The sequence below is a fragment of the Lolium perenne genome, chromosome 2 (assembly GCF_019359855.2).
Source record: "Lolium perenne isolate Kyuss_39 chromosome 2, Kyuss_2.0, whole genome shotgun sequence".
In the NCBI taxonomy this organism is placed as follows: domain Eukaryota; kingdom Viridiplantae; phylum Streptophyta; class Magnoliopsida; order Poales; family Poaceae; genus Lolium; species Lolium perenne.
This window is the reverse complement of record NC_067245.2, coordinates 274,309,615-274,448,148: the sequence shown is the minus strand read 5'-3', so window position 1 is coordinate 274,448,148 and position 138,534 is coordinate 274,309,615. Positions and strand designations below refer to the sequence as shown.

The 138,534-nt window shown below is 44.1% G+C and overlaps 4 protein-coding genes, 2 long non-coding RNA genes and 1 pseudogene across 6 annotated transcripts; 1 reads left to right on the top strand and 6 right to left on the bottom strand.

Moving 5' to 3' along the window:
- Positions 1 to 23,313: 23,313 nt before the first annotated feature.
- On the bottom strand, positions 23,314 to 23,850 carry LOC127329472 (uncharacterized). The gene is made up of 2 exons (XM_051355985.1): positions 23,689 to 23,850; positions 23,314 to 23,583 (listed from the first exon to the last, which is right to left on the bottom strand). The coding sequence occupies exons 1-2, from the start codon at positions 23,848 to 23,850 to the stop codon at positions 23,314 to 23,316; spliced, it is 432 nt and encodes a 143-aa protein (XP_051211945.1).
- A 12,142-nt stretch (positions 23,851 to 35,992) lies between these two features.
- Positions 35,993 to 36,667, bottom strand: LOC127336412 (uncharacterized). Its single transcript, XM_051363218.2, has one exon. It carries the CDS (start codon positions 36,577 to 36,579, stop codon positions 36,229 to 36,231), a length of 351 nt encoding a protein of 116 aa, XP_051219178.1. The 5' UTR covers positions 36,580 to 36,667; the 3' UTR covers positions 35,993 to 36,228.
- A 2,903-nt stretch (positions 36,668 to 39,570) lies between these two features.
- Positions 39,571 to 52,594, bottom strand: LOC127336410 (uncharacterized). The gene is made up of 3 exons (XR_007873301.2): positions 52,465 to 52,594; positions 48,270 to 48,383; positions 39,571 to 40,205 (listed from the first exon to the last, which is right to left on the bottom strand). It is a non-coding gene; the product is annotated as an uncharacterized lncRNA (long non-coding RNA).
- LOC127336409 (uncharacterized) lies at positions 52,490 to 54,092 on the top strand. Its single transcript, XR_007873300.2, has 3 exons — positions 52,490 to 52,627; positions 52,710 to 52,952; positions 53,378 to 54,092. It is a non-coding gene; the product is annotated as an uncharacterized lncRNA (long non-coding RNA).
- A 221-nt stretch (positions 54,093 to 54,313) lies between these two features.
- Positions 54,314 to 58,131, bottom strand: LOC127336408 (uncharacterized). The gene is made up of 3 exons (XM_051363217.1): positions 57,589 to 58,131; positions 57,247 to 57,433; positions 54,314 to 54,997 (listed from the first exon to the last, which is right to left on the bottom strand). Exons 1-3 carry the CDS (start codon positions 58,000 to 58,002, stop codon positions 54,522 to 54,524), a joined length of 1,077 nt encoding a protein of 358 aa, XP_051219177.1. The 5' UTR covers positions 58,003 to 58,131; the 3' UTR covers positions 54,314 to 54,521.
- A 31,144-nt stretch (positions 58,132 to 89,275) lies between these two features.
- On the bottom strand, positions 89,276 to 90,171 carry LOC127335870 (dehydration-responsive element-binding protein 1E-like; annotated as a pseudogene).
- A 5,294-nt stretch (positions 90,172 to 95,465) lies between these two features.
- LOC127335871 (ethylene-responsive transcription factor ERF025-like) lies at positions 95,466 to 96,725 on the bottom strand. Its single transcript, XM_051362605.2, has one exon. The coding sequence runs from the start codon at positions 96,542 to 96,544 to the stop codon at positions 95,972 to 95,974; it is 573 nt and encodes a 190-aa protein (XP_051218565.1). The 5' UTR covers positions 96,545 to 96,725; the 3' UTR covers positions 95,466 to 95,971.
- Positions 96,726 to 138,534: the final 41,809 nt, after the last annotated feature.

Here is a 138,534-nt window from a genome sequence, read left to right as displayed (position 1 = left end):
CTGTGTGGTGGCCCAGTCAGCCTTCCGACTCCGCCTCTTCGCCTATAAGAAGCCCCCTGACCTAAATCTTTGATACGAAAAAGCCACGATACGGAAAACCTTCCAGAGCCGCCTCCATCGCGAAGCCAAGATCTGGAGGACAGAAGTCTCTGTTCCAGCACGCCGCCGGGACGGGGAAGTGCCCCCGGAAGGCATCTCCATCGACACCACCGCCATCTTCATCACTGCTGCTGTCTCCCATGAGGAGGGAGTAGTTCTCCCTCGAGGCTAAGGCTGTACCGGTAGCTATGTGGTTAATCTCTCTCCCATGTACTTCAATACAATGATCTCATGAGCTGCCTTACATGATTGAGATTCATATGATGAGCTTTGTATCACTATTAATCTATGTGCTACTCTAGTGATGTTATTAAAGTACTCTATTCCTCCTCCATGATGTAATGTTGACAGTGTGTGCATCATGTAGTACTTGGCGTAGTTTATGATTGTGATCTCTTGTAGATTATGAAGTTAACTATTACTATGATGGTATTGATGTGATCTATTCCTCCTTTCATAGTGTGATGGTGATAGTGTGCATGCTATGTTAGTACTTGGTATAATTGCAATGATCTATCATGCACTCTAAGGTTATTTAAATATGAACATCGAATGTTGTGGAGCTTGTTAACTCCGGCATTGAGGTGCTCTTGTAGCCCTACACAATTAATGGTGTTCATCATCCAACAAGAGAGTGTAGAGTGGTTTTATTATGTGATCAATGTTGAGAGTGTCCACTAGTGAAAGTATGATCCCTAGGCCTTGTTTCCAAATACTGCAATCACTGCTTGTTTACTGTTTTACTGCATCTCTACTTCCTGCAATATTACCACCATCAACTGCACGCCAGCAAGCTATTTTCTGTCGCCGTAGACAGTCAAGTATTTTCTGGCGCCGTTACTACTGCTCATATTCATTCATACCACTTGTATTTCACTATCTCTTCGCCGAACTAGTGCACATATACATCTGACAAGTGTATTAGGTGTGTTGGGGACACAAGAGACTTCTTGCATTGTGATCGCATGGTTGCTTGAGAGGGATATCTTCGACCGCTTTCTCCCTGAGTTCGATAAACCTTGGGTGATCCACTTAAGGGAAAACTTGCTGCTGTTCTACAAACCTCTGCTCTTGGAGGCCCAACACTGTCTACAGGAAAAGAAGCGTGAGTAGACATCAGCCATCAACTATTACCTTTATTGAATATCATGTGAGTTGCTATGCATGTTCATCTTGTCTGAAGTAAGGGTGATTTATCATGATCAAATGGTTTGAGTATGCATATTGTTAGAGAAGAACATTGGGCCGCTAACTAAAGCCATGAACCATGGTGGAAGTTTCAGTTTGGACACCAATCCTCAATCTCTTGTGAGAATATTATCTGTTGTTGAATGCTTATGCATTAAAGAGGACTCCATTATCTGTTGTCTATGTTTTCCCGGTATGGATGTCTAAGTTGAGAATAATCAAAAGCGAGAAATCCATAGAGGTACCCCTTTGTGACACTTGGTTGAAACATATGCTATGCAATGATAATCCATGTAAATCCAAGCTAATTAGGACAAGGTGCGAGCACTAATGGTAATCTATGCATGAGGCTTGCAACTTATAGGATGTCTTATACATAACACATATGCTTTATTACTACCGTTGACAAAATTGTTTCTATGTTTTCAAAATAAAAGCTCTAGCACAAAAATAGTAATCCATGCTTCCCTCTGCGAAGGGCCATTCTTCTACTTTATGTTGAGTCAGTTTACCTACTTCTTTCTATCTTAGAAGCGAACACTTGTGTCGACCGTGCATTGATTCTTACATATTTGCTTATTTGCATTCATCATATTACTTTGTGTTTACAATTATCCATGAGATATACATGTTGAAGTTGAAAGCAACCCCTGAAACTTACATCTTCCTTTGTGTTGCTTCAAAACTTTCTACTATGAATTTATTGCTTTATGAGTTAACTCTGATGCAAAACTTTTTGATGCTCGTCTTGAAAGTACTATTCATGAAAAGTTTTGCTATATGTTATCTATTTGATTAGCAAATATAGATCGTTGCCTTGAGTCACTTCATTCATTTCATATGCTTTGCAATAGTATGATCAAAATTATGTAAGTAGCATGTCACTACAGAAATTATTCTTTTTATCTTTTACCTACTCGAGGGCGAGTAGGAACTAAGCTTGGGGATGCTTGATACGTCTCTAACGTATCTATAATTTCTGATGTTCCATGCTTGTTTTATGACAATACCTACATGTTTGCTCACACTTTATAATATTTTTATGCGTTTTCCGGAACTAACCTATTATCAAGATGCCGAAGTGCCAGTTCCTGTTTTCTGCTGTTTTTGGTTCCAGAAAGGCTGTTCGGGTAATATTCTCGGAATTCGACGAAACAAAAGCCAAACATCTTATTTCACCGAGATGGACCAGAACACCGAAGGGGAGACGGAGTGGAGGCCCAGGGCTCCCACACCATAGGCCCGCGCGGCCAAGAGGGGGGGCGCCGCCCTATGGGGTGGGCCCCCCAGGCGCCTCCTTGCGCCGCCTCTTCGCCTATAAGACCCCTCGTGACCTAAAACTTTGACACCGATTGACGAAACTCCAGAAAGACTCCAGGGACGCCGCCGCCATCGCGAAACTCCAATTCGGGGGACAGAAGTCTCTGTTCCGGCACCCTGCCGGGACGGGGAATTGCCCCCGGAGTCATCTCCATCGACACCACCGCCATCTTCATCGCCATCGCTGTCTCCCATGATGAGGAGGGAGTAGTTCTCCCTCGAGGCTAAGGGCTGTACCGGTAGCTATGTGGTTAATCTCTCTCCCATGTACTTCAATACAATGATCTCATGAGCTGCCTTACATGATTGAGATCCATATGATGAGCTTTGTATTACTATTAATCTATGTGCTACTCTAGTGATGTTATTAAAGTAGTCTATTCCTCCTCCATGATGTAATGTTGACAGTGTGTGCATCATGTAGTACTTGGCATAGGTTATGATTGTAATATCTTGTAGATTATGGAGTTAACTATTACTATGATAGTATTGATGCGATCTATTCCCCCTTTCATAGCCTGATGGTGACAGTGTGCATGCTATGTTAGTACTCGGTATAATTGCAATAGTCTATCATGCACTCTAAAGGTTACTTAAATATGAACTCCGAATGTTGTGGAGCTTGTTCACTCCGGCTTGAGGGAGCTCTCGTAGCCCTACACAATGAATGGTGTTTGTTATCCAACAAGAGAGTGTAGAGTAGTTTCAGTTATGTGATCAATGTTGAGAGTGTCCACTAGTGAAAGTATGATCCCTAGGCCTTGTCTCTAAGCATTGAAACACCATTTCCAACAAGTTCTGTTACATGTTTGCTTGCTGCCATATTTATTTCAGATTGCAATTACTACTTATAGTCATCCACATTACTTGTATTTCATTATCTCTTCGTCGAACTAGTGCACCTATACATCTGACAAGTGTATTAGGTGTGTTGGGGACACAAGAGACTTCTTGTATCGTGATTGCAGGGTTGCTTGAGAGGGATATCTTTGACCTCTTCCTCCCTGAGTTCGATAAACCTTGGGTGATTCACTTAAGGGAAACTTGCTGCTGTTCTACAAACCTCCGCTCTTGGAGGCCCAACACTGTCTACAGGAATATAAGTGTGCGTAGACATCAGCCCCCATCACCGGCTGCGCCAGGCTTCGCCGGCGGCAGCCTCAGGGGATGGCGAGGAGGGAGGAGGGGGTGGGGAAGGCGGCGGTGGGGAGGAATAGGGTTCCGCCCCGAGTCACCCTGGAGGGGACGACCCGAGCGGGTATTGTAGATCGAGAACCAGCAGCTCTAGTCATGACCGCTTCTCAAATTTGATGAAGCATGTTTATCTCTAGTATAACTAGCCGTCTTTTCGATAGTAGCGTACACAAATAGTCTAAAACATAATAAAAATTATTAATAGGTATTTGGACCATCCAACGACGACTACATATACTACTACGAGCCGGAGATGTGCCAACGTCATCGCCCCTTTGTCACCGGAGCCAGCCAATTAGAGCTCGTAGAGACGAACATGAAGTGGAAGCGAGAATATGACTGAAACCTTATTATGACTTTAGAATGTAGCCACCGCCTCTCTATCTCAAAAATAGATATAGAGAACGAAAACCCGTTGGCAAAGTAGAGCTTTTTTTCTGAAACGGGCGCAAAAATTTCCCTTATTCGATTAATTAAGAAGAACTTTTACAAGTTACAACCCGAAGAGTGGATACAAACGGATTACTCTCCCGACGTAAGTTCGCTTAAACATTTTGCCCCCGCGGAGCCTAAATTTTTTGCTTCCTTCCTTATTTTCTCTAAGGCGACCATCATGGGAGCTTGCTTGTTATGAAAGACTTGCATTTCATTCGTTCCAAATTTTGCAAGTAACAAGGAAGGTGAGGGAACCCATCGCTTTTGGGCTTGGAGAGGGGGCGGCCGTCATCCGACGGGCGCAATAGTTGGCCAATCATGGACCTCAATGGAGGAAGCTCTGACCCACACCTTGATGAGATTCCAAAGTCTAATAGTGAACCAGCATTGCGTGAACAAGTGTGCAGCCAACTTCGTAGTTTGTTTGTATAAGGGACACATAGGCAATTTGGCCACCCTTTCTTCTCTAATCTATCTGCGGTTCAAAGCCTATTTTTCAAGCAAGCCATGCAAATGACTTGGTCTTTGGAGGTGCCAAAATGTTTCACACTTCTTTCCTCATGTCGGTGAAGATTGCATCGAAGAATTGGGCATTGAAAGCGGAGTCCGCCGAGTATTGACCATTCGCTGTAAGATAGAGCTTGTTGTAGTAGATAACATGAAGTGAAAGAGAGAATAGGACGAGAATGTTTAGAACGTAGCCACCGTCTCACTATCTCAAAAAAATATAAAGAACGAAAACCCCATCGACAGATGATCATAGTCCACCAGAAATTACTAGAGACGGAGCGGACAGACGGGATTGCCGGCGACTAAAACGAAGCCCTAGATGGGTTTTGTATCACCGCCTCCTGTCCTCGCGTACGGGTAAACAAGCCCGGGGGAATGTTCTTACCAGCGCGGTGACCGGGTCCTCAGGCAGGTTCCGTTTCGGAAGCGGGCTGGATCGCTAGCTTGGCAGGCTGCTGATCCTAATAGGACGCATATACATGGTCCCAACTCCAGGGGAAAAGTCCGGTTTGAACCTAGGTGCATGTGAACCCTAGTTGGAAATGCATTTTCCAAATGTTAAAAAATTCTGAAATAAAAATATCTGGGTACGTACGCATGTTTCATGTGTGCGTAGAAAGTTTTCGCGGAGAAACTACTTTTTTATTTTAGAATCTAAAAAAGACAAAATACGTCACATATATACTGCTATATAGCCCTATAAAATTTCACTTTTTTGCCGAGACAAAATAAATGGTTTTTTCGTCACGAAACTCATGTCCATGGCACATATTTGAGATCATCTGGGAAATCATTTTGTGTTTCGATTTTTAAAACATGTTTTGACATCACAAACGGAACTTTTCAAAAAGTGGATTCACATGCCCCCATATTCCATACATGCACACTCCCACTACACACTGGAAAGGGACGGATCGCCATGTCGTACGTGGTACATTGACGACACGGCTGATGAGCATGCGCCTGCGTTCTGCTTGCACCACGTGCTTGCAACTTGGGGCCTTATCTCATGGTGACAGGTCTGGCCTAGCCAACCCGCTCCAGCAATTATAATCGCAGTAAAGAGCAACCAAGCCTCGATTCGGATCGGCGGGGCTAATTATTCTTGGGTCCATATGCATTAAGGACTTAAGGTTTAACTTCGACTAAACCTAAAGCGTGAGTTTTTTTTTTGAGATCAAAGCGTGAGTTAATTATGAACGAAAGAAGCACTGCTACTTTTTTCGCAAAAAAAAAGAAGTACTACTATTTCTTTACATTACAAACGTCGGTGGAGATTACCTATGACAATTTGTTAACAAAATGCAGCTGATTCGGTTTATAAGGGAAACCATATCGAAAAGCTAAATAGAGTTGTCCTATGTATAAGAAAACCGGACTGGTATTGAGAACCAACCTGAGGTTGGGTGGTTAGGAGGGTGGTTGTACCCCCAGCTCACCGGAGTTCAAACCTAGGTTTGACATCTGTGTGTCTCATAAAGGCGAAATATTCGTTCAGTGGGAGGCGACGTTCCCGTCGACAGCGAGGCGTATGTGGTGACTTCGTCAATTTCAAGATCCAATCCGTCGACTCAGTCTTTCGGAGGTGCTCATAGGGGTAGGGTGTGCCTGTGTACGTTCATAAGCGCGTATATGTGAGCGTGTGCGTTTGTACTGTGTTTCTAATAAAAAGAACCGGACTGGGATTCAGTGACTTGTCCATTTCAAGTCACGTTGTACATAGCCCCCTCTCATCCACACTCCACTGTCCATCCAACGGTTCACGGCAAGCTGACCAAATCTGAACCAAATAACTTGCACTAGTGGAGAATAGACCTGTTGTCGCGGACCGTTAGAGGCTTTTGTCCCGGCCCGGTTACTAGCTGGGACATAAAGTCCAGCTCGTAATCACAATCGGGACAAAAGGTTTTTTCTTTTTTCATTTATCTTTTTCATTTATCTTTTTTTCATTTTTCGTTACTCTCTCACTTAAACCATTGTTAACACTAATTACACATAATCTATACTCTAATTCTAGACTTGGTCACTTACCGGTTGGTCATCCAACTTCACACTACTTCACCCTCAGCACGCTTAATTTCTCGGTTATTTCCTGCTGTGCTCCCGCGAATGTGGTTGTACTTTGTTGTAAATACTACCATAAGATAATAATATAGCATTCCAATGTGAGGAATTTGAATATCTTTCAATCTTTAAACCACAAGTGGATAAATAATATATATATATAACTATTAGAAAAATGTGAGGAATTTGAATATGGAATAATTTTATTTTTATTCTTTTATTAATATTATTATCAAATAATATATGGATTATTCATATAATATGGCCAAATAATTAATATCTTTCAATCTTTAAACCGCAAGTGGACAAATAATATATGCATAACTATTAGAAAAATGTGAGAAATTTGAATATGAAATAATTTATTTTTATTATTTTATTAATATTATTATCAAATAATATATGCATTATTCATATAATATGGTCAAATAATTAATATCTTTCAATCTTTAAGCCTGAAGTGGACAAATAATATATGCATAACTATTAGAAAAATGCAAGGAATTTGAATATGGAATAATTTTATTTTTATTCTTTTATTAATATTATTATCAAATAATATATGCATTATTCATATAATATGACCAAATTATTAATATCTTTCAATCTTTAAACCGCAAGTGGATAAATAATATATGCATAACTATTAGCAAAATGCGAGGAATTTGAATATGGAATAATTTTATTTTTATTCTTTTATTAATATTATTATCAAATAATATATGCATTATTCATATAATATGACAAAATAATTAATATCTTTCAATCTTTAAACCGCAAGTGGACAAATAATACTACCTCCGTTCCGGTTTATAGGTCTTGCGTGTATTTCTAAATCATTAATTTAACCAACATGACATAATATATATACTAAAAAATATATATCATTAGAAAGTTCAGATGTTGTACTTTCTAATGGTATAATTTTTATATTGTAAAACTTATATTATATTGGTCAAATTTACGATATTGAGATACGTGTAGGCCCTGTAAATCGGGACGGGGGGAGTATATGCATAACTATTAGAAAAATGCGAGGAATTTGAACATGAAATAATTTTATTTTTATTCTTTTATTAATATTATTATCAAATAATATATGCATTAGAAATAACAATATAATAGATTTAATATACTGATCGTGACGCTTCATATGATGGGTTCGTTGCATAGAAAACAAAAATTATCTACCGTGAACATCAGCAAAAACCAAGATTCAATCTAGGAAGAAGCAAGATCTAATCTACCAAGATCGAAGCAACGAGAAGATTGCGAGACTAACCCTCGAAGATTCCAAAGCCCACGAGATCAGATCTCGTTGTTGATGTAGTCGATCGTCCGTGCTGCAATCCGGTAGCACTTCCGTACTCGGTCGTGCGTACGGTGTCGATGAAGCCCGTCCTCTCCCCGTTCGAGCGGGCAGCGGAGGTATGGTAGATCTCCACGGAATCCCAGTAGCACTACGGCGTGGTGGTGGTGGTGGAGGAAAAACTGCAGGGCTTCGCCTAAGTCGGAGCAGCGTATGGTGGAGGAGAGAGGGGGCGGCCAGGGTTTGGTCAAGGGTTGAAGTGGCCGGCCACCCCCTCCCCTCTTTATATAGGGGGAGGGGTCGGCATAGGGTTCCCCCTAGCGCCATCTCTTCCTTGGCCGGCGCATGGGGGATTTCTTCCCCCTCAAGCCTTCCCCTTTATCTCTTCATTTAAACACTTTAAATTGGAGATAGATTCTATCTCTAAATTTAAACCATTTAAATTAGAGATAGATCTTATCTCTAGGGGTGGGCCGGCCTAGGCCCACAAATCATAGTGGGCAGGACCCCCCATGCCATGTGGCGCCTATGTGGACTCTCCCGGGGTGGTGGGTCCACTGGTGACCCTCTAGAACCTTCTAGAAGCTCCGGTCAAAACACCGAAACTTTCCTGAACCTCGGAAAATGACTTCCCATATATGAATCTTATTCTCCGGACCTCCTCGTGATGTCCTAGATCCCATCCGAGACTCCGAACACACTTCGGTCTCCATCTTCATATTCCGAATCTACTTATGCGACATCGAACCTTAAGCGCGTCACCCTACGGTTCGTGAACTATGCAGACATGGTCGAGACTCCTCTCCGACCAATAACCAATAGCGGGATCTGGAGATCCATAATGGCTCCCACACATTCAACGATAACTTAGTGATCGATTAAACCATTTACATACGATACCAATTTCCTTTGTCACGCGATACTTTACTTGTCCGAGGTTCGATCATCGGTATCTCCATACCTTGTTCAACCTCGTCTCCGACAAGTACTCTTTACTCGTTCCGCGGTATGTCATCTCTTGTGACCCAGTCAGATGCTTGCAAGCTAATCAGACGACATTCCACCGAGAGGGCCCAGAGTATATCTATCCGTCATCGGGATGGACAAATCACACTCTTAATCCATATGCCTCAACTCACACTTTCCGAATACTTAATCCCATCTTTATAACCACTCATTTACGCAATGGCGTTTGATGTAATCAAAGCATCCTTCCGGTGTAAGTGATTTACATGATCTCATGGTCGAAGGACTTAGGTAACTATGTATCGAAAGCTTATAGCAAGTTGAACTTAATGACTTGATCTTATGCTACGGTTATTTGGGTGTGTGTCCATTATATCATTCATCCAATGACATAACCTTGTTATTAATAACATCCAATGTTCATGATCACGAAACCACGATCATCTATTAATCAACAAGCTAGTTATACAAGAGGCTTACTAGGGACTCCTTGTTGTTTACATAACACACATGTATCAATGTTTCGGTTAATACAATTATAGCATGGTATGCAAACATTTATCATAAACACAAAGATATTATAATAACCACTTTATTATTGCCACTTGGGCATATCTCCAACAGTCTCCCACTTGCACTAGAGTCAATAATCTAGATTACATTGTAAGATACCTAACACCCATGGCATTCTGGTGTTGGTCATGCTTTGTCCTAGGGAGAGCTTTAGTCAATAGATCTGCCACATTCAGATCTGTGTGTACTTTGCAAATTTCTACTTCACCATCTTCGATGTACTCGTGAATCGAATGAAAATGCAGCTTGATATGCTTTAGCTTCTTGTGTGACCTTGGTTCTTGTGCATTGGCGATGGCACCCGTGTTGTCACAATAGATAACTAACGGGTCCAATGCACTAGGAACCACACCAAGCTCAACAATGAACCTCTTCATCCATACCGCTTCCGATGAAGCCTCTGAAGCCGCTATGTATTCAGATTCAGTTGAAGACTTCGCCGCCGTGCACTGCTTGGAACTACTCCAGCTTACTGCAGCACCATTCAGTATAAACACATACCCAAAATGAGACTTAGAGTCATCAGGATCAGTGTTCCAACTTGCATCGGTGTAACTGGTTACAACGAGCTCTTGGTCACCGCCATAACAAAGAAACATATCCTTAGTCCTTTTCAAATACTTCAGGATATTCTTGACCGCTATACAGTGTTCCATTCCTAGATCACTCTGATATCTTCTGGTCAAACTAACATCATGTACGATATCCGGTCTAGTACACAACATGTCATACATGATAGAGCCTACTGCCGAGGCATAGGGGATCTTGTTCATCCTCTCTCTTTCTTCTGCCGTAGCCGGACCTTGAGTCTTGCTCAAGACCTTACCTGGCAACATAGGCAAGAACCCTTTCTTGCTTTCATCCATTCTAAACTTCTTTAGAATCTTGTCTACGTATGTACTCTGTGAAAGCCCTATTAGGCGTCTTGATCTATCTCTATAAATCTTGATGCCTAAAATGTACGCTGCTTCACCAAGGTCTTTCATTGAAAAACACTTATTCAAATAACCTTTGATACTGCTTAATAGTTCTATATCATTCCCAATCAATAATATGTCATCTACATATAATATCAGGAACGCTACAGAGCTCCCACTCACTTTCTTGTAAATACAGGCCTCACCATGAGGCTGTATAAACCCGAAGTCTTTGATCACCTTATCAAAGCGTCGGTTCCAACTCCGGGATGCTTGTTTCAGTCCATAAATGGAACGTTGAAGTTTGCATACCTTGTCAGCATTTTTAGGATCGACAAAACCTTTGGGTTGTACCATATACAACTCTTCCTCAATGTCACCATTAAGGAACGCCGTTTTGACATCCATCTGCCAAATCTCATAATCGAAAAATGCAGCTATTGCTAACAAAATCCTCACAGACTTTAGCTTCGCTACATGTGAGAAAGTCTCATCGTAGTCAACTCCTTGAATTTTTCGGAAACCCTTTGCGACAAGTCGAGCTTTATAGACAGTAATATTACCATCAACATCTATTTTTCTCTTGAAGATCCATTTATTCTCGACAGCCTTGCGGCTATCAGGTAAGTCTACCGAATTCCATACTTTGTTATCATAGATGGATCCCATTTCGGATTTCATGGCTTCTTGCCATTTGTTGGAATCTGGGCTTATCATTGTTTCTTCATACATCGCAGGGTCTTCATCATTGTTGTCCACAATTATGACATTTAGACATGGATCATACCAATCAGGAGTGGCACGCTCCCTCGTCGATCTGCGATGTTTAGTAGCTTCCTCATTCAAAGTTCCATGATCATCATCATTTGCTTCCACTCCTATCATTTCAGGCTGTACAGGAACATCTTCCGGCACTGCTCTACTCTGATCTATGAGAGAAGGTTCAATAACCTCGTCAAGTTCTACTTTCCTTCCAGTCACTTCTTTAGTGAGAAACTCCTTCTCAAGAAAGGATCCGTTCTTGGCAACAAAGATTTTTCCTTCGGATCTGTGATAGAAAGTGTACTTAATAGTTTTTTTAGGGTATCCTATGAAGACGCATTTCTCCGCTTTGGGTTCTAGCTTGTCAGGTTGTAACTTCTTTACATAAGCTTCACAATCCCAAACTTTAAGGAACGACAACTTAGGTTTCTTTCCAAACCATAATTCATACGGTGTCGTTTCAACGGATTTAGATGATGCCCTATTTAAAGTGAATGCGGCTGTCTCTAATGCATAACCCCAAAACGATAACGACAAATCGGTAAGAGACATCATAGATCGAACCATATCCAAGAGAGTTCGATTACGATGTTCGGACACACCATTTCGCTGTGGTGTTCCCGGCGGTGTCAACTGTGAAAGTATTCCGCATTTCTTTAAATGCATGCCAAACTCATAACTCAGATATTCGCCTCCGCGATCAGAACGCAGAAAGTTAATCTTCTTGTTACGTTGATTTTCTACTTCACTTTGGAATTCCTTAAACTTCTCGAAAGTTTCGGACTTATGTTTCATAAAGTAAATATACCCATAACGATAACCACCGCACGATACTACGCTCATTGATCCGCACACATCGGTATGTATGATTTCCAACAAGTGTGTAGCTCGCTCCATTGTACCAGAAAATGGAGTCTTAGTCATTTTTCCCATTAGACATGCTTCGCATCTATCAAGTGACTCAAGAAGTCCATCGGAATGGAGTTTCTTCATGCGCTTCACTCCAATATGACCAAGACGACAGTGCCACATATAAGTAGAATTATCATTCAATTTAATTCGCTTAGCATCAATGTTATGAATATGTGTATCACTACTATCGAGATTTAACAAGAATAAACCATTCATCTCAGGCGCATGACCATAAAATATATTATTCATATAAATAGAACAACCATTATTCTCTGACTTAAACGAATAACCGTCTTGCATTAAACAAGATCCAGATATAATTTTCATGCTCAATGCATGCACCAAATAACAATTATTAAGGTTTAAAACTAATCCCGAAGGTAGATGTAGAGGGAGCGTGCCAACGGCGATCACATCGACCTTGGATCCATTTCCAACGTGCATCGTCACCTCGTCCCTCGCTAGGCTTCGTCTATTCCGCGGTTCCTGTTTCGAGTTACAAATGTGAGCAACCGAACTAGTATCAAATACCCAGACACTACTACGAGAACCAGTAAGATAGACATCGATAACATGTATATCAAATATACCTTTCTTTTTCTTGATGATGCCGCTCTTCAGATCAGCCAAGTATTTGGAGCAATTACGCTTCTAGTGCACTTCCTCCTTGCATTAATAGCACACAATATCAGGCTTAGGGCCAGCCTTGGGCTTCTTATGAGGCGCAGCAACTTTCTTGCCACCCTTCTTGAAGTTGCCCTTGTTGTTAGGCTTGCCCTGCTTCTTGAAACTGGTGGTCTTGTTGACCATCAACACTTGGTGTTCTTTCTGTATCTCAACCTCGGCATATTTCAGCATGGAGAAGAGTTTAGGTAACTCTTTGTTCATGTTCTGCATGTTGTAGTTCACAAAGTTCTTGTATCTTGGTGGCAGTGATTGGAGGACACGATGACTACTCAGCTGGTTAGGAAACACTATCCCCAAGTCACTGAGCTTCTTCGCATGCCCGGACATAGTGAGCACGTGCTCACTTACGGAGCTTCCCTCTTCCATCATACAGCCAAAGAAGTGTTTCGAGGTCTCATAGCTCTCCACGGCCGCAAGAGTTTCATAGATAGCTTTTAGCTCATGGACCAGCTCATAAGGATCGTGGTGCTCAAAACGTTTTTGGAGCTCCGCCTCTAGGCTGCACAGGATGGCACACTGAACTTGAGAGTACCGAATCACCCGAGACTCATAAACATTCTTTACGTCCTCAGATACTGCAGGTGGTGGTGGGGGACCTAGCGGTGCTTCGAGCACATACTGCAGATTTCCACCATTGAGGAAAATCCTCAAATGACGGAACCAGTCGGTGAAGTTGCTACCATTGCTTTTAAGCTTTTCTTTCTCTAGGAATTGGTTAAAACTGATGGAGGGGGACGCCATGATCTACAACATATTTGCAAAGAGTTTAGACTAAGTTTATGATAAAATGAGTTCAATTTTAATTCTTAAATTAACTAGGTGAACTCCCACTCAAAACAACATCCCTCGTATTGTCTTAGTGATCACATGAACCAAATCCACTACACCAAGTCCATTCTTCACGAGAAAATATGTAGTTTCAAAGGCAAACACTCAAAGTGTTCATCATATCATTCATATGACTCATGCTCTACCTTTAGGTATCCCGTGTTCTGAGACCATGTCTGTACATGCTAGGCTCGTCAAGACAACCTTAGTATCCGCGTGTGCAAATCTGGCTTGCACCCGTTGTATGCACATGTGGAATCTATCACACCCGATCATCACGTGATGCTTCAAAATGACAAGTCTTAGCAACGATGCATACTAAGGATGAACACTTTATTATCTTGATATTTAGTGAGAGGGATCATCTTATAATGCTGCCGTCACGATCTAATCAAAATAAGATGCATAAAGGATTAACATCACATGCAAGTCATAATTTGTGATATGATATGACCATTCTTCTTGTGCTTTTGATCTCCATCTCCAAAGCACGGACATGATATCCATCATCACCAGCATGGCGTCAAGGTCAGTGGCGCCGCTTCATGGTTGTCCATCACTTATAGCTACTATAACAACTACTTGAAATAAAGCTATTACATGATGAATAGACACGCAGGTCTTTAAAAAAAATTAAAGACAACCATTTTAGGCTCCTGTCGGTTGTCATAATATAATAATGAACATCTCATACATCAAATATAATCATCATCACATGGCCATATCACATCACCAAACCCTGCAAAAACAAGTTAGATGCCTCTAATTTGGTTTGCATATTTTACGTGGTTTAGGGTTTTCGAGTAAGATCCAATCTACCTACGAACATGAACCACAACGGTGATACTAGTGTTGTTAATAGAAAGAGTAGATTGCATCTTCACTATGGTGGGAGAGACAGACACCCGCAAAGCCACTTATGCAATACAAGTTGCATGTCAAGCGTGGAGCAAATCTCATGAGACGCGGTCATGTAAAGTTAGCCCGAGCCGCTTCATCCCACCATCCCGCAAGATGCAAAGTACACTAACTAAAAACAACAAAAGCATCAACGCCCACAAAACCATTGTGTTCTACTCGTGCAACGGATCTATGCATAGACCTAGCTCTGATACCACTGATGGGTTTGTTGCATGGAAAACAAAAAATTTCTACCGTGAACATGATAACAAAACCAAGATCCAATCTAGGAAGAAGCAAGATCTAATCTAACAAGATCGAAGCAACGAGAAGATTGTGAGACTAACCCTCGAAGATTCCAAAGCCTACGAGATCAGATCTCGTTGTTGATGTAGTCGATCGTCCGTGCTACAATCCGGCAGCACTTCCGTACTCGGTCGTGTGTACGTTGTCGATGAAGCCCGTCCTCTCCCCGTTCCAGTGGGCAGCGGAGGTGTGGTAGATCTCCACGGAATCCCAGCAGCACGACGGCGTGGTGGTGGTGGTGGAGGAAAAACTGCAGGGCTTCGCCTAAGCCGGAGCAGCGTATGGTGGAGGAGAGAGGGGGGCCGGCCAGGGTTTGGTCAAGGGTTGAAGTGGCCGGACACCCCCTCCCCTCTTTATATAAGGGAGGGGTCGGCCAAGGGTCCCCCTAGCCCCACCTCTTCCTTGGCCGGCGCATGGGGGGGGGATTTCTTCCCCCTCAAGCCTTCCCCTTTATCTCTTCATTTAAACACTTTAAATTGGAGATAGATTCTATCTCTAAATTTAAACCATTTAAATTAGAGATAGATCTTATCTCCAGGGGTGGGCCAGCCTGGGCCCACATGTCATAGTGGGTAGGACCCACCATGCCATCTGGCGCCTATGTGGCCTCTCTTGGGGTGGTGGGCCCACTAGTGAAAACACCGAAACTTTCCTAAACCCTCTAGAACCTTCTAGAAGCTCCGGTCAAAACACCGAAACTTTCCTGAACCCCGGAAAATGACTTCCCATATATGAATCTTATTCTCCGGACCATTCCGGACTCCTCTTGATGTCCTGGATCCCATCTGAGACTCTGAACAAACTTCGGTATCCATCTTCACATTCCGAATCTACTTATGCGACATCGAACCTTAAGCGCGCCACCCTACGGTTCGTGAACTATGCAGACATGGTCGAGACTCCTCTCCGACCAATAACCAATAGTGGGATCTGGAGATCCATAATGGCTCCCACACATTCAACGATAACTTAGTGATCGATTGAACCATTTACATACGATACCGATTCCCTTTGTCACGCGATACTTTAGTTGTCTGAGGTTCGATCATCGGTATCTCCATACCTTGTTCAACCTCGTCTCCGACAAGTACTCTTTTCTCGTTCTGCGGTATGTCATCTCTTGTGACCCAGTCACATGCTTGCAAGCTAATCAGACGATATTCCACAGAGAGGGCCCAGAGTATATCTATCCGTCATCGGGATGGACAAATCCCACTCTTGATCCATATATGCCTCAACTCACACTTTCTGAATACTTGATACGTCTCCAACGTATCTATAATTTCTGATGTTCCATGCTTGTTTTACGACAATACCTACATGTTTTGCTTGCACTTTATAATGTTTTTATGCGTTTTCCGGAACTAACCTATTAACAAGATGCCGAAGTGCCAGTTCCTGTTTTCTGCTGTTTTTGGTTCCAGAAAGGCTGTTCGGGCAATATTCTCGGAATTCGACGAAACGAAGATCAAACATCATAATTCACCGAGACGGACCAGGACACCGAAGGGGAGTCGGAGGGGAGGCCTGGGGCCCCACACCATAGGGCCGCGCGGGCAGGCCCCTGGCCGCGCCGGCCTATGGGGAGGGCGCCCTGGTGCCCCTCCTGCGCCGCCTCTTCGCCCATATAAGCCCTTTCGACCTAAAAACGCGATACCAATTGACGAAACTCCAGAAAGACTCCAGGGGCGCCGCCGCCATCGCGAAACTCCAATTCGGGGGACATAAGTCTCTATTCCGGCACCCTGCCGGGACGGGGAAGTGCCCCCGGAAGCCATCTCCATCGACGCCACCGCCTCCATCATGCTCCGTGAGTAGTTCCCCCATGGACTACGGGTTCTAGCAGTAGCTAGCTGGTACTCTCTATCCCATGTACTTCAATACAATGATCTCATGAGCTGCCTTACATGATTGAGATCCATCTGATGTAATCGGTGTTGTGTTTGTTGGGATCCGATGGATGATACATTATGATTAGTCTATCTATAAAGTTTGTGAAGTTATTGTTGCTGCAATATTGTTATGCTTAATGCTTGTCACTAGGGCCCGAGTGGCATGATCTTAGATTTAAGCTCTATAATTATTGCTTAGATTGTATCTACAAGTTGTATGCACATGTCACTGTCCGGAACCAAAGGCCCCGAAGTGACAGAAATCGGGACAACCGGAGGGGATGGCGGTGATGTGAGGATCACATGTTTTCACGGAGTGTTAATGCTTTGCTCCGGTACTCTATTAAAAGGAGTACCTTAATATCCAGTAGATTCCCTAGAGGCCCGGCTGCCACCGGCTGATAGGATAAAAGATGTTGTGCAAGTTTCTCATTGCGAGCACGTGCGACTATATATGGAAAACATGCCTACATGATTAATGAATTGATGTTCTTTCTTAATGCTTTATCAATCCTATCAATTGCCCAACTGTAATTTGTTCACCCAACACTTGTCACTTGTTATTGGAGAGTTACCACTAGTGTAGATCGCTGGGAACCCCGGTCCATCTCTCATCATCATATACTCGTTCTACATGTCATTGGAAGTAGTATCAACTATTTTCTGGTGCCATTGCTCTCATATTACTGCTACTTTCACATCACCCCTGTTACTAGTGCTTTTCCAGGTGCAGCTGAATTGACAACTCAGTTGTTAAGGCTTATAAGTATTCTTTACCTCCCCTTGTGTCGAATCAATAAATTTGGGTTTTACTTCCCTCGAAGACTGCTGCGATCCCCTATACTTGTGGGTCATCAAGACTGTTTTCAGGCGCCGTTGCCGGGGAGGCATAGCTCTACTCATAAGTTCACCTGGGGAGTACACTCTACCTCTCTCTATGTTTTATTTTATTTTGTTTTGTTTAGTTTACTTTTGTCTAGTTTATTTAAGTTTAGTTTATTTCTGTTTAGTATTATTTTTCTTAGTTTACTTTTCCTAGTTTCTTTTTGTCTTGTTTTATTTTTCTCATATACCCAAAAATCCATAAAAATTTGAAAAACCTAAAAATTAAAAACTGCTGTTATGGGAGAACCAACAACCTACTTGGAGCTTATAGAATATTATAATAATTATAGAGAATCAAGAACTGGTAAAGTAATGAGAGCTGTGATAGAAAAATTAAATACAGTTGCTAAAATCTTGCTTAAACGCCATGATATAAACGGTTGCTCTCAACAGGACACTAAACATCTTAAATTTCAATGTGGCTTTAGTGAGGAATTTTTAATTAAGAACTATAATCGGAATAGCTATATTCATTTTGGGTTTGAAGAGGTAGAACAATTTGTCATATTTATGGGATCCTCTGAGATAGAATCCTTCATGGCTAAAAATTATGAAACTTGTGTTGTTTGTAAGGACCTTAAAGATTATGTCTCTTCTATCCTTAATTTTTGCAATGAAAGTTACACTGATAATCCTTATATCATTGATTATAAAGAGAGACTCATTAATGCACAAGAATGCACTCACAATTTGCAGGAACCTGTGGAAGAAGAAATTGATGAACCTGAAAGCTCATTGGATGAAAAAGAGGAGGAAATTGTTGAACCTGAAAGCTCATTGGATGAAAAGGAAGAGGAGAGCGACGAACAAAAGGAGGAAGAATGGATTAGCTACCCATGCCAACCTTCTAATGAGAGTAACTCTTTATCTCTTACACTATTTGATTGTCCTCCATGCTTACCGAAAGAGGTTGAATGTTATGTTCCTGTGGATTCTCTTGAAATATTCCCTATGAGTAATACTTGTGAGAATAATTATGCTACTGTTATTTATGATAATCCATGCTACTTTGATAAATCTTATGATAATGCTTTGTTTGTGCCTGATGTCGAAATGCATGGTACTAAAGAATTTTGCGTAGCAAATGTTTATGATAAATCTCTAGATGATGGTCCTATGTTACTTGATAATATTAATTGTACTACAAATGAAAATGGGATTGGAGAGTTCTTGACTTTATCTATGAGTCCCATATCTCTTGAGATTGATCAATCATCATGTTATATTGTTGATAAAAGCGGGTTTGAAAGTTTTGATCCCACTATTTTTGAGCTAGATAAAAATTATGTGTTTATGGATCATGAAAAGAATGCTTTATGTGATAGTTATATTGTTGAGTTTATTCATGAAGCTACTGAAAATTATTATGAGAGAGGAAAATATGGTTGTATAAATTTGCATGGTACTAAAACACCTCTCTATGTGCTTAAAATTTTGAAGTTACTCTTGTTTCATCTTCTTATGATTGTCACTTTGCTCTTCATGAACTTGTTTATTTACAAGATTCCTATGCATAGGAAGTGGGTGAGACTTAAATATGTTTTGAATTTGCTTTTTGATGCTCTATTTTTGCTTCAACTCTTATTTCTTGCGAGTGCATCATTAAAACTGCTGAGCCCATCTTAATGGCTATAAAGAAAGAACTTCTTGGGAGATAACCCATGTGTTTATTTTGTTACTGTTTTGTTGTGTTTTGGAAGTTGTTAATACTGTAGCAACCTCTCCTTATCTTTATTTTATTGCATTGTTGTGCCAAGTGAAGCCTCTAATCGAAGGTTGATACTAGATTTGGATTTCTGCGCAGAAACAGATTTCTATCTGTCACGAATCTGGGCTGTTTTCTCTGTAGGTAACTCAGAAAAATCTGCCAATTTACGTGCGTGTTCCTCAGATATGTACGCAACTTTCATTAGTTTTGAGTTTTCTGATTTGAGCAACGGAAGTACGTCTTTAAAATTCGTCTTTACTGGCTGTTCTGTTTTGGCAGATTCTGTCTCTGTTTTTTGCATTGTCTCTTGTGGACTTTAAGCAAGGATTTCTAGACGTGAAGAGCTGTAGCTAATGTTTTATTGAGTTCTTGCAATGTATCACTACAGGACTAAAAGTGGGTTCAAGTTTTTTGAGTACTAACACCTCTAATGAAGTTTATGAGAAGTTTGGTGTGAAGGAAGTTTTCAAGGGTCAAGAGAGGAGGATGATATATGATCAAGAAAAGTGAAAAGTCTAAGCTTGGGGATGCCCCCGTGGTTCATCCCTGCATATTTCAAGAAGACTCAAGCGTCTAAGCTTGGGGATGCCCAAGGCATCCCCTTCTTCATCAACTTATCAGGTTTCTTCTATTGAAACTATATTTTTATTCGGTCACATCATATGTGCTTTACTTGGAGAGTCTGTGTGCTTTTATTTTGTTTTTGTTTGAATAAGATCGGATCCTAGCAATCCTTGTTTGGGAGAGAGACACGCTCCGCTTTTTCATATGAACACTTGTTCTTCGTGTTACTTTTAATGTTCAATGGTAAAAGTTGGAAGCTACAATACTTATGGTTATTTGGTTGGAAACAGAAAATGCCTCATATTGTCTTGAATAATTTGACACTTGGCAATTGTTTTGAGCTCTCAAGTAGATCATGATAAATCTCTTGCATCATGTAGTTTAAACCTATTAGTGGAGAACTACCGTAGAGCTTGTTGAAATTGGTTTGCATGATTGGTCTCTCTTAAGGTCTAGATATTTTCTGGTAAAAGTGTTTGAGCAACAAGGAAGACAGTGTAGAGTATTATAATGCTTGCAATATGTTCTTATGTAAGTTTTGCTGTACCGGTTCATACTTGTGTTTGCTTCAAATAGCCTTGCTAGCCTAAGCCTTGTATCGAGAGTGAATACTTCTCATGCATCCAAAATCCTTGAGCCAACCACTATGCCATTTGTGTCCACCATACCTACCTACTACATGGTATTTCTCCGCCATTCCAAAGTAAATTGCTTGAGTGCTACCTTTAAACAATTCAAAATTTATTACCTCTGATTTGTGTCAATGTTTTATAGCTCATGAGGAAGTATGTGGTGTTTATCTTTCAATCTTGTTGGGCAGCTTTCACCAATGGACTAGTGGCTTCATCCGCTTATCCAATAATTTTGCAAAAAGAGCTGGCAACGGGATTCCTAGTCCCAAATTAATTAACCTAAATAGACACTCCTCCATGGTATGTGATTGTTGGACGGCACCCGCAGGATTCGGTTAGCCATGGCTTGAGAAAGCAAAGGTGGGGAGGAGTGTCATCATAATAAAACTAAAATAAAAAGGCACTCCTTCATGGTATGAGATTATTGGCAGGCACCCGAGGATTCGGTTAGCCATGGTTTGTGAAAGAAAGGTTGGAAGGAGTGCCACACAAAAATAAAAATAATTCATGGGAGCCGCTCTTTGAAGGTTTGTCTGGCGAGGGGGTTAGAGTGCCCACTACCATTCGTTGACAACAACAAGCACCTCTCAAAATTTTACTTTTTATGCTCTCTTTAAGTTTTCAAAACCAAAGCTCTAGCACAAATATAGCAATCAATGCTTCCCTCTGCGAAGGGCCTTTCTTTTACTTTATGTTGAGTCAGTTTACCTACTTCCTTCCATCTTAGAAGCAAACACTTGTGTCAACTGTGCATTGATTCTTACATACTTGCTTATTTGCATTCATCATATTACTTTATGTTGACAATTATCCATGAGATATGCATGTTGAAAGTTGAAAGCAACTGCTGAAACTTATATCTTCCTTTGTGTTGCTTCGATGCCTTTACTTTGAATCTATTGCTTTTGAAGTGCCCCCGGAAGCCATCTCCATCGACGCCACCGCCTCCATCATGCTCCGTGAGTAGTTCCCCCATGGACTACGGGTTCTAGCAGTAGCTAGTTGGTACTCTCTATCCCATGTACTTCAATACAATGATCTCATGAGCTGCCTTACATGATTGAGATCCATCTGATGTAATCGGTGTTGTGTTTGTTGGGATCCGATGGATGATACATTATGATTAGTCTATCTATAAAGTTTGTGAAGTTATTGTTGCTGCAATATTGTTATGCTTAATGCTTGTCACTAGGACCCGAGTGGCATGATCTTAGATTTAAGCTCTATAATTATTGCTTAGATTGTATCTACAAGTTGTATGCACATGTCACTGTCCGGAACCAAAGGCCCCGAAGTGACAGAAATCGGGACAACCGGAGGGGATGGCGGTGATGTGAGGATCACATGTTTTCACGGAGTGTTAAAGCTTTGCTCCGGTACTCTATTAAAAGGAGTACCTTAATATCCAGTAGATTCCCTAGAGGCCCGGCTGCCACCGGCTGGTAGGACAAAAGATGTTGTGCAAGTTTCTCATTGCGAGCACGTACGACTATATATGGAAAACATGCCTACATGATTAATGAATTGATGTTCTTTCTTAATGCTTTATCAATCCTATCAATTGCCCAACTGTAATTTGTTCACCCAACACTTGTCACTTGTTATTGGAGAGTTACCACTAGTGTAGATCGCTGGGAACCCCGGTCCATCGCTCATCATCATATACTCGTTCTACATGTCATTGGAAGTAGTATCAACTATTTTCTGGTGCCATTGCTCTCATATTACTGCTACTTTCACATCACCCCTGTTACTAGTGCTTTTCCAGGTGCAGCTGAATTGACAACTCAGTTGTTAAGGCTTATAAGTATTCTTTACCTCTCCTTGTGTCGAATCAATAAATTTGGGTTTTACTTCCCTCGAAGACTGCTGCGATCCCCTATACTTGTGGGTCATCAATACTTAATCCCATCTTTATAACCACCCATTTACGCAATGGTGTTTGATATAATCAAAGCATCCTTTCGGTGTAAGTGATTTACATGATCTCATGATCGAAGGACTTAGGTAACTATGTATCGAAAGCTTATAGCGAGTTGAAATTAATGATTTGATCTTATGCTACGCTTATTTGGGTGTGTGTCCATTATATCATTCATCCAATGACATAACCTTATTATTAATAACATCCAATGTTCATGATCACGAAACCATGATCATCTAGTTATACAAGAGGCTTACTAGGGACTCCTTGTTGTTTACATAACACACATGTATCAATGTTTCGGTTAATACAATTATAGCATGGTATGCAAACATTTATCATAAACACAAAGATATTATAATAACCTCTTTATTATTGCCTCTTGGGCATATCTCCAACATCATATGTTCATACATAGAAGGCACACACGACACCACACACGGTACCACCATGCATCTACTCATAAATATTAAGTCCGAGGCGATCCATATGGCTATTGTAGCCAAGTGCGCGGAAATGCCTCCTACCCAGCTCGAAGCCGAGGCGAGCATCGAGAGCGGCATACTGCAGTTGCTTATGGCTCAAGGAAAAATCACCCCATCAAAAAATCAGTGCCTCTTCTTATAATTTCTTGGCGGTCTTCGGCGGCTGTTTCTTCTTATAATTAAACTTCTTCTTCTGCTCGAGACCCGTCCCAATATAATGATTTGTCAAATCATACAAACTCGGAGTCTGCTTTCATGGGACGGGGTTCTGGAGGATCTGCTGGAGGTTGATCGCAGACGGAATAATAATTTCGTAGGTCTGCAACATATACACATCATTGTGGACTACCGCACCACAAAATCTTATGTTCTTGTCCGCAAGGAAATCGATGAGAAGTTCTGGCACTTCATCGGCATGCACAATATGGAAGACCAAAGTATATTGCACGACGGAGAGTTGCAGGACGGCGGCGCGTTGGTTACCCTTGCGAGGGTCGGCGAAGTTGCAGTCCAAGCCCACGACCTTGAAACACAGAAAAAATTTGCCATTGGGATTTTGGATGCTTTATGATATATCTAAATTTTAAGCTACATATCTTTGATAACAAAAGCCATATGCAAAACTAACCTTGATTTCCGTGGCGTCGAGGAAATCCCTCTTGACGGTGCGGATCCACCTCTCCACCCTCTTCGCACGAAGGGTGTACGCGACCTTGAAATTCATCTTCTCCATGATATCGTAGTAGACTTCAGATCGAGGGAAGTCGAGGGCGCGCACGAGCTTGACCATTTCGGGTTCCATGATGGCCGGCCGGGGCTAATGGTGCATTTTTGGTGGCTATGGAGATCTGAGGAAGAACAAATCATGTATATAGGGGAGAGGGAGGTGAAAAGGCCGGTCATGGCGCCACCGGCGATGCGAATTTCGGCGCGGCAATCGTTCTACTTCTTCTCTGGTTGCCGTGTGCAGTAATGCCGAGATGATCGATTTCCACGCGGGAACGAACCGTCGGACCTTATGTCCCGGCTCGTGTCTCCAGCCGGGACAAAAGGGCTACCAGCAGGACTCGAAAGGCCTCAGACCCTTTTGTCCAAGTTGGAGCCTCCAACCAGGACAAAAGACCTTAAAGAACCGCGACAAAAAATCGCGTAGCTTCTCGGTGATTCCGGGGCGACGTGGCCGGTCTATCTTTCCCAGCTCCAGACTGGACCGGAACAAAAGACCTGGACGGAAACCCAGTTTTCTACTAGTGTTGCTGCTTGCACTGAATCTAGCTTCAAACCTGCAGGTTTTACAGTGCACACGTAATACTAAAGTAAAATAAAAATGATGAGCTGATTCCAGCCATCGCCCCGATACATGCAAAGTTTCAGCTGGCGATACATTAAAATTTCCAGCCACCGATATTATGCCTATCAATCTAAATTTCCAAACACCAGGCACATCAACCTGACCAAAATTGAACCAAAAAACGGACGAGGCGGTTTTTGCACATTTTGAAATGATTTTTAAACACAGTTTAAAATATCAAAAAAACTTGATTTTTTATGCCTATATCTTGATATTATATGTGCTCATAAAATCATTTCGGGAAAAACCGATATTTGGTGTATCATGTGGAAAAAAAGAAAATTTTAGGTGCCTAAAAAAAGCTTTTCACAAGACATTTATTAATCTTTTTCGCACAGGGCACACCAAGTGTTAATTTTCCGCGAAACTTGACATACATACATGTAATGTCGACACACATACACGCCAAAATTTTGTTCAGGATTTTTCGACATTTTAGAATGTTTTTTCGGTTACCAGGAGCATATGCTTCCAAGTTCAAAATTGGTTTTCCGCAAACAGTTTCTCGGTTACCTCTTGGTGGCCAGGTTCGGAGCTTCAATGCACAATCAAGGGAGTGGTTCGTGAGGGCTTTGTGCACTACTTGCCTCCTAAGGGCATCTCCAGTGGGGCGACTTGCCTCGTAAGGTCATGTCCAGCGGCGCGATCTAGTTCAAAATGGTCCAGGCGAATAGGACATAGGAAGACAAGCTACACACACTCCAACGGCGCTACCCAACGAGACTGGCTCACACGAACCGATACATGCGTCACCAAATTTGGCACGCAGAAACATTGGGCTGAACAACGCATGGGTCGATGTTTTGGGTCGCACCGCTGTAGATGCCCTACTCTCCTATGTACCGGCACGACTCCCCTATGCCTCGGCTCCTCCCGGCAATCCCTCAGTTTTGCCTTTGCTACGTTGCAGCCGTTGGACGGACAAAGCATGGTGGATGGGAGGAAGCCAGGTACAATGTGACCTGTTGTAGGAAAGTCAATGAATCCAGATCCGGCGGGCCACGAAGTTTTGTCACCCACAAGTCGGTAGGCCACACCAGACTCAAAATTGCCCCTCTGATTTCCCCCACACGCAAAGGAGATGGACCATTCCACGGCTCAAAGACCTAGTAGCCCTTGGTACACGAGATGACCGCACCCATAGACCATGAATGCCACGCCAAAGATCTTGGGTTGCCAACCCGACATACCAGCTAGGCCTGCCAATCGTGTCAAGGGACCACAAACTCGCTACCTTCACAGTAGTAGGTCGCACCCATGGCATGACATGCCATGCCACATACCAACTCATAGATCCATCATTACGTCACCAATTGACGATGTTGCCTCGGTGCGGCGCCCATCCACTATTTGGAGTTTTCGTCTCAAAATCCATCACCCTCGCCCACACTACAACCTTTTGTTGCTACGCAAAGCATCACAAGGGTGAAGGAAACCAATGTCCGCACCAGCGGCTCGGCTTCGCCCCTCCCAGAACCCCCACCCCCCATGCATTGGCAACCTCTCCTCACCGGTGGAGACAATGAGTGCTCAAAGAATTTTTTGTGCAATATAATGAGTCTAGTGAACAATAAGTTGATAAATAGTATGGGAGATAAGCTCTTGAATCATTGCTTAGTGACATTTGTTGAGCTAGAGGTCTTCTTGACACTAAACGAAGAGGACAACGTCGAAACTTCCATGGGTATACAAAATCATAGAGTTAACAAATCCTAGTGAAGTGATCTTCTACTCATGCTATATTTTATCATGTAAGACTCTTTTCATGTTTTAAACTATTTGTATTATAATTGTGCATATTTGAAATATATGTATTGAGCTTAGAGGCTGTGAATCAATTTGTATTTTGTATTATTCATTTCACAATTTTTTATGGCAATTGGACTAGTGTTTTTTCTTTAAGGTTTGCTCGCCCGTTAATTTTATCTTCCTCGCGCCACTGGCTGCATGCCCTATGTCCTACACTCCCGTTTATTTTGTGTTGCGTCTATGGCCCTAGATCCATACAGAAAAACAATGACATCTCATTGACTACGGGAACCATTCAAGCTGCTGACGGCGGCCATGCCGTTGACACAGCTATAATTGCCATCGGCACAGCCCTATGCCGACGGCCGCCATCGTCACAATATGACCTCGGCACAGATCCATTTGCTCTCGGTATAGCATCTTGTGCCGATGGCTTTACCGTCGGCATAGAACTAACGGCAATTTGGCAATTCTGGCTGGAATTGAAAAAAATCAATTTTTAATCTCTCACATGAATCATTTTTACTCTAACTAAACTTAATCTTACTATCAAATTACACTCATGATCAAACTTCCCAATATGGTCACTCGTCCTCACACTACTTCAACCCTAGCAGGCTTAACTTCTAAGTTCTTTCTGACTGAGCTTCCATGAAAGAAACAAAACAATGTTGGTAATACTACCATATAATCCTATTAACCCTTAGACCGTGATATCACAACTCTTTATTATTTTGAATTTTTAAAAATTATTTAAATAAAAATTAATGATTAAGTATTAATAATCTTTATGTAGAATGTAATTATTTAATTTAATTAAAAATAAAAAAAAACCCTGAATTTCTCGCAGAAACCAAAATCTTCCTGCTTTCATATTTCCATTTGGAATTTTGAGAATCCAAAAAATGGCAAGCGGGTAAACCCAGATGAATTCGGATATAACTTTTTGAGACGATCATTTTGATAGGTTATAAATTTTTTAGACGTCGTATGCAAAAGATAATGCCATTTGACCGAGAAATAAACTTTTTTTTTGCAAAGAAAGTCAAAATTCAAATTTGTTAATTTTCCTTAATAGTAGGTTGCGTAACATATAGGAATCTCAAACAATTTTATTTTTGATTTTTTACAATCATTTTCTACCATTCGGTTGAAACTTAGAAATGAGATGGGGGTGTGTTGAGAGAAAAAATCAGGGCTTGTGCTGACGGCTTGGCCGTCAGCATAGGTATAGAGGGGAAAAAAATCACGGTGTCGCCTCACCATCACGTCGGAGACCCCTGTGCCGACGGCCTTTTTTGTACCGATGGTGGCCGTCGGCACAAACTCTGCTCTGCCGACGACCTTTTTCGTGGTCTGCCCTGTTCGAGACCTATGCCGACGACCCCGATAAAAAGCCATCAGCACAAGTTTTGGACGTCGGCACCTTGATGGTTTCCTTTAGTGATTGCAATCTGTAACTTGGGCAAAATACGCGTTGGAACCTAGGTTTATCGTGCGAGCCAAAAATCTGTATTTACAGGTCTCCACAAATTTTAAATAAAATTTTACACGTAGAAGATGCATATATGTATGTACGTGTCATTTTTCATACCTAAATGTGAAAGTATGTAGCTTAAGAAAAAACTACATGGTCTAGATAAATAGTTTAAAGTAAACTTTTCCTTCCGATACTTTTATAACTTAGTGATCAGGTAACTATGTAAAGTAATGGTAGAATAAGTTTAGTCAAGTTTCGCGGCACTCAAATGCCAAAAAATCGCGTACCTTGTGCGAAAATACGTGTTGGTACCAAGCCTCGCATCGGATCGACCCGCATGTTCTACACACATCACGTGGGTGCAGCTTGGATTCTAGTGGCGACAGGTCTGGCCTAACCACACCGGCAATTAATCGCAATTAGTCGACCCGCATGTTTAATCTGTCGGGTTAATTATGCTACGGTTGATATGCAACAAGTCTACTATTACTAGAACAATAGTGAGAGACATGAGCTTTGGCAGGCGGCTTAATTCCGACGTGGAATGAAAAGATGAGATTATTCTTCCTCTGTCCTAATCCGTCGTGGAGTAGAAAGATTATTCGCCTACTCTAGCTTGGCTCATCTTACATGTACTTCACGCTACCGATCGATCACCTCTTGCACTGATCATATACCTACATAGAGAAAAAGATGTTTATCAAAGCTACTTCTCTGCCCTGCTTCTTTATCAGAAAACAACATCTCTGCCCTGAATATACCAAGGAGCTATTGTCGTTTTGTTTTTTTTTTTTTTTTTCGAAATAGGGGTATGCCCCGACTTCTGCATCATGACAATGCACACGGTCATTTATTAAAAAGGCTCACACATCACCGATAATTGATACAAAAATCAACCATCGAAAACAACACATACAATGACTACACATCAACATAGCCTTCTAGTATGTCGCCAACCAGCCTGGCACAAGATATCCTGAACGACCATCAGGAGCCGTGTGCATCCAGAAGTCATGGCATCCCGCAGTCCCTCCAGTGAAAGGAGGGCCCAAAGCTAGACCCAATGTAAATATGGATAACCTGCAAGAAATGAAAAGAGATTTTTTTTAAAAAATAATATCATTTCTGATCCTCCAAATAGATCAACATAAAGCAGAAGCCCCAATCCGTATAAAAGCCTTAGATTGTCTATCTACTCCATTCAACCAATTACCAAACATATTAGTAATATTGGTTGGAAGCGGAAGATCATAAGTGAAATCAACCGTACGCCACACGAGCTTAGCTAAAGGGCACTCAATAAAAATGTGTTGAATAGTCTCCTGTTTCCCACAGAAAACACATTTTGTACACCCATTCCAATGACGTTTAGCTAAATTATCCTTAGTTAACAAAACCTTATTACTTAAAAACCACATGAAAATCTTTATCTTAGGTGGAATTTTAACCTTCCAGAGATAATTTCTCAGAAAAGGGGTATGGTCACACATAAGATCTTCATACATCGACTTCACCGTAAACAAACCATTAAATGTCAAATTCCAAACAAAACGATCATCCTCTTCATTCAAGTTTACCATCATGAGTTTACCACATAATTGTACCAATGAAATCCATTTGTTACCACTCAACACCCTTTGGAAAGTAATATTCAGCGGGATTTGAGTTAATACATGTGCAACCGTGATATTTTTATGGTGTATAATATTATATAAGGACAGATACTGCTGGGCCAACGAAGTATTCCAATCTGTTCACAATTATACCCAATTATACCAAGACACCCTTCGTTTTGTTTTCTGACGACGGATTAATCTGTTCACAATTATACCAAATCTATGGTGCAACATCAACATACGTCGATACCTTTTGCTTCTACTCAGTGTAATGCTAAGTTCAGCTCCAGTATATGTCAGAGTAAACCCATGGTGATTATACAAAGTACAATGTAGATGTCTTTCAATGTTTCATAATTTGTATGAGCATAATATATATATATATATACATTTTTTAAATAGACTTCCCCGACTCTGCATCATTCGATGCATACGACCCTTTATTAAAACTTATTTGAAAATTATAACAAATTATTACATCTCATGGGTCACAAAGAGTTTCAACATGAATGAGTCACCTAAAAATGACTAGAAAAAAAGCCAGAATATCGTGGGGTGAGGCACCTCTCAAATCACCAACCGCACTAGCTGTAGAAATCATGTCTACCGTCGCCAAACGGTTGCACCCAATATCCATGTCCTGGTGCCCCTTCGCCGGCTGGAGAAATGACCACTTATGGATCAAATGCGTAACCAAAGAGATAACCTGCAGAAATGATGGTTAACGTTTTCTGTTAAAGATTAAATTATTACGTATATTCCATATAGCCCATAATAAAGGGCACACGCCAACTCTTATGTGCCCTTTATCCTTTTTTGCAATTCCATTAGCCAATTTCCAAATAAATTTGCAACACTAGATGGAGGAGGTAAACTAAAAGTCATAAAAATGATCCTCCAAAGGATTCTTGTAAAAGGGCATGAAAAGAAAATATGTTGAAGTGTTTCCTCTTGATAACAAAAACAACACTTAGAGCAGTCATGCCAAGATGGTTTGATACAATTATCATTAGTTAAAATCACTTCTTTATGAAGAAATCACATAAAAATTCTAATTTTAAGTGAAACTTTGATCTTCCAAATATATTTTCGAAGGTAAACCGTATAATCATTCAGCAAGTCAAGATACATTGATCTAATAGAGAAAGAACCCGAAGTAGTGAGAGACCACCTGAAAACATCCTCATTGTTGGTCAGCTGGACCCTCATAAGTCTTAGCACCAGACGCACACATCTATCCCATTTACTACCCGATAGCACTCTCCTAAAGCCTATGTTTAAAGGAGCCGATCCCAAGACATGGGACACTATGACATTCGTATGGTTAAGTATATTATATAAATATGGGTATTATGATTTCAATCTAAGTATTTTGCACAATGATTTCTATCTTTGTATTTTATTTGTATTTGATCTTGATATTATATGTGAGTAGTCCTCACGGGTTGCGGGTTGGGGTGAATCCTCGCATTGTTTATGTGCATCTAATATTATTATATGTGTAAGGATTGAATATGGGTTTTGCAATCTTGTATCCTTATCTCTTTGCCTCGTCTCGGTGATCTGCAGGTACCCATATCATTCGATTCAATCGAGGGAAGAGGTGAGATGAGTGGAGAACGGCGTGCTACCTTGAAACCTCAGTGACAGAAAGGGAAAAGTGACAGTACATGTTTGGTGATTTATTCGGGATTATGGCACAATCATCTAGCTTAAGGTTTTGGTCTGTATTCATTTACTTAATAACTATTGTTGCTTGGGGCTGTAAGGACAATGGTTGGACCATTAGGCTCTTGTCACCTCTGGCTTTAGGGGCAAGAGTATTTACGGATGTGCTACTCACAAATCTTTTATCTATATTTTATTTGTTACACATATGTGCTTTAAATTATATATATATTTATGTATAGCTGCAGGTGAAACCTTAACCTGGCCTATTTCTATCATTGAACACAACCCCTTAAAAGTAAACTAGATAGGTCCAGTAAACTGAAGATAAAATACACTAGCAAATCTTGTAGACGTTTTCTTTACACGATTTTAGTAGTGTTTCCCAAGGTTCGATTTTAATAGTGTTTCCCAAGGTTCGATTAAACCTAGGTCTTCTAGAAAAAAAGCTTATTACACTACAATCGGTAATCCGGATCGAAGGTATCAATCCCCTTCAATGATTTCCTAGAAGTGTTAGTAAAATTCATCTCGAAACCCATCCAGGCTGGGCGCTTATTTTTTCCATTTGCGAGATCGCCTTGAAAACTTCTTTTTCGATAAAATCCGTAGTTAATATGATGTTTTCATCACCTGAAATTTGTTAGATATCATGAATTATTGACTCATCCATCGCGCAAGAAGACCTAGCCGATGGACCAAATAATTGTTTATATTATTAAATGATGTAGTTTTTAAGGTTCTCTTCACCTATGATCGTCCCTTCATCTTGTTCTAGCTGAAATATTTTTGTTCTTCTATGTTTACCATTTGCGATAAGGTGGACACATTTAGTATTATTGCCCCCTTCTTGAATAAATTTAACCTTGTACCTTTGAACCCATTTAGATTCTCATCCCGGCGTAACTTAGCAACAACATCAAGGGCATTACAGATCTGCTTTCTCTTGTCATCATCTAGAGGAGTAACCTCAACCTTCCTATCAAGGACATCAATAATACTAAGCTAATGATCCTTCTCAATTCTATATGTGTTGCTTAGGTTCTTTGCCCATCCTCGTAGATATTGCCCGACATGGCAAATTTTATTTTACCACACTTCCATTGGGTTATCTCCTGCAGAAACCGAAGCCCACTCCCTAGCCACCATTTGAAAGAACCCCTCTTGTTGAAAGATTGTTCTCTAGAGTCGATAACAAGAGGCGTATGATCGGAACCAGACCTAGTAAGAGCCCTTACCGACACTAGCGGAACTTTTTTTGCTCCCATTCAACGGTGGCCAGAATTCTATCTATTTTTTTCACAAGTCGGAGTGTCTCGTCTATTGCCCAAGTGTGTTGTCTTCCTGAGAGAGCTATTTCTCTCAAGTTCAGACTCTAGATGATAGCATTGAAAATAAAGGGCCAACGTGCATTAAAGTTTTCATTGTTCTTTTCCTCTTTACGTCTTATTATATTAAAATCACCACCAACAAGCATTGGGAGAGGCTCATCCTCACATATTGTACTAATTCTGCTAGAAACTCTGGTTTTTGCTCATCTTCAGCAGCACCATAGACCGCAACTAAAACCCACCTTAAATTATCCGATCTAGAAGTCACTTAAAACTTAACACATCTCTCACCAGTGACTACTTGCTGAATAGTCAGAGAGGAGATGTTACTTAAAACTTAACACATCCAGAACGCCCCATTGGCGGCACACAATACCATTGGATATCCTGACCTCCGGATAAATTACTCAAAAAAAGCGCTACAAAATTATCTCTACCCATCTCAAGAATGGTAAAAAAAATCAAGTTTATGTTCTTTAAAAGTTTCGCGAACAAACATATGTTTTGGTGGATCCTTAAAACCATCACTATTCCAGAAACAACCTTTCATTGTTTACCAAAGCAATCAGACTTTCTTATGCAACCTCACACTTCTACGCACCACTTTATGTGCAATTTTCACTTTTCTCTCATATACTTTTGTGATTTTTTTCTCACCGGTATACTCCTTCCAGAACCTGTTTCTCCTCGTTGTGAAGGTCTAATGAAAAAGCCGTAGCATGATCTCGCGTCGAACCTTACCTTTTTTTGGTTTCTAGCTCTCCGTTGCTAGAACTACTTGCTGGCCGCTGGGTAGTGTGCATTTTCTTTGGACGCGTATAGGTCTTGGGTGACCGAGAACCAAGCTCAAGCTAGCTCTCGATCGACATTAGCGCTGCCCTTCCATGGTTCTTCCTCTTCTCTGTTGAGTCCCTGCAACCACCGCCGTCCTAACCTCCGTCATTGGTTCCATAGAAACCGACGTCCCAAAGCGAAATACCGTTACTGTACTCAGTTGGTTGGTCCTCCAGCTACCGACTCGTGCACGCACGCACGCGCAGAAGCATGAGCGCGCGACGAAGGGAATCTAACAAGACAGAGCGAATGCGACGGTGCCCGGTGAACCTCGCCCGCCTGTCGCTCTCCGTTTTTCGTCGGCTCCCAGCTTGTTCCACAGCCAAGCGCACTGTTCTCGGACAGGTTGCAGCATGTGTCGCTGGGGTCACAGGAGGACGACGACGGGTCGATCGCAATAATCAAGCCCTAGTTTTGGACCCGGCGACGAGCAGCCACTCGCCACGAGATCTCGTGCACGGTCCTCGATCCAAAATTTGTCCCTTTTTGCAGCGGTGGGTGGCGTTTTGGGCTGTCGGACGGCGACGTTATGTACACGCGTATGCGTCGTGTGTAACACGAACCGGGCATCGTCCGGTCGCCGTTGCCTCGATCTTGCCGGCGCACGGCACGGGTGGTCACGGCATCGCCGCCGTACGTCGCCGTGCGCGGCGCTCCCCGATTGCCAACCACAGGCGCGCGTGACTCGTACCGTGCAAAATCAGCGTTCCACCTCTTTTTTTTTTCTTTTTTTTTTGAGAATTACGTTCCACCTCTTTCTTCGTCAATGTGGCCGTGCGGCCTCGACCACTGCTTACGGGCTTGTGGCCCGGTCGCTCGAATTCCAAACCACTTTTCTTGGGCGGTCCAAACAATTTCTTAGCCGCGCCCCGCGTTTCATGAAGTTGGCGAGGCCCAGTTATCTCTGCCCCGCGTGGGCTGCATTGCTTTCTGCCCACGCCGCTCCTTCAAAATTACCACTAGTTTATATTTTTAAAGCCCATTTCTCTCTCATAGCCCACGCTTATACTCCTTCAAAAAAAAAGTTATAGCCCATCTTTTTTTTCTTCTTCTTGAAACAGTTTTCTTTCTCAAACAGTACAACAATTCTTGTATTACTGCAACATGCGACTCTGTGAACATACATACAGATAGATAATGAGTGCCAAACAGTCAGTCCTTCTCAAATTTGTCAAATAACATGCCTTAATTTGGTGTTTGTTTTTGTTATTCCGGTTTTTTTTTTGTATTTTCTATATGGGCAGCAAAGCCTGTCTTTGCTTTCTTTTTTTAAAATCTAGTTTGCCATCGCCAGTAGAGAGAAGATTAGTTGGTGCACAACTTGATGCGCCTCTTGCTTTAGAGTTTCGCTTTCTTGTCGTGGGCTAGTAACCTAACAAGAGACATCTAGTCATGCAAAAAGCACTTGTACTCCAACCAGAACTGAAAGACTTGTTATATAAACTGTTGTATATGTCTTGGTCTTGATCGATTAGCTTTCATCTGCCTTGATGGCTAACCGTCTGTACTTTTGAAAATAAAATACTTCCTCCGTCCCAAAAAGAGCTGCACAACTTTTTCTAGATAATTAAAACATGTTTATATACCTTCGTATCTAGATTAGAGCCAAAAATTATGAACGGAAAGGAGTACACACGATCTTCCAAACTACCAGATAAAATGCATGCTATGTTCATGCTCTATTTTTTCGTAAGAGGGGCCATGCTCTACTCAGTGGGACTCCATGTCTTCGCTGATGAGACAGTCCCCTGAAGATGTGCTCCGGTCCTGATGGAAGAGGCCTTGTTTTCTCGTTTTTTTTTTTTTGCTCTAGGTCTTCGTCACTTTTTGCACAATGACCTTGTCTATTAATTGTTCAGAACAACAATCAGATTGCAGAAACTTGCACAAATAGCTCAAAATATACCAACAAATGCTTTGAAGAGTGGAATGAACAACCCTTGCAAGACATGTTTTAAAACTGTTACCTTGTCATTGTACTGCACAAAGTGCAAAATAGAGGAAATTCTTACCAATTATATCAACACTACTAGCATCGTCAACACGGTCAAGACCTAGGGTCGACGCCTTTTAGCAACCTTCATCATGGCCAACGACTCCATCCCTAACTCAATTCCTCATTACAACCTTTGTGATGGGTTGTAAAGACTTGAACTCTCCATTTTTCACGCAAGTTTTATTTGAGTAATTGTTGCTTCTAGGTTATGGTAGGGTGTCAAGTTGGATCCACCAGAGAATAGGCGACTACACACAATTTTAATATTTCTTTTAACAAATTAGAACTTGACAAGAATACTAGTTCTCTAGATCATGCAACTAGGTGATCAACTTATATGACAAGATACAATTAGCTACACAAGATACAAACTATAATTAGGTAGTACAAGTAAGTAAAGGTGAAGGGATAATTACACAATAGAGACGTGATGTATCTTCAAAGCTCACACCGGCCCACCTTATACTCCTCGAGTCCTCACACAAGGCGAGGTGGCTCGCTCCACTATGTGGTGCCCTTGGCGGCGGCAAACCAAACGTTAACAGATAGTGCTCCTAAGAACGCCACAGAGCGTTACACCACAATAGTGCTTCATCATGGACACTTTCCTCCCTCCTTTATATTCCTTCTATTGTGACTACGTATCGTAGGTTACAACCTATGTACCATGATCGATGTACTGTTGAACTGTTGAAAAGGACGCAAGAGCCCAATCTGGTGACATTTTCAAAGTAATGAATTAAAGTGGAGCCTTTCCCCAGGAACATACGATTTTCAAACAGTGGAACTATCTTCTGTGAATTCCTTTCTGTTGCAGCTTACTAAGCACGGGAAGTATCCTGATAAACGAACGGAAATACCACGTCCAAGCAAGACATGAGGATACCAAAAGGAAGAACAAAAGATGTGCGACCGACAATATGAAATTAGAGGAACTAGAGCCGGCTCACTGAACTATGCTTCGATTGGTTCTTTTATGATCAGTATATACAACTTACCATTTTCTTCTCCTTTTCATGAAGAAACAACATCGATATGAGCAGTTGACAAGGAGCAAACTAACCAACCAACGAAAAGAAGCAGGGAGAATAGAACTCTTCGAGTTCTTGCTCATCCACGCGCGCCGGACCAGACGGCTAGAAGCTAGGTGTTCTTGGTAGGCCTGAGCGCGAGGACGAGCCCCGGGAAGACGTCGTCGGGGTCGTGCACGTGCGGGTTCCGCTCCACGATGAACGGGTCGCCGCACTTGTCGCTGATGCTGTGCAGCGTCTCGTCTTCCCCGACCAGGTACACCTCGTCGCACGGCCGCGCCGCGCCGCCGCCGAGCCGCGGGCCACGGAACACCTCGCCGTCGTCCGCGGTCTCGGCGCTGAGCGCGCCCACCAGCACGAGCGCGACGAGCGCCACCGCGCACCACCACGACGCCGCGTCGGCGGCCGACACCGCCGCCGCGCACAGCTCCGAGCGCCGGAGGTTCGTCGCGGGCGCTGCCATGGGAGCGCACGGACCTTGTGAACGTGAACGTGACCGTTTCCGTCTGGGGCAGAGGGAGGTTACCTGGTTTTGGGGAGCTTTTTTGTGGGGCGGGGGCAGAGGGGTTTATAACGTGGCACGGCACGGCACACGGCCATGGTGGTTTTGGGCGTGTGCCGGACTTTTGTGGCGGTTTGGTAAACGTGGAGGCGACCGTGCGAGAGCGCGGGGCCGGGGCCGGAGCAATGCTGATTAGTGTAGTGGTGGTTAGATTCTAAGTATACGGCATGCCAATTGTGGTGGTGATTTAATGGTCAGTGGCCGTTTGTGAGAGTGATAAAAAATGATTAATGGTCCATTTTTAATTAATAGGTAAGATTTTCTTCCAGCTATCCTATAGAATTAATCATTTCTGGAAAGATTCTGTGTCATAATTCTTTAGGGCATGTACATGTACAATATATACATATATGGTGACATCAGCTTTCTTTTGCAGCTGACACCTCGGATTTTTAGTTAGCTTGCTTAGAGCATCTCCACTTGTCCTCCCATTTGGCGGAGCCATTTTGCTGGCTTTATGGGGAGTGGCGGCGGGCAGATTTACATGGGGGGTCTATGTTTTCCCGTCGCCCCCCCTCCCCATCCAAGCAAATTCAAAATTTGATGAAATAAGCACAACAAGGCGAATTTAGATGACTTCAAACAAAATTTGACGAAAGTATTCATACTTAGGCGGAATTTAAACTAAACATCATTAAAACTTAAAGTAACCCTAGTTTACTAGCCGTCGGTTAGGGTGCGGATTGGGCCTGTCTCGTCGTTGTTCTTCCCATTTGACGCATGAATCCTCGCCCACCGTTCCGCCTTTACTTCGCGCAGTTGCCACCGGTGCATAATAGCCACCTCGGCCTCCGCATTCAGGGCGAGCCTCGCTTCCTCGTTGGTAGCCGCCTCGGTCTGGTGCTGAGCGTTGAGCTCAAGCAGCCTCTGCCGCTCGACCACCATGAGGAGGCGGCATGCCTCATCCATGTCCCCCCGCTTGCGCGAGATCTACACGACATGCTCTAAGTTGGCGTCATTGGTCTCCTTGAGCACATGCTCCCAGATCCTCTCTTAGCGATGCACGTTAAAGGACTCTAGGATCACCGCCTGTTCTGTTCCGGTTCACCCTGGAACCGCTCCTCGGCGCCCACTGCGGCCCTCTCCATCACCTCAGCCTTTGCGTTTGCGACGAACACCTCGTTTCACTCATCGAACTCGGTGTCGTCGGAGGAGCCATCAAAGTAGAAGTACGACAGCTCCGCCTCATCATCGGGTTGTGCCGGGGCCATGGGCTCGTTATGCGGCTGCGGTGGTGCCACTGGCTGCGGCGCCATCGCTGATGAGCGGCCGTTCCAGCCAAGCACATAGTAGGTGGTGGGGAGGCGGCACATTATTTATTTGGTATCCTGCGACGGGTTGGTTGGTTTGGGTTTACGCGGTTGGTGAAGAAAGAATGAATTGAATAAAGAGAAGATTACATTTTTTTAGATAAGGGATTATCTTTTCGAAAATAAGATAAGGATTTGTTCTGCATTTTATCATATGTATTTCTTTAGAAAAATAGTTTTATAATAAAATTCAATTAATTCTTCATAATTAGTAAGGATGGAAATAAAAGACAGCGTATTGTATCAACTTGTATTTATTATCTTATATAGATTATGTGAAGAGCTAAGAGAAGACGTGACTTCTCTGCCGGTGTACATGCCCTTATTCACCTTGAATTGTTCCTTAAAAGTCTTCATTTTGTGGCAATGTCCTTCTTCGCCTAAAACGACCAGATTTGCCCACTTCAAGCAGTGTTCTACACTGTAGACAAGTACATGTTTCCGGTTTTATTTAGACATTGGCATCGGGATGACAATGATTAGCAGAACTATTTCCTTTGCTTCATTCCAAAGTATAAGCAGATGCCAGCCACTCATGTGTCCGTAAGCAGTGCCACTAAGATTCGGGGCGTTAGGCAGGTTCTTCCCGCCTCGTACGGGACGACCCCAGTGCGTGACGGTCCCGGCATAAACGTCACCTGCTAGCTCTAGATGCACGCTCGCCTCAGGACACCACTACACAGCAACTGTTCACCCAAATGATGCCGTTTTCTACCTCGTTTCAGGTTTTCAGCCCGCTGTGATCGTCGTAGCATCGCTCGCCTTTCCAAGCTCTGCGTCGGTCTAGTCGGCAACCGAAATCGAATCTGCGCTGGACACAGACTTCCCATGAAGGTATGGCGGGCAGCGTGCGTGGACGGCGACCGGGGGTGGTGACCGCCGTGTCTTCTCTTCGGCGAGGCCGGCCTCCCCGGCCGGTCAGCATAGAGCAGCCTCGTATACCCGCTGCCGAGGGTTTCTCGAGAGGGACGTGTGCGGTGAAGTGATGCCCTGTGGCAAGCTAGATGGATCAGAGCATATCCAAATCTAGCAGCCTACACGTATGTCCCAGATAGATCATAGATAGACACGCACACGGGTGTGGCAAGCATCCTCCCGGATATCATAGTCCATCTCTGCATAATTCCAAAACCAAAATGCGAAGCAAAAAACCAACATAATTAGCCAGTCCAGGACCAGGATAATTAAAATGATCACTAGCTAGTTCCTTCTAGAGATCACTCGTTTTTTATTAGCCAGTCCAGCCATAATATAATTCTGAAAACAAGAAGTACTCCTCGGTAGATAGACAGGTCGAAAGGACCGCACAGCATAAATGATCAGCACTGTTGAACCAAACCTTGAAATCGCAGCAAGGTCACACCTTCTTCATTTCTGTTCGCTCAACAGCTTCTTTTCCTCCAAACCGAGAGTACATTCTCACCGAACAAAGCTTCCCAGGACCCCTCTACGGTTTTAAGACGGGAGGGAAAAAAATGTCAGGAACGCCAGTTTCCTGAAGACGGATGAGCATATGTGTGTTTTCTTCAGAGAATTTCCGATCCACCAGATAACGACGCACCACCAACTTGACTCGGTCCAAAAAAAAAACAGTACTCGTACTTGTGATTTCTTTCTATCAAATTTTGGAATGGTGAGAAGCCGTACAACACTCTCTGTGGAAATCTAATGGCTGGAAGAAATGTTTCTACACGCTCGGGAAGGACAGAAAGAGAACGACGCACCAACACAGGTGCACCGCGTATACACCGTATCAGTTACGGCAGCATGCCAAATTGCCAATGGCAGTACAGCCACACCCCAGTCTAAATAGTGTAACCGTCCTTGCCTCCTCGCTGAAATAACTGGTGCAAAAAAGAGGGGGAAAGCAACAGAAAACAGCAAACACTGACTATAGCCGCTCCCGCTCTTGCCTAGTCCTGCGATTCATCATGAATCAGCGCAGCTAAGGTTGCCTCCTGACTGGTTTGGTTGATGTTAATCAAAACCATGTATTTCTATTGCTTCCACGGATTCCAGCAGGCCGAAATGACTGCCGAATCAAATCCCTCACGCTTATCAGGCAGCAGGCGAGAGTGGGAGGAGCTCCACCAGTCCAACAACGTATCAGAAGGCGATGTAGTGAGAGCAGGAAGGTTCAACAGATTTGAGTCATCGGAACCATGGCTGCCTGGAGTAAGCACATTGGATTAGAAGAGGATCTGTCGTTTCGTCCACCTGCAAGCACAAGGAACAATAACACCTGAAAGCTTCTTTACGGAAAATATAGAAAGCATATTGATATAGAGGAAGGGACTGCAACAAATTCTCAAATGTATAGGAATTCCATGATAACTTGCGACTCTTTTTTAGAGTGATAACTTGCTGTTCTGATGTGTGGGTTTTTCAACCATGTGATTTCGGAAATTGTCATAAAATGTTTGCTGCCCCACTCAGGTAGCATTAATAAGAAAATGACCTTCACGTGTTTAATAACCTCACTAGTGCCAACTGATTTTTTTATAGTGAAACTAGTGCCAACTGAAAAGGGCAATGCATGGAAAGCTATACTTTCAAGCAACATAAAATTTTAGCTCTGTGTGCTTCTTAGGTGCTCATGAGCAAAAGAAATCTGCAAGGCATCTTTTGGCCCATAGCAGGATGTTATGAAGCACATCTAAATATTACAACTACTCCCAAAAGCAAACCTTCAAGACAATAATATAAGCCATAAATAATCAGGCCAACGACACATTCTATTTGATTGTTGCTGACAATTCTGTAGCCGCCTCTTCATTTTTTGATCGGAACACGTACAGTTGTGATACGGGAATGGAGGCCTATGTGGAGCCTAGATTCAGGACTCCACCAGCTTAATTATCTTAGTTTTTGGGCGCGATTTTTCGCGATTTTGACCTCCGAAACAGCCATGGATGACCTCCAAACTGCACCAAACAACGCCAAACTTCCTCCAACCAACCTCCTTCGACCGAGAGCCAAACTCCTCCGATCTTAGAGCCAATCTTCTCCGATGGAAACCGATCAAAGAGATCGATCAACAACACCTCGCCGTGAGCAACCCAGCTGATACCACATGATAAGGGAGCGACCCACTGGATCCTCCTTGGTTGATGCCCGATCTTTCACAGCGAGAACCTGGGGTAGAGATTCCTCCCAACAACGCGATGAACGCAGCCTGGAGAAGAGGGAACGAATCCAGCAAGCAACGGATCGATGAACGACCGCCTCAAACCAAGAGCTAGACAATCCTTGATGAACACAAGAACCTTCGCAGCGGATAATAATAGATAACGGCAGCGCCGTACCCCCGGAGGGATGATACACGTGATCACACGCTATAGGGAAACCCTAATCTTTTAGACTAAACTTGTCCTACCTAAACCCTAGCCGCCCCACCTCCTTATATGAGGGGGAGGTGGCCGGCCAGCCCTTGCTGGGCTGGGGCGCCCCTCTATGGGCCTCCTAACTTGGTTGGACAGGCCCAAACCAAGACTGACTCGATTTATTAAAAATCCCTAATTTGCCAATATATGACAATTACAAAAACTAAGATAATTAAGCTGGTGGAGTCCTGAATCTGGGCTCCACATAGGCCTCCATGCCCGTATCAAGTTGAGTCATAATGTTTCCACTATCTCATTCACTCGAATGCACTAATCAGAGTCACACTGGGTGAGGCAGATGCTGCACAAATGGGAGAGGGATAAACCAAAGTACTTACTGAACTAAGAAAAATTGAGGCAACCATGTTATTTTGTGTTGTGAATGAGCAACTAGTATTCACACTGGCAGTACAGGAAAATCCTCACACAGTGGGAATATACAGTAAAGGGGACTATACATCACTAACACCCCCTTCAAACTCATGGTAGATCAACAACACCGAGTTTAGAGAGAAAGAACTCATGCTGTGCTCTAGTCTGTGAAGAAGTCAGCAAGTTGTAGCTCAGAAGGCACATAATGAAGAGCCATAACCTGATCCTGCACAGCATTACGCACATAGAAGGCATCAACACCAATGTGTTTGGTAAGCTCGTGATTCACCGGATCACGCGCAATGCTGATGGCACCAGTACTGTCCGATAAAAGAGGAGTCGGTGCGGCAGCAGGAACACCAAAGTCCTCAAGTAACCAACGTAACCAAGTCACCTCTGCTGTCAAGAGAGCCATCGCTCGCAACTCAGCCTCGACACTCGAACGAGAGACTGCTTCTTGGTCTTCCAAGCAATGAGAGAACCACCAAGAAAGACACACTAGGCAGAAAGAGACTTGCGATCCGATGGATCACTAGCCCAGGTAGCATCTGAGTAGGTCTGGAGCTGTAAGGAGCTAGAGCGAGGAAAGAAAAGACAACGGGAGATAGTGCCATGAAGATAGCGGAGGACACGAAGGAGATGACTATAGTGGACACTAGTGGGAGCAGACATGAACTGACTCAGAATGTGAACCGGGTAGGAGATGTCAGGACGGGTGACAGCAAGGTAGACAAGGCTCCCAACCAAGTGACGATAGCGAGTTGGGTCCGGAAGAGGATCACCATCAGTGGCACGGAGGCGGACATTGAGCTCCATAGGAGTCTCGACAATGTGCTCATCACCAAGAGCGACACGAGTGAGGAGGTCCTGAATATACTTCTCCTGGGAGATATAGAAGCCATCGGGGGTAGAGGAAACCTCAAGCCCAAGAAAGTAGCGGAGAGGACCAAGATCAGTCATGAGAAACTGATCACGAAGACGGGCCTTGACAAAGGCAATGTACTCAGGGTCATCACCTGTGATGATCATGTAATCGACATAAAGAAGGAGAGTCCGACCACGAGAAGATGTGTGGACAAAGAGCACAGGGTCATGTGCGCTAGGGACAAAACAAGCAGAGATCACCACAGAGGCGAAACGCTGAAACCAGGCGCGAGGGGCTTGCTTAAGGCCATAGAGAGAGCATCGGAGACGATAGACCATGCCATCGGGAATAGAGTAGCCAAGAGGTGGCTGCATGTATACCTCCTCACGTAACTCGCCATTAAGAAAAGCATTCTGCACATCAAGCTGAGAGACACAAGCTGAGAGACAGACTAGTGACGAACAGAAGTAACGACAAGAAGAGTACGAACAGTGGTCATGTGAGCCACTGGAGCAAAGGTCTCATCATAGTCACGGCCATGCTCCTGCTGAAAGTCGCGAGCGACAAGATGAGCCTTGTAGCGCTCAAGAGAACCATCAGAGCGAGTCTGAATCTTATAGACCCACTTGCAGGTGATGGGACGAACATAGGAAGGAGGAGTGACAACATCCCAGGTGCCAGTACGCTTGAGAGCAGCAATCTCCTCAGCCATCGCTAGCTGCCATTCGGGATGAGCAAGAGCATCCCGATAAGAGGTCGGCTCTAGGACAGTAGAAAGACCATAGTGAGTGGGAGAATAGCGATCAGGAGGAGGACGAGGACGAGCACGAAGATGATGAGTCGGCTCGGACGGAGAGGGCATCGCACCAGAGGTGGAGGGCATGTCAGGAGGAGCAGCATCATCCTCACGTGGACGACGGGAGTAGTGAAAAGGGTAGGGAGGAACCACCGTAGGCGAGGAAGGTGACATGGGAGAGGAAGGTGTGGATGGTGGGGAAGGTGGTGAGGGAGGAGAGGGGGGGTCTGGTGGGCGAAGGAGGATAAGGTGGTGAGAGACTCGGCGGAGCAGGGACCTGAGGCACAGGGGGAGGTGAGTCAGGGAACATGAGAAACGAAATATCATCCACCGAGAAGGAAGAGGAGGAGGGACGCGGGTACAAAGGACATGACTCATCAAAAGTGACATCCCGAGAGATGCGCATCCGACGACTAATAGGATCCCAACACTTATATCCCTTGTGCTCAGGGCTGTAGCCAAGGAAGACACACTCAACAGATTGAGCAGTCAGCTTGGTGTGTTCGCGTGGAGCAAGAAGAATATAGCAAACGCAACCAAAAAGACGAAGGGTCAAGTAATTAGGAGTATGACCAGTAAGACGCTCAAGCGGAATACCATCCTGCCAAGCTGTGGAGGGCTGAAGGTTGATGAGATAGGTGAAAATAGACACAGCCTCAGGCCAAAAGTGAGGAGGAAGAGAGGCAGCGATCATCATCGCACGAGCCGTCTCAAGCAGGTGGCGATGCTTGCGCTCAGCCATGCCACCAGGGCGGGAGAACTGGGCAAGAGTGCCCTGCTCAGCAAGAAAACCACGCAACAATAGGGAGATATACTCACCAGCAGAATCATCCTGAAAGACACGTATAGGCGTGAAAACTGAGTATGGACCATGGCAGCAAAACGCTTATATATCGAGAGAACCTCGCTGCGAGAAGTCATAAAATAGATCCAAGTGTGGCGAGAGAAATCATCGATAAAAATAACATAGTAGCGGTGGCCCCCTTTGGAAGCAAAGGGAGCAGGACCCCATACATCAGAATGGACCAAATCAAAAGGACACTGAGAGACAGACTCACTAGTAGGATAAGGTAACTGATTTTGTTTACCAAGCCTACAGTCATGACAACCCTGAAGCGAGACATCTCCTGAGACAGGGCCCAGAAGACCTCGACGAAGTAAAGACGACAAGCGAGAACCACATAGATGACCAAGATGATGATGCCACTGCTGAAAGGAGGCGATAGTGGAAGCAGCAAGCACACGTGGTGTAGTCGGTGAAGTGGTGGAAGAAGGAACATGAAGCCAGTCAAGCTCCCAAAGTCCCCTAGGAGTCACGGCACCGAGGGCTAGCCCCAACCAGTGCCCGAGTGTGGGTGTCCTGAACGGAACAAGAATCAACATCAAGAATGACCCGACAACCAGAATCAGTAAGTTGAACAGCGGAAAACAAGTTCATGGTAAGACGGGGAACATGAGAAACGTCAGGAACGGAAAAGAAGGGAGTAGGAAGAGTGCCACGACCAGCAACAGGAAGAGAAGTACCATCGGCAATAAGAACACGAACAGTAAGAGGATGAAGAGAAGAGAGGAAGAATCAAGAGACATGTGAAAAGAAGCTCCAGAATCCAGAACCCACGAAGATGTACCTGATTGTGTAGAGGAAACAGCCGCGGAGGCAGCACGTCGAAGTAGAGCCGAAGGAGGCAAGGAGATGCTGAAGTCTCGCTATATCCTGCTCAGTGAAACTGGTGGTGACATGCGCTGAAGGTGGAGCACGAGGAGGCACACCCCGCTGCTTCTGATAGCAGTCAGACTCAAGGTGACCATGCCTCCGATAGTGAGTGCAGAACCGAGGTGAACGAGGGCGACCTCCACCGCGAGAAGGGCAGGCTCCTCCAAAAGCAGCAAGCGCTGGTGTGGGTAGAAGCGGCGGTGCAGGAGCAGTGGGAGCTCGAGCAGCAAGAACAGAAGGTGTCCCAAGCAGTCCAGCACCACGCAGACGAGTCTCCTCAGCACGAAGCTCAGTCAACACCTCTGAGATAGGAACACGGCCTCGAGCGAACAACTGAGCACAGCGAGGCTCAAACTCTGGACGAAGTCTAGACATGAACTCATGGATCCTCTGGAAGTCCATATCGGAACGTACTGTCCGGCAACACTGGCAAGTACCACAAACATCATTGCGAAGGGAGTCAAGCTGGCGCCAGATCGCCGCATTCTGGGTGTACAACTCATCAACAGTAGAGTCACCCTGCTGAAGATCATGCTCCTGACGCAACACCGACAAATACAGAGAATCCCCAGAAGGCTGATAGCGCTGACGATGGTGAGACCACATCTCAGCGACAGTAGCAAGGCCCATAAACTCAGAAGCAAACTGTGGCTGAACACTCTGCGAAAGAACGGCAGCAGCTCTAGCATCCTCATCACACCACTAAGTAAAAGAAGCCAAACTATCATGGTAGGAGCCAAGAGCCTCTGAATGGGCAAGTACCTGCTCCTCATATGCCTCATCAGCTGCAGTCTCGGCAGACTTGGTTGCATCCCGATCAGCCTGAGTAGCATCCGCAGCAAGGGCCGATGGCACGGACGGTGGGGTAGAACGCACAAGAGCAGTGGGGTGCGGCGGACAAGAGACCTCGCCGGTAAGAACACCCCACATTCGAAGACCACGCATGTGAATGCGCATAAAGGCGGCAAACTCGCAATAGTTGGTACCATCAAAGATCACGGGGCAGCGAGGGATACTGACATAGCCAGACAGGGAGGATGCCATCTTTTTTTTGGTCAACCCTAAGATCTGGATCTGGATCTAGCCAGAGCCAGATTTTCATGGAGGCTTACGAGGAGCCCTCCCGTGGCGAGCGGATGGTCGGCCGGAGGCCACCAACGCCTAGACAAGCCGGGGCCGACCGGAGCGGGCCGGCAGCCGGCCGGAGTAGGACGGGGCGGTCGGTAGAGGACGCGACGCGGCCGGGGCGACCCGGGGCAGAGTGCGGCCGGTGCCGGGTCGGGCACAGTCGGCCGGAGCAGGGCGGCGCCGGGGCCGGTGATGGCCGGAATGGGGCCGGCCAGCAGCAGAGTGGGCTGGGACGCCTGGATCTTGGCCATCTTGAGGTAGCGGGACCTCCAGATCGAGCTCCAAAATGACAAGAATAGCTAGAAGGACTCCTGACACGAACGGGACAGGAGGAAGAAGATGGAGCAGCAACAGCCGGAAAGATCATCGGCAGTGGTGCGGATCGAGCACGGAGTTGCAGCGTGCAAAGAGCTAAACCATGTTGTGAATGAGCAACTAGTATTCACAGTGGGCCAAAGGCCAGTACATGTACAGGGGTACAATATGCAGGGAAACCCCTCACACAGTGGGAATATACAGTAAAGGGGACTATACATCACTAACATTTTGAACATTAATTTTATCCCCTTGTAGATCAGAGCATTCACAAGAATCTTTCCGACCTGCTACCATAAGTCAGTCGTTATTATCTTGTTCGTGACCAGAAATAATCCTACAGCAGTATAACAGATAATAAGAGAGGGCAAGGGGAGATTTCGCACAATTGCATCCACAATGAAAGAAATGTTAACGAAACTTTGTCTATGACGAACAAGATCTTACGCGGATTCTTGTGGGCGGGCAGGGCCGACGCCAGTGGCGGCCACTATCACATCAACTGGTCCAGGGTGTGCCGCCCACTGCGGCTTGGTGGTTTCGGGATCCCGAACCTTGCTCAGACCGCTATCGTCCTAAGGGTTCGCTGGCTGTGGAGGATGAGGACCGACCCCATGCGACCTTGGCGCGGGCTTGACTCCACCTCAATGGGGTAGATGACGGGACATCTGCCCTGTTCTTGGAGGACATATGGGTGGATGGTCAGTCCATCAGGGCCGTAGGAGGCAGCGTACAATGCAATAGGCGCTAGTGGAGCATAGCTAGATCTCAGACATAGTTGGTGCGCCTAGCGCTCTCGCCCTCTCGCAATATGTCCAGTTGTGGAGCAGACTTAGGGGCGCTCAACTATCGACGGAGCCGGATGAACTCTCAGTACTCTTCCCGTTCCTGCTATGACACCCCCTTCCAGGGGCGGTTACATCAGGCTCGTGGGAGCTGAACTAGAAATCCTGGGCGCTGCCTAGGGTGAAATTTTTCATTTGGCTGGCCTGCCTCGGTACGAGTGAGCGACTTGCGCGTCGTGGCCTAACACACGCGGCGAGATGCCCGTTGTGAGATCAGTCTGAGGAGACGTAGGTCCTGTCGTGGATTCGATCCACCTCAAGGCTACCCACGGGTGAGGGTGACATCGCGGAGTGGTGGTCGCTGGTGGTGCGGACCGCCCCTTACCAACTGCGTAAGGGAACATCGTCACTGATCATGCTCACTGCATGGGGGGTATGGAAGCATAGGAACACTGCAGTCTTCGACAATGCGCGTCTCTCGGTGGCTTCCCTGCTCGACGACATCAGGGCCGAGGCGTGGCAGTGGGTGGACGCGGGAGCCAAGGTCTTCGCCAGCTACTCCTTTAGATTAGTTTTTTTGGGTTGAGTTTTATGGTGTGGTGTTGGTCCTTTCTTGAACTTGTACATATAACCTTCTCTTTTCTATCAGTGCATCGAAACGCAAGGCCTCTGCGGTTTCGCGAAAAAAAACTTTTTCTACAGTACTAAATACTGTACGAAACCCAAGATAAATGAGTCTGATTTAACTTTATAGAAACAGGGTAGTTCAGCAAACACACCATTTAAGAATAATTTCAGGGGTGGAATATTTTGCAAAACTACATCCAGGTTTGACTTGCAATGGGACAAAATAAAATACCACCACGAATTGGTGACAATGAACTTGGATTACTATATATGAGCAGGAAAGGAAGAGCACATACATCATTTCTAATAACTGTTGGGATGGACTCTTTCGAAGCTTTATCTGCACCCTCTTTACATCTGATAGAGAGCTGACCAACACAAATGTCTTTCTGGCCCTTGATAGGTGCTACCTGAACAGATAAAGAAGTGTGAAACACATGCTAAGCATATTTTGCAGAACACTTGGATAGTCGCACCAAAGAACGCAAGTCTAGGAACAGAACTATGATGCTATTTGGTATCATGATCAACAATTATTCTTTTTTCTTCTGCCTTCTTCACAGAAGGGCTGCTCACTTTCTCAGCTTCTGGATCTTATCATTCAAACACGAGTAGGTTTAAGTACTGAAGTGGATGGATAGCGCTTTGAGAAGACAGTGAGTAAGCGTGGGGACTGCGGATGAAAGAACTCATTTTAATTAAAACAACCAAACATCGGGAGAAGAAAGAGAAAAACAAATGTAATGGAAAAGTCCACATACCCACCCCTGTTTCTGCATGCGCTCGAGCAACTAGAAATCTGACTGGCAAACTGTTGACATAGAAAAAAAAAACCCAAAATACCACCTTAACAATACCCAATAGGTGATGAGTTCGAAACTGGCATGTGCTGAGTTGCTGGCTAAACAAAACTCCCTTCAGTCCACAAAAAAGAATGATGTTCTCGATATTGATACGGCGACATGCTGACAAATAATTTAATGTGTTACATTGACCACTACTTTCTATTGCAATGTATCTGTAATTATAATGACCAACAAAATTACAGTATTATGAAAATATTTCTTGGCAAAAATCTATGCTATGACATTGAAGTTTCCAATCAAAATATCTAAAATAATATAGGTGGTCAAAGTTTGACTTGAGACATTTCCAGAACGTCAACTTTTCTTTCATGCCAGTATAGTTTCACAGTCAACCTGAAAACTTAGCAGATCCTACAAATCTAAATGAAAATAAGGACATATGGAAGTTTGATATACATACTTTAATTGCAGTAGAACACGGTTCATGTTACATTGTTGTCTGGTTGTGAACACTGTTGATTTTTATGGGTTTAAAAATTCTTAATAATTTAACCAATCGTAGCAACTCACAAAATAAATTATACGTAGTATTATGCATACTAGAATCCTAACGGCAATAAATCCACTACACATGCACCTCATGCAGAAAACAAAGTTGAGGTGATAGTGAAACGTTTTATCAGCGGCGACACGAAAATATTAGATCTCCAATTATGCACTGTTAAAAACTACACCTTGCCTGTACAACTTACCATGATTTCAGAAGCATTGGATATGCAATATTTAATGGCGTCCTCCCAAAGTTTGGCTGGATGGTTTTGCAACTTTAATTGTACCCATCAGCTCAAAATAAACATGTTGATGAGTATTCCTCAAGTCTCACTAGAAGGAATATGCAGCATGGATGCTGAAAATGTAACTTTCCACCATGGACTAGATATTCAGAAAATCCTTAAACTAGAAGAGAAATAATAAACATGATAGGACAATGTTTATGCAAGAGCACCACAATTCAGATTGTGTGACTGATATGACACAATACAAGCTAGCAGATGAAGAACCGTCCAACCTTGCAAACTGGGTATTGAATGCCCTTGCGTTACAAACCAAAAAATTATAGAGTATTCCTGCCATCAAATGCGTCGCGAATGAATAGGGGAAGATTATTCGATTATTTTAGTTCTTGAACAATAGGGGGAGATTCTGCAATAAGATAAACCAACAGAAATGTCGAACCTATTTTTTTTTAACTTCATCATGTTACAAACTACACATACACGAAAAAACAATAATAGTGCAGCAGCACAGATATGTGATTGTCAAATAAACACTACTTGTATCTCTTTGATGTCTAACTTAGCTTCATCATGTCAGAAACCACAGAATTAGGCTTACACGAAAACAATAATAGTGCAGCAGCACAGACATGTAATTGTCAAATAAACACTACTTGTATCTCTTTTACCATGATCCAAGGATGAACCGTGTCTAGCTACCAACAGTTGAATCTGGCAAACTACTTTTCACAGGATATTATAACTCAAACGAATCAGGCTTCGTACAATTGCTCTCGTCATAGAGGGTTCAGTTATAAACCAAAAGAAATTCAGGCAATAATCTGATTGGCAGTACTCCAGCATACACCGGCACCTCGATACTAGCACTCTCCAATATAAATGCGATGGGGTTAGCTGAGACTGAACTTTTTTTGTTTTTGTTTTGAGATAGCTGAGAGCCTGAGACTAAGAGCATCTTCAGCCATCTCCCCATGAAGGCTCCAGACCCCTTTTATTCATTCGGATGGACGAAAACGGTCCAGTTGCGTCCTTGGATCCTCTTTTTCGCCCGGATTTGGGCTTTCATCCATCCGGGGAGCCCAGTCATCCCCGGCCCCCAGGGGAGCGATGGGCAGTCCGGAGAAAACGAAAGCGCAGGAAACATCGAGAAAACTTCCCGCGCGGCTGGTGGCCCCGACTTGTCGGCGAGAAAGGTCGATCGTCATCCTCATCGCATCATCTTCTGCGCGCTGTATAAGCCTGCCGCCAGGCAGTCCTCGCCAGACGCGTAGCTTCCACGCGGAGAGTTAATGCCGTCACCTCGGTTTCACGCGCGTCGCCCTCTATTTATCGCGGAACAACCGCGTCTAGCCGCATTCACCACCCCGTCTCCCTATTCACCACCTCTCTCCCCAATCTCATCGAGCAAACAATGGCGAACTTTGGTGACGGCGCGGCGAACAACAACTTCGGTTGTCGTTCTCTCCACCAATGGGAGGGGAGGCTGCTGCACGCGGCGGCTACCGCACGCCGCCGGAATTCCGCGCGCCCGGAGGCTGGCGCCTGAGCGCGGGGGCGTATCGATCCCGCCGCCGCCAATCGGACGCGCCGCCCTCGAGGCGGAGATCGACGCGGTGCTCGTCACCCTCAGCGACGAGCAGCGCGCGGAGGAGCGGTTCTTCCCCGACAATTACGAGGCCTGGATGGAGTTCTTCCGGCAAAGGTACGAGCGAGAACTCGCCATCTACGACGGCCCTCCCCCTCCTCCCGCGCGAAACAACGCCACCGGCCGCCGCCGCTGGTGGAGCGGGCCTGGCCGCACCCTCGAGAATGTGCTCGCGCACATCGAGGGCGGCAACTCCCCCGTACTGGGGATGGCACCGTCGTCCTCGTTGTCTAGGTCGGCGTCGAGGTCCGGGTGGTCAGCTCCTCCGCCAGCGACGCTGAGGGTCGTCAAGAAGGAGCCAACGTCTCCACCGCCGACCAGAGGGCGCAGCAGCGGTGCCCTCGTCATCCGCGAGGGGGGCACCGGTCGTCATCTCCTTCGCGCGGCCGCAAGAGGAAGACGTCCAAGAAGGACAGCGGTTGCCGCCTCGTCCCAGCTCGTCGAAGAGGAGGCCAAGCGGTCCGAGGACGCGGCGGTGGCCGAGGCAATCTCGAGGTCGCTGACCGACCTCGTCCCCGCCGACAATGCCCTCCCGATGGAAGCCGCACTCGCCTGGTCCAGGCAGGACTAGGAGAGGCAGGAGGCGGAGCAGCAGATGCGTCTGCTCGACCTGGCGGCCGCGCGGCGACGCGCCGCCCGAGCCACACCGACCGCACCCACCGCACCTGTCACACCCGTGCCGCTGATCAAGCTCGAAGAGAGCAGCGACGACGAGCTGTATCGGCCAACGCTGCCACACGGCGACCCTGGCCAGGGTTCAAGCCGTTGGTACGGAGATGCCGGCCAGAGCAGCCAGCAGGCGCCGCCGCCCAAGGACGCTGGCAACTCCAGTGACGATGACGACGATGGCGACTACACGGCGTTCTACCGCCATTTCGGCATGTAGATCGCCGTGTTTTAGCTTTAGTTTATGTTTCCCTCTGGCCGAATTCAAATATGTTACGAACTCGCCTATATATGTTAAATATCTCTAAGTTTCGCCTATGTTTGAATATATTTCGTCCTGTTTTGTCTGAATTTGTCTTTATTTGTCAAAAAATTTCATCCATCCTGGATTCGCCGCTGGGAAAATGGGAATCCCAGATCAGATTTTTCATCCACCCAGCGCTAAAGTATTTCGGTCTAAAGAGCCCTAACGGCTGGAGATGCTCTAAGCTTGAAGAAGACAGATCCGGTTCAGTGGACTGTTCACGGAGAAGGAAAAGCCAGAGCAATATAAGCAATCAGGCTAGGGCTTCCTTACCAACAAAAGGAATCTCGTCTGGATAGATCTTCACTCCAAGCCGGGTTAGCGGAGGGGAGACAGACGCCGACGAGGAGGAGCTCAATCGCCGCCAGGTGGCCGGCGGGGCCAGTGGCTGCTTTGGCGGCGGGGTAACCGGAGGAGCTTCACTTGGCGAAGTCAAGTTGCAACTTCAGCATTCTCATCTCCATCCAATATGTATCCAACGGTCAATATGACACAGTGGAAAAAATCTTCCTTGGCAGTTTTCTGCGAGGGCGGGCAGGGAAACCACTGGGCGCGCCGCAGCATGGACCCGCCCATCGGAGAGGAAGAGGAGCTGCGCGGCGGTAGAGTACAGGGTGCGGCGGAGCCGTCGCGGGAGGGGAGTGACAGGACTGAACTAGTCATTAGGGTCCTGACAGAGAGGAGCGAGGAGGGCCGCCGCTGCAGAAACGCGTTGCTGCCACAGGACTGGCTCCTCCACCATGCCGCGCCACGCCGCTGAGGTAATGACCCGTTTTTAGCGCAAATTATACAGATCTTCAGTTAGATACCCTGTTGCTTGCTACCGATGATACCCTGCTGTTTGCTTGTTAACGATGATATCGTCTTCGCACCTTGAACGTTGCCATGGGTGCTCAACTTGGTTACTCGTTCTCCCAATCACCGCCTCTGATATTGTAAAAGAAATTTTCTGAAACAAATCCGATTGAGGTAAGAAGGGCACAAATCGTGTTCTCTGCATATTTTCTCGTTGGCATATTGTCAAATACCAATGCATCACACGCTTTGTGGCTATGTAATTGGAATTACTTGTGTGTATAATCATAGTCAGTAAGGTTACTCGTATTTACTTGATTAAATTTTAGTTTGATCTTTAGCGTGATGCATTTTAGCCCGCTGATCCTAGACTTTGATTTGAAAATTTCAGAAATTGAGTGCTCTGCTTTGCAATTGGGAGGTCGGCTGTGCTATTTGACAGAATTAAGTGTGGTGCTTTGCAATTGTCAGTGTTGTGGGATGGCGGGAAGTGGCGAGGGGATGCATATGGCCATATGGGGGTCACACTGGCTAGGCGTGTGATTTACACTTTGAACTCACCTGGGAAGGAATTTCCTACGGAGTAATTGGGATTTTTTTTTTTTTGAATAGAATCAGGATATATTATAAAGGTTCTTCAGAAGTATAAAGTATTCTAAACATAATAAGAATTAGATTGAGATCCTAGAACCACCAAACAACTATTACTACTGACACAAGCCGCCACTTGTGTTATGCTCGAGTCCATTTCTCTGGATAAATACTTCTGGGTTTAATTATATTTACTTTCAGCTCTCGGTCAATTAGTTAGTTATCGAGGGTCGACCACTTGGCAGCTTCTGGCTTTGGTACAAAAAGGGCATATCCTACATTATTAGATGAAACAATGTGAGCTTGAACCGTGCAATTGCCAGTGACCCAGTGTCACTAAATGGTTCCAAGAATATTAAGTAAGAGAGAGAGATTTTACAAATTCGTTAAAGGGCGTGAACATAACTACTCTACATTCCCTGTATTTTCTCCTCATGTTCTCTGCTTGGACCTAGGTTTTGGTGAGCACTACGCTGTAAGTTTGTGCATATATCGCAGTCCAGTGCTAATTGTTACAGTTAAAATTAGTTTGTGGCAATTCGATATGTGAAAAAGAAGAAAGCAATGAGTGAAATGTAAGTGGGTTCATGGGTTTTATAAGAATATATACATTCTCACAATTTTCTACAGCTACAACATGATTTTGTCAAACTTCTCCATCCCCTTATATACCACAAGATCCATATCCAATGCAACATGTTACTTTCTACTGCATACATTCCCAAATATACAAAGCTTGAACACCATGAATGTCGTTGTATATTACACTACCGTCATCGCTGTATTTGGCACATTCTGTTGTGAGATTCTTGTACAGTTAAACAGGTCTACAATAGGTGATGGGCTTCGTCTTCAGTGATACAAGTCAAAACAATGTTATAAGTCGAAGCTGCTACCAATTATTTACATGTTCCAATTAGATTCCAGAAGTCACCTTCTCATTGTCAGAGGTGAAGTAACTCATCAGCTAATTCTTCAACCAAGGATGAGAAGATCTCACGCTCCAAATCAATAGTTAGTCGCTTTTGTTCATCTTCTCTTAAGCATCTCCATTGCTCGAGTGACTTAATCTCCGTCTTCACCACTGTCCAGATTGGTTTTAGAGAATAACTTTGCCCATCCAACCATGCTTGTGCTGTCTCCAACACCGACTTTTGTTGACTTGCACCATTCGGTTTTTTCTCATCATGGAAGAAATCTATCAGAAGCTTCTTGACGCAGCGGGTAGACCCCGAGGAGCTTTCTTCTAGGAGGTCTAGTAGGCTTTGTGTAGGCGCACCTTCAGAGTCATCCGTAGATTCTATGTCCACGTGGCAATTTATGTCCTCAGTGGTCGTGGTAGCGTCATCCACATCGGATATGTCTTGTTCGGCTAGCTGTTCAAACTGCCGGATTTTCTGAAGCAATTGATTACTTGCTCCTGCATAGTAGAAGTATTTAATCAGCCAAGTAGAATGAGCTGCACAATTAGAATGTATTATAAAAATCTAGAATTTATGGCGTGATGATTAGTTCATGTTGTTCAGATATTTTTGGAAGGGAATTATTTCTAGATTTAGTTATGGTGTTCTCACTTTGCTGCCAAAATCTAAAGAAGTGGATAAAATCCAACGGTGTAGGCACATTTATTTGTCTTACGTCTTATTTACAAATTTCACTAAATTAACATGGCTATTGTGGTAGCAGATAAAGCAATTTCAGAATTACTAATTGCTATTATTAAAGGTGTAAATGGAGTGGTTATTTTGCATTAAATTCTACATGTGTTGCATAGACATAAAAGGAGGGGCTCTTTTACTTAAGGTTGATTTTGAAAAGCACATATGCTAAAATAAATTGGATTTTCTGAAGTCAGTGTTACAAATGAAAGGTAAGAAATGGTAAAGGATTGAGAGTGGCAAGGTGGCACTAAAATTAAACAACCAAATGGACTTTTTTTCAGCCGGTAAAGGTTTCAGACATGGAGACCCACTGCTACATTCTTTTCAATGTTGCTATAGATATTTCAATTGTTTTTACCAATTATGTGGCTTAATTAAATGGTCGAAGATTTTGTGCATGATGGTTAGCAGTGTTACATTAGGTTGATGATACTATGATTTTGACCGTGCTAGAGCTTGATAATATTTTACGTGAGCTTGAGAATATGTAATGTGAGCGGTAAAGGATCAAGCATAGTAATGTTCTAACTAGGGCCAGACTTTATCCATAACATAGTGAGTTGCTCATTACGAAATGGCTATGATCTATTTATGCTCATCTTCATACTACATGTGACACTTTAATAGCCAGTTTAAATTGTTAATTCCAAGCATATTTTTCGCGGTAAATTCCAAGTATATATACTAACCAAAAGAACACAATGACCCATTCTCGAAAAAAAGAACACAATGATGACTTCCCGGCAAAAAAAAAAAAAAAAGACCTAGGGCGATACACTGTAAACTTTTACTTATAGAACCCAATAAGTTAATACAGCATCCATTCAACCGATACATTACAAACGTCACCACTTCTAGCTTTGGAACCCAATAAGTAGTGCATCATACGCTCAACCGGTAACAGGTAGGGGTGACACATTATAAATGGCATCTCTTTTGATTTGATTTTAGAACCCAATAAGTTAATTAGCACGTCATCATACATTGGAAGTCCTTAATTCTACTGAATTAGCATCTGTCCCTTTTTGAATTACAGGATACTACTACTAAAGTACATGTACGCAAAGCTAAAGCAAGATTACTCTGGATGAGCACCAGATGGATGGTACGCCTTACATGATCACATCCACTGGCCAGCCGCTATCCAATTGTTAAGGCGGTAATCATACGGTATCTCTTTTCCCTATCTCGCTTTTCAAATTGCATTAGAATACGACATGCTTTGTACTTTCCAGATAGTGCATGCTTGCGATCGAGAATCAAGTTGGCCCTCCCAAGTTAGCACTTGTTTAATGTGCTCATATACAATTCTCCACGCAACTATTATGCGTTGCCGCTTGGCCATCAACGTCGTCGTTCCCCTCTGCTCCTTTTCTTTTCCCCCTGTACCCTGATCCCTACTTACACTAGTATCCAATGGTTTGTACAGGCGCAATGTCCCTGTGCTGATAGGATACGGGACAGGAATGGGTCACCGGCTATATATTCGTAGCGTGTGGCCAATACGCCAATAAATCGTGTGCATACATCGATTAATTAGGTCAATCAAACTGTACTTGCTCTATTATATTTGTCCCCATATCATTTGTGCCCCCAAAAATGCTTTAACTAACCCGGAGTGTTTAGTCTTTAGTAGCAAGTACAAACCAAAAGCAATTAGGAGGGAGATGGCTACAGCTCGTACTGTTACACGCAGGAGGACGGAGACATCGTGGCAGAAAAAAAAAACTCTGTTAACAATATCAGCCAGCGAGCCTGCTTGCGTTTTGCCTGTCGGGGGATGGTATCTAAAAAGATTTACAAGTGATGGTAGTGAGCGATCGAGTCATCTAAAAGCAGCTAATTAACCTGACTTTAGCGGTGTTGATGATTACTGAAAAATTCAGGAGCGAGGGTGCTTTGCAACTTGCAGCAGGTAGTTAGTTAACGTAGCATGCACTAACTGGGTTAAGTCAACAGAGAATTCACTTCAGAACGAAGCGAAATGAGTGCGAAATTAAAGCCTTACTTCGAATGCTGGCTATGCTTCGCTGGAACGTCGGCGACGCGGTCTCGTCCTCTCCGCCGTCGTCGTCCTCGCCGCCGCCGCCGTCGTCTTCGTCCTGGCTGAGGAAGTCCATCACGGAAACTGGGCTCAGACGCTGCTTCCGTTCTTGCTCCTGATCCAGGTGGCGCGTTGCCTTGATTTTCGCAACCTGTTGTTGTCGATCGCCGAAAGAGGAATCGCGCGATCAGTTGCAAAACAGGATGAGCTAAGGCCAGGCAGAGAACTAGAAAAGTTTCTGAGGAAGCGATCGAGACGTACGTGGGGTGAATTGGCTGAATTCTCAAGAGAAGAGTGCAACCTTACCTCTGTATCATGGTTACGACGGCCGGCGCCACCCGACAGGACACGCTCCCAACTCCGTCGCCGCGATGACTTTGCCGACGCCTGATTATCCCTCCTTCCGCTCGAGGTAGTCGACGCCGAGCAGCTGCGCGACCTCCTGTCCACCACCTCGTCTCCCATCGGCTTCTTCCAAAAGCCCATTCGCGGCCTCCTCGGGGAATTCCCGGAGACCTCCCCCTCCCTTCCCGACGGCAGCCGGAACAGCGCGGCCCTCACTGCGGCGGATACCCTCGAGATGACGTCGCCGTTGCGCCGTGTGGCCACCAGGTGGCGCGGGTAGCACCCGAAGCCGTCGCGGGAGAGCTCGGCGATGAACTCCAGCTCGAGCCACTCCTTCAGCATCAGCGCCGGCGTCGGCCTCGCCTCTAGCTCCATGGCTGGCACTTGCGCTTTCTTGCACGGCTGCCCAACTGAGCTGCTCCGCGATAAGAATGTGATGTTCTGCTAGCTGTGCCCCGGAGAAGCAGAGGAGACGGGAACTGTGCGACCTTTCGAGCGGGTGGTGACGGGTGAACACTGAACATAAAGCAGAGGAGACGAAGACACTACATGTAGTAGTAATCTTGTAAATCTGTCGGATTGTGACACGCACGAGGTAGTCAGAGTGGAGTGCTTTGGGTGGTACATAGGCACGTAATTGTAAATTTTTGTTTGGAAGCTGGAGCTGAGCCACGTCACTACGTCAGAGATGCAGAGGATGTTTGCACTTTGCAGGCTGGGATTCAGAAGCGTGCGCATGGGTTTAGGGAGGGTTGCAGCTAAATCTGCCTAGTACATTGGATGCTCATGCCGTTTTCAAGAATTGCTTGTCGTGTTTGACTGGGTTTAGCAAGAGCTTATGTGAGCAATTTGGATTAAATAACCGTGCATATTAAACCTGTAGTTTGTCCGTAGGCCACTGTCGGCGGAACAGCACAGTTGTCACTCTGTGAGTAGATACTCGACTGCATAGTTCTTTGTTCTTGAGACAAACTTTCGACCCGCTTTATAAATAAAGTCATAAAATTAACCGTTATAAAAGTGACGTGAAAAATCTCTACAAAACAACTTAAAGACAGAAAACGAAAACAAGGAGGGCTGAACTTGCCATCAAAGACAAACACTGGAACGAGACCGACTGAGGGGTACCTGAGTCTGGAGCTCCATGGCGACACCCCCAAGAAGGTGACCACACAACACGACACCGTCTTCGAGGCCGATACGCTCAAGGGTTTTCACCCAGAGCACTAGCGTGAAGCAGGTACCCACAACGACCCCCTTCCCCAGAGGGCTATGACACCCGCATGCATCGTCGTCGTTGGTGCCAGGCCTTCGGAATTTGGACCGCCCACTGTTCTTGAACCAAGCCTCCGGACTGCAGTCTATGAGTTGTCTTTTCCAAAGCACCGCCAACAACAGGATACCTCTCTTCCCACTCTTCAGCATCAACATTGCCAAGGACAGAAACCATCACAATTGCCACGACACTCATCGTAGAGTCGCTCGCTTAGTCCACCTTTCGAGGTCGCCGACCTGATATCTAAGATCTCAGGTCCGCTTAGTGGAAGCATGAACATGACAAGACAACCAGAGAGGACAGATGAAGTCAAGTCCAACAAATCAACCCTCAGGCAGCGAGGTATGACGAGCACACAATCACCCACATGCGCGGCCACAATGCCTGTAACGAGACGACCAAGCGGTCACTGGATCTAGGCGTGTTGGCTAGGGGTGGGATTCCCATGTCCACTAGAATCCTGTGAAACCACTGGAACAGCAGGGCCCTGCCCCGCCTAGATCGAGCCTAGATATGGCCCAAGGCTTGTGCCATCGCTAGCCAGCACAACCTGCCGCAATCTAAGGACGGAGCCGACCCTAACCTCACCACCACCATATCCGGGAGGATTCACCGAACACACACCAGAACATTACCTAGACGAAATCTCCAGCCCATCCAAACATGGTCGGCGCCACTCGCGCCTCATGTGAAACATTTGTCGCGTCTGGGGTTGCCGCCCCCATCTCGATCACGCCACGAAGCCGCCATGCCGGCACCGAAGTAGCCTCCCCTCACCCAGCACAGTGCCCAAGCCGGCTACCTTGGCCCATACCTAGATCTCCAATCAAGGGGGGAAAAGAGCCACGCCGCCGCTACCGGTTGGCCAGAGGCAGCAGGGAGAAGGAGGAGAAGAGGGGGCGAGGGTGGGCGGCGGCTAGGGTTCCCTCCCCATCGCCCACGGGAGCACTCAAAGGGGGAGATGTTTTTTTAGGAGGCCAATTTATGCTTGACTAGGTTTTTTTTCTCAGCCGATAATTTTGAGATCTCACCGGTAACTGGTTTTCTCGGTAACCACCGGTAAGAGATTACCTGTAATATCCCAGGTATTGGGGTTACAAAAATAGAGGAAACAGATGTGTGCATTGCATTCATGCATAGAAAATCTGGGGAATTTTCGCGCTTTAAAGTAAAACAGTCACAGTAACTGAAGTTTCACTTGATCTTGGTGGAATTGAAGTAGCTCATCAAGTCAAGCGCTATAAACCTCAATGTGACTTTGATAAAACCTTGTTTTGGGTAGAGATGATTTGATCTAAGGGGTTAGATCAAATGGAACTAATAATCAACACAACAACACTTTAATCAATGATCAATTGCTTGATCTTATAAAAGATCATAATATGGAATTCCCTGACATAACATATGAACATCCAATTAATTGGAAATCAAGTAACAATAACTGGAGAAACCATTCTTGACTCATCTTTTCCATGCCTTAAACTAATCCATGCTCTTATCATAAACCCTATGATATCCATTCTACTTTAATCTTGGAAATAAGACAAGGAGATCAACTCTAGAAATATATATTCTTCTCTATTCCAAATAGTTAAGCATCAAACCTAGAGAGGTGAGAGTTCTATTATAATTATTAGAGAAGCAATAACAAACCTTGAGCTAAACCTTGGATATATATCCAAGTATTCAAATCATCATCTTTAAGAGGAACCCTAGGATATTATCCAAGACAATTCCTAGAGAGATAAACCATTTATATTTAACATAGACATTGATGATCACATCAATCTCTATAGAGCCTAACCTCAGGTTAGTATCAAAGACCTTCCCAAATGAGAGAGACCATGCATACCAATCCAAGCTTTACCTATTTAAGAATAAAGGCCAACCTTTGAACTAAAGTATTAAGAGATTAACCATTTCATCTTGAAATGATGAGATAACCAAATACCACATGGAATAAGATGATATCCATGAATTGATAAAGTGAGGAGGAAACTAATTCAATTAAGTTAAACAATTGAATCTTTAGCTTAGCTACTTAAACAAATATTAGGAGTACACCATAAACTCTAGAATAACTATTCCTATGAAAGAGAGCTCAAGCTATGATGCTACACTCAAGTTAGTTGAAGCAACACTTAAATCTAAGGGAGAAAAACTACCCATATGTCCTGATGATTAAATCATCATTCTTTAAGTAGAACCCTAACAGAATATCTCAGGCATTCTCCTGGGATATAAGCTATTGAGACAACCATAGCCATGTCCACCCAAGAAACTATAAGAGAGATATTATACCCTAATTGATCAAGATAATGTTTGATTATGGAAGTGAGAACCCAATTTAATAAGAGATCCTTAGGAAGCCAAACCTTGATCATTATAAATTGAGCAGTGATCATAAACCCTAAGAACTTGAGGTAGAGGATATTAAGAACATAAGGAAAACCTAGTGCCAAATTCTATACCTTGCATGGTGAGAAACCATCCATCATTATAACCAAAGTTAACTATAAAAAGAACCATAACCAATTTAAATACCCTAATGATAGATTATGGCTAATATTAGAAATCTATTGGTAGAAGATAAAACCAATTCTCAAGTCCTTAGCAATTAAAAGAGAACAGAAACAATTAAGCAAGTAACCATATTATCATGGTTAGGGGAGATTAAACCCTAGCAATTGCAATATGATGCCATCTCACTTCTACAAATTGAAATTATATCTCAACCCTAACTTTTGTATCACTATGGAGATTGCAATATAAACCCAGACCATAATTGAGAATCAAACCCATGGCCATTATGGAAATATCATTAGAACCCTGGAATGGCATATCAATGAGATCTTATGCTTCACATATTAAACCTCAGAAACATCTAGTGCTTAAAATCACAATTGAAACCCATGTTTGGTAATCAACCACCTATTCTTATAACCAAGATCAAACCATGAAGAGAGTAATATTTTACTCTAGGCATTTCATGGTAGTGTTAAAATATAACAATAGCAATAAACTTAAAAGGGGGTTATGATAGAAAATTAGAAAAGTCCTAATAAATTAGTGCTCACCTAACATCACATGTAAGTCAATCACTCATCAAATAGAAGCCAAGTCCTATCAACAACCTCTAAAATAATTTGAGTTGAAAACATCAACTATAACAATCTAAATGAATTGATTCACAAGTGAGACATGAAATAAAAATAAAAATACAAAATCATGTCTATGTGCTATTTTGAATAAAACACAAGTATGTAATATAACTCAAATATAAAATACTTGTTCCAAAAGGAAAGAATGGTTTAATAATCACTGCTATACAACTTAATGGAATTAACAAAGTAAGAAACCTGCAATTAAAATCTGAATTAAAAGCAGAATAAAAAAATAGGAAATGAAAACAGGAAATAAAAATAGAAAGGAAAATAGAGGGAAGAAAAACCTTACCTGGCCACGCAGCCCAGCAGCAGCCTGTCAAGCAGCCCAGCACCAGAGCCCAGGAACAGCCCAACACTTGGCCCAGGCCACCACCAAACCGCAGCCCACAATACCCCTTCGCAAAAAAAACGACGGGAGGGGGTCGTCCTCATCCCCTCCGAGAGCTGGAGGCCACCGCGACGCCGTGTTCCCCTTCTCCCCTCGCTGGCACCTTCTCCTTCATCGGCGTCGTGACGAGGCACGCGCCCTGCACCGTATAAAAGCCGCACAACGCACCGCAGCATCGAGTTCTTCCTCTCTGGCCCAAATTTCGTTCCCCAAGCCGACACCTGCCGCACCACCTCACCATTACTGCCGGCGAAGGAAGCCTCCCCGAGCCTCGGCGTGGTCACCATCGTCACCAGCACCCTCTTCTTGTTCAACCCACGCCAGGAATTGAGCCAAAGCCTCCTGCACATCGCCAATCGAGCTCAGCATATCCGACGGCCGGAGGTGCCGATTCCGGCGAACTCGACCACCCCTGGTCTCGCCGCCATGCTCATCGTGCTCAGGGTGAGTCTCTGATGCTCAAGCGCCTCCTAGCTCGCTCGATTACGCTCTAAATCATGCCTGCGCCGGTAATCTGCGAGCGCCGCCGCTCGGCCTCGCCGTCGATCTTGCTCCGATGACCTATTCGGAGCGGCGCCGCCACCATAATGCTCACCGTGATGCGCTAAGTCGAATAGGCATAATGGTGCGTCTTCGGGAGTAGCCAAACTCCGGCGATCATCGCCACAGAACGTCGGCCACCGTGCTCAATTGCCACGTTGGCAATTTTGACCCAGTCAAGCATGCGTGGCAGGTGACGTGGACGTAGGCCCACTGGTCAGTGACTAGGTGGGTAACTTAGCTGGGTAACTGTAGTATTAACCGTTTGAATTTAAATCCAGGAAATTACTGCAACTCCAAATAATTATAGAAAAATCATATTAACTCAGAAAAATAAAAATAAGACATCAAAGTTCTTATAAAAGTAAATTCTATTTAATAAAAATATAATATGAAATTTTTATTTTTAATAAAAATTTAATTGTTTAATACTTGTTATTTAAAGCCTTTAATTTCAATTCTAAATTCAGTTAAAATTCAATAATTAGGAAGAAGGTATAAAATAAATAAAAACCAGAAAGTAAATAAGGAAAACATTAAAATTAATTTTCCTTTACTATTAACTTATTAAATTATTATCAGAAGGATTTAAACCCTAGTTAATAATTATCTTAATTATTAATTATCTAAAAATAATAAAATGCCAAATTCAATATTATTTTTATTCCCAAATTATTAATAACTTCAACTTTAAATTGAAGTTATTAATCATAGAACTATATGGTGATTAAGAAACCCTAGTTCCATATGGTAGAAAACTAGGAACTCATCATTTCATGGATAATCCTAAAACCCTAATTCAATTATGCACAAAACCTAGTTCCATCACTACATGTGAAACCTAAATTGTTTCTAAACCTAAACCTAGGTTAGAATATGTGATCATGTACTTACTTTTGATCCATAGAACCATAATTAGCAAATAAATACTTACCATGTTCACATAAAATGTAGGAGCCCTATTATCCATAATTCAGTATTCCAAGTATGCATATCTATCCTACCTAGTTAATCAAGTAGGGTGAACCAAGTGTAAACCCTAGATCCTATTACTGAAACACCAACCTTAATCATTCCTACTTAGCATCACACTAATGTGATAAACCTCAGGAGCAACTATGCCAAACCCTGAGCATTACCTAACCATATTCCACTAAACCCTACTAGTATTGGATATTTATCAACCATCCTATTTAGGAGCCAATTATTCTGTACTTAATAGAACCAACAGTAAAACCTAGACCACCTCAACCCAAATTGATATACTTCTTATTACCTAAGAAGTATGTTCTTCGAAAGTTATTCTTTTGAAGAAAATAAGGAAACCATCATCAATCCTACCTAATAGAACCTATAGCCAATAACCAGCTATCACCAACAAGGTATACCAATCATGATAGCAACCATGAATAATTAATCGCTTAAGTTGCTTATGCTTAAGTAAAACCAATCAAGCCTAGTTGCTAATGGATCCAACTATGTTGTGATCCATATACTACTTACTCCAGAAACCAATTAGAACCATAGAAAACCATAGAACTTCACAACCCTAATTATCATACTTGTTCTTCATTGAAGAACATGTTCTTCAAAATTTATTCTTCTGAAGTATATGATAATTAATCATTAACCATACCATGTAGTGCTAAAACCAACCATTATTCATCACATGTTGGGATTATACCAAATGTTATTGTTGTGTGCTATTAGTGTTATTATTATGATATATTACAACATCTGTTTATGATACCATGTAACCACACCTGAATAAGAACCTTGTTTGTGAATCACTCTAAAAGTGCAACACACCCTGAACCAATCATTACGACTCACTGATCCAAAATCATCAGGGTTAGGTCACGTTTAGAGCGATTGCATCTCATACTTATGCATTATTGCATCTTTGCCAATCTTTTAAACATCGTCCTTACCGGACGATGATGCTATTTCAGAATTTGGAGTTACTACGTATCGAAGACCTTGCCTGCATAATCTTGTAGTCAAGAAAGGAAAGTTCATCACTTGCTCATGTCATTTGATTATTTCTATCAAATTACTTGCAAAGTACTATGGTTATCACTATTGCATAAAAATCAAAACCACTACTTTCATAACTATGAATATGACTATGTGGTGGGCAATGGAACCATGGATTGTGTTGATATGGTGGAGGTTCCATTGCACGGGCTTATATCCATCTAGGATTAAACAACAAATGTCGCCAGTGATTCTTGTGCCGTAATACCCGTGTTAACCATAAGATCCGGAGTGGGACGGAGTAGTCAAAAGTGTTTCCACCTCTCATTCATCAACGGATGCGCTTTACCGTAGACACTTGTATCTGTCAGGGCAAGCGGTTGGCTGGGGAAGCCTTAAGTCCCCACGGCATAGTCCGTAGACACTTGTCGCTCGAAGTGCAAGCGGTTGGCTGGGGAAGCCTTAAGTCCCCACGGTATTGTGGTCTATGATGGGTTGCAGCTACCGGCGAAGGAGTTTGGTTCGATCCCAAACTGTCGTCGTGGTCGGGGTCCACCCGTGAGTGGGAATAATGGGACCGGCGAGGACCCAGGGTCGGGGCATGCAACAAAGGGTGGGTGTTCGAGGTAGCGGAGGAACATGATTGGCTAGACCTTATACCGGGCCTCACACCATAGGAAGTGTGGACGGCTTGCGCGCCCGGTTGGCACCAAGGTTAAGATCTCTTATGGGTAAAGCAACACACCTCTGCAGAGTGTAAAGAACCGTGACCTATCACTCCCTGTTCCGGGATATGGAACTGCGAACGCGGCCGGAAAGGAGCTCCATGAAGTTCTAGTAAACCGGTGAAGGCTGACGGACATAGTTCTTCTGAATAAAAGCAACCTTTTGAAGAAATGGTTATGAAAACTTGCATTGGTATTAGACTTTTTGGTCTAATGCTGTAGCTAGTGCATTAAACACCTCTTTCCTATAATGAACTTGTTGAGTACGCTCGTACTCATCCCACTCTTAAATCCCCTGCTTAGATATGGAAGCATCGAAGGAGGATCTACAGTGCAACTCGAAGGCCGAGGAGTCAACAACTACTTCACGAGATAGGACCCTGTCAGAGGAGTCAGATACCACATCCAACAAGGAGAAAACCTAGTTTAGCCCTAGAAGGGAACTAGCTTCCTAAACCTAGCTCCTACTTAGCTAGAATCTATTCATAGCCTCTATAGCTAGTCAAATACTCTACAAATAGAGTTCGTGATAGATTAGACTACGAGTCGTTCTTCTGGAGTTTATTTGCAGATTTACCTCATTGTAAAGTAGGAGGCTGTGATGATCTTATGTAACAGAGTCAATGTTGTAATTCTATAGACATACCTTGGACCCGCATATGTTTCTGTTGTACCACTCTAAGCGATATAATACTAGTGGAACGGTGTTTCATTGGTGTTATATCAGACTTGCATACTACACCATGCAGTGGTATGCGGGTCACCACAGTTGGTATCAGAGCAAATGCTTTGACCTTAGGATTAAAACCCTTTAAATGAGACCTATAGGATTGGTAGTGTCTATAGGAAGTTGACCTAGGGAAACCAAATATTTTTATGACTTGAGATGGGTATTCACTTGAGAATAATCCTGACACACTTGAGTCAACATTTCTTATCTAGCTTACCAAGATAAAATAAAGTTAGTTAGCTAATCCCATATATGTAGTATACTATTAAGTCCTTAAAACAATAGATGAGTAGACCACAGTTGGTATACAATACATGGTAGTCCAAAGAGAGGATACAACCAAAAGGAAGCTATCCTATTGGAAGATGTGTACCAACACAAGTCATGATTAAGTAAGAATTATTCAGACCTGTAATAGAAGTAATATCAAGTAATAAAGATAATGAAGATATCCTAATAGAAGATGTAGACCAAGATAAGTAATGAGTAAGTAAAATTATCTAGACGTGTGAAACAATTGATGGTAAGGGATAACTCTGAGTTATGTGAGGTAGTATAGACCATGATGAGTCAATCATGGGAGGTAAGGAAGAGAGATAGGAATAAAAGATGCCTACTTACATGGTAGAGATAGAAATCATATAAGATTCACCTGAGAATCATTATGCGATGGATTAGAACATCATAAACATTTAGGAGGAGAACAATAAGAAGTCAGGTCTTCAACAACAAAGCAAGAATTGTGTTTCAAAACCATGGGAACTGTGTCAAGTACATCAGAACCCTAGTTACATGGTAAGAACACATGGAAGTATAGGAACTACATTCCAACAGTATGTGTTTAGAGTAACCATATTATAACTAGTGGTATCATACAAAATAGTCCTCAATAGCACTTATATATGGTATAATACTTTGTTAGTACTTCCAAACAAAATTAGGTTAACCTCAACTATCCTAGACCACTTTGTTTCAAGTTTATCTCATTGCAATTGTGCAATTAAGGTAAATGTTGAGACAAATAGTAGAATCCCATATACTCGTGCTAAGTATCACGATTTAAACCTATCTTATGTGGTGTTATATACTACACATCTCAGCCTGATGTTTAGAGATGTCTTACTCAACTAGTATATTCAGGCTTAAGATGGTGTGTATTATATGCACAAAGCTGAATCTTCTTGGATTTTATTGGATTTTCATTGTTTGACTAGATCCATACATGAAGTTTGATGTTGATATGCAAATGCATGTTGCAATATCAAGTCCTTACTTGATGCTATAGATCTAGAGGGTAATAGTATTCGTGTGAGGAAGCGACGAATTCTGGAAGATTCCGAAGACAAGATGAAGGTTCATCAGAGAAAGGAAGCAAAGTTGTGGGAAGCAACCACAATACTCTGAAGATAGTACCAATCAAAACTCATGCTTTGCCTCAACAGAGGAGTACTTTAGTACGAAAGAAGCATGAAGGTGAGAAATCTTGTGATTATGGGGAAGCTGAAGCTGATCCATAGTCAACATAGGAGAGGGAATGCATGGGAAATCACTTAGGATACTATAATCATAGTGTCAGCTAGTGGTTTTCTTGCAACAATAAACCCTCGAAGAAAGGAAGATGACCGATGAAACCATAGCAGATATAAGAAGGCTATAGTTGATATCAGAAGACCACAATTGGTATAGTACCAATACTGCGAGATAAAGTAGAGGATGTCTCGTCCAGTTGATCAGAACCTATAATAGAATCCATTTTTAGATAACAAATAGCCACAATTGGTATCAAGTAGTCCACCATTGGATTAATTGTACCAAGAAGTTGAGAACAAATAAAATTTTGTCAGCCAAATAACTATGATCTATAATCATTCAGTCGAAGGATTCACATTGGATGTCCACAATTGAGTGGATACACCACAAACATTCTTCGTGAGATCTTAGAAGAAGTACAACCATAAGTTAGACCCAGACCAATATTCTAACCATAAACCCAATGGTTGGAAGAAAAGGAGTTGAAGAACATAAGAACACTCTAAGGGGTAGAGTAAAGATTGAGTTGGAGGTACAAAAACTCAATATTTTGGGCAAGATAGATGATGAAGGTCTGAACTGAGAGGAAGTTCGATCTAACTTTCATAAGATTATTGAACACTACTTTCAGAAAGATGTCAAACCAGAAGCCGAGGTTCATACCTCGAGGAAGTAAGAAGTGGACTATAACTTGAGAAAGTGAGTAATATTTAATCAGAAGTACGGAAGCTCAAGTAAAATAAGGATAATGAAGTTGGATGAAGGAAATACTATAGACCAAATACAGCTCAAAAAGGCCAAAGACCGAAGAAGATAGAATATACCAATACCAAAGACTAATAGAATGATTCCTTTCATGGAACCTAAATAAACAAAAATAGTTGTAGGTATCAACTATAAACCATGATTGGATGGACTAAATTAGTCTAATCCATTCTTAGGAAAATAAACCATCACGACCATTCCATATTAAGTACCTTACCAAGTACCATTATTGCAGTTTTGGTAGTAAGGGAAAACAAAGACCTATTTATCAATTAGGAGCTTATTATCAAATTAGTCTTCAGTTGAGACTAGCAGCCTCAGAATAAGTCCCAATCATTGAATCTTCAATGAGAAAGGAAACAACCTTATAGAGTTAAAAGACTAATTAAAGTTAGAAGCCAAGGCTCAGAGACAGGTATTATTATTGGATTCCAGGAAGAATCTGGACAAGGGATATATTCAATTATATCCAGTAAGATCAATACGGAGTTCGAGAAAATTCGTAGTCTGCACAAGACAGATCCACATTCCGGAAACGTGAGAGAGATCAAACTTCGAGGACGAAGTTTAGTTTAAGGGGTAGAGACTGTAATATCCCAGGTATTGGGGTTACAAAAAAAGAGGAAACAGATGTGTGCATTTGATGCGTGTAGTTGACACGTCCGTTGGGAACCCCAAGAGGAAGGTGTGATGCGCACAGCGGCAAGTTTCCCTCAGTAAGAAACCAAGGTTTAATCGAACCAGTAGGAGTCAAGAAGCACGTTGAAGGTTGATGGCGGCGGGATGTAGTGCGGCGCAACACCAGAGATTCCGGCGCCAACGTGGAACCTGCACAACACAACCAAAGTACTTTGCCCCAACGAAACAGTGAGGTTGTCAATCTCACCGGCTTGCTGTAACAAAGGATTAACCGTATTGTGTGGAAGATGATTGTTTGCAGAAAACAGTAAAACAGTATTGCAGTAGATTGTATTTCAGTATAGAGAATTGGACCGGGGTCCACAGTTCACTAGAGGTGTCTCTCCCATAAGATAAACAGCATGTTGGGTGAACAAATTACAGTTGGGCAATTGACAAATAAAGAGGGCATGACCATGCACATACATATTATGATGAGTATAGTGAGATTTAATTGGGCATTACGACAAAGTACATAGACCGCTATCCAGCATGCATCTATGCCTAAAAAGTCCACCTTCAGGTTATCATCCGAACCCCCTCCAGTATTAAGTTGCTAACAACAGACAATTGCATTAAGTATTGCGCGTAATGTAATCAGTGACTACATCCTTGAACATAGCACCAATGTTTTATCCCTAGTGGCAACAGCACATCCATAATCTTAGAGGTTTCTGTCACTCCCCCAGATTCACGGAGACATGAACCCACTATCGAGCATAAATACTCCCTCTTGGAGTTACAAGCATCTACTTGGCCAGAGCATCTACTAGTAACGGAGAGCATGCAAGATCATAAACAACACATAGACATAAATTGATAATCAACATAACAAGTATTCTCTATTCATCAGATCCCAACAAACGCAACATATAGAATTACAGATAGATGATCTTGATCATGTTCGGCAGCTCACAAGACCCGACAATTAAGCACAATGGGGAGAAGACAACCATCTAGCTACTGCTATGGACCCATAGTCCAGGGGTAGACTACTCACTCATCACTCCGGAGGCGACCATGGCGGCGTAGAGTCCTCCGGGAGATGATTCCCCTCTCCGGCAGGGTGCCGGAGGCGATCTCCTGAATCCCCGAGATGGGATTGGCGGCGGCGGCGTCTCTGGAAGGTTTTCCGTATCGTGGCTCTCGGTACTGGGGGTTTCGCGACGGAGGCTTTAAGTAGGCGGAAGGGCAGGTCAAGAGGCGGCACGAGGGGCCCACACCATAGGTCGGCGCGGCCAGGGCCTGGGCCGCGCCGCCCTGTGGTTTGGCCACCTCGTGGCCCCACTTCGTCTCCTCTTCGGTCTTCTGGAAGCTTCGTGGCAAAATAGGACCCTGGGCGTTGATTTCGTCCAATTCCGAGAATATTTCGTTACTAGGATTTCTGAAACCAAAAACAGCAGAAACAAAGAATCGGCACTTCGGCATCTTGTTAATAGGTTAGTTCCAGAAAATGCACGAATATGACATAAAGTGTGCATAAAACATGTAGATAACATCAATAATGTGGCATGGAACACAAGAAATTATCGATACGTCGGAGACGTATCAGCATCCCCAAGCTTAGTTCTGCTCGTCCCGAGCAGGTAAAACGATAACAAAGATAATTTCTGGAGTGACATGCCATCATAACCTTGATCATACTATTTGTAAAGCATATGTAGTGAATGCAGCGATCAAAATAATGTATATGACATGAGTAAACAAGTGAATCATATAGCAAAGACTTTTCATGAATAGTACTTCAAGACAAGCATCAATAAGTCTTGCATAAGAGTTAACTCATAAAGCAATAAATCAAAGTAAAGGTATTGAAGCAACACAAAGGAAGATTAAGTTTCAGCGGTTGCTTTCAACTTGTAACATGTATATCTCATGGATATTGTCAACATAGAGTAATATAATAAGTGCAATATGCAAGTATGTAGGAATCAATGCACAGTTCACACAAGTGTTTGCTTCTTGAGGTGGAGAGAAATAGGTGAACTAACTCAACATAAAAGTAAAAGAATGGTCCTCCATAGAGGAAAAGCATCGATTGCTATATTTGTGCTAGAGCTTTGATTTTGAAAACATGAAACAATTTTGTCAACGGTAGTAATAAAGCATATGTATCATGTAAATTATATCTTACAAGTTGCAAGCCTCATGCATAGTATACTAATAGTGCCCGCACCTTGTCCTAATTAGCTTGGACTACCGGATCATCGCAATACACATGTTTTAACCAAGTGTCACAATGGGGTACCTCTATGCCGCCTGTACAAAGGTCTAAGGAGAAAGCTCGCATTGGATTTCTCGCTATTGATTATTCTCAACTTAGACATCCATACCGGGACAACATAGACAACAGATAATGGACTCCTCTTTAATGCATAAGCATGTGGTAACAATTATTATTCTCATATGAGATTGAGGATATATGTCCAAAACTGAAACTTCCACCATGGATCATGGCTTTAGTTAGCGGCCCAATGTTCTTCTCTAACAATATGCATGCTTAACCATAAGGTGGTAGATCTCCCTTACTTCAGACAAGACGAACATGCATAGCAACTCACATGATATTCAACAAAGAATAGTTGATGGCGTCCCCAGTGAACATGGTTATCGCACAACAAGCAACTTAATAAGAGATAAAGTGCATAAGTACATATTCAATACCACAATAGTTTTTAAGCTATTTGTCCCATGAGCTATATATTGTAAAGGTGAATGATGGAATTTTAAAGGTAGCACTCAAGCAATTTACTTTGGAATGGCGGAGAAATACCATGTAGTAGGTAGATATGGTGGACACAAATGGCATAGTGGTTGGCTCAAGGATTTTGGACGCATGAGAAGTAATCCCTCTCGATACAAGGTTTAGGCTAGCAAGGTTATTTGAAACAAACACAAGGATGAACGATGCAGCAAAACTCACATAAAAGACATATTGTAAACATTATAAGAATCTACACCGTCTTCCTTGTTGTTCGAAACTCAATACTAGATATTATCTAGACTTTAGAGAGACCAAATATGCAAACCAAATTTTAGCATGCTCTATGTATTTCTTCATTAATGGGTGCAAAGCATATGATGCAAGAGCTTAAACATGAGCACAACAATTGCCAAGTATCACATTATCCAAGACATTATAGCAATTACTACATGTATCATTTTCCAATTCCAACCATATAACAATTTAACGAAGAAGAAACTTCGCCATGAATATTATGAGTAAAGCCTAAGGACATACTTGTCCATATGCTACAGCGGAGCGTGTCTCTCTCCCACAAAGTGAATGCTAGGATCCATTTTATTCAAACAAAACAAAAACAAAAACAAACCGACGCTCCAAGAAAAGCACATAAGATGTGATGGAATAAAAATATAGTTTCAGGGGAGGAACCTGATAATGTTGTCGATGAAGAAGGGGATGCCTTGGGCATCCCCAAGCTTAGACGCTTGAGTCTTCTTAGAATATGCAGGGGTGAACCACCGGGGCATCCCCAAGCTTAGAGCTTTCACTCTCCTTGATCATATTGCATCATACTCCTCTCTTGATCCTTGAAAACTTCCTCCACACCAAACTTAGAACAACTCATTAGAGGGTTAGTGGACAATAAAAATTAACATGTTCAGAGGTGACACAATCATTCTTAGCACTTCTGGACATTGCATAAAGCTACTGGACATTAATGGATCAAAGAAATTCATCCAACATAGCAAAAGAGGCAATGCGAAATAAAAGGCAGAATCTGTCAAAACAGAACAGTTCGTATTGACGAATTTTATCGAGGCACCAGACTTGCTCAAATGAAAATGCTCAAATTGAATGAAAGTTGTGTACATATCTGAGGATCACTCACGTAAATTGGCATAATTTTCTGAGTTACCTACAGAGAAAACAGCCCAGATTCGTGACAGCAAAGAAATCTGTTTCTGTGCAGTAATCCAAATCTAGTATGAACTTTACTATCAACGACTTTACTTGGCACAACAAAACACTAAACTAAGATAAGGAGAGGTTGCTACAGTAGTAAACAACTTCCAAGACTCAAAATAAAAACAAAGTAATGTAGTAAAAACACATGGGTTGTCTCCCATAAGCGCTTTTCTTTAACGCCTTTCAGCTAGGCGCAGAAAGTGTGTATCAAGTATTATCAAGAGATGGTGTATCGTTATCACAAGCTCCCCCATCCGTGGTGGTACTAAGGGCTTTATCAATTTTAGGCCTATAGTAATATTTCTTTGGTTTAGGCACTTTAGAGACATACATAAACTTTTGCTCCTTACCCACATAAGCTTTCTCCTTATATTTAAGAGAAGAAAATGTTGAACCCAAGGTTCCCATAGCTTTTTCAAGTTCGTCAATCCTATTAATTTGATCATCATGGACAACACAAGTTCCTAGGACACTAATTCTTTCATCAATTCCTCCTAAGGATTTATCAAGTTCATCAGTTTTATCAAGTAACATTTTCAATTTAGTTTCAACACTTGGAAAAAATTTCTCTATGGTTTCCAATTTTTTCATAACATCTTCAAGAGAGATTTCAGTTTTAACTTCATCAACAGGGGTTATTCCAAATAGACTCTCAATAATGCAGCTAGCTTCTAATGCAGGAGTACTTAAGAAGTTACCTCCTGCGAGACAATCAAGAACATACCTATTCCAGCTAGAGATACCAACATAAAAATTCCTGAGTAAAATAGTGGTGGAGTGTTTCTTAGTGCACCTATTATGGGCATTACTAATTCTATACCAAGCATCTCTTAAACATTCTCCCCCTTGTTGCTTAAACGAACGAACTTCAACTTCAGGATTACTCATTTTAGCAATAGTAAATAAAGCAAACTAGATAAAGTAAATGCAAGTAACTAATTTTTTTGTGTTTTCGATATAGCAAACAAGACAGTAAGTAAAGTAAAACTAGCAACTAATTTTTTTGTATTTTGATTTAGTGCAGCAAACAAAGTAGTAAATAAAACTAAGCAAGACAAAAACAAAGTAAAGAGATTGGGAAGTGGAGACTCCCCTTGCAGCGTGTCCTGATCTCCCCGGCAACGGTGCCAGAAATTTGCTGCTGGCGCAAAGTTGACGTGGGAGTTAGAGATCTCTGTGGTGTAACTTTTCTTCAGTTCCCCGGCAACGGCGCCAGAAATTTGCTTGATGCGTGTAGTTGACACGTCCGTTGGGAACCCCAAGAGGAAGGTGTGATGCGCACAGCGGCAAGTTTCCCTCAGTAAGAAACCAAGGTTTAATCGAACCAGTAGGAGTCAAGAAGCACGTTGAAGGTTGATGGCGGCGGGATGTAGTGCAGCGCAACACCAGAGATTCCGGCGCCAACGTGGAACCTGCACAACACAACCAAAGTACTTTGCCCCAACGAAACAGTGAGGTTGTCAATCTCACCGGCTTGCTGTAACAAAGGATTAACCGTATTGTGTGGAAGATGATTGTTTGCGAGAAAACGATAAAACAATATTGCGAGATTGTATTTCAGTATAGAGAATTGGACCGGGGTCCACGGTTCACTAGAGGTGTCTCTCCCATAAGATAAACAGCATGTTGGGTGAACAAATTACAGTTGGGCAATTGACAAATAAAGAGGGCATGACCATGCACATACATATTATGATGAGTATAGTGAGATTTAATTGGGCATTACGACAAAGTACATAGACCGCTATCCAGCATGCATCTATGCCTAAAAAGTCCACCTTCAGGTTATCATCCGAACCCCCTCCAGTATTAAGTTGCTAACAACAGACAATTGCATTAAGTATTGCGCGTAATGTAATCAGTGACTACATCCTTGAACATAGCACCAATGTTTTATCCCTAGTGGCAACAGCACATCCATAATCTTAGAGGTTTCTGTCACTCCCCCAGATTCACGGAGACATGAACCCACTATCGAGCATAAATACTCCCTCTTGGAGTTACAAGCATCTACTTGGCCAGAGCATCTACTAGTAACGGAGAGCATGCAAGATCATAAACAACACATATACATAAATTGATAATCAACATAACAAGTATTCTCTATTCATCAGATCCCAACAAACGCAACATATAGAATTACAGATAGATGATCTTGATCATGTTCGGCAGCTCACAAGACCCGACAATTAAGCATAATGGGGAGAAGACAACCATCTAGCTACTGCTATGGACCCATAGTCCAGGGGTAGACTACTCACTCATCACTCCGGAGGCGACCATGGCGGTGTAGAGTCCTCCGGGAGATGATTCCCCTCTCCGGCAGGGTGCCGGAGGCGATCTCCTGAATCCCCCGAGATGGGATTGGCGGCGGCGGCGTCTCTGGAAGGTTTTCCGTATCGTGGCTCTCGGTACTGGGGGTTTCGCGACGGAGGCTTTAAGTAGGCGGAAGGGCAGGTCAAGAGGCGGCACGAGGGGCCCACACCATAGGTCGGCGCGGCCGGGGCACAGGCCGCGCCGCCACGTGGTTTGGCCACCTCGTGGCCCCACTTCGTCTCCTCTTCGGTCTTCCGGAAGCTTCGTGGCAAAATAGGACCCCGGGCGTTGATTTCGTCCAATTCCGAGAATATTTCGTTACTAGGATTTCTGAAACCAAAAACAGCAGAAACAAAGAATCGGCACTTCGGCATCTTGTTAATAGGTTAGTTCCAGAAAATGCACGAATATGACATAAAGTGTGCATAAAACATGTAGATAACATCAATAATGTGGCATGGAACACAAGAAATTATCGATACGTCGGAGACATATCAGCATTGCATTCATGCATAGAAAATCTGGGGAATTTTCGCGCTTTAAAGTAAAACAGTCACAGTAACTGAAGTTTCACTTGATCTTGGTGGAATTGAAGTAGCTCATCAAGTCAAGCGCTATAAACCTTAATGTGACTTTGATAAAACCTTGTTTTGGGTAGAGATGATTTGATCTAAGGGGTTAGATCAAATGGAACTAATAATCAACACAACAACACTTTACTCAGTGATCAATTGCTTGATCTTATAAAAGATCATAATATGGAAAAAATTTATTGGTATCTCCCGTTTTATCGCATAGATGTGAAGTGACTCACAAGTAATAACGTAGATAGGTGGAGTTCTCCGATCCGAATTCCTCTCATTTCTTGCTTAAAAGTGGCTACTTCTTGTTCTTCTGATGAACCGGTCGTTCCCTCCACTTCCGCTTCCGCTGCGTAGGTTGTAGTAATGCCGTAAGATCCATAAGAGGGCCCATTCATTCGGACAAGGAACAACTAAATCAGAATTCTAGCTCAGCACGTGAAAACCTTCTCAAAACTTCAATTTCATCTGGGTCATACTGTACCCGCGTGCTTCCTTCTTAAGTTGATATTGGATAACACGAATGGAGGTAACGTAATTGGTTAGTGGGGAAAAACCGGGCCGGGACTCAAAAGAATTTGGCGAAGTGTTTGTTCCTGAACGAGGGAAGTGGAAAAACAAAGAGGGATAGGGAGCTCGCCTCCTTCTTTTTTGTAATCGCCGAAATTGTACGGATCCGATATTATTGACTACGCTATCAGAAGGGGAAGATCAGCAATCTGAATGAATAAAAACAGTACCATTGAATTCAAGATGGAGAAATCTTCTGATACCCACTAAATAATGCTCAGGTCATTCTAGAGAAATCAAATAGCTTTACCACTTTAGGGGATGGGGGTGAAGGGGGGTTTACATACAACCGGGGCAAAGTGGTTTATGATTGAATCTCAGAGGCATTCTTATCATTTGGTAGATCCAAGTCCATGGCCTATTTCGGGTTCACTCGGAGCTTTGGCCTTTTTATAAGTTGTGATCTTCAACCCACATCAGGTATTTTACTATCTACTTACTGTAGTATGCTTTTCGATCGCTACCTTTGGTTGACACTGGAGAAGCCCTGGAGGTTATCCCATCTCAGGAGTCGGGGCTATAACCACCTTCCATATGTTTTGGCTAGGTCAATTTATCAAGTCAATAGGCAAGCCCCAAATGGACTATGTTTCAACATGGCCGTACGGATCATTCTATGCTGACCCGGGCCGGGGCTCGCTTTTTGGGAAGCCCGTTCCCACCGCGCTCACGGCCCGGCTGGCCTGCCAGCGGTAGTGGGAATTCTCCCGTTCCCTGGTCAAAAAAGCCTTCGCTCTTCCGGAACCGGTACAGAAATTGGTGCTTTTTCTACTTTGTTTACGTTAGTGACTGGGGCCTTAGCTGCACTTGCCAATTCATCCAGAAGGCTCTGAAGAAGACAGCTTGAAATATTATTAAAGAAAGCAGTAATGAGTGCATCGAACGGTTGGTTCCATCGCCATCAACATTCGCGTAGAGAGGTGCTTCCCAAAAAGGGAGGGGAAAACGAGATGATTGCTTCGCCCAGTAAACTATGCTTGCTCTGATGACCTGGCCTTTCTCCCGTTAAAAGGTGGGTACCTTTCCCTTTGATTTTCTTAAGTGAGTTCTTGGTAATAGTGTAGGATTGAATTTCATCATCTCTTCTCCGGGTAACTGGATCGCCCCGGCAGCGTGGTTTAATGAGCGGAAAACCACAAAAAGCACAGGCTCTGTGCAGGAAATAGCCGTCTCCTGTCCCCCTGCTCGTGGGGAATCCGCTCCCGGGGCGTCGCTCTGCTGCGTCTGGCCCGTCCTCTAGGCACCTTTGGAGGGCGGGGAGTGTGACAACGTACACGCTTCCCTTTACTCCATAGGGCCTTTTCCTCAGTTGCAGGGTTTGGTGGCCCGAAATTGACTTGGCTTCGCCAAAAGGCCTCATCTCCAAAGCACGGCTCGCGAGGCGTCCCTCTCGCTGTAGGGCGGAGCCCCCTCGCCTCGCTCTTGTGACATGCTATGTTTCCCTTCTTCCATTCTCAAGTCAAGGGTGAGTCCCATGCGTCACAAAAATGGTAACCGAACACAGAAGTTCAAATAGCAAAAGTGAGTTCTACGAAAAACAGTGATTCTGCTTTCCTCCGCAATTTGGCCCATACTAAAGAAAGTTTGATTCGATTTGAGTGTCCACTGACAATAGGTGAATAAGATAGGAATAGGGATGTGATTGGCTCAATTCTCATATGAAACTTGCCTTATCTGGTATCTCCTCCCAGCAGACATGGTGAGTTGAGTCTCGAAGCAGCAGCTTCTAACTTCAACTTCGATTTTATTAATAACTACTTATGAGACCTTTTTTGGCACATACCCGTTATCTCAAGTTTTTGATCAAACGAATCCATTGACACAAACTGTTCATGGGCGAAAAGTGAGTTGTTTAGGTCCTGGAGGGTTGACAGGGAGAACTTCAAGTTTTCGGAGCCGAGATATTCATCCGAGTCACTATGGGCGTATTTGTCCAATTGACACGTCTGAAGGAATCAATGTTGGACTTACTGGATCCTTAGCAATTCATGCGAGAATTAATCACTTGTGGGGATCCATAGAGAGCCCGTTTTATGAAATATCTGCTGAGAAAGCAAAAAAAAAATCAAGACAGGTAGTTTATCTATTACCAAATAGAGATGAATATTATATGATAGCAGCAGGAAATTCTTTGTCCTTGAATCAAGGTATTCAGGAAGAGCAGGTTGTTCCAGCTAGATACGGGGTGTGTTTGTTCGCGAGAATGGATTCCTCGTCAAGTCAGGGGGGGGTGTGGACACACTTGCGCGAATTCGGGTAACGGCTACAAGGGATAAAAATAAAGGAAACTGTACCCGACCAGGGATGGACGTCACCCTGTGTTAGTACTTTGCCAGTCAAAGAGGCATCACTTTATAAGCTGAGATGGATTTCTGTGTCCTGCTTGGCTGTGGAAGAATTCAAATAAGCAAAACTATTGGTTCTATTCTCGTGCAGGGTCGCCGGAGTATTAGGCGCGGCTCTGCTATGCGCTATTGTGCTGTTAACCGGGTTCTTCTTTTCATTTATTGCTTGAATAGAGAAGCTGCCCGCAGACGCCTATCTCGCTTTTAGCCTTCATGGTGAATGGCCCACCCTTTCTTTGAACCTTGTCAATGATCGAAACCAATGAATGCAGCTAGTCACCCCGAAAGGCGAGCCCATGTCTTTTGAGAAACTGACACAACCTGTTGACTTATCTTATATTAAGGGTCCGTCCCAGCCAACAAGGGATTTCTCATAATTTTAGGATGAAACAGCATCATATCTCAGCTTGATTATGAGAGAGATTGAAGTGAAAGAACCCGGTTTCAGAGCAAAGAATGAGGTGAAAGGGCCGACCCACTTGTGCTCGACAATGTGCCAAACCTGAAGACATTACCTTGTCTTCCAACAGGCCTTCAAAAGTTCTAAATAGAAAAATGACCATTAGCAGTGTTCAAATCGTATTTGTTCTCCTCAAGAAAATGAATTAATAATCCAACACCTAGAACCAATCAGTGGACTTTGTCACCAGAGAAAAAAAATGGAACGGCCGTATGAGAGTTGACCCACCCTGCCATAACCTAAACTCTCCTATTCCCTGACATAACATATGAACATCCAATTAATTGGAAATCAAGTAACAATAACTGGAGAAACCATTCTTGACTCATCTTTTCCATGCCTTAAACTAATCCATGCTCTTATCATAAACCCTATGATATCCATTCTACTTTAATCTTGGAAATAAGACAAGGAGATCAACTCTAGAAATATATATTCTTCTCTATTCCAAATAGTTAAGCATCAAACCTAGAGAGGTGAGAGTTCTATTATTATTATTAGAGAAGCAATAACAAACCTTGAGCTAAACCTTGGATATATATCCAAGTATTCAAATCATCATCTTTAAGAGGAACCCTAGGATATTATCCAAGACAATTCCTAGAGAGATAAACCATTTATATTTAACATAGACATTGATGATCACATCAATCTCTATAGAGCCTAACCTCAGGTTAGTATCAAAGACCTTCCCAAATGAGAGAGACCATGCATACCAATCCAAGCTTTACCTATTTAAGAATAAAGGCCAACCTTTGAACTAAAGTATTAAGAGATTAACCATTTCATCTTGAAATGATGAGATAACCAAATACCACATGGAATAAGATGATATCCATGAATTGATAAAGTAAGGAGGAAACTAATTCAATTAAGTTAAACAATTGAATCTTTAGCTTAGCTACTTAAACAAATATTAGGAGTACACCATAAACTCTAGAATAACTATTCCTATGAAAGAGAGCTCAAGCTATGATGCTACACTCAAGTTAGTTGAAGCAACACTTAAATCTAAGGGAGAAAAACTACCCATATGTCCTGATGATTAAATCATCATTCTTTAAGTAGAACCCTAACAGAATATCTCAGGCATTCTCCTGGGATATAAGCTATTGAGACAACCATAGCCATGTCCACCCAAGAAACTATAAGAGAGATATTATACCCTAATTGATCAAGATAATGTTTGATTATGGAAGTGAGAACCCAATTTAATAAGAGATCCTTAGGAAGCCAAACCTTGATCATTATAAATTGAGTAGTGATCATAAACCCTAAGAACTTGAGGTAGAGGATATTAAGAACATAAGGAAAACCTAGTGCCAAATTCTATACCTTGCATGGTGAGAAACCATCCATCATTATAACCAAAGTTAACTATAAAAAGAACCATAACCAATTTAAATACCCTAATGATAGATTATGGCTAATATTAGAAATCTTTTGGTAGAAGATAAAACCAATTCTCAAGTCCTTAGCAATTAAAAGAGAACAGAAACAATTAAGCAAGTAACCATATTATCATGGTTAGGGGAGATTAAACCCTAGCAATTGCAATATGATGCCATCTCACTTCTACAAATTGAAATTATATCTCAACCCTAACTTTTGTATCACTATGGAGATTGCAATATAAACCCAGACCATAATTGAGAATCAAACCCATGTCCATTATGGAAATATCATTAGAACCCTGGAATGGCATATCAATGAGATCTTATGCTTCACATATTAAACCTCAGAAACATCTAGTGCTTAAAATCACAATTGAAACCCATGTTTGGTAATCAACCACCTATTCTTATAACCAAGATCAAACCATGAAGAGAGTAATATTTTACTCTAGGCATTTCATGGTAGTGTTAAAATATAACAATAGCAATAAACTTAAAAGGGGGTTATGATAGAAAATTAGAAAAGTCCTAATAAATTAGTGCTCACCTAACATCACATGTAAGTCAATCACTCATCAAATAGAAGCCAAGTCCTATCAAAAACCTCTAAAATAATTTGAGTTGAAAACATCAACTATAACAATCTAAATGAATTGATTCACAAGTGAGACATGAAATAAAAAAAATACAAAATCATGTCTATGTGCTATTTTGAATAAAACACAAGTATGTAATATAACTCAAATATAAAATACTTGTTCCAAAAGGAAAGAATGGTTTAATAATCACTGCTATACAACTTAATGGAATTAACAAAGTAAGAAACCTGCAATTAAAATCTGAATTAAAAGCAGAATAAAAAAATAGGAAATGAAAACAGGAAATAAAAATAGAAAGGAAAATAGAGGGAAGAAAAACCTTACCTGGCCACGCAGCCCAGCAGCAGCCTGTCAAGCAGCCCAGCACCAGAGCCCAGGAACAGCCCAACACTTGGCCCAGGCCACCACCAAACCGCAGCCCACAATACCCCTTCGCTAAAAAAAACAACGGGAGGGGGTCGTCCTCATCCCCTCCGAGAGCTGGTGGCCACCGCGACGCCGTGTTCCCCTTCTCCCCTCGCTGGCGCCTTCTCCTTCATCGGTGTCGTGACGAGGCACGCGCCCTGCACCGTATAAAAGCCGCACAACGCACCGCAGCATCGAGTTCTTCCTCTCTGGCCCAAATTTCGTTCCCCAAGCCGACACCTGCCGCACCACCTCACCATTACTGCCGGCGAAGGAAGCCTCCCCGAGCCTCGGCGTGGTCACCATCGTCACCAGCACCCTCTTCTTGTTCAACCCACGCCAGGAATTGAGCCAAAGCCTCCTGCACATCGCCAATCAAGCTCAGCATATCCGACGGCCGGAGGTGCCGATTCCGGCGAACTCGACCACCCCTGGTCTCGCCGCCATGCTCATCGTGCTCAGGGTGAGTCTCTGATGCTCAAGCGCCTCCTAGCTCGCTCGATTACGCTCTAAATCATGCCTGCGCCGGTAATCTGCGAGCGCCGCCGCTCGGCCTCGCCGTCGATCTTGCTCCGATGACCTATTCGGAGCGGCGCCGCCACCATAATGCTCACCGTGATGCGCTAAGTCGAATAGGCATAATGGTGCGTCTTCGGGAGTAGCCAAACTCCGGCGATCATCGCCACAGAACGCCGGCCACCGTGCTCAATTGCCACGTTGGCAATTTTGACCCAGTCAAGCATGCGTGGCAGGTGACGTGGACGTAGGCCCACTGGTCAGTGACTAGGTGGGTAACTTAGCTGGGTAACTGTAGTATTAACCGTTTGAATTTAAATCCAGGAAATTACTGCAACTCCAAATAATTATAGAAAAATCATATTAACTCAGAAAAATAAAAATAAGGCATCAAAGTTCTTATAAAAGTAAATTCTATTTAATAAAAATATAATATGAAATTTTTATTTTTAATAAAAATTTAATTGTTTAATACTTGTTATTTAAAGCCTTTAATTTCAATTCTAAATTCAGTTAAAATTCAATAATTAGGAAGAATGTATAAAATAAATAAAAACCAGAAAGTAAATAAGGAAACCATTAAAATTAATTTTCCTTTACTATTAACTTATTAAATTATTATCAGAAGGATTTAAACCCTAGTTAATAATTATCTTAATTATTAATTATCTAAAAATAATAAAATGCCAAATTCAATATTATTTTTATTCCCAAATTATTAATAACTTCAACTTTAAATTGAAGTTATTAATCATAGAACTATATGGTGATTAAGAAACCCTAGTTCCATATGGTAGAAAACTAGGAACTCATCATTTCATGGATAATCCTAAAACCCTAATTCAATTATGCACAAAACCTAGTTCCATCACTACATGTGAAACCTAAATTGTTTCTAAACCTAAACCTAGGTTAGAATATGTGATCATGTACTTACTTTTGATCCATAGAACCATAATTAGCAAATAAATACTTACCATGTTCACATAAAATGTAGGAGCCCTATTATCCATAATTCAGTATTCCAAGTATGCATACCTATCCTACCTAGTTAATCAAGTAGGGTGAACCAAGTGTAAACCCTAGATCCTATTACTGAAACACCAACCTTAATCATTCCTACTTAGCATCACACTAATGTGATAAACCTCAGGAGCAACTATGCCAAACCCTGAGCATTACCTAACCATATTCCACTAAACCCTACTAGTATTGGATATTTATCAACCATCCTATTTAGGAGCCAATTATTCTGTACTTAATAGAACCAACAGTAAAACCTAGACCACCTCAACCCAAATTGATATACTTCTTATTACCTAAGAAGTATGTTCTTCGAAAGTTATTCTTTTGAAGAAAATAAGGAAACCATCATCAATCCTACCTAATAGAACCTATAGCCAATAACCAGCTATCACCAACAAGGTATACCAATCATGATAGCAACCATGAATAATTAATCGCTTAAGTTGCTTATGCTTAAGTAAAACCAATCAAGCCTAGTTGCTAATGGATCCAACTATGTTGTGATCCATATACTACTTACTCCAGAAACCAATTAGAACCATAGAAAACCATAGAACTTCACAACCCTAATTATCATACTTGTTCTTCATTGAAGAACATGTTCTTCAAAAGTTATTCTTCTGAAGTATATGATAATTAATCATTAACCATACCATGTAGTGCTAAAACCAACCATTATTCATCACATGTTGGGATTATACCAAATGTTATTGTTGTGTGCTATTAGTGTTATTATTGTGATATATTACAACATCTGTTTATGATACCATGTAACCACACCTGAATAAGAACCTTGTTTGTGAATCACTCTAAAAGTGCAACACACCCTGAACCAATCATTACGACTCACTGATCCAAAATCATCAGGGTTAGGTCACGTTTAGAGCGATTGCATCTCATACTTATGCATTATTGCATCTTTGCCAATCTTTTAAACATCGTCCTTACCGGACGATGATGCTATTTCAGAATTTGGAGTTACTACGTATCGAAGACCTTGCCTGCATAATCTTGTAGTCAAGAAAGGCAAGTTCATCACTTGCTCATGTCATTTGATTATTTCTATCAAATTACTTGCAAAGTACTATGGTTATCACTATTGCATAAAAATCAAAACCACTACTTTCATAACTATGAATATGACTATGTGGTGGGCAATGGAACCATGGATTGTGTTGATATGGTGGAGGTTCCATTGCACGGGCTTATACCCATCTAGGATTAAACAACAAATGTCGCCAGTGATTCTTGTGCCGTAATACCCGTGTTAACCATAAGATCCGAAGTGGGACGGAGTAGTCAAAAGTGTTTCCACCTCTCGTTCATCAACGGATGCGCTTTACCGTAGACACTTGTATCTGTCAGGGCAAGCGGTTGGCTGGGGAAGCCTTAAGTCCCCACGGCATAGTCCGTAGACACTTGTCGCTCGAAGTCCAAGCGGTTGGCTGGGGAAGCCTTAAGTCCCCACGGGAGTGGGGTCTATGATGGGTTGCAGCTACCGGCGAAGGAGTTTGGTTCGATCCCAAACTGTCGTCGTGGTCGGGGTCCACCCGTGAGTGGGAATAATGGGACCGGCGAGGACCCAGGGTCGGGGCATGCAACAAAGGGTGGGTGTTCGAGGTAGCGGAGGAACATGATTGGCTAGACCTTATACCGGGCCTCACACCATAGGAAGTGTGGACGGGTTGCGCGCCCGGTTGGCACCAAGGTTAAGATCTCTTATGGGTAAAGCAACACACCTCTGCAGAGTGTAAAGAACCGTGACCTGTCACTCCCTGTTCCGGGATATGGAATCGCTGACGCGGCCGGAAAGGAGCTCCATGAAGTTCTAGTAAACCGGTGAAGGCTGACGGACATAGTTCTTCTGAATAAAAGCAACCTTTTGAAGAAATGGTTATGAAAACTTGCATTGGTATTAGACTTTCTGGTCTAATGCTGTAGCTAGTGCATTAAACACCTCTTTCCTATAATGAACTTGTTGAGTACGCTCGTACTCATCCCACTCTTAAATCCCCTGCTTAGATATGGAAGCATCGAAGGAGGATCTACAGTGCAACTCGAAGGCCGAGGAGTCAACAACTACTTCACGAGACAGGACCCTGTCAGAGGAGTCAGATACCACATCCAACAAGGAGAAAACCTAGTTTAGCCCTAGAAGGGAACTAGCTTCCTAAACCTAGCTCCTACTTAGCTAGAATCTATTCATAGCCTCTATAGCTAGTCAAATACTCTACAAATAGAGTTCGTGATAGATTAGACTACGAGTCGTTCTTCTGGAGTTTATTTGCAGATTTACCTCATTATAAAGTAGGAGGCTGTGATGATCTTATGTAACAGAGTCAATGTTGTAATTCTATAGACATACCTTGGACCCGCATATGTTTCTGTTGTACCACTCTGAGCGATATAATACTAGTGGAACGGTGTTTCATTGGTGTTATATCAGACTTGCATACTACACCATGCAGTGGTATGCCGGGTCACCACATTACCTTTCGGTATTTACATATTTTTTTTGTAATATACTCAAATTTGAAGAGTTTTGGTAAATTCTAGATGTATTTACAATTTTGTTTGAAAAATCTCGAACGGTATTTGGACCGGTATTTGCGGTAACCGGTGATACCGGTGCCCATGGTGTATCTCTTCGAGAATGAGAAAAAAAAAACTTGACTGGGCAGTTGTTACTCCTAGTAGTATACTCCTGCGAGGAACTAAAGAGTACAACTTTTTGGAGAATACGACAAAACGCATTGAAGGAGCTAAGCGAGGAACTAAAGAAAAGTTGTTGATAGGAAATTGGGAATGCACACCTCCACCGGTGAGACGCACTTTTCTTGGATGGTGAAGATAAATCAAGGCAACGAAAATGAGCCAAGGACTCTTCCAAAATCTCAACCATATAGCTTGAGACGGGACTGGACCACCTGCGTGTCTATCCATGCAACTTCGAAGTGAGATTTGAATTCGCCATGGCAGGCTGGCGCCTCCCTGCGTACGCAAAGCGGAGCGGGCGCATGAGAGTGGAGCTCCGTGCCGGGCCGAGCTGGCTTCATGTGGCGGCCGAATTGTTTTAGGCCTCGTCGCGTCCATCGGAGCAACCGCGGGGTTCAAAAATCCGCTAGCTGCATCGTCCCGTCGTCGGATCGCTCCACCGCTCTACGTGGCCGGCGGCGCTTGGGCAGCAGGGCGCTCGCGTGCGGCCGAAGCGGCGCGCGGGCCATGGAGATCTGCGGCTCGCGAGGCCAGAGGGGGAACGAAAACGTACGAAGCGGTAGGTACGGGTGGTGGCCGGGATGGGTGGCCGCGCACCGCGCGTGGCGGTGGTGGCCGGGACCGGCATCCGACGGCCTCGCCCCGAGGATCCTTTCTTGGCTCGGTTCGGTTCCGCAATGGAACTGTATCGGAATGCTAACCCTAGGTCTGAGAGTGGATTTTATGGTCCTAGAGCGTCTCCTTCCTTTAAAATCGAGTTCAAAGTGTTCCGAACAATTGAACTGTTTTTGGCTAGTTCTAGGTAGGCCACGTTAGATCTTGAACTCTCGTCTGAGTCTGTTTTTTTTTTCTTTCAAAACGAGCTACCCACTTTCACTACTTGTGATAACGGAAATACAAAGTTCATAACATTGCCTAACAAGAAAAACACAAGGGGACCAGAAAGAGGTCATCCTTCCATTCGTAGGAAACCCGCCGATAGGAACTCGATATCGAGAACTCACTACGGACAAAAACCCACGGACACTTAAGCTCACTACAAAATTTCAGATCAACGCAACTTAGGAACAGCAAAACGAACAACTTCTATGACAAACTCTAAGGTCCTTCGATCATCAGCATCGCTACATGAGGGGATGACGCATGTTGTGTACCCCTTGCCAACTTTACAACTTTCTCGGTGAACCTTCACGCTCCACTCCTCACTTTTGTCGCGGCCTCACCATCATAGAGACCTACCTAGACATTGTAAAAAATAACCACCAATTTTATAACTCTCGGCTGCTGTGACCGCTAAATTTGCGTCGTCAACCTGACAATTGCATATAGTGTTGCAATTACAGCCACAATTTCTCAATTACACATTAAACTTGATGATGTCAACTAGCAGAGGATTAACTTGATACTCGAACTAGTCACGTCCAAAATCAAAAGATCTTAGAGTAAGTCACGTGCCAGCAAGTATTGGTGTTTAACGATCACGAATCAAGCCAAGCCAGATACTATGATGAGACGTCAAAACACTCGATCCCATTACTACCTCGATAAATATAGAATCTTCTTATGAAATACGGAGTAGTATCTACTCAAACTGTTCAAGAGACATGGTCAAAGCTCAAGTTCAAATCCGGACAAAGCTCTATACCACGTGTAGCCACACTATGTTTGCACTTTTCTACTTAATTGGACATATCACTTCTACAATAGAATTTTTACGATTTAATGAGTGGATATGTCTGTTATGAATTGTGATCTTCACGAAATTTGAAAGGTAACTTGAACCATTTGCATGAGACAACTTCTCAGATTTTCGATGAATGCGGTTTGATATTATTGATTTGGAGGAGGCGCTCCTCAGCACATGTCGAAGTTTTCCGTTAGGTATGTGTTTGTTTGGTGTGGTTGACTTTTGTACATGTTCTATTATTCTTTACAATGTTCGCTGCTAAGATTGAGTAGTAGGCCATGCAATTTTTCCATTTACCTTCGGTCGACGACTACCACTTCTAGTTATTCGTTGGTGTTGCAAAAAAACATTCATATTATGCTAGTTGCAAGAAGTTGTGCTTTTCTTCGAAAATTATAACCAATTTGCTCGAGTGTTGGTCCACCAACCACCATCGACGTCTTGTTAGATGTAGAAGGGACGGAGACAAGGGGGGACGAGGGGGGGAGGGGGCGCAACCCCCCCTATGCTCATGATTTTCCTTTGAACACAAACCATGTCAACTCCTTATTTGTGTGATTTTAGCTAGTTCTGTTCCCTCATACTAAGATTGCCCCCGTTACTAAGTTGTAGATGTGTACGTGCTGCTTCACGAGAAAATTGTATGCATGCATACACATGATTGGGACAAGTATTTGCCATACCGGGGCGTCATTTGGGCCATGCAAGGCCAAGAAAATCCGATGCTCAAAATCTTGGTCCGACCTAGCCAAAAAGTCCGAAAACCCATATAGCTGACGGGCTAGGCCGCTTCCCATTTCGACGGTTTTGAATACCTAGGCCCGGTCCATCCATCGAGCCAACATTTTTAGGCCCAAGCTCGGGAATTTTGGGCATGGCCTCGGGCCGGGCTGCCCATGGCCAGGTATGGTATTTGGTAAGCACACATGAGTACACATAGGAAGAACAAAGTTTGGTACATCCAGAAGACATATCAAAATATGATTTTTGAGACTAAAAGAGAAGTTACAGAGCGCAGACCGTTTGCTCAATTTTTTTTTTGCGATTCAACCGTTTGCTCGATTGATAGCTCTTCTTGATAGCTGTTTTATATGGACGAGGATTTAAAAACTAGATTATGTGGGTATGTTTCTATAAAAAGCTACTACATTTTGTATTGATAGTATATTTTGTTAGTAGATAATAACATGTAAGTTAAAATCCTATTTTGTAAGAAGTTGTCGCATGGTGATCCTAGACAAATATTGTGACATCTTTATGAAACCTACTCACTGTACCCAAGTTTCCAAGATCTCATCGAGACAAAGCCGAGACTGAAGACGGGAAGTAAATCACTAACCAATTTTAAGCATTTTATTTTTTTCTGTTGTTTAAGCATGCATGATGCATGCAATGGCCAAGAGAACCATATAATAATAAGGCTTATGTATATGCGCGGCGGAGCCGGGTCGTCCTTGACCCGCGCGATCAGTAGATCCACAGGCTGACGTCGCAGTCGTAGGCGTACTCCTCTTCGACCCACGCCGACGGCCCCGCCATTGGCGGTGGCTGGATGAGCATGCCCTGCGCCATGTCAAGATACCCCTGCATTTCGAATTCCAATCCGTCCATGACCATGGGGAAGTAAGGGCAGTTGGCGACGAGCTCCTCGCCCCACGAGTCCACCGGCGAAACAACCGCCGCCTCGCTAGCCGCATTGCGCTGCACGGACGGCCCCGGACGGAACAATATGCTCAGCCGCTTCCACCGCGGCGCGTCGGCGCGGCGTATCTCGTCGTGGCTGGGCAGTGGGCACCTGCGACGGCGCCCGGAGCCTGCGCGGCGAGTCGGATAAGTTGAGGCACGCGCCGCGGCCGCGCAGCGCCAGAGCGGCGACGTCGTCCGCGCGCGCCGCCATCTCGGCGGTGTCGAAGGTGCCGAGAGCCATATCCTCTGCTTGCCGTGCGGCTCGCGCACCTCGCAGACCCAGCGCCCGGGGTTCCTGCTGCGCACCCCCTTGTACACCGGGTGCCTCGTCTCCTTGAACTTGGTCCTCCCGGTCCGCCGCTTCGGCGGCGACGACGACGCCGTCATGTACGAGGATGAGTCCTGTTCTCCGGCGCCGCCCACCGGAGACTGCGTTCCCGACGAGGAGTGGTCACTGCCGCAGTACGCCCACTCCATCAGTCCGTTCGAGATGGATTATCTTTGTTGTCTGACTTGGTTTGAGTTTATTGAGTCTGGGAGGGAAAATATCCGGCGGCGGTTTATATAGCTATGCATTTGATGGGAAAGAACGCGTGCTGCAAACGCGGTGTGACACGAGGAGCCAGCCGGGGTGAAGTGAAGGGCGGGGTGGCTGTCAGACCAGCTGGAGGCTGCACGGATGGAAGCGATGGTGACGCGCAGGCCTTTGGGGCCTTCTCGGTAGTTCCTATTTCACCGCTGACGCTCTTTTGGGCCGAGATTTGATGGGTCGGCCCATTAGGGAGGTGGAACTTTGGGTTTTCTATTTTTAGTTGGGGTTCTCCGGTTGGTTTTCGCTGGTTTCTCCCGGTTTTCGTCAGTTTCAGCTGGGTTTCCTCGGTTTCATGCTGTTTTCGAGAAATGTTCGATTAAAAACGTATGATGTATGATTTAAAACACGTCTGATTTTAATACTGTTTTTTATGTTCAATTCTGAAAAATGTTCGCATTTAAAAAACATTCAGATTTTTAAAATACTTAAGATTTTAAAAATGTTTGAATTTTGAATTTTTTATTTAAATAATGTTTGAAATTTTTGAAAATGTTCAGAGATTTTTCAAAATCTTCAAATTTAAAAAATATTATGTTCTTGATAATTGTTCGGTTTTATAATGTTCGGTTTTTGAAAAAGATTGAATTTTTTTTTGAGCACCTCGAACTTCAAACAATAACGAATAAATAGTCGAAGAAAACAAAGGGAAAGAGTTAACTGTCGAAAGGTACATGGGCCAAGCCTTTATCTCACTCGGACGATTTCCTCGTGCGTCCCTGATGGCTTGCGTCGTATAAGGTGGTGGAAAGGAGCCATGGGCCTTCTCTATGTCTATGGCTGGCGCAGTGGGCTCGACGAGGTGAGATGTGTATTTTGGGATGGATTTCTACTTTAGTAATTTCTAGACTGGAATTATCAGAGGCCTTGTAGTTACCGTTATAGGTGCATAGTCGCTTTTGACCTTCATTAGACCCTTCTAGGGTTGAGAATCAGTAGGCTTTTGCCGTCACTTGTGACAACGTTATATTTTGAGGTAATTATTATGTAGAAGTTCATGCCAAACCCCTTCCTTGTGCATCAATTTAGACAACCATTTGCTTTAGGCACTTAATTTTTAATGTATAGTACCTCAACACCTAACCCACCTTGATCGGGGTCTACACATAATATTCCATCTCGTCAATATATATCTTCGCTTCGATTGATCACTTTGCTAGAAGAAGCGTGACCTAATAAATAGTCTTTTCGTTACCCCTATAGGTAATTCTAAGAAAGACAACATGAACATATGAAGACTCGTAAGAACCGAGTTAATGAGTATAAGCATGTCTCCGTATGAGAGAAGCTTATCCTAACAAAATCCCGACTTTTCTCGAAACGGGTTTCCACTGGGTTCCATTCTTTATTTAAAAGCTTTCTATATTGTATTGGGATTCCAAGATAGAGAAACGGAAGAGCACCAACCGTGCAACCGAAAATCTGTTTGTATTGTTTCTTATCATCTTTGGCTTTACCAAAATAGAATATTTCACACTTATAGAAGTTTCTGAGCCCAAAGAGTTGCTCAAAGATGCACAAGATAAGTTTCATTTTCACAACCTTCTCTAGGTCGTGTTCCATGAATAGAATTGTATCGTCCGCATATTGCAAAACTGAGATACCCTCGTCAACTAAATGAGAAACCAAACCTCCTACTTTCTCGTCCTCCTTTCCTCATGCAATAAGGATAGTCAACATATCAGCCACAATATTGAATAACACTGGAGAAAGAGGGTCACCTTGTCTAAGACCTTTTTTAGTTTAAAAATAATGACCAATGTCATCATTGACCCGAACCCTGACAGATCCTCCTTGAACAAAATCTACAATGAGTTTACACCATTCTTGTGCAAAGCCTTTCATCCGCATAGTTTGTCGAAGGAAATGCCAATTTACTTTATCAGAGGCTTTCTCAAAATCGATCTTAAACAAAACACCATCTATTTTATTTCTATGAAGTTCATGGATAGTTTCATGCAAAACCACTACAACCTCTAGAATATGACGGCCCGACATAAATGATGTTTGAGTAGGTCCTATTTCTTCAGGATTAATTCCAGTTATACGGTCCGTTCCCACTTTCGTGAAGCTTTTGTAAATCAAATGGAGCAAACAAATAGGTAGATATTGCTAGATTTGGACCGCATTTTATTTTTTGGGAAGCATCGTTATGACCCCAAAATTATGTTTATACAACTGCAACTCCCCTTGTTGTAGTTGTACACACAATGCCATTAAATCACGCTTGATGATCTCCCAAAATGTTTCGTAAAATTTGGCTGGCAACCCGTATGGTCCCGATGCTTTATTATGGTCCATTTGTGATATTGCATCAAAGACTTCTTCTCACTAAAGACAGCCGTGAGTATATTATTCTCGATATCCGAAATTTGTGGTATATCAGATGTGATGTCCTGCCTCATAGAGAAATTATTTTTGGCCGGCTCCCCAAATAATTTCTTATAAAATTTGGTAATATAAACTTTCAGACTTTCTTGACCAAGTATAGTCCTCTCATCTTGCTCTAACTGAAATATTTTCTTTTTCGGTGCTTTCCATTTGCAATTAGGTGAAAATACTTCATATTGTTCCCCCCTCTTGCACATGCTATACTTTTGCTCGTTGTGCCCAATTATAGTCTCCATCTCTTCTAAGCTTTGACAGTCGTTTGTTCGCATTTTTAAGCTCATCCCGTTCGGATGTAATCAAAGGACACGACTAAGCTGTAATATCCAACCTACCAATGATGGATATCCATCTTTCTTTTTTTCCTTCTTATAGACTCCGCTCCTATTTCGAGCTCATCCCCTTACGAATCGCCAAATGTGTTTTATTTTATTTTGCCAACTCTCTATTGGGTCATGCCCCTTAACATAAGCATTCCATTCTTTTGCGATCACCTCATAAAAACCATCGTCACGTAAGCCGGATAGTTCAAAAGAGAAACGAGACGTATTACCCAAGTGAGCTCGAGCAATTGTCTTTGAGATGATATTAAAGCTGAGTCGTGTCCTTTGATGTTTCCAGATCTACTGGTAGTGAAGGAAAGTTTATTTATCTTTCGAGCGTGAAAAATGATTCATCCAATAAGTTAAGAGAGATAGAGACAGAGAGGAAGAGCGTACGTGCGCGCAGCGATTTCACGGCAGCGATGACTAGTCTCGCATAGTCATCTACTCCTCCAAATCCTCATACAAGGCTTAATTTCTTGCCCACTAGTGCCAAGGTTTGGAAGATCTGGGGCCCTCCCAAAATAAAGTTTTTTGCGTGGCTTGCCATCCAAAAAAAAGCTTTGGACTGATAGTTTTTTGGGGCCTCCCAAGGTTTGGCCTTCTCTTCCATCAACTTCCAAGCTTGGCCAACGGTATCAATCCATAGAATGTAGGAGACAATGACTAAACACAAGGACTTGGCCTCCATTACCCTCCTCTTCCCTTGAGGAATTTGGAATAAGAGAAACGGGCGGATCTTCAAAAAAAAAAAAAAAAAAAAAAAAAAAAAAAAAGCAAGCAAGCAAGCAAGCCTCTCTTCCGGTCATTTTATAAAAGATTAAGAAGGAGTTGATGCTTTGGTGTTGGCGGGCGCTAAGCGGATGGGTAGTTTGATGCCGGCAGAGAGTAGACCTTTAGCAAGTTGTGATCTGTTGCTTTTCTTGTAAAGGCTTTGTATCTTAAATTCTTAATCAATGGAATAGAGCACATATTTTGTTTATCGACGTTGAGAAGAAAGGAAGACGACTAGTCTCAAGGTTTGGGTGCGATGAGCCTAGAGATCCCAGATCGGCAGTTGAGCAGAGACAGACAGATGCTCGGCGGGGCACACGAATCGTACGGCGGGACAAAATGATTTCGTCCCACCCAGGCCAGCGCCGCCGTGCGCGTCGCCTTGCGGCTGCATAGTTTTGGAGAAGACGATCCAATGGGATCCCGGCGCGCCAGGCGATACGTACGGGCGTAGGGCCGTTGCCTGAGAAACTGATTCCCGGTTTTGGTGCGCGCGCGCGCAGGAGCTCAGGCAGCGCTTGGGCCACCGGCGAGCCGCTGCACCTGCCCAAGAACCCATGCTGCTGCATAGAGGTGGGCCGCGCTGGAGCCTTGGTTTGTCGTCTCGTCGGAACTCCACTCATGTTTGCCACAGGCTGGGCAGGACACGTGTTGCCTCAGGGGGGTGGGCAACTCGGTGTTTGCTGTGATATACGGAGTACTAGTACTGTACTAGCTAAGCTACTAGTAGTACCGTAATTTTTCTATTTGCTATAATGTGTAAATGGCACATGAACTATTGATTTTCCTTCCTAGCAACACATGAACTACGTATTTTTCTATTTGTTTGCGCTTCTTCTTCTAGGCTCATTGGATTGCAAGATTGAGAAACATAGTAAAAGAACACAACATTTTTGTGGCTTTATCGCACACACACAAAAAAAGACAATTGCAAGAGAACCATAAGACTACACAACTAGTCGTTTCGATGGAACATAAAATACGTAGGAAAAATGTGTCGACCCTACACAATGAGTCTTAATTAACACTCCCTTGGCGCGTGTTCAAATTTTCTATAAAACTGAGATTCATGTAATGTGGAAAAATAGCTATGTACGGTAAAAGCAAATGATTTTCTACTTATAAACACATGAAAAGTCTATTGCAAAGTGGAGGATATGGACATCCAAGCCCGCATTCATTTTGTTGTAGAAAATTGTTGATCTTACGGATATTTTTATTTATTTTGTGAGCGAATCTTACGGATATTTGTGGAAATTTTTTATTTTTTCGATAATTTTTTTATTTTTTGGATATTTGTGGAAAAGTTTTTTATGCAGGAAAGGTAGTTATTCGTTCAGTTCAGGCAAGCTATGAAGAATTGCGCGCTGCAAAATTGTTAGTTTATGATGCTAAAACCTATCATAGTCTCAGTCATACAAATTATGATGGTTCAAATAATAAGGTACTGGCGTACTGCCAATGTTTTAGTGAGCTAAAATAATAATGTATATTTATTTTCTAATATAATAGTGCATGCACATCATTAGAGCGGAAGATTCATTGAGAGTGCTAATTTTGGCATGCAAGTTTTGTAAGTTTTTAACCGTCAAAATTACATATAGTAGCACTTTGCTGATTACCAGAACATCAAAACAGACGTCTACCCAAGTAGTTGCTGTTTTCATCCTTTTCAATGACCAACCACAAAAAGTGGAAAGCTCAAGCATCATCAACACACTTCACTAAAACTACAAAATAGACATCAGCAACCAGTGTTTAGAAAAGGGGAAAGGTGGAGCGATGCACTGTGCGCACATGCTATAGCCAATCCACCCCCGGAATATATATACTATCAATTTCCACATTCAGTACAAACTTACACAACTATATCCACATAAATAGTGCATACAAGCTACCCTGCTCGTGACCTACTTGACATTTTAAGCAAGTATCGCCCAGCAGCTTTATATACTGCCATGGTCGGATACTTCAAACAGAGCCCAACCTAGTGACAAAGGAGAGACTCCCTTCTGGCTCTTATCAAAGCAGAAGGTGAAAAAAACTTCAAAGAGAAGGGGAAAAAAATTAGACAGACAGAGGAGAGGAGAGATAGAGGTAGAACATCTGCCATGCGTCACCGATGAGAAAAAAATGAGCTCCACACCGGTATGCGCCTTCCTCCTTACCTATCTCCTCATTATTCAGATTCAAAGTTCAGTAGTAGTCATGTCGCAGCAATAGTAGCAACGTTACCATGGCAGCAGGATGGTCGATGATGGAGCTATGGGTCACGGTAGCTCCAGAGGTTCAAGCTCTCCCCGGCATCGGAAGGGTCGGGTGATTCATCGGAGGAGTCGGGGCTGAGCCTCGGTGGGCTCATCATCATCCCAGCTGCCATGTTGCGCAGGAACTGTGGCGTCTCGAACAGCGCCTCCTCATCCAGGAAGTACTGGTCGAACCCAATACCCGCCTGGTCCTGCTGCGCCCCGCCGCCCGCCGACGATGCGGCGGCGCTGCTGCTCCCGCCGAACTGCTGCTGCGCGGGAGCAATGCCAATGCCGGCAGAGCGATCGTGCTGCAACGAGGTGGCAGCAGCGGCGGCCGCCGCGCGGATGTCGTCGGCGGAGGTGGACGCCGGAGCGGGGCGAGTGGCGGCGATGGCCGGGAAGTTGAGCGCGGCGTCTGGTCCGCGGAGGGCGAGGGCGGCCACGTCGTACGCCACGGCGGCCATCTCGGCCGTCGGGAAGGTCCCGAGCCAGATGCGGCGCGCCTTGCGAGGTTCGCGGATCTCCGAGACCCACTTCCCGCACCGGCTCCGGATGCCGCGGTAGAAGGGGTGCTTCCCCGTCGACATTGTTCGATCAGCGAGCTAGGGTAATGGCGGCTCTAGCTAGGTGCACTAACTAGCTTATATAGTTAATGGCTATGAGGCATAAACAGCTATCGATCAAAGGACTTCGTGGTTGGGGGTCAGTGGGGGACTGTGTGAGTGTCCGGCGGCGGCGCGCATGCAGTTCGTCCATAAATGCACGAGGAGGAAGTCGACTATATAAGGGGGAGACCAGGCAAAGAATAGGGCGGGAAGCGCGCGTGAGGGACGCCATGGCCTGCGTTCGCTCTCGATGAGCTGGTGCCCGGGAAGCAAACAACTAAGGTAAGTTTGGGAAAGAATCACGTCGCTTTCGGGCTTTCTAATCATGGAACTATGTGTACCTTTCATTTTTTTTTCGCCTTCTGTTTTTCTTCAGACGTGGGTGAGAGTTTTTTTTTTTGTATCTGTAATGTATAATGTTGTTAGCTCCATGGGTCTACCTATATTTCTTGTTCACATGGAAATATAATTCTTCTCTAGAAATTTTGGCGGATTTGAATCTTCAGAAATTTTTAGTACTCCTTTTTTTTTAATACAAGGTCGCTATTCAAAAATAAAATTTCCATGTTGGCCACTAACACTAATAAAAAAATTAATTAGATTTCTATCTCAGCGTGATGGTGCTCATTAATGTGAGTGTTGCACGCAGCCATAGAGGGGACATCAGATGCAACATATACGATTATCCAACAACATAGGTTTATTTCACATAATTAATCGTTATAGTTATTAGTTGACTTTATTTTCTTGATACCTAAAATATGAGTTTGTGAGTCACAAAAAAAAATGAGTTTGTGGCTTTATATACAAGAACAAAGGTAGTATATACAGGGTGTATTCGATCTCTAAAATTGAATCCTACATGATGTTTTCTAAGAATTCTTTTGAACTGCGATTTCAAAGAAAATTTCAATCAACAAAACCTTATCCAAATAATATTTCGTTTCCTTTTGGTGCAAGGAAACCAATTTTGGTGCAAATAAAATAATGTATAGTTCAAACAAGTAGGAGATTGCATTCATGTTTTATTTTGTGTTACTGCATTTGTGGAATTGTGCAAGCCAAATAGACCATCAGTATGACCCGAGGACTCTCACTTTTGACAAAACAAATTATCACTTGTGCTCTTATTGTCCTATATTTGTTTTGTCGTCCAACTTATGTTGCTATGCATTAGTTTTTTTTTTTTTGTGAAATCTATGTATTAGTTAAGGGAATGTACTTTTCTAAGTCAGGTGACTTTTTTTCAAGCCGCAATGTATCCACTTAGACCTCACAATGACAACTTTTCTGATATAGAAATAACGATTTCACACTATGTCAACCGAGAATTAGTTAGTTCTAGATCGACTATGGAACCGTTAAATTCACATCGTGATTCATACGCAAGAGAATTGCACGTGAATATGGAACTACACATATTTTTCCCTGGCTGCACATAAATTGCATATATAGTTGGTCAACCGAGAATTAAGTTGATTATAAGTTAACATAGAACAAACCGTGTTGCTAATTTACATTTTTACATGTTACTCCCTCCATACCGGTTTATTAGGTTATTACGAAATTCGAGAAAAAAATTAACCATTAATTTGATCAACAAAATATGAAATATATGCCACAAAAAGTATACCATTAGATTCATATTCAAACGAACTTTCCAATTGTACACTTTTTATGGTGTATATCTTATATTTTGTTGATCAAATTATCAGTCAATTTTTTTTTCTATATGAGCGGGACAGTAACTTTCGGTTGGAAGGCCCACGAAGATTGCGGAAGCCAAGCAACAAAGACCAAAGACGTACATGAATGCTGATTATTGAAAATAATATATGATCAATAATAATAGAGGACTCATAGTTTATGATATACAACACTTGTTACGTGAACATGCTTCATATATTTCTAGTTGTGAAGTTGAATACTAGAGAGTTGAGTCGCTCATCCTTCGTGTGCGTAATAAGTATACACTACGGGAACCAGTCAAGGTGCCGACGGCCGGCGGCCGTCGGCACAGCTTGTCTTGCCGTCGGCACAGGCCTGTGCCGACGGCAGCCGTCGGCACCTTGCCGTCGGCACAATAACGCCTCGGCACAGACTAGCCGTCGGCACAGACTAGCCGTCGGCACAACATCCTGTGCCGACGGCAAAGCCGTCGGCATAAAAATAACGTCCGTTTAGTAATTTTGGCTCGAATTTTTTTCAAAAAAAAAAATTTGAATTTTTTTTCAAGTTTTTTTTTCTCAATTTTTTTAATCTCTCATATGTACCATTTTAACTCTAACTACACTTAATACTAAGTCAAATTTTACTCATGGTCAAACTCAAACTTCCCCGTCGGTCACCCATCCTCACACTACTCAGCCCCTAGCACGCTTAACTTCTCTGTTCCTTTAGACTAGCTTCCATGAAAGAAATGACACTTTGTTGATAATACTACTATATCAATCCTATTAACCCCTATTTCTTGGTGTTGCACATCTTTATTTTTTAATTCCAAACAATTAACTACATAAACTATAAACTACAATGAATAAGTATATTAATCTTGAATTCAAATGGACAATAAAATGATTTTATTTTTCCTTTTTCTATTTAATATGGAATAATTAATATCTTTAAATCCGTAAATCAGAATTTAACAAATAATATGTCAAAATTGATCAGAAAAATAAGAGGAATCCAAATATGACATCTATATCATATTCTGAACCTAAATATGATTTTTATAAAAAAAACTTGAGCATTATATCATGTACCTGTAGTTCAAATCTGGTCGGCCTCCTGCCGATTCGGCAGGAATTTGTCTTTTTTATGAGGGTTGGACGAAAAGGTTTCAGATACACCGGTTAAGATATTATCCATATTATGTGGTCCAGTATTTTTGAAAAATATGTTGGTACCAATGTGAAACTTTAATTTGGTGGTTGCTTCACAAAACACCCGGTTTTCGACACCTCAAAAATGAAAAATGACTTTTTCGTGCGATAAAATGGAAAACTTCCTCCTGCAACATCGTAATACACCCCAAGATGCACATGTGTGCATAATATGAGCACATTATCACAAACTATTCCGTGATTCTATCCATAACATTAGTCGTTTGACCTAAATGTCATGAAACCTCGAACATGATAGCTTATTTAGTGAAGAATTTATGATGTTTGCAATTCTCCAACTTTAATATTTTTCCTTGCAACTATGACACATAATATGACACCACGCGAAGGTTTCACATTGTTTGGATCGTTTTGGAATTTGTTATGCCCGTTTCAAACAATATTCAAAACGGCGGGCATGAAGATCCTTTGCCCGGAGCTGAGGCTCGCTAAACTTGCGTTGGATCTCTGATGAAATAGCATGTTGTGAACCTAAATATGATTTTCACAAAAAAATTGAGCATTATATCATGTACCTGTAGTTCAAACCTGGGCGGTCTCCTGCCGATTCGGCAGGAATTTGTCTTTTTCATGAGGGGTGAACGGAAAGGTTTCAGATACACCGGTTGAGAAATTGTCCATCTTAGGTGGTCTAGTATTTTTGAAAAATATGTTGCTAGCAAGGTGAAACTTTAATTTGGTGGTTGCTTCACAAAACACCCGGTTTTCGACACCTCAAAAATGAAAAATGACTTTTTCGTGCGATAAAATGGAAAACTTCCTACTGCAGCATCGTATGACATCCCAAGATGCACATGTGTGCATAATATGAGCACATTATCATAAACTATACCGCGATTCTATCCATAACATTGGTCGTTTGACCTAAATGTCATGAAACCTCGAACATGATAGCTCATTTAGTGAAGATTTTTTTATGATGTTTGCAATTCTCCAACTTTAATATTTTTCCTTGCAACTATGACACATAATATGACACCACGCGAAGGTTTCACATTGTTTGGATCGTTTTGGAATTTGTTATGCCCGTTTCAAACAATATTCAAAACGGCGGGCATGAAGATCCTTTGCCCGGGGCTGAGGCTCGCTAAACTTGCGTTGGATCTCTGATGAAATAGCATTTTGTGAACCTAAATATGATTTTTACAAAAAATGTTGAGCATTATATCATGTACCTGTAGTTCAAATCTGGGCGGCCTCCTACCGATTCGGCAGGAATTTGTCTTTTTCATGAGGGGTGGACGGAAAGGTTCCAGATACACCGGTTGAGAAATTGTCCATCTTAGGTGGTCTAGTATTTTTGAAAAATATGTTGCTACCAAGGTGAAACTTTAATTTGGTGGTTGCTTCACAAAACACCCCGTTTTCGACACCTCAAAAATGGAAAATGGTTTTTTCGTGCGATAAAATGGAAAACTTCCTACTGCAGCATCGTATGACATCTCAAGATGCACATGTATGCACAATATGGGCACATTATCTCAAACTATGCGACGATGCTAGCCATAACATTGGTTGTTTGGTGTGAAAGCCATGAAACATCGGACCTGATAGCTCATTTTTGAGAAGGTTTTTGAGATATTTGTAATATTACGTGTTTGATATTTTTCCAAGATAGATCTTATTTTTCTGAAAATTTTGATATATTATTTGTATTTTTCTGAGTTAGAATGATTTAGTTATGATTTTTGGAAGATTAATGTGGTAAAATGGAAAATAGCTATGCCGACGGCTTTGCCGTCGGCACAGGGCTGAAATATGTGCCGACGGCAAAGCCGTCGGCACAGACCTAACGCTGTTACCTCGCCGTCATGGCGGAGAGGTTGTGCCGACGGTCCAAACTGTGCCGACGGTTGCCGTCGGCACAGACCTTCCTGTGCCGACGGTTTTCCTATGCCGACGGCTTACCTGCTGCCTGGCCGGAACGGGTCCTGTGCCGACGGCCTCGATATTTTGCCGTCGGCACAGAATCTGGCCGTCGGCACCTCGGCGCGTTCCCGTAGTGATATGTAAAAGGGGAGAAGGTTATCGTCACCAGACCCAGAAGCTTCTGGAAGCATGGACAAACATGTTTAAGACGTCAATTTTTAGATAAAACAGTGTACAAAGTCAATACAAACAGAATTGGTTGGAGATTAAGTAGAATAAGAGGAGGCTGCGGAAAAGGCACAACAAAACCCATCTAGGGTTCCGTCCTTCTCGCCGGTGTTATCGCCGGTCCGCTCCGCCTCCGGTGGCCTTGGGGCCTTGGAGGTGTGACGGACCACGGTTCCTCGCCGGCGGGGAGTTTTCGTTCTTAATTTAGTTTGATTTTCAGTCTCTTTTTTAGGATGGTGAGGCGGCCGCTACATCCGTCAGAATAAGGTTCTCCCCGCCCTATCCTCGCTCTGGTGTGCATCTAGCGCTGACGGAGGGCGCGTGGAGTTGTGTGCCCGTCGGATCTCCTGGGATCCGATCGGTTTTCATGTTTGTTGGTGTGGTTTCATGTCAGTCTCTTTCGATCTATGGTTGTCATCATTGGCGATGGTTGCTGCTCTGGTGCGCTGGTCCTTTGGGACCTTAGCACGACGACTTCCCGTCTGTCTACTACAACAAGCTCTACTACGACAAGATTTGACTGACTCCGGCGATGGAGGGGCGAGTACAGCGGCGCACCTTCGGCTCGTGCTAGTGTTTGTAGTCGTCGCTAGGTGGTTCGAGTACCAATTTGTAATTTTCTTTACCTTTTGGATTATTTATACTACTGTTGATAATTATTAATAGATCGGTGGATTTCTCGCAAAAAAATAACATAAAGTGTGGTACGCTGGCAAGCCTGTAGCGGCTGATCTGTTGATGACCACAGTGCCTATGGGCATTGGACTGGGACTGAGAACCGGTGCCTTGATGAAGGCGAGGCACGCAGCGCCTCGAGGCATTGCATCTACCGCTCAATACACATCCAATGGACAGCAGCGGAAAGAGCTGGTCAGAAACTAGTCAACAGCATGTGTCCCTGCCTCCCTTCATCTCCTCACGCGGAAAAAAGAACGAGCCTCCAGGGCAGAGCACTGGCGCCGCTCGTCGCCGCCGCCTGCCGCCGTCCTCCTCCCGCCGCCGCTGCCACGCGCGGATCTTTCCGGCCAGCCTCCCTTCACACTCTGCCCGGTCCGCCTCTCCCATCCGGCGCCGACGGCCGCCACCTCCGGCTTCCTCCTCTGCGTCCCTCCGTCCGCGATAGTCCCCTTCTCCTTCCTCATCTGCGTCCCTCCGTCGGTCCGCTCCGACCATCACGGCCTTCCTAGAGTTCACAGGGACAAGGCAAGGAGGAGCAGCCAAACTGAAACTAACAAATTTTAATTTGATTTTAATTTTGATTAGATTATGTTGTTGGTAATTTCTATTTAGTTTCCGAAAGTTACTTTCCCTTCCTTTGATCTCTTGGATATGCTACTCCCCACCACCCAAATTTTTATACCGGATAATGCAAATTTGACTAGTAATGCATTCATGATGCTAATCGATAATGTTAGGGTTTTACTAACTCGTGATGGTACTATGGTTTGGTTGATTTTCTTGCAATATTCCTGACAACGGATTATGCTTTTTAGGGGGCCGCCCCCGATTCTGTTCATCATGAAATCCAAGTGGCCTTAAACACTGAACTGACATAAAAAAAAATTAGAACGGGTCTCGCCTTTTTTATGCCTTTTTCGTCCAAGCATGCATTTTGTTATGCAACTAGGTTTCTCTACAGGCCTGCACCTTGAATCTTTTGCACTTCATATGTAATCATGATCTTGCTTGTGTGTGTGGGTGCGTTTAGTTCTCCATTGTATGCTGGTTCCAACATCTTGTAACCTAACGTCTGGTCTTAAAAGAAGCTTCATCACTCATCAGCCCATGTGCTTTGAACCAATTGGTTGTGTGTATTATATCTTTTGATATATTCTTATTCTAATGAATTTATTTGGGTGTCCATGTAAGGTCATATAGGACTACAAAAGACTTGATAAGGTCAATAATATAATTTATCACGGTATGATGTATGACATGGAAACATTGCATTACGCGTACGCAAATGTAGCATTATACATACATGGAAGATCTGGAAAGAAAGGAACGCCCGCATTTTCGAGCAGGAGAGCAGCAGGGTCGATCGCCTGTTGGAGCTTATCATGGAAGACATCCGTTCATGGCGAGCCGCTGGATGCATTACGGAGTTCTAGGTTTCCTTCACACCCTAGGACGTTCTGCCTTGAGGTGGCTCCCTATGTTGCTATGGCTGTGGGTGTTTTTGTTTAGCCTTTGTATTTTTGTTAGCCTTCGGCTACCTCAGCCGGCCACGTTCTAGCCTTCTTGTAAAACTCTTTCTTCTCTATTTTAATGAAGTTCGGCCAAAGGCTCTTCGAGCATTATACATACATATACACATCTTAATTAGTACCTCTGTTTCATAACATACGATGTTTGATCTAGAATAGATTGCCAAAACTTCTGATACTGTAGGACGTAGGGAGTATTTCTTAATTTCTTAGTTGTTTCTGAAGATGTTAGGAATTAGCACCAAGGCGACAAGTAGTGACTAGTGACTGCTCGTGAGTTGTGAAGCTAGAGAACTCGTGTGCGAAAGCAATATCGTCGTCCACGACCTTTTAGACACGCAACAAACCTGTACATAGCCGGATCTTTGTAGATTATTCCATCAAGCCATAGTTGAGACGATGCAAAGTATTGACAATGACACGTGTCTCCACATCGGGACCAGCTCGACCTGGACGGCAGTTGGGATCGGGGCCATCGATGACACTGTCGATGACGGTGCATGTACGTACGTCGCGGTCGCGGCCCGAGCTCCCGACGACGCATCCGCGGAGGCGACACCCTCAGCACAGGTGTACTTACGCCCTCCTCGTGCTTGTACTTTGCATGGCCCTTTGTTATTGACGTTTAGGGCTCCGGACAGAGTGGCCGCTCCTCGTTGGCGACATCGACGGCCTTGAAGATAAGAGACTTCTTTTGGAGGTGGCGTTTTGCCCATAGGAGCAAATGCTCTCATTATACAAAATAATTAAAAATGAATTTTAAAAATGTCAAAAAAATGACATAAATTCTTTGTTGTACATCGTGACATTCTATGTTTGTACACAAATTTTCATGAAAAAACAACATTTTGTGTGGTGTGTACAAAAAATACAAGAAAATGTGATGTACGTAGTCGTGTTACAACATCAAAATTTATCTTTTTTACAGGAGCCACACACTAGTGGAAAACGGGGCTATAGGCTCGGTCCATTTGGGCCTTCAGTCCCGGTTTCCAAACCGAGACCAATTACACTAGTAGAAAACCTCACATCCATCTAAGCCATTGGTACCGGTTCCCTTACGAACCGGTACCAATGGGGCCATTTGTACCGGTTTGAGGGCTCAGGTGGGCGAGGGGCTTTCGTACCGGTTTGGGAGGGGCTTTCGTACCGGTTCGTGTTAGGAACCGGTACGAAAGGTCTTCGGCCAAAATTCAGACGCGTGGTGGGGCCCGGGCTGGACCTTTGGTACCGGTTCGTAACACGAACCGGTACCAAAGGGTACCCAGCCATATCAAAATCGCCCAGCTCGTCCCGAGCCCCCTGCTGGCTCTCATTTTTCTCATCTTCCTCACACTCTAAATTTTTCTCCACCTCTCACACACTCCAATAATCTTTATTTTTCTCCACCATTTTAACAAGATTAACGGCATACATCTATCCAAGGGTTAGCAATATCATCCTTCCTTCCGGCGTTCCTAATTTAGCTCAGTTCTTTGGTAGTTTTAACTCGTACTATTTTTGTAGTGCAATCAAGGTGTTCGATGAAATGCCTAAGTTAGTGATTTTATTTTTTTATATGCAATTTGAGCTGAAATTATGGTATGTTTTGTAGGTTTTAATTAGTATCATCCCCGTCCTCACCGCCGTCGATCGCTAGCGTCGTCCCCTAGCCGGCACGGTACCACCTCGGTGAGCCCCTCTTCTTTTTTATAAAAATAACTTAGTTTTATGTGATGAACTTGAATATTAATTAAGTTGGTCACTCATATATCCATGATGTTGTGTACTTAATGATTTTTGATATACATATAAAATGCGAGATGAGTCGACAATGGATGTACGGTGACCGGTGCCATCCCGAGTTCATTATCGGCATGCATTATTTTCTCAACGTGGCTGAGGCAAACAGCGGTCGAATGGTTTCATGTATTGTCCATGTAGTTCCTGTAAGAATATGAAGGATTACTCTACCTCGAAGACCCTTCACGTCCACCTTTGGAGAATGGTTTCATGCCCAGCTATAATTGTTGGACCAAGCACGGAGAAAGAGGAGTTATATTGGAAGACAACGAAGAAGAAGAGGATAGTGACAACTATCCCAGCTTATTCACCGAAGACGGTGGTAGTAGAATGGGGGAAGATGAAGTCGAAGAAGAGCTCATTTTCGATGAGCCGATTTTTGATGACCCGGATGACGATTTGGGTCGGGCCATTCTTGATGCGAAGATGAACTGCGGAAATGAAAAGGAGAGGTTGAAGGTGGAGAAAATGTTAGAGGATCACAACAAACTGTTGTACCCAAATTGCGAAAATGGTCGAGAAAAAGCTGGGTACCACGCTGGAATTGCTGCGGTGGAAGGCGAGAGAATGGTACTTCGACAAGGGATTTGAAAAGTTGCTGAAAATAATAAAGAAGATGCTTCCAGGGAGAACGTGTTGCCCTCTAGCACGTACGAAGCAAAGAAGGTTGTCTGCCCTCTAGGATTAGAGGTGCAAAAGATACATGCATGCATCAATGACTGCATCCTCTACCGCGAAGTACGAGAATTTGAATGCATGCCCGGTATGTAGTGCATTGAGGTATAAGATCGGGCGAGATGACCCCGGCGATGTTGAGGGTGAGTCCACCCCCGGGAAGAGGGTTCCTGCGAAGGTGATGTGGTATGCTCCTATAATACCACGGTTGAAACGTTTGTTCCAGAACAAAGAGCATGCCAAGTTGTTGCGATGGCACAAAGAGGACCGTAAGAAAGATGTGATCTTTGAGACACCCCGCCGACGGGTCGCAGTGGAGAAAAATCGACAGAGAGTTCAAGTCATTTTCAGATGACGCAAGGAACTTAAGATTTGGTCTAAGTACGAGATGGCTTTAATCCTTTCGGGAGCAAGAGCTCCAGTCATAGCACCTGCCGGTGACTCTATGTATCTATAACCTTCCTCCTTGGTTGTGCATGAAGCGGAAGTTCATTATGATGCCGGTGCTCATCCGGGGCCCGAAGCAACCCGGCAACGACATTGATGTGTACACGAGGCCATTGGTTGAAGAACTTTTAGAGTTGTGGCGTGACGAAGGTGTACCTGTGTGGGATGAGCACGAACAAAAGGAATTTAACCTACGAGCGTTGTTATTTGTAACCATCAATGATTGGCCTGCTCTTGGTAACATTTCAGGGCAGTCAAACAAGGGATACAATGCATGCACACACTGTTTAGGTGAGACTGATAGTATTTATTTGGGAAACAAGAATGTGTACCGGGGCATCGTCGATTTCTTCCAAAACAACATCACGTAAGAAAGAGAGGAAAGCATTTCGGAGGTGAGGCGGATAACCGAACCAAGCCTACCCGCCCTAATGGGGAAGTTATATATGATATGGTCAAGGATTTAGAAGTGATCTTTGGAAAGGGACCCGGCGGACACTCTGGTCCGCATGATGTTGACGGACACGTACCCATGTGGAAGAAGAAGTCGATATTTTGGGAGCTACCCTACTGGAAATTCTTAGAGGTTCACTCTGCAATCGACGTGATGCACGTGACGAAAAATCTTTGCGTGAACCTGCTAAACTTCTTGGGCGTGTATGGGAAGACAAAAGATACACCGGATGCACGGCAGACCAGCCAAAGTATCCACGAAGGAAACAACTGAATCCAGAGAAGTATCAAGGTCCTGCCGGCTATGCTCTTACCAAAGAGGAGAAGGAGATCTTTTTTGAAGTCCCGAGTAGCATCAAGGTCCCGTCTCGGCTTCTCGTCGAATATAAAGGGAATAATAAACATGTCGGAGAAAAAGTTTCAAAACCTAAAGTCTCATGACTGCCACGTGATTATGACACAATTACTTCCGGTTGCATTGAGGGGCTTCACGGAAAATGTTCGAGTACCCATTGTGAAGCTATGTGCGTTCCTCAATGCAATTTCTCGAGAAGGTGATCAATCCACTTACTCTACAAAATTTACGAGAAGGATGTGGTCCAATGTCTAGTCAGCTTCGAGTTGGTGTTCCCACCATCCTTCTTCAATATTATGACACATCTCCTAGTTCACCTGGTCGAAGAGATTGGCGTTCTCGGTCCTGTATTTCTACACAACATGTTCCCCTTTGAGAGATTCATGGGAGTCTTAAAGAAGTACGTTCATAACCGTGCTAGGCCGTAAGGAAGCATCTCCAAGGGCTATGGAACAGAGGAGGTCATTGAGTTTTGTGTTGACTTTATTCGACCTTAAGCCGATCGGTGTTCCTGAATCGCGCTATGAGGGGAGACTGCGTGGAAAAGGCACGCTAGGAAAGAAATCAGCAACGTGTATGGACGGACATTCTTTCACTCAAGCACACTACACGGTTCTACTTAATTCCATCTTGGTGGCTCCGTACAAAGAGGAACACAAGGAGATCTTACGCTCTAAATACCGGAGCAACGTGAAGATTGGATTGATGGAGAACACATGAAGACTTTCGGCGGTTGGTTGCAAACACGTCTCATGAATGTCACCGATGACGAGCAGCTGTACTTGTTGGCCAAGCAACCATCTTCTACTATATCGACTTTTCAAGGGTACGAGATTAATGGGAACACATTTTACACTTTCGCCCAAGACAAAAAGAGCACCAACCAAAACAGTGGTGTCCGCTTTGATGCGAGAAGATGGCAATGGGAACAAGGTCACATATTATGGGTACATAGAGGAGATATGGGAACTTGACTATGGACCTAATTTCAAGGTCCCTTTGTTCCGGTGTAAATGGTTCAACCTGAAAGACGGGGTACGGGTAGACCGCGATGCGGAATGACTACAGTGGATTTCAAGAATCTTGGGTACGACACCGAACCATTCGTCCTAGCCGGTGAAGTGGCTCAGGTTTTTATGTGAAGGATATGTCTAGCAAACCGAAAAAAAGGAAAGAAAGGCAAGAGGACACATCATACGATGAGCCAAAGCGGCACATAGTTCTTTCAGGAAAAAGAAACATCGTGGGAGTAGAGGACAAGACGGACATGTCGAAGATTATAATAAGTTTGACGATATTCCACCCTTCAAGGTAAAAATTGACCCAAGCATCATCTTAAACAATGAAGATTGTCCATGGTTGCGTCGCAGATGAAGAAAGGGAAACGAGCGAAGAAAACTCGAAGACTAGCTAGCTACATATAGGGATCATAACTTGTGTATCTCAATATGGAAATCACTTTTGTGTAATGATGTTACTGTATGTAAGATATTAACAATGGAGATGGTTGGCTTGTTTTACTAGTTAAGTCACGCGGGCTTGCAGGGAAATTTTTCCGAGGCGGAACTTCCGAATATGCCATATATAGGGCATGTGCACCAAGGGCATATTCGAGAAGTTCCGCCACGGGAGATTTCCCAACCCTTTCCGCAACATTGTTAGAGGAGATGGAGTCTTCCACGGGCTTGCAGGAAATAAATTCCGAGGCGGAACTTCCGAATATGCCATATATAGGGCATGTGCACCAAGGGCATATTCGAGAAGTTCCGCCACGGAGATTTCCAAACGCTTTGCGGAACTTTTTTAGAGGAGTTGGTGTCTTCCTCGGGCTTGCATGAAAAAAATTCCGAGGCGGAACTTCCGACGATGCCATAGGGCGTGTGCACCAAGGGCATCTTCGACAAGTTCCGCCACGGGAGATTTCCCAACCCTTTCCCCAACATTTGTTAGAGGAGATGGAGTCTTCCACGGGCTTGCAGGAAATTTTTCCGAGGCGGAACTTCCGAAGATGCCATAGGGCGTGTGCACCAAGGGCATCTTCGACAAGTTCCGCCACGGAGATTTCCCAACCCTTTCCTCCATCCATGGTGATGAAACTCTCCATCCATGTTGGCTTGTTGAGCTGCTTCCCATGGTGTATCGATGCTCCTTTTATAGGCGAGCGTCCTTATCCTGCCGCTGACTTTAGTACCGGTTGTAGACACGAACCGGTACTAAAAGGTTACCCACGCGTCCTTATCCCACCGACGGGCGTCGTGCGCTACATACTTTATCTCATCGAGCAGGGCGTCCTTATCCTGCCGACAGCTTTAGTACCGGTTGCACCCACCAACCGGTACTAAAGGTTACCCACGCGTCCTTATCTCGCCGACAGCTTTAGTACCGGTTGCACCCACCAACCGGTACTAAAGGTTACCCACGCGTCCTTATCCCACCGACAGGCGTCGTGCGCTACATACTTTATCTCATCGAAGCAGGGCGTCCTTATCCCGCCGACAGCTTTAGTACCGGTTGCACCCACCAACCGGTACTAAAGGTTTGCCTCGATCTGTCTTCCCGCCTATTTTCTTCCCGCGCTTTCCACCGGTTCCCGCCTCTGTCTTCCCGCCATTTTTTCACTATATATATGTAGGCTTGGCCACCATTTACATATCACATCTAGACTCATATCTGCAAACCTCATCATTCTCTCCCATGGCTTCCATCGCATCTCTAACCCCCCGGGAGGCGGAGGCGCTGCGCCTCGAACTACCTGCCCGCCGGGCTACCGCGTCCCGACCGGCTGGTTGCTAAGCGTCGGAGGCGTACCGGTCCCTCCAGTCCCTCTAGGTGTGGCGCGCGAGATGGCCATCACGAACCACTACTACTTCGAGCTCACGCCAGAGCAGCGGAGGAATCCCCAGTGGCATCCCGACTACAGCCCGACTTGGGAAAGCTTCTTCATCAATCGGCGTGAGAGGGCGCTTGCCGAGCACGAGGAGGGCGGCCCGCCTCCTCCGAACTTCAACGAGGCCGGCCGTCGGCTGTGGTGGCGCGGCCGGACTCTCCAGGCGTCATGGCCTACCGTGGCCCCCGCTGCGCTACCCTCAGTCCCAGCCCACGCGTGCTCACCCGCCGACGTTCGAGTACCGCGACCCCGATGCCAGCGACGATGATGACGGCGACTACGACGACTACAGTGGCGAGTACTACAGGGCTAGGCAGGAGTATGACTGAATGACTCCCCAGTAGAATTTGGTCATGTATCTTTAATTTTCAGTTAAGCTATGTACTTTTAATTCGAGTTCAATCGTAATAAAATTTCATTCCCGCCCTTTCTTTTCACGCGGCGTCGTGGCCGGAAAGTTTCCGCGGACGGCGTCGTGGCAAGAGTAAATAATAGAAATAGATAATATATAGAAAAGAATTAGAAAATATATAGAAAAGAAATATAAAAAAGGATATAGAAAACAAATAGAAAAGAAAACAAACGGAAATAGAAAAAGAAATAGAAAAGAAATAGAGAAGAAAAGAAACAGAAAATAAAAAGAAGAGAAAAGAAACACAAAAGAAAAGAAAAAAAACATAAAAGAAAAGAAAGAAGAAACAGAAAACAAAATAAATAGAAAAGAAAAGAAACACAAAAGAAAGGGGAACGAAAATGAAAAGAAAAGAAATAGAAAATGAAAAGAAAAGAAATAGAAAATGAAAAGAAATAGAAAATGAGAAGAAAAGAAAAGAAACACAAAATAAAAGGAAAAAGAAACAGAAAAGAAAGAAGAAAACGAGAAAAGAAAAAAGAAACAGAATAGAAAAGAAAACAGTAAAAGAAAAAAGAAAACAAAAAAAAACCCTTTAGTACCGGTTGGTACCACCAACCGTACGAATCTTCGTACCGGTTGGTGGTACCAACCGGTACTAAAGGCCCATCGCCCTGTTTTACACTTAGCCGGCGACCGAAAAATCCCAAAATCTTCTTTCTCCCCGCGCGACAATGAGCAACCCGACGCCGCCGACGACGCCGACGCACCCACGCCGCCGCCGACGAAGCCGCCGCCGCGAGACGCAGCCGCCACCGCCGACGCAGCCGCCGCCGCCCGCAGTACCTCCCCGGCCCTCTCCTCCTTTTTCCGCCGCCCGCATCCACGCCTCCCCGCTCGCGACGCCGACCCTTTCGTGGTCAGCCTCGCGCTCAAGGCCTGCGCCGCGGCCGCCGACGCCGGCCACGCCGCGTCGCTGCACGCCTTCGCCGTCGGGTCCTCGGCCGTCTCCTCCGACGCCGGCCACGCCACCGCGCTAGCGACGCCTACGCCAAGGCCGGCCGCCTCGCGCTCGGGGTGTTCGACGAAATGCTCGTGGGCGCCCGACACGGGCGGGCCGACGCTCGTGGGCGCGCTGACGCGGACGGGCCGACGCCACGACGCGCTCGCCGCTTCGCTGAGATGCGCGCCTCGGGGTGCCCTGCGACTCGCACGCATGCGCCGCTGTGCTCACCGCGTGCGCCGAGGCCGGGCTGCTGCTGCGCGCGGCCGTGAGGTGCACGCGCTGCGCCAAGCTCGGCATCGACGCCATGCCCTACGTCGCCAACACCCTCGCCACGCTGTACGCGCGCTGCGGCGACAACATGCGCAACATGCTCGGCGATGCAGCGAAGGGCCGCTCAAGTTACTGACCTGAACGCGCGCTGCTGTGGCTGGCGTGGAGGAGTATGTCGGCCTCCTGGAGGCTGGCGCGCTGCTCGAACGCCTCCAGCAGCAGCTGGTGCACGTACGCCTTCTGCGCCCTGTTGAGGTGCTGCGGCACGCACTCGACGCCGGCGAGCTCGATCTTGACGAGCTGGCAGATGGAGTTCACGTACACGGTGGCGCCGCCGACGCCGCCGGTCTGCCCTGCGGTGTACGCGTACACCACATCGCCGACCTCGCATTGCACAGCGTGTTTCGTCGTTGCCTCCCACATCTGTCGGTCATGTCGTCGCCCATTATCTGAAAACAGAGCAAAATCAGAACCGAACAAAACCTTCCATGATTTGCAAATCTGACCATGAAGAAGCACTGGGAAGTTAATTAGCATCTGCACGATGCGGTTTAAATACTAGTAGTGCTAGGCGTGTATCCATACGGCGAGGGGTGTACGGTCGATATATAGACAGCCGCCGCGACATAGAGAGAAGAGCGAGAGGACGAGCGCCGAGTGTTAGGGTTAGGGTCTGTAGCGGTGCCGAGTCCGTGGCGGTGCCGCCGCGACATAGAGAGAAGAGCGAGAGGAGGAGGGGGAACACCGTGTCCGTGGCCGTGGCGGTCCGTTAGGGTTTTTTGCTTTCTTCATTTCAATTGTTATCCATCTAGCAATCTGTTATATGATCATTACATGATGAATGAAATACAATTGCTTTCTTAATTTTGCGATGACATTGAGGTATGGAGGACGGCACCTTCGTCCGAGATGAGGAGGGGGAAGTAGAGGTGGAGCGATTGTTCTGGGTGCGTGCCCGGGGTCCGGAACGCTACGCTGGATATGACAACGAGTACGCCGACTTTCTGAATGATTTTGGCGAGGGACTTGAGTCTGAACAAGTTAGAAAAGACAATGAAGTGTCCATCACAAACTCCGGCGAGGTGTATATCTATGTATCAATTAGTCTGTGTTCATCCCTAGATGCATTCATTTATTTGTATTGCACTTATTAACGAATAATTTTTTCTTTTAGCCTTCTGGATCATCGAGCAAGTCTGTTAGAACAAAACGAGGCCCGACGCGGGTGCTAAAGGGCGAGGGCAGGTTAGCCCTCACGGCATTCAAGGCTAATGGTGAACCGGTGGAGCCCAAGGAGTTTTGCCGCAAATTTACAAGTCAATCCGGAGTTATTGTTAGGGACCATGTACCGATCAGCATTCAAGAGTGGCATAAGCCGAAGAACCCGGAGAGTGGTGCTACTTATGTCAACGACGACATGAAAAAATTTCTTTGGGAAACGCTGCGACAAAGTTCAGCCTACCGGAAGACATGACGGAAGGCCGAAGGATAAAGTCAAGGAATGGACATGGAAGAAGATGGCCATACAATTCCGAGCTTCAAGAAAAATTTATGGGACAAATATAAGAATGAAGATCCAAGTATTCGATGATAATACCGAAAATCTAGTGAAGATAAAAGATCACTGGGCCGCATTTAAGGAGTATAAGAAATCGTCTAAGTTTGTGTCCCGATCGAAGAAAAATACCGAAAATGCTGCAAAGAAGAAACTTCCGCATCATTTGGGGTCGGTGGCTACAAGAGTGCCATTCCGAAGTGGACAGCGTTTGAGAATAAACTGATGGATCATGGAATCACTCCACGGACCTGGGACTGGCCCGAACGGTCCAACTTCTGGTTGTTCGCTCTTGGGGCAGGGTTGGACCCAAAGACTGGGTTGATCGTTGCGTAGGGAATAGGGAAGGAAAAAATTGAGGCAATTGTACCGAAGCTTGTAGATGCATTTGAAAAGGTCAGAAAGGGAGAGTACATTCCCGATCGAGAGAATGACGAGCTGACACTCGCTACGGGGAACCCCGAACATGTTGGACGGGTACGAGCTCGCCCGAGTCTCACCATGAAGGAAGCGTGGCCGGACAGCGCGACACTTATAGAAGCCGTTCGCGAAAGAAGAAGAAGGACGCCGACATTGTAACGGAGTTGTTATCTAGGGTGGAGGCTCTTGAGAGAAATCGAGAGGGCACCGATCAGCCGCTGTTTCTACAGGATCCACAAGCCGATGCTGCCCCATCTCGGCGAAGAAGCGATGTCGGTTCCTCGCATCTTGACGGATGTGGAGGAAGCTACCCCGTGGATTATGTCACGGAGAAGACAGATTGCGAGCTACATATGTTAATCGGGACCGCGTCTCGTTAAGGTGGCGGTCGGCTATGTGTACCCAAGTGAAGATGGAGCAATGCACCATCATATGCCCATTCCACCTGGTTGTGTTCGTGTCGGGGTGGATGAAGTTGTTTCGGGGTTTGAAAAAGTGGAGCTTGATATTCCTAGAGGTGAAGATGAGAGGACACTGGGCGATGTCAAGCACGGTTTCGCCCTATGGCCGAAGAAGTACGTCGATCCTTTTGCAAAGGCCACCGACTCCTACACATGAGCAGCAAATGCCATCGACTCCTCCCTGGTGGCAGTCCTGGTGAGCAGCCAAGTCCACACCTACCGAGAGGGACCCCAGCGTGAGTCCACCATCTCGAGATCCTCCGCGTAAGACGGCGTCCGTTAAGCGGAACGGTGCGCCGCCTAGGAAGAAAGCTAGAAAGGAGAAACAACTGCCGCCTCCTGAGAAGTTACAGGAAAAAACTCCAGAGGAAAACGCGAGGCCGTTAAGGCCGAGGTGAAGAAATTTTTGCACCGAAAGTGCCGTAGATACCTTTCGAGAAGACACTAGATCGGGAGAAAGTTGTGCGTACCGTTGACAATCTATATGACCCTGTACCATCGCCGCCATCGACTATGCGCGTTCTATTGAAAGGTCGTATGACAAGATGATCGAGGCGACAAAACCCGTTAAATCGGGTATCGGGGAGATAAAAGGGATACACGGTGTCTACCAGCTCGGACAACAACCCGTTCAATCGGTCGCCCCTCTCAAGGTGTTTGACGGGAAGACCGTTCAAAGTTCTCGACAAGACGCAACTGATTACGCCTTAGCTGAACGAGCATATCTGTTTGTTCAAGGGAAAGATTTGGTCGAGAATCTCAGGAAGGTACCAACATGTATGCGTAACTTGCATTCGTGGTACCTTAAGGCCTCAAAGGAAGGGATCGAGACTATCATGGTGCGAGTTAGGGAAGAGCACTACTTCCGGGAGTACCGTGTGAACGTTGACTTCGCCGAACTCTTTCAGTTATACAAAATCCCGGCCCTCGACAAATCAATCATCAGTTGCTATTGTCTGTAAGTGATTTATTTATTTAATTTGAGAAGTCGTTCATTGTCTGCAGATTATAATCTTTTGTGCGCTATATTATGCAGATCGAAGATGCTCGAATGCAAAAGGGACGATATCACAGACATTGGGTTCATTGACCCGAACACAATGCATGTCAAAACCATAGATGATCCCCTCTATAACAAGGATACACCGCAGACTTTGCTAAGGTTTTTGAAGCGACAACGTGACAAAAAGCTAATACTTTGGCCTTACAACTTCGAGTGAGTCTTCTTTGTCTTATAACACATTATATTTTGCTCACCGTATGTCAAAATTTTAACTAATGACTACATATTGAAACGTGCGTAGGTTTCACTTTATTCTTCTCGTCATCAATTTGGAAATTGGAGAAGTTGAAGTCTTGGACTCACTAACCAAAGAAAAGGATCTATACGTGTCTTGTTTTTTAATGCTCGAAGGTAATTTGAATTCTTATCGGTTTGTTTCGTTAATTTCCTGCTTTGAACTAATTGATGACTCTTTTATGCATTTTCTTTTGTCGAGCAGCGTATGGCAAACTTTCATCAAGGAAGATACGTCCCGTGAATGGCCACCGAAGCTGCGATGGCGTGCGAAAGTAAGTAGTACTACCTAGGTCCACACACCTTTCAATTATCATACTTGACTATTGTTTGATTGAATTATATTCTTGTAAAGAAATGCCCGCAACAACCTCCGGGGACCGATCTCTGTGGATTCTTCGTTTGCGAGTTCATCCGCAGAATTGTCAACGAGAGAACGAATAATGAGAGAAATAAAGAGGTACAAAAACAATCTTCACAAATTTGTTTTGTTATCATAAGTTGTGCCGAGTTTCAGTAATAGTTGTTTCATGTATTCATTTGTATCTTATTCTTTTATAGTTGGCAAGAAAGCGGAACAAGCTCTCAATCGATGACCGCTTCATAGCAATAGGCGAGGAATTGGCGGGATTTTTCCTTCGGGACGTCATACCACCACTCGCAGAGCACCACAATGAATGAAGATGTACATGTTACATATATCGTTGACTCGAAGAGTACCACTATGCTACATGTAATAGACATATATAGAGTACGCCTCGGAGAGCACCACTATGCATGAAGATCGATCTTCATGCATAGTGCTACTTAATTTGCGATCTCATGCAATAACATGTGTGTTATATTATATGCACCAACTTGCTATGCATCATCTTGATCTTCATGTACTACCTAAACCCAAACGCGTTTCTGGTGCATCGACGCGATATGAATCAAACCGATATCCCTAAACCTCTCCAAAACCCTAAAAAGCCAATTCTCTGCCGCGGCAGAGATTTGGGAAAATTCCCACGCGGGGGAACCTTTGGTACCGGTTCGTATTACCAACCGGTACCAAAGATCCTCAGCCCTGAGCTCTCCCGGTGGCCCACGTGGAGGCCCGTTTTATACCGGTTCGTAAGCAACCGGTACGAAAGGGGGGGGGCTTTAGTGCCGAATAATTTGTACCGGTTGCAAAACCGGTACGAATGGCCCTCTGGAACCGGTATAGATGACCGTTTTTCTACTAGTGTTAGGCCCTTTAGTCCCGGTTCAAAGTTGCACCGGGCCTAAAGGCGGCGTCACGTGGTGCGGCCAGGGAGCTCTCGGTGGATGGCCTTTGGTCCCGGTTCGTGGTACGAACCGGGCCTGGGGTTCTCTGCCGCGGCAGAGAATTGCTATTTCTCTGCCGCGGCACAGGTTTAGGCTGTAGCAGCGTTTCTCTGCCGCGAGCGAGAGAAACGAAGCGTTTCTGCAGCGGCGAGTTTCAGCAATGCATATATATCATTCAAGAAACCACAAAATATCGTCGTGAATATATATAGACATCGTCAACAGTACACGTAATGCATGCATATTTACAATATAAAGTCGGATCTCTTTTCTATTTGCCTTGACCAAGTACACGATCAAGATCTACGAACTCCCGATAGTGCTCTCCACCTGGGGTAATGACCTCGGTAAGAAAGAATCCCGCGATTTCCTCTTGAATTGCTCGTATTTGATCCTCCGTTATGAGAGTGTCCCTTGAGCGCATCATCTATATTTAAAAGGAGATCAATATATATATATATATATATATATATATATATATATATATATATATATATATATATATATATATATATATATATATATATATATATATACACCAGCACTATTCTGCAACCGGTTGCAGAATAATATTCTGAGCACCGACTTGTACTTTTCAGAACACAAGGTTGTACTTCCCGGATAACAGGGTTCAACTTACTGTCGAACTTACTTGAACTTCCCGTTTTCTTCAGAGGTACTGATTATACCTCGAGTTTCTCAACCATTTGTTGGAACTATGCAAATGATATACCGTTGGATAGATAATGAAAAACCGCAGCTTTTTCATGTTCACAACTTTTGCAGATTATGCACGGTTTAAAATTAATTTTGAAAATACGAAAACGCTTCTATATGGCCAGAAAACGAACTTTTAGTTCAATTTTCGAGTCGCTTATCCAAAATGTTCAAATGTTACACCGTTGGATAGATAATGAAATTGCGCAACTTTTTCATGTTTTACGTTTTTTCAAAATCTTCACAGTTTTTGAACAATTTTGAAAATACCGAAATTCGGACGTACTCAAAAAACGGGCGGACAGTAATTTGGATGATTCGTTTCAACCGTATATCGGAATGATGCAAATGATACGGCGTTGGAAAGCTATGGACTAGGCGCAACTTTCTTATTCCAATTGTTTTCTCTAATTCCTTACAGTTTAAGAGAAAATCTCGAATTACTGTCCGCCCGTTTTATGTGACGGGCACCGAATGATTTCCCCGTGATTTCCATGCGGTATATTTAAACAATCCAAATGATATACGGTTGGAAAGGTCTCAAAATGGCGCATCTTTTTCGTATCTACCATTTTTGCCAACTCCAAATGATTTGAAAGTAATTTTAGAAGTTTTGAAATCATGTTTCCGGTATATTTTGTGGGATAACAATTTGATTTAATAGATTAGATCCATTTATTTGTTGTAAAATGTTGTAGGTAATGAAATTAGACATATACTCTACCATATAAAGCTTTTGGTGACAATGAATGAAGTGGTTGGTGATCAAATCGATGAGATTTGAACAATAGATTTCCGCCCCGTAAAAATAGAGCATTGAACTTCCCTCGACATGAACTTGTTGTCGTCAGAAACCCACCGGCGGGCAGCGACGGGCAACACCGTAGAGCCGGGAACAACCTAGAGCTGCGGCTGGCTGAGGTCCCTCCGAGCGACGGCCCGCAAAGCGTTCTGGTCACACGTCCGATGCTGATTGCAAGGGCGTGCCACCTGACCTATACCTGGTCAGGAAGGTGATGGAGATGCCTCGCTTAGTTTCCTGCATGGCATACACGTAAACATTAAATACGAGCCTCGATCGGCTCTCAGGTTATCCTGTGAATCGGCTCATGGAGCCGATCCACCCATGATTCGTACGAGGTGCACGAATATATGGTGGTCCTGCTTGATCAAGATAAAGCTAATGAGATCTACGACGATTTAGGGTTTTCACCGCATAATCGGAACATCCTACTCAGGATTGGGCCTCGCGGCCACGCACGGTGATCGTAAGCCGATCCTAAACAAGGCCTAAAAACCAACACAAGGTTGATCCCCGGAACATCCTGTTTAGGGCCAACGAACGACACCCTACGTGCCGCTGGATCCTCCAGCCCCTTGTAAGGCCTAACTATTGCAGATATTAAACTAATCCTTGATGAACAAGGAGCAATCGTAACGGATCAGATCTACTAAATAACGATCAAGCGGGGTGCCGCCCCCACACCTGAGATAGGTGTGAGGGCGGCTAGATATGCAAGGGTTGCACTACGATAGCATGTTACGCGAAGAACTATGCTAACCCTAACACATCTATGATAACTACGCTGCTCGCCATCAACAAGGCTTCAGTACGAGCAACGCATGAACAACGTGGAGCTTGTGCTGCCTAGATCGCGAGATGCGATCTAGGCAGCATGTTGCTTACCGATAGAAACCCTCGAGATGAAGGAGTTGGCGATGCGCCGAGATTGATTTGGTTGGTTGAACGTTGATTGTTGTTTATTCCATAAACCCTAGATACATATTTATAGTCCAGGGGACTTTCTAATTTAGGTGTGCACCTAACCGTGCACGGGTAAAATTCTAACTTTCAATCTAAAATATAATCTACCATAATTAAAGATACACGGGCAGTCTAGCCCAAACTCTTCGCGCAAGGCCGCTTCAGAGATCTTCCACGTGTAATCTTCTAAGCCCATCTCTCTTACGGCCCACCTCCTGATTTGACCAAAATCTGGTGATAACACATGCCCCCTGGTTTTGGCAATGATAATTTCAAAACCATTCTGTTTTTCCTTCGAAGGGTCATGTCATGGCAGAGCAGACCTGTCACAGTATTCCTCATCATGATGCCTTGTCTTTCCAGCTTCTCTGCAAAACTTGATAACCTTGGCATCATTTCCTCGAAAACTGCAATGACATTAAATTTCCACCAGGCCTCTCATTATTAAACTGTGCCGATTAATTAGCTCTCTTCATCCCCTTCCTCTATTTCAGTCATCGGCACCAAAAAACCCTCTTCCTCTGTAGCGATGTCATCTTCCTCCCCCTCTTCCGTCTCCCTCCAATCCTCTTCCTCAAGCGAGTTGATCCCAGAGCACGACAAGATGGAGGCGTACAACCGCCGGGCTCCCAAACATTGGGACAAGCAGGAGTGGGACTTCGACTTCGTGCCGGAGGGTGAAGACCTCGTCTGGTCAGATGGGGCCATGCCCCTAACCGACGGGGAAGATGACCTCCGGTACCTGGTTGACGGAGCACTGGAGGTGGAGAGTGATGACGACGACCCTCTCTTCCGGGGCAAATTCACCTCCGTCACCAAAGAAGAAGAGGACGACGAAGAAGAAGATGTCTCTTCCGACCTGAAGAAGGAACAGGAGGACGACACCTCCTCCGACGAACCACCGCCAAAGCGCATCCGGGGCTGGGCTTGGTCAGACGAGGACGATGATGATGACGAGGAAGAAGCCTCTGCTGAAGGTCACAGTAGCAGCACAGAGGGATTCGTCGACAGCAGCAATGAAGGCAGTTACCCCAGCGACGGCGAAGACGGCAACAGCCCTTAGAATAGGGACCTACTAGTATAGGATTAGCAGCAGCAACCTGTCCCTTTTGCTGAACAATCGGCTCCTCTTTGTAAGAAATCTTATTATCAATGAAAAATTTCCTTTGATTTTGCCGATGTTCTTCATGCTGATTTAGCCGATTTTTCCTCATCTGACTTTGCCGATTGTTAGCCTAACCAATGCTCAATGACCAGATGGGGCCACGCCTTGCTCTCTCACGATAATCCGCGAGACAGGCCAATTCAGTCATCCTTCCTTTGATTTTGCCGATGACGATAGCACTGGGTGCAGCCGATCGCAGCAGACCGGCTTTCTTTGATTTCGAGCGGACGTTCCCAAGAGAGCCCCGGAACTGTTGCTGAATCAGCTTGGATGCTAAAACTGATAACTCTGTAATAAAGCATCATTCTTCAGAACAGTTGCAATGTAGAGCCAGCTGATTCCTGAAAAATCGGCTCCCAAAGCCAAGAACCTCTCGGGCGAGTTGCCCCCCGAGCCTCATCCAAAGCGAGCCAAATGCGTCGCCATTGGTTTCCAAGTTATAATGCAGAAACAGCCGATCGGGCGAGTTGCCCCCCGAGCCTCATCCAAAGCGAGCCAAATGCGTCGCCATTGGTTTCCAAGTTATAATGCAGAAACAGCCGATTCCAACAAAATCGGCTCTCTAGAGCAAAGATATTTCAGGGCGAGCTGCCCCCCGAGCCTTTGATTTTCGGAAAAACCGTCGCACTGAAAAGCCTTGGACAGATCAGCAAATCTGTTCCTCGAACTAAGAAGCCTTGAACACAATGGCTTCTCAACTCCTTACTCGCGCCTTGTTGATCAGATCGGCTCATCATCTCTGGCGAACTTGGTCCATGCTAGGCAAAACATCATAGTCGCCTCCTTGGTCCATGCTTGACTGGTACTGCCGAACTTGGAGACTTGCAGAAGGGGTTGGGAGTCTTGAGAAGGAATTTATCCAGTAGGAAATCTATCCAGTAAGAAATCCTCTTGCTTCTTGCTCAACAACTGTTCCACCAGACTTCTGCTTATAACAGCTGTACCTCTTGAGTCGATGGCCATGCGTCGGCTGTATACCCACTGCGAGTGTATTTTTTTTTACTGGCCGATTTTTCTCTAATCGGCCCCTAATGTTTCATTGTACACATGTTTACTGCACATGTTCATCTGACTATATGCCCCCCGAGCCGAATCTGCCAGGTGACTGCAGATATCGGCTTTTATAGTTAGCCAGGGCACTTGCACTTGCACGTCGGCTCCGCAAGGATTCGTGCTGACTTTCATCTGCCGACGTGGCCGCTGCCCAGTAGATTTGACGTCGCATACAGGCAGAACATGTGATTAGGATAATTTTGGCCGATTGCTGGGATCGGCCTCCATATTGATTGGAGCGCTGACTAAAGGTTCCGTAATGCTCCTTCATAAATTTTTGGGGCCGATCACACGGATCAGCCTCGCCATGTCTGCTCATTTCTTTGCTTCAGCTACGCGGTCGGGCTGGTGGATAAAACCAGCCCAACCTCTGACTTGATGCACCTGCTATCGTCCACCTTGAGTGTGTCGTAGAATCGTGGAGCACTAAGCTCCGTCGGAAGGACGAGCACCATGTTTGTACCAGCCGATGTTTCATCATCGGCTTTCCTTTGCTTGGGGCGCCACTCCATTTTCCGTGGACGACCCTCTTCGTCCAGGGTTCGAAGAACTTTCGCAGCCAGATCAGGTCGTGCCTTCCTTAACGTATGCAAGTATACCCTTTCGGCTTCCTCCAGACCGCGCAAACGTTGAACCCTGCGCTTTTGTGAACGGCTGAGTCCATCAGGGCGCCACCTTGGCCGGTGGTACCTGTCTTCTTCTTCTTGTCCCTCGTCTTCTGAATCCTCGAGATCCGCCCACCGAGGGGACTCAGCGCGTTTGCTTTGTGGCGGGAGAGGCCCTAAGCGCCTGAACACGGACACGTTGGCTGCCTCCTTCTTCTTTTGGTTGCATTCTGGGCAATTGCCGATTGTAGGCAATCGCCTCATTCCTGAATCCCAGCAGTGTCTGAAGAAGGGGCAGTCCCAGTGCCTGTCGTTGTCATCTTGCTCCCTTGATTCTTCTTTGGCACGGCGCTCGTGCTCCTCCTCATTGTGATCGTGCCGACGATGTATTCTGACTTCTCTAGCCAGACGATCTCTTTCATCATCATCGCTGGATCGTCGGCGTTGGTCATACTGACTCACATATTTGTTGAGGAGGTGATCAGAGAGGGGTCTTTGATATCTCATGTTCCTCACTTCTCCCTCTGTGACGTAGCGCTTGCCATCATGACGGAGCCGATCGCGTGGAGCGGCTTCCTCTGTGTCCTTGCTGCGAGAGCAGCTGCCCTCGTTTCCATCTTTGCCAGAGTGGTGCCCAGGTCTTACCATGTTGATGCTGAACGAGGATCCTAGCTGGCAACCTTCAGGGTAAGTGCATTCTACCATGTTAACGGCGGGGAAGGGCTGGGTGTCGACCTTCATGGCGTACTGGTTGAAAATCAGTCGTCCCTTCTCTATCGCCGCTTGGATGTGCTGACGCCACACCCTGCAGTCGTTGGTGGCATGGGAGAGCGAGTTATGCCATTTGCAGTATGGCTTTCCGTTCAGCTCTTGCACCGTGGGGAATTTGAGACCTTCAGGAATCATCAACTGCTTCTCCTTGAGCAGGAGGTCGAAGATTTGCTCGGTCTTGGTCACGTCAAAATCAAATCCCCTGGGCGGGCCTAGTGGCTTTACCCATTTGCAGGACACGGGGGTTCCTCCCCGAGCCCATTCAGCCACTGCTACCTCTTGGTCTCCCGCAGGAACTTCGTCTTCCTCTGCATCGACCAGGACTACTGCACGCTTGAACTTGTCCTGGTACAGGTCCGGGTGGCGCTGTTCATATGCCGACAGTTTCTGAACCATGTGCGCCAGTGAGGGATAGTCTGCTTGGGAGGCCATGTCCTTGAGCGGTGTTGCGAGGCCTGCTACTGCCAACTCGACTGCTTCCTTTTCAGTTAAACGAACTGTGGTGACCCTGCATACCACTGCATGTTGTAGTATGCCAGTCGTTGATATAACATTCGCGAAGTACCATTCCGCAAATATCACATCCCTCAGAGTAGTACAACAGAACATAGCAAGGTCCATAACTCATTCACATATTATTACAATACACATACACAAGTCGTCTTGGAGTTCCTCTTGGGTCCTAAGAGGATAACTCCTGGGTTCGAGGCGAACCCAACTTAACTTACAATACCATTGTCTCATTAAACTAAACATTTATTTAATCGAGCAGCTCTGTAGTAAGAGTTTGTGCTGCTCGGCTACTACTACTACTCCTCAGAGATCTCTAGGCTTGTTCTCCTTCGGAAGCCTCCCCGGATCCGTAGACGATGATGTAGTCTACGCCTTCCACTCCTCCTGAGAGGTCTGGTTCCTCGTAGCCGATGATCTCGGCTCCATCATTGCTGTCGTAGTCCTCCTCCTCCAGACGGTTCAGACAATCTAAGCATGGGATTTAAGAGTGGTATGAGTACGAGCGTACTCAACAAGTTCATTATAGATAAGAGGTGTTTAATGCACTAGCTACGATATTAGACCAGAAAGTCTAATACCAATGCAAGTTTTGATAAACATTTCTTCAATAGATTGCTTTTATTTCAAAGAGCTATGTCCGTCAGCCTTCACCGGTTTACTAGAACTTCATGGAGCTCCTTTCCGGCCGCGTTCGCAGTTCCTCAATCCGGAACGAGGGGAGTGACGGAGTCACGATTCTTTACACTCTGCAGAGGTGTGTTGCTTTACCCATAAGAGATCTTAACCTTGGTGCCAACTGGCAGCTTTCCCGTCCACACTTCCTTAGGTGTGAGGCCCGGTATAAGGTCTAGCCAATCATGTTCCTCCGCTACCTCGAACACCCACCCTTTGTTGCATACCCCGACCTTGGGTCCTCGTCGGTCCTCTTATACCACTTAAGGATGGACCCCGACCACGACAACAGTTTGGGACTCGTTAACCAAACTCCTTCGCCGGTAGCTGCAACCCATCATAGACCGCAATACCGTGGGGACTTTAGGCTTCCCCAGCCCACCGCTTGCACTTCGAGCGACAAGTGACTACGGACTATGCCGTGGGGACTTAAGGCTTCCCTAGCCCACCGCTTGCCCTGACAGATACAAGTGTCTACGGTAAAGCGCATCCGTTGATGAACGAGAGGTGGAAACACTTTTGACTACTCCGTCCCACTCCGGATCTTATGGTTAACACGGATATTACGGCACAAGAATCATCGACATTTGTTGTTTAATCCTAGATGGATATAAGCCCGTGCAATGGAACCTCCACCATATCAACACAATCCATGGTTCCATTTCCCACCACATAGTCATATTCATAGTTATGAAAGTAGTGGTTTTGATTTTTGTGCAATAGTGATAACCATAATACTTTGCAAGTAATTTGATAAAAATACTCAAATGACATGAGCAAGTGATGAACTTGCCTGAACACTGCAAAGTTCTGCAGTTGGAAGGTATGGACTGACCCTTGTCCTCTTGTTCTGAAAAATAGCATCATTGTCCGATAAGGGCAATGGTTAAAGAAGCAATTTATGCATGATTCCATTTTTAGGGTTTGTTCCCCCCTTCCGACATCGTTATTAATTCATGTAAGAGGTTAATACTAAGAATGATTTGGGAATACTTGATTTAGGGTAAAATGCAACCTTGAAATGTTGTCAAGGTGTTTTTGAAGTCCAAATGCATTAATGGACTTATTTTCATTATTGAAAATAATATGTGTGATTTAAATTATTATTTAAATCATCAAATTAAGATTCATTCTTAATTGTCTTCAAAAATTCTCTTTGACATTTTATTTAATTAGAGAATTTTATGCTGATCTATTTTCATATTTTTAATTATTTTTTTAGAGCTATTCAACATTTCTTACAAAATTTCAAAGTTTCTGTATTTCTTGAAATTAGGAAATGACCTAAATGCCCTTGGGCCCCACCTGTCAGGGTGGCCCAACGGGTTAGGTCGCACCCGAGCCACCCTTTGGGCTCGGTCGGCCCATTTGTTTTCTCCCCTCTCCTCGCGCAGAAACCCTAATTCCCCTCTTTCTCTCGCGACACCGTGGTCGCCTCGCCGTCGCCGGATTATTCCGACCGTCACCGGCCGTCTCGCCGGCGAGATCGGACGCAGTCGAACGGCCGCACGACGGCGCATCGATTGGTCTGCGCCGATCTGCGTTTCGCCGCTTCTTCGTCGCGCCCCCTTCACCTCTGCTCGTCTACCGTGGAGTTCCGCGGCGATTCGTCGCCGCCGACGTCCCTGGCGTCACGGCGCTGCCGTGGGTTCGCCCCTGTGGCCGCGAACTGCCGTGGCACCACCATGGCCCGGCTTGGCCAGGCGCCGCCGTGCTCCGGCGCGTGCCGCCGTAGCCGCCATGGCCGAGCCCTGTACTTCCTTTCCCTGGTGAGTAACCGTAGCCTCTTTCTCTCCCTCTCTCGTTACGCTTCCTATTCCCCTCATCTACTTTGTCTTGCTCAGCATCTTTGCATCTCCATATTGAGATGCTTGCCGTGACTATGCGCTCTTGCTGTGTTGTTCTTGCTCGGTTGCTCACCGTGGCGATTCATGAATTAGTGCTTATGAGCATGCTTTGTGATGCCCTGTGTAATTTGGTAGCTCTTTGTTGCTTGATGCTCTGTTGTGCTTAGCTTATCGCTGTGCTTAGCTTATCAGCTGTGCTTAATCTTGTCCCTGACTTGATTGTGGTGGGTAATTCTTGTATGTTAACAAGTGCCGATTGCCTCGAGCTAGTTCCTTTAGTTCAGATTCATTATTATGCTCCATTGAGCTGTACTGTTGGCTTAGCAGTGTGATTCAGTGATGAATTTACATGTGCTTTTCTTGTATATTGTGATCCTTTGGTTCATCAAGCCTTTGATGTGCTTCTGGATACAATTATAAAGCCTGATGCTCTTATCTGTGATGCAATTGTTCAGTTATTTAATTATCTGTTCATGTGTTAATTACTTGGAATGAGTTCTAGCATGCAGTAGCATGCTCTAGCAAGCTTCTGGTGATCATATGATCTCCAGTTGCTTGTAAAAGCTGTTCTTTGGTATCTGTGGCTCACTGTTGCTCACTCTGTGCTGTGTGTGTATCAAACAGACTTAACCTGGTGTGTATTGTTGTTGGCTTAAGCAACTGCTGTTGCTTGCACTGATCCATTGGATCACTGCAAAGCCCTGATGCTTTGATTTATTTGCTTTGTTCACTTATCTGTGTTGCCTGAATTTTTCTGAAGTGGATAAGTGATGTGAGCTGCTCTGCAGTTGTGATCATCTAATTAATTGTGTCAGGGTTAGATGGATGCCAACCTTCGATTGTGTACCCTAGCCCTCTCTTGAATCCAAATGGATAATGAGGTATAGGTTCTTGTCTGCTGGCTTAGGGTTGAGGTGGCCCCGGCGACACTTGTGTTGCTGTCCTGGTTGCTCCCCTATCTGTGATTTGCCATAGTTTGTGTTGGCTGGCTGGAATGGAGTAATTGTTCTCTGGCTTGATCCAATCTTGGACTTCCAGTGACCTTTTGGTGTTGACAAAATATATAGACAGGTAATTGTCTATAGTCTGATGGCCTAGCTAGCTGTAGGTGCTTAGTGAGTGGTTTAGGCTAACTATGGTTTCATTCTTGGCTGGATTCCTCTAGTTATGCATGGATTTGCATAACTGTTGTTCCCAAAGGATGTTAACCTATTGGTCTTACCCATCTGTGCTTGCACCAAATGGCTTGGTAGCCAAATGATGACACACACAGGGTAATCTACCCGTCTGTGCTCTAGTGATGCTTTGTATGCTTAATTATGAGCAAGATATGATCTTGCTCAGGCTTTTGTGTGGTATACCTCACTCCAGCTCCTAGATTTGTTTGTTGGTGTAGAGGTTTTTCTTCAGTGTTGATCTGATGGTTGAGTTGCTTGCCCTGCTCCTCCTGGCTAGCTGATGCTTGATCTATTCCATGATTTGTTGCTCAGCAGCAAGCAGTTCTTGGTGGAACTGTCTCTGGTGGGTTTTGGCTAGCTATGTGTTCTTCCTATTCTTGAGTTCTTACCCTGGGAGATTCTGCCGATGATCAGCTAGGGTTTGCTGGTGAAAAAGCTTTTATACCATCCAGTACCCTGCTTCATTGGTCGACAGCACAACCATGTCACTTAGGTGACTCTCCCCTGGTCTGTGTGTGTTGTGAGACATGCAGCTATCCCTGTGAGCTGCCTGTGTGCTTCATAGGTTGGGACTTGGTCCTTTGGCTTGACACCCCGGCAGTGTTTGAGTTATCCTCTCAATTTGATCATATTTGCTAACCTGCCAAGTGGTTTTACCACTTGGCATAATCCCTATTTTCTTGTCTTTGTTGTCTTCCTATGCAGGTTTAAGGAAATGATCAAGAAGTTCAATCAAGTGATGTCCAAGAAAATCATGAAGATTTTCTTATATAGTTTAGCCATTTACAATATCTTTGTAATTTTCATTTTCTATTATCTATTTATTCAATTCTTGTAATGTGTTGTAATATTTTATATTTCAATTCTGAATATTGTAAAGACAATGTATCTTGTGTGATTTTAATAAAGCTCAAAGTTTCCTTAATGAGCTTTACTAATTAAATGTAATGTTTATATTCTTGATTATTAATATTTGTTTAATGAATTACCTCAATTTTGAATTATGAGATATTCATATGATGTTTAAATTTGAAGTTCAAATTCAACCTTGGTTTGACTTCAACCATGTCATATCATTTGGAATTCAATCAAGCAACTCTCCTCTCTCTTCTCAAAACCCTAAACTAGTGAAGTGAGAAGCAAGTTTATCGCACTCTCGAAACCCTAACCCTGTAAGGTGTCGAGAGAGAAACTTGTCCCCCTTCGATGCAATTTTTGTTTAAAAGCGCGAAATTTCCCCAGAATTTACTATGCAATGCACATCCCTTTCTAAAATCTACCCCTCGATCGTCTCTAAACCTGGGACATTACAGCCTTTCCCCCTTAAAGAAAACTTCGTCCCGAAGTTGTGGTTGTAATACCTGAACAGTTCGGGGTATGTTTTCCTTAGGTCTTCCTCTTTTTCCCAGGTGGCTTCCCTCTCGGGATGATGCTTCCACTGTATCTTGCAGTACTTGATAGCCTTGTTTCTGAGTTGTTTCCAGCCTCTCCTCGAGAATCTTGGCTGGCTTCTCGATGTACGTCGTGTCTGGTTGTAACTCAAGCTCCTCATGTGATATTGGTTCATCTGGGGTCTTCAAACATTTCCGAAGTTGTGACACATGGAATACATTATGAACTTGAGCTAACCTTCCCGGTAGATCCAACTCAAAGGCTAAACCTCGATTCTGACTCAGTATCTTGAAAGGTCCTATATATCTAGGACTGAGTTTCCCTTTTACTCCAAACTTCTGGAGTCCTTTCATCGGGCTTACCTTAAGATAAACCATGTCTCCAACTTGTGGCTCCCATGTCCTTCTCTTCGATCGCGTAACTCTTTTGCCGACTACGGGCTATCTTGAGCCTGTCTCTGATAATGTCAATGATTTGTTGTTTTTCCTTGACATAATCAGGGTTGAACTCTTTGCTTGCTCCGGCTTCATACCAACATATGGGTGATCTACACTTTCTTCCATACAGAGCTTCAAATGGTGCCATCTTGATGCTGCTTTGGTAACTATTGTTGTATGAAAACTCTGCTAAAGGTAGATGCTCCTCCCATGATCCTCCGAAGTCTAGGGCACAAGCCCTAAGCATATCTTCTAAGATCTGATTGGTTCTCTCGGTTTGTCCGCTTTGTTTGTGGGTGATACGCGGTACTATAATCCAACTTGGATCCTAAAGCTTCGTGAAGCTGCTTCCAGAATGCTGATGTGAACACGGATCCTCGATCCGACACTATCTTCTTAGGCACTCCATGTTTACTCACGATCTCTTTGATGTAAAGATCAATAAGTTTCTCTCCTTTATCCCGTTGGTTTACCGCTAAGAAGTGTGCACTTTTTCGTCAACCGGTCCACGATTACCCATATCATGTCCTTCTTTTTATTAGTCATGGGTAGTCCGGTGATGAAATCCATCCCTATCTCCTCCCATTTCCACTGGAATAGGTAGCGGTTGTAACTTCCTGCGGGACTACGATGTTCAGCTTTCACTCTCTCGACGGGTATGGCATTCGCCACATATTGTGCTATCTCCCTCTTCATGTTATTCCACCAAAATAGTTCCTTTAAATCCATGTACATCTTTGTACTTCCCGGATGTATGGAATAGGGTGTTTGATGAGCTTCCGGAGTATTACTTCCTTAATTTCAGCAATATCCGGAACGCAAATCCTCTTCTGGAACCACAAAGATCCAGATTCTCCACGGTGAAATTCTCGATGGTCTTCCCTCATCTATTCTCCTCATCTCTTCTACAATGAATGGATCGTCCAACTGACCCATCATTATCTCATTCTTCAGGTTGACATTCAACTCATCGACTACTTGCAACGCCGATAATCCTTCATGGGCTTCCTTCTCCCAAAGTTGTATTTGGGCTTGGCTTATTTCCTTCCTCAATTCCGGTGATATTTCTTGTTCCACTCCCCCAGTACTCTTCCTACTCAGGGCATCTGCTACTACATTAGCCTTCCCTGGTGTGTAATTGATTGTCAGATCATAATCCTTGATCAATTCTAGCCATCTTTTCTGCCTCATGTTGAGTTCCTTCTGAGTGAAGAAATATTTGAGGCTTTTATGGTCTGTATAGAGCTCACACTTAGCTCCATAGAGAAAATGTCTCCATGTTTTAAGTGCGAATACGACCGCTGCTAATTCCAAGTCATGCGTTGGATAGTTCACTTCATGAGGTCTGAGTTGCCTCGATCCATAAGATATCACTTTCCGATCTTGCATGAGTACGCAACCCAATCCATGTTTGGAAGCGTCACAGTACACGGTGTAATCCTTGCCAACTTCCGGAACTGCTAACACCGGTGCCGTGGTGAGTTTCTCTTTCAGAGTTTGAAAACTCTTCTCACACTCCTCTGACCACACGAATGGTGTGTTCTTTCTTAACAGCTTAGTCATTGGTCCTGCTATCTTGGAGAATCCTTCAATGAATCTCCGATAATATCCTGCCATTCCAAGGAATCCTCGGATCTCCTTGACAGTCTTGGGTGCTTCCCATTCTAAAACTGCTGCTACCTTGCTCGGGTTGACAGCGATTCCATCTTTGCTAATGACATGACCAAGAAATTCCACTTGATCTAGCCAAAATTCACACTTACTGAGTTTGGCATAAAGTTGGTGTTCCCTTAGTGTTTGCAATACTAACCTCAAATGATCGGCATGTTCCGCCTTGTTCTTGGAATATATCAAGATATCATCGATGAATACGATGACAAACTTGTCTAGATATGGCATGAAAATCTTATTCATGAGATTCATGAATATTCTTTGGGGCATTGGTCAATCCAAAAGGTACTACAAGGTATTCATGGTGTCCATACCTTGAGACAAAGGCGTTTTCGAACGTCCTCCTTCTTGATCTTTATCTGGTGATAACCGGATCTTAGATCAATCTTGGAAAAGACTCCGCTCCTCTAACCTGATCAAATAGATCTTGTATTCTTGGAAGTGGATACTTGTTCTTGATTGTGACGTTGTTCAGATTTACGTAGTCTCCGCACATCCTTCTTCCTCCATCCCTTTTATCCCACGAAGATCACAGTGATCCCCATGGTGAAACACTCTCTGAATGAATCCCTTCTATTCCAAGTCATCCGAGTTGTTCCTTGAGTTCTTTCAATTCCTTAGGCCCCATCTTATATGGTGCTTTGGCAATCGGAGCTGTTCCTGGGATTAGGTCGATAGTGAATTCTATCTCCCTATCTGGTGGCATACTGTAATTCCGCAGAAACACATCCTGGAATTCATTTACTACAGGTATATCTTCTAACTTAACCTCCTTCATGCTATTCAATTGTAGCTCCACTTCAATCTGTGTATGTTTGTCGCCTTGGTAGATCATTCTACTTCCATCGGGACTTTTTAGTGACACCGTCTTGTTTACACAGTCGATCAATGCTCCATTAGCTTCTAACCAGTTCATACCAAGAATGACATCAATGTCCTTCATCGGTAAAATGAACAGGTCCGCGTCAAACGCGCACTTATTGATCATAATGACTTGTTTTTGTTTGGCATGGGTTACTAATATCGTTCCCCCGCATGAAAGTATGGTTATGGGTGTATCTAACTTAGTGCAACTAATCCCATGTTTGATGATGAATTGTTGAGAAATGAATGATGTAGTTGCACCGGTATCAAAAAGTACTTTGCCAGGATGAGTGAGTATCTCGGAGCGTACCTATCACCGCCTGGTCGAGTTGACCACCTCCTCCAGTGGTACAATTCAGCTTGCCGAAGGGCTTCTTATTCTTCCAATTCCCTCCGGTGTTTCCTCGATTTCCTCCTCCTCCACTATTCTTCTTGGGGCAGTCCTTCAAAGATGTGCCCCTCCCGACGACACCCAAAGCATATGATCTTGGGTTTCCTACAATCCTTCATGACATGTCCTTTTAAACCACGGGAATGGCATATAATCTGATTTGCGATCGATATCCTTGGTTCCTCCTCTTATTGCCGTTGTTGTTGTTGTTGTTGTTGTTGTTATACCGTGGCTTGAAACTCAAGCTGGTATTGGGCTTGTTACTAACAAACCTCTTAGGCTCATACTTGGCCTTCTTCCTCTTCTCTTCTTGCGCTTGTTTAAAGTCATCTTCAAGAGTGATGGCTGCATCCACCAACTCTTGGAATTCCGTTGCTCTCATCATCCGTAGTTGCACCTTAAACTCGGGACTTAACCCCTCGAAATCTCTTCTTCTTCTTGTCCTCGGTATTGACTTCCTCAACCGCATACCGGGACAGCTTTGAAAACTCACGACATAGGTCGGGATTGCCTTATCCTTCTGCTCGAGACTCTCAAACTCTCGACGCTTCAGGTTCCACGATACTTTCGGGGACATTGGATTCCCCTGAACTTCCTTGCAAACTCCTCCCCAGGTGAATACCTTTCCTGGGATACACGGCTACAATGTTGTCCCACCATGATGCGGCAGGTCCACATAGCAGATGGGTAGCATAACGGACCTTCTCTTGGTCATTGCATCCAATGTTGTTGAGCTTGCGCTCGGTATCCATCAACCAATCTTCCGCGTCCATCGGTTACGCGCGTATGCGAAAGATATCGGCTTGGTGTTTTGGAAGTCCTGCTAATGTGACTCCCCTGGTTCTCAGGTCTCTCCACCCTATTCTGCTGCATCGAGATCCTGAAGGAATTTGTTCGCAGCTCCGGTGTTACCCGCTGCCTCTCTTCCGCCGATTGCATGTCTTGGATAAAGTTCTGGCTGAGTCATGGGTGGTGGTGGTGGTAGAAACTGATCTCTGGCTGCACCCTCAGCCTCTTCCTTTTCCTTTGCTTCGCGCTCCATGCGCGTGCTTCGGTCTCGTTTCCTAACGTTCCCGACATAATCCCCCTAGTTACGCAACACAAGATGATACTCATAATTACTCCATGCGCAAGTTTTACGAGCTCAACTTTGTGCACAGAACTAGTCACGCAATGGAAATCAAGAAGCAAATCCAAATCATACAAAACATATACCACTGTATATACATACATAAGTGGTCTTATTACAATACTCGAGTCGATGTGAGTATGCAAACTCACTTATTAAAGTATATGTACAAATTTATACAGATATTACAAACTATAATACACGTGGTACTTGTGTATTATAGCCACGCCTCCCTTGGTGGACTTCTAATCGGTCTTCACTCCCGGTACATTCCAGGCTTCCATCCGGTCGAACGTTTCGGCCTCTGATAGACCCTGGAACATAAGGTCTCCCGTTGGCTTGTAGTCCGAATCCGATGATGACACTAAGGAGAAATCGTTGTTCACAAACTGATCGTTGAGTGCATCATAGTCCACCCATCGGGTGTACTCTCCGTAGCCCCACCATAAGGGTTACCGAACCCATACCCGACTCAACCTGTGTCGGATATCCTCCATCCACTCCTTCATTACTAGGATAGCTACGGTTCTGGGTTGTTGCATCATCGTTCATCTCTCCATCATAATACTCAGTAGTACTATGGGTTCCAGTATCACTACCCCAACGCCAACCCCTAGAATTCTCGATTGGAGTCTCGGAACGCTGGTTGTTTCCGGATTCCGCTCCGCCTTCGTATCCCCCATAGGAACTATTCAGGTAGTTCCCAGGTGTAACAGGTGTAGGTTCACGTGCAAGTGGATCAAAGCTGATGTAGTCACCAGCTGAATAAACTGGTGTGTGCACTACATTCTCCATAGGTTCTTTCCCCCTACTCTCCTCCTTGGGTTCGGTAAATTCCTCTAGCATCGTATCAATAGCTCCTATCAGATGATGGTTCAGCTGAAAGAGTAGTGATATGAAGTTACGGCTATTATCCATATATTTTGCCGCTGCTATGGGTTTGCGTTTGGCGTATTTGTAGTGGTTGAGCATGGGATCTTCTTCCTCCTGATTATGAGGAATATGGGAGAACTCGGAATCCATAAGCTCTTTTGTCTTATGTTCCCGTATGTCGGTTATGGCTCTCATAACAGCTATATGGTAGGCTGTGTTGGTTGTCCTAGCTTCTCCAGCTGGCATGACTACGCTCATTCCCAAAGATTCGGGAAGTCGCAGTCCTACTGCACTTGGCCAACACCGGTCCATCATAGAACATGTACTTCTTTACCGGAATCTGGGGATCACACCCAAATTCCAGCAACATGGCTCGTAGGATATCAGCAAGTCCTCCTTGGTATTCGTTCAGTGTGGAGTCCATAACTTTCACGTTTCTTCCCGGTCGTGAACTTGCCATGTTGGCTGTAGAAATAGAAAGATTATAAGATTAGTAATAATGCATCATAATAGAGATAATAAAGAATTATCGCACAAAAAGATATGATTGTTGTATTCTCAATTGAATATACATCATAGTTTTAGAGAATTCTTTACTAATCCTATTTGACTCCTAACGTTTAGTCCCATTTACTAGGTTCCAACCTAAGGTCAAAGCTTTTGCTCTGATACCAACTGTGGTGACCCTGCATACCACTGCATGTTGTAGTATGCCAGTCGTTGATATAACATTCGCGAAGTACCATTCCGCAAATATCACATCCCTCAGAGTAGTACAACAGAACATAGCAAGGTCCATAACTCATTCACATATTATTACAATACACATACACAAGTCGTCTTGGAGTTCCTCTTGGGTCCTAAGAGGATAACTCCTGGGTTCGAGGCGAACCCAACTTAACTTACAATACCATTGTCTCATTAAACTAAACATTTATTTAATCGAGCAGCTCTGTAGTAAGAGTTTGTGCTGCTCGGCTACTACTACTACTCCTCAGAGATCTCTAGGCTTGTTCTCCTCCGGAAGCCTCCCCGGATCCGTAGACGATGATGTAGTCTACACCTTCCACTCCTCCTGAGAGGTCTGGTTCCTCGTAGCCGATGATCTCGGCTCCATCATTGCTGTCGTAGTCCTCCTCCTCCAGACGGTTCAGACAATCTAAGCATGGGATTTAAGAGTGGTATGAGTACGAGCGTACTCAACAAGTTCATTATAGATAAGAGGTGTTTAATGCACTAGCTACGATATTAGACCAGAAAGTCTAATACCAATGCAAGTTTTGATAAACATTTCTTCAATAGATTGCTTTTATTTCAAAGAGCTATGTCCGTCGGCCTTCACCGGTTTACTAGAACTTCATGGAGCTCCTTTCCGGCCGCGTTCGCGATTCCTCAATCCCGAACGAGGAGTGACAGTCACGATTCTTTACACTCTGCAGAGGTGTGTTGCTTTACCCATAAGAGATCTTAACCTTGGTGCCAACCGGCAGCTTTCCCGTCCACACTTCCTTAGGTGTGAGGCCCGGTATAAGGTCTAGCCAATCATGTTCCTCCGCTACCTCGAACACCCACCCTTTGTTGCATACCCCGACCACAGGTCCTCGTCGGTCCTCTTATACCACTTAAGGATGGACCCCGACCACGACAACGGTTGGGACTCGTTAACCAAACTCCTTCGCCGTAGCTGCAACCCATCATAGACCGCAATACCGTGGGGACTTTAGGCTTCCCCAGCCCACCGCTTGCACTTCGAGCGACAAGTGACTACGGACTATGCCGTGGGGACTTAAGGCTTCCCAGCCCACCGCTTGCCCCGATGGATACAAGTGTCTACGGTAAAGCGCATCCGTTGATGAACGAGAGGTGGAAACACTTTTGACTACTCCGTCCCACTCCGGATCTTATGGTTAACACGGATATTACGGCACAAGAATCACTGGCGACATTTGTTGTTTAATCCTAGATGGATATAAGCCCGTGCAATGGAACCTCCACCATATCAACACAATCCATGGTTCCATTGCCCACCACATAGTCATATTCATAGTTATGAAAGTAGTGGTTTTGATTTTTGTGCAATAGTGATAACCATAATACTTTGCAAGTAATTTGATAAAAATACTCAAATGACATGAGCAAGTGATGAACTTGCACGAACACCGCAAAGTTCTGCGGTTGGAAGGTATGGACTGACCCTTGTCCTCTTGTTACGAAAAATAGCATCATTGTCCGATAAGGGCAATGGTTAAAGAAGCAATTTATGCATGATTCCATTTTTAGGGTTTGTTCCCCCTTCCGACATCGTTATTAATTCATGTAAGAGGTTAATACTAAGAATGATTTGGGAATACTTGATTTAGGGTAAAATGCAACCTTGAAATGTTGTCAAGGTGTTTTTGAAGTCCAAATGCATTAATGGACTTATTTTCATTATTGAAAATAATATGTGTGATTTAAATTATTATTTAAATCATCAAATTAAGATTCATTCTTAATTGTCTTCAAAAATTCTCTTTGACATTTTATTTAATTAGAGAATTTTATGCTGATCTATTTTCATATTTTTAATTATTTTTTTAGAGCTATTCAACATTTCTTACAAAATTTCAAAGTTTCTGTATTTCTTGAAATTAGGAAATGACCTAAATGCCCTTGGGCCCCACCTGTCAGGGTGGCCCAACGGGTTAGGTCGCACCCGAGCCACCCTTTGGGCTCGGTCGGCCCATTTGTTTTCTCCCCTCTCCTCGCGCGAAACCCTAATTCCCCTCTTTCTCTCGCGACACCGTGGTCGCCTCGCCGTCGCCGGATTATTCCGACCGTCACCGGCCGTCCCCGCCGGCGAGATCGGACGCAGTCGAACGGCCGCACGACGGCGCATCGATTGGTCCGCGCCGATCTGCGTTTCGCCGCTTCTTCGTCGCGCCCCCTTCACCTCTGCTCGTCTACCGTGGAGTTCCGCGGCGATTCGTCGCCGCCGACGTCCCTGGCGTCACGGCGGCTGCCGTGGGTTCGCCCGTGGCCGCGAACTGCCGTGGCACCACCATGGCCCGGCTTGGCCGGGCGCCGCCGTGCTCCGGCGCGTGCGCCGTAGCCGCCATGGCCGAGCTCTGTACTTCCTTTCCCTGGTGAGTAACCGTAGCCTCTTTCTCTCCCTCTCTGTTCTGCTTCCTATTCCCCTCATCTACTTTGTCTTGCTCAGCATCGCCCGCATCTCCATATTGAGATGCTTGCCGTGACTATCTTATTTCTTCTTTGTGTTGTTCTTGCTCGGTTGCTCACTTGTGGCGATTCATGAATTAGTGCTTATGAGCATGCTGTGATGCCCTGTGTAATTTGGTAGCTCCTGCTGTTGCTTGATGCTCTGCTGTGCTTAGCTTACTGCTGTGCTTAGCTTACTGCTGTGCTTAATCTTGTCCCTGACTTGATTGTGGTGGGTAATTCTTGTATGTTAACAAGTGCCGGTGCCTCACGAGCTAGTTCCTTTAGTTCAGATTCATTATTATGCTCCATTGAGCTGTACATCTTGGCTTAGCAAAGTGTGATTCGGTGATGAATTTACATGTGCTTTTCTTGTATATTGTGATCCTTTGGTTCATCAAGCCTTTGATGTGCTTACGGATACAATTATAAAGCCTGATGCTCTTATCTCTGTGATGCAATTGTTCAGTTATTTAATTATCTGTTCATGTGTTAATTACTTGGAATGAGTTCTAGCATGCGATAGCATGCTCTAGCAAGCTTCTGGTGATCATATGATCTCCGGTTGCTTGTAAAAGCTGTTATTTGGTATACGTGGCTCACTGTTGCTCACTCTGTCTTTGTGTGTGTATCAAACAGACTTAACCTGGTGTGTATTGTTGTTGGCTTAAGCAATCGCTTCATTGCTTGCAATTGATCCATTGGATCACCGCAAAGCCACGATGCTTTGATTTATTTGCTTTGTTCACTTATCTGTGTTGCCTGAATTTTTCTCAAGTGGATAAGTGATGTGAGCTGCTCTGCGATTGTGATCATCTAATTAATTGTGTCGGGGTTAGATGGATGCCAACCTTCGATTGTGTACCCTAGCCCTCTTTGAATCCAAATGGATAATGAGGTATAGGTTCTTGTGCCGGCTTAGGGTTGAGGTGGCCCTGGCAGCACTTGTGTTCTTTGTCTGGTTGCTCCCCTATCTGTGATTTGCCATAGTTTGTGTTGGCTGGCTGGAATGGAGTAATTGTTCTCTGGCTTGATCCAATCTTGGACTTCCAGTGACCTTTTGGTGTTGACAAAATATATAGACAGGTAATTGTCTATAGTCTGATGGCCTAGCTAGCTGTAGGTGCTTAGTGAGTGGTTTAGGCTAACTATGGTTTTATTCTTGGCTGGATTCCTCTAGTTATGCATGGATTTGCATAACTGTTGTTCCCAAAGGATGTTAACCTATTGGTCTTACCCATACGTGCTTGCAC

Coding starts and splice junctions, on each gene's coding strand:
- LOC127329472 (XM_051355985.1), bottom strand. CDS start 23,850: ATGGTCAAGCTCGTGCGCGCCCTCGACTTCCCTCGATCTGAAGTCTAC. Junction 23,584..23,688: donor TCGACGCCACGGAAATCAAG/GTTAGTTTTGCA, acceptor CTGTGTTTCAAG/GTCGTGGGCTTGGACTGCAA.
- LOC127336412 (XM_051363218.2), bottom strand. CDS start 36,579: ATGGCAGCGCCCGCGACGAACCTCCGGCGCTCGGAGCTGTGCGCGGCG.
- LOC127336408 (XM_051363217.1), bottom strand. CDS start 58,002: ATGGAGCTAGAGGCGAGGCCGACGCCGGCGCTGATGCTGAAGGAGTGG. Junction 57,434..57,588: donor GTCGTAACCATGATACAGAG/GTAAGGTTGCAC, acceptor CGACAACAACAG/GTTGCGAAAATCAAGGCAAC. Junction 54,998..57,246: donor AAGCATAGCCAGCATTCGAA/GTAAGGCTTTAA, acceptor TCTACTATGCAG/GAGCAAGTAATCAATTGCTT.
- LOC127335871 (XM_051362605.2), bottom strand. CDS start 96,544: ATGTCGACGGGGAAGCACCCCTTCTACCGCGGCATCCGGAGCCGGTGC.